The sequence below is a fragment of the Vulpes vulpes genome, chromosome 9 (genome assembly GCF_048418805.1).
Source record: "Vulpes vulpes isolate BD-2025 chromosome 9, VulVul3, whole genome shotgun sequence".
Classification (NCBI taxonomy): domain Eukaryota; kingdom Metazoa; phylum Chordata; class Mammalia; order Carnivora; family Canidae; genus Vulpes; species Vulpes vulpes.
The window spans coordinates 99,704,675-99,828,149 of NC_132788.1; the positions used below are offsets into that span (position 1 = coordinate 99,704,675).

The following is a 123,475-nucleotide window of genomic DNA, read 5'->3' on the forward strand; positions in this document are numbered from 1 at the left end:
ACCCTATGACCCAGCAATTGCACTGGGGATTTACCCAAAGATACAGATGCAGTGAAAAGCCAAGATGCCTGCACCCCAATGTTTATAGCAGCAATGTCCACAATAGCCAAACTGTGGAAGGAGCCTCGGTGTCCATCAAAAGATGAATGGATAAAGAAAATGTGGTCTATGTATACAATGGAATATTTCTCAGTCATTAGAAACGACAAATACCCACCATTTACTTCAACGTGGATGGAACTGGAGGGTATTATGCTGAGGGAAATAAGTCAATTGGAGAAGGACAATCATTATACAGTTTCATTCATATGGGAATATAAAAAATAGTGAAAGGGATTAAAGGGGAAAGGAGAGAAAATGAGTGGGAAATATCAGAGAGGGTGACAAAACATGAGAGACTCCTAACTCTGGGAAACGAACAAGGGGTAGTGGAAGAGGAGGTGGGCAGGGGATGGGGTGACTGGGTGATGGGCACTAAGGTGGGCACTTGACAGGATGAGCACAGGGTGTTATATTATATGTTGAACTCCAATAAAAAAATTATCAAAAAAAAAGAGAGAGACAGAAAATTCAAAGTAGTTAATTAGCAATATTTGGCAACATCCTTTGCTTCCCTTACAAAATGAGAAAGAGTCCCAGATGGTAAGAGCCACCCCTCTCAGAGTTGTCATGTATGAGGTACGTTTAAGTGGCCAGCACACATCTTGGGTGTAGCCAGAGCTTGCCTGGTCACAGATCCAGAGATATCTTGGACTATACTAGTTGACCTGGGAAATGGGAAGAGACTGAATGTGAAAGAGCTATGGCAAAAATGGCTTCCGGATTATTTCCAAGAAGTATCACTGTGGCTCCCTGTTGTCATCAGAAAATCAACTTATTCTTGTTTGATTGACCAATGTCAGCTCATCCTGAAATTTGAAGAAACCATGTTTTTACTCCGTTGCTTTATTTAGTATTAGTTGTTTTCAAAATTTTAAACAACCAAAGAATTTGAACTCAATGAATGCATGTTGTTTCTATAAGTGATGTATTCTAAACTCCAAGGACTGGGTCAGGACAATGTTTGAGGCAGGGTTATGAAAGCACACCCTTGCATCCCATCTATATTTAAAATGTTGATGTGGAAATGTTGCTGTTCATCATGAATTTTTTGCATTAATTTTGACTTTTAAAATATGGTATTACATATGATTTATCTTGATCACTGAATTTTTTGGTGGCCCTTTAATTTGGTGGTCAAGGTGAATACCTCACTTGCCTGACCCCAGTCCCTGCCCTACTAGACCCCCACTCCTTGACTCCCCAATAACCTTGCATTTATTTTTCCTGAAAAAGACCAAAAAATAGAAGCCATCATTAACTTATCTGGTGAAAGAAAGTAGGAATAGGAATATAGGCCAAAAAGTCATTGTAAACACAACAGTGTCTTAGGTGATGACCCTTGACATCACAGAGGTGGAGACAGCCCTCTCCCCTCTGCTCACAAGTGTTGGCCAGGACCCCACACCCACACCCAGGGGCCCTGTCCCACCTTCCCTCCATCATTCAGCTCCTACTTTATGAAGTTCCCCCACCCCCTCCATTCCTAGCTGTTTGCCATTCCTTATTAATGGTCCCCTTTGTGCCACATTCTTTGGTATCCCCAAGGCAGAGCCAGAGCCCAGAGAGGTGATTAAAAGACCTGGAGCACAGAGAAGGGCTGTTGTTGGGGAGATCTCCAGACTTTAGGGGACTTTTCCCTCTCTGCACTAATTGGAGCCACCAAGTGTTTCAGTGCTAATTGCTGGAGGCAAAGGCCAGTTTGAGAGATGCAATTTGCTGCCTTTACTTCTCTTGCTCTGTTCTCCTCCAGTGTTGACCTTGACCCCCTTGCCCTTGCCAGTTCCTTCCTCAAAGGTTTTTTCGTCCTCCCCCCTACCTTGCCCCAGGCTATCTCTGTCCAGAGGCCAAAGGGATCTTTCTAAAAGGAAAACCTGAAAAATCATCAGTCTGTTTATATACTCTTGAGATATAGTATAAACTCTAGTGTGGTTGGCTCACTGCTTCATCTCCAATTCTATCCCCCAGCTCCTTCCCATTAGCTCCTCAGTTGTTCTGTAATAAACCAGGCATGCTTGGACCTTAGGAACTTTGCACAGCCTGTTGCTTCTACCTGGAACCCTCCCTCTACTCTTACACATGTTTAGGTCATGCCACCTTAAATGCCACCTCCTCAGGAAAGCCTTTCCAGATTTCCCCACACTATGTTACCATCCCTATTATTAGCAGCTCCTATCATAGCAACTCCTTTTTTTTCCCTCATAGCATTTATCACAGTTTATAATATATATTCATTAGGCTGATTATTTTTTTAATGCCCACATCTATCTCTCTCAAGTACAAGCACTGAAATCATGGGTCATGTCTATTCAGTTTAACATTGTATCCCTAATGGCATCTAAAAAAGTGCCTGGAACACAGTTGGTGCTCAATAAATGTTTGTTGAATAAATACAACAAAGTTTGTCATCATTGGCACTATTGACATTTGGAGATGGCTCATTCTTTGTAGTAGGGTCTGTTCTGTGCATTGTAGGATGTTGAACAGCATCCCTGGCCTTCACGCACTAGATATTGTAGCATATCTCCTCTTCCTTCAGCTGTAACAACCAAAAATTCTCCAGAAACTTCCAAGTATCTTCTAGGGAGCACTTGTGAGAGTCATGCCCTTTTTGGTGGCTGTTAGTACTTGGTCCATATATTGGTGAGAGCCCTGATATTTCTCTGTGTGTCGTTCCATCAAGTACCTAGAAACCCTTCAAAGACAGGGAATAGCAATGGACCCATCTCTGTACTCCCAAAACTAACATGGGATTTGAGACACAGAAGGTTGCAAATAATTGTTGAACAGATCTTTAAAAACTGGAATTTGCATTTGCATGCCAGTCATTGTCAATCACCCTACATAGATAATGTTATTTAATTCTCAGAACTATCCTAAGGGGTGACATTATTGTTAAACCTATTTTAATGATAGGAAACTGAGGGCCAAGAGATGAGATGTGATTTAACCAATGCCACTTTGCTTCACCACTTAATCACTGCACAACCCTGTCTGCAATTCAGAGCATCTTTTTACCTCTTGAGAGAGCCAGGGTCACCTAGCTCTGGTGCCATTAGCTGTTGCCATGGTGATGAGTCGTGGGGACCATTCGTGGAGGCTAGGAGCCATAGGGAGGAGGATGTTCCAGGAGAGGAGGATTCTGGGCAAAGAGAGCTAGGTAAGGAAGCTTAGCTGGAGTCTCACTTCTCCCAGTGGTGTCCCCTAATGCACCCCAATCCTCTCCACTGAAGTCCTACTACTTCTACAGCATTGATAACCAAGATGGATACATCAAAGTTGATGGCTCCAATTGGTCATTGCCTCAACTCACACTGGTCTCTCTGATCCTGAGCTCATTAAACAAAACTCGAAATTGTAAACTCATCCTAATTGCTATGGATATCCTTGTGTCAGGCACCATGCTGAGCCCTTCACAAGCATTGTCTTACTTTAGTCTTAAAACTATCTTAGAAGGTAGGTGCTGTTATATTCCTTCAGGGTAGGCTTAGAGAGGAGAAGTGACTTGCGTAAGCACAAACAGCAATGTATGAGAGCCAATCCCCCCACACCCACAGCAACCATGTTATCAAACTTGAAAAATTTTTAATCTATCTGCTTGGATAGACAAAAACTGTGCCTCACAGTTACCTTCACTTGCCATCATTCTTTTAAATTAATTTACTCAACAAATATTTGAGAACTTACCATAAACTGTGTAGGCATATAGCGGTTTGCAAAATGGACCAAGAGTTCCTGACTACATCAAACAATATTCTGGTGAGCAAAGATGGACAATAACCAGATATATGCCGGGTGGTAATAAGCATGTGTCAGACAAGTAACTCAAATCAAGAGACATAGAACATAGCCAGGATGTTTCTATTTTGTGTAGTATGGTTAGAGAAGGACTTTATGATTTTTGAGCTGAAATATTTTCAGAGAATTGAGATTGAGTCACTGATTTCTGAGATAAGAAAGCCTGGAAGAATTGCATGTGGGGGTGTGAGAGAGAGGGGGGCAGAGCCAGAGAGAGCCAGAGAGAGAGAATGATAATGGTAATGAGAACTTCCAAAGTTAGGTTTTGGACACATTAAGTTTGAGATACCTACTAGATATCCATGTGGAGATATTGAGTAGACAGTTGGACAGGGATGAAGATAAGAATTTGGGGGGTCTCCTATGTGCAGAGTGTACATAAAGCCCTGATACTGGGTAGGATCCCCAGGGAGAAATGACACTGATGAAGTCCAAGGATCAAATGGTTTTAATGGCTGCTTTGTGTTCCAAATATGAAGGAACAAACATTTGTTTAATAATCCTTCACTAATAGATATATCTAATGTTATGTTTTCCAATCATAAATGTCACTGCTTTGAATATACTTTTATTTACACAGATGCGGGATATATCAGTAAGAGGTCAATCTATTTGGTGGGAAAATGGGAAGCAAGTTCAAACCTGGGTCAGTCTGACCTCAAACACAGCTCCCCCCCACACCATCTCCAACTGCTTTGGAGTGAAGTGAGGTTTCTTATAATAAATATTATAAGCCATCATTCTGGTTTGTTCAGTACAGTATTATAGGAAATACATTGGTTCACCCAAGAAATATTTATTAATAAATTATATCTTCCAAGTATCATGTTGGTGGTGTGTGATGATGAGCAAGATGGACAGATTTCCTCAGAAAGCTGATAGTCTAAGGGATCACAGTAACTTAGCAGAAGACAGTACGGGCCTGACTCACTGTGGGTACCCAATCACCTTCCAGATTCTCTTTCCATTTAGATACCAGTAGGATCAGAGGCTAACTTGGCCTTTAATGAATAAAATGAGAGAAGCTAGGTTGCATTCTTATCCAGATTGGCTTTGCTGCTAGGCAAAGGAGGCATCTTGGCTTAATGTGAAAGGAATTCACTGCTAGACCAAATATATTATAAAATCATGAAGTAGTCCTGGATCTGTAGAAATAGTCCATCAATGTCCCAAAGATTCATGCTCCAGTGCTTTGTGGGTTGCAATTGCCCACCTGTGGTTTAAAAAGCTCCCGAGTAAACAAACAAGGGGTGGTGGAAAGGGAGGTGGGTGGGAGGTGGAGGTGACTGGATGACGGGCACTGAGGGTGCACTTGATGGGATGAGCACTGGGTGTTATGCTATATGTTGGCAAACTGAACTCTAATAAAAAAAAAATATGAATGAATGAATGAATGAATGAATAAATAAATAAATAAATAAATAAATAAATAAATAAATAATTTTTAAAAAAAATAAATAAAATAAAAAGCTCCCAAGTGCCTGAGTGGCTCAGTCGGATGAATATCTGATCTGGTTACAGTTAAGTGGTGCTCTCAGGGTTGTGGGATCAAGCCCCACATCGGGCTCGATGCTGAGCATGGAGCCTGCCTATGATTCTCTCTCCCCCTCTGCCCCTTCCTCCCATTTCACTCTATTTCTCTCTAAAAAAAAAAATAAATAAAAATAAAAACTGATAAAAGGCTCTCAGATCCTGGAGTGTTTGGTTAGAGGATAGACTAGTCCTCTAACCCATGAAACCCACTGTAGGAAAATGGTGTGTGAAGTGTTGGGTGGCCAGGACTAGGATTCACAAAAGATCTACAGCAGAAACTTGGTCCTACTAAGTTGCATGATGTTGGATGAGTCACGCAACCATTTTGACCCTCTGTCAAATGGAGCGGATGTGAATCTATCTGCCTTGATTCTTCATTGTGAGACTATAATGAGATGATGTACATGACAGGTAACAAGAAATATGCAGCGCAGTGTGCATTCTGCAAAGGAAGATGGTCTGGACTTCCCACTTTTGACTGAAGTTGTTTCCTACAACCTCCCACTTCATGATTTCATGGGATATTTTTATTGCTCAAGTTATAGAGAATAACTCAATTCAACTTTAGGACAAATGATGAATAATTTATTATTCAACTAAAACATGAATAAACATATTTTCTTTTTTTTTAGCTTTAGCTAATTTGAGTAATTTATTGTTTGTGCATTTCAATAACATTTGTTGTTGTGTACAACAGTATCACCATAAACTGGTGTCCATTAAGTATTATGATACATTGCAATTTTAAAATAATCCATAAATTCATATTCAGAAACTAACTTTGTCAAGGAAAGCTTTTTTTAAATTTTATTTATAAATAATCTCTATACCCAACATGGGGCTGGAACTCACAACCCTGAAATCAAGAGTTACATGTTCTACCAATTGAGCCAGACAGATACCTCAAGGAAACCTTTTTTTTTTATTTTGTAAAGATTTTTTTCATTTATTCCTGAGAGACACAGAGAGAGAGGCAGAGACATAGGCAGAAGGAGAAGCAGGCTCCCTGCGGGGAGCTGACGCCCTGAGCTGAAGGCAGACACTCAAACACTGAGCCACTCAGGCATCCCAAGGAAACCCCTTTTTGTCATTTTAATATTTTTTTTTCACTGAAGTTCAATTTGCCAACATGTAGTATAACACCCAGTGCTCATCCCGTCAAGTGTCCCTCTCAGTGCCTATCACCCAGTCACCCTATCCCCCTGCCTGTCTTGTTTGGGAAACCTCTTTTTAATTGAGATATAAATGACACATAACATTGTGTTAAGTTTAAGGTGTGCTATGTGTTGACTTGATACATATATATTTTGATATGATTACTACTATAGCATTAGCCAATAATTTTATCATGTCACGTAATTATCATTTCATTTTTGTGGTGGGAACAATTAGGATCTAGTCTCTCAGCAACTTTTAAGTTACTGATACAGTATTGTCTATAATCACCATACTGTGCATGAGATCTCCAGGACTTATTTGTCTGCTCATTGCAAATTTGTACCCCTAAACAACATTTCCCCAATTCCCCCATCCCTCAGTCTGTGGTAACCAACCATTTTACTATCTTTTTTTACAAGTTCAGCTTTTTTAGGTTTTGCAAATAAGTAATATTATACAGTATGTGTCATTCTCTTAAATACACATATTTTCAACAAATTATAAATACTATGTAGCATGGTCAACCTTAACCGCCCCCTCACGCCCACAGGGAAGCAGTACGCCGGTCTGATAATGAGAAATGCCTTTATCCTGGACTCTGTACTCGCTGTGGCTCAACGAAGAGTTCCCCACTGGCTTGTGTGCCACATCGCTCTCTAACAAAGCAGACAATTTCTCACAGTGGGATTTTTCCCTTGTACTGATTGTAGAGACTTCTCTCCTTCTGTGCAGCTGCTCAAGATGCATACTTGAAATGCAGAGGTTTCCTTGACTTTTTCTGTGAGTCTGCTTTATTATAATAGTTTCCAATTATTATTGCACAAAATTTTGGGTTCTTTGCTCTCCTCCACTTTAATCTGGCTGAGTCTTGTGTAGCCTTATGAAATCCACGCTGTAGGTACCCATTGTTGCCTAGTAGAAGGTGGGGACCTGACCTCTTCCATTTCTCTTCATAATATGGATTAATGGTGGTGGGAGTAATTAGACCACTCTGGCTCAGAATCTGGCAGAACAGATCCTAGGTTTGATGCTGCCTGATAAAGTGTCCTGCAGCAGGTAAGAATCACGAAATCTGATTTTCTCTGTGTCATCATCTCATACATCTTTCCACTCTGAATACACTCTTAATGCTAATTAACCTTTGTGTATACCTTTGGATGTTGCCTTCAAGGGTCCTTGTAAACCTTAAAGCATCAGATAAATATAGGTTATTATGTGGTTACAGGGTGCCATTTCCAATGGTAGCATCTGGTAACCCAATTTAGCTGTTTCCAAGTAATTCCTCCCAGATCATCATATTTTTTCTGGATACAATTTGCTGAGGAAGGTCTTCTTCATGGCGGTCTTCAGTTCCTTGTTCCTGAGACTGAAGATGATGGGACTGAGGAAAGGTGTAAGGATTGTGTAGGTGATGCCCATCAGAGTGTCTCCTTCCAGAGACTGGGGAGCCTTGGGCTTGAGGTAGATAACAGAGGCAAAGCCATAGTGCACGACCACCACAGTGAGGTGGGATGCACAGGTGGAGAAGGCTTTGTGCCTGCCCTCAGCAGAGGGGATCCTCAAGATGGCAGCCACGATGAAGGCATAGGAGAGGAGGATGAGGAGAAAGCAGCCCAGCAGGGCGGTGATGCACACCAGCCCCACACCCAGGGCCACTATTGGTACATCAGTTCCACAGGCCAGCTTCAAGAGAGGGGGCACATGGCAAGCAAAATGGTGGATCTCATTGGGTCCACAGAAAGTGAGGTGGAAAACAGCTGTGGTCACCACCAGCCCCATGACCAAGCCACCAACCCAGGACCAGGCCACCAGGCAGGTACAACCTCGGGGGCTCATGAGCACGTTATAGCGCAGAGGGTGGCAGATGGCCACATAGCGGTCATAGCCCATGACCGTGAGCAGGAAGGAGTGGGTGAAGCCGAACGTGAAGGAGAAGAACATCTGGCTGGCACAGGCCACAGAGGTGATGGTGTGGCGGGAGGAGAGCAGGTCTACCAGCAGGCGCGGGGTGATGACCAAGGTGTAGAGGATCTCGGAGATGGACAGGGCGCACAGGAAGAGGTACATGGGCGTGTGCAGGCCGCGCTCGCTCCTGACAGTGGCCATGATGAGCAGGTTCCCCAGCAGCGTGAACAGGTACATGAGCAGGAACAGCAGGAAGAACATCAGCTGAAGGTGGGGGAAGGTCGAGAAGCCCACGAGGATGAATTCAGTCACCACTGAGAAATTGCCTCTCTGCATGGAGGCTGTGCCTAGGGCAAAGTGTCACAGAGAGACCTCGGCTACTGGATGGAGAAAGGCTTCCACCACACCTGGACCTGGACAGGAGGCTGCCCCTGATCAATGACAGCTGTCATTTATGAGAATTAGTAGAGGGAAACTTCACTAGAATGCACCAAGAGGTTTCAGCAGGGATAGCCCTCATGACCGGCCCCTCCTAGTACCATGCAAATCCAACAACCAGACAGGGAGAGGTGGACTTGACCTTGGGGGTGGATACTACTCCTCATCCCTAACAGCTGTCCCAGTGAAAGGCCACTATACTTTGAACTCTCAGTTTACTCTAATGGACTTTTTATAACACCCTTCCTGACTTCATCTTTTTTCCTTAAAAAGTCTACCTCTCCTTTGTTCCCCTCAACCTACCTTTGGTTCTGCAGAAGCTTGTTTGCACTGGGTTGTGATTCTCTTTTATTCCCAAATAAACACATCTTTTGCTGGTAAAATAATTGGTGCTTTTTATTTTTAAGGTTAACGTACTGACTGAGTTCCCACTCTTTGCCTCTTATGATTTAGCCCTCTCATTAACCTAGCAAGGGAAGTGCTGTTTTTATCACCTGCATTTTGAGCATCTTGAACATACTCATTAAGAGTATTGCTGTGCAGGGGCACCTGGGTGGCTCAGTGGTTCAATGTCTGCCTTTGGCTTAGGTCATGATCTCAGGGTCCTGGGATCTAGTCCCCCATCATGCTCCCCATAGGGAGCCTGCTTCTCCCTCTGCCTATGTCCCTGCCTGTCTCTGTGTGTCTCTCATGAATAAATAGATAAAATCTAAAAAACAAAAGCAAAAAGCAAGAGTGTTGGTGTGCATAGAGGTTGGGCAACTTGCTCAAGGTGAAGCTGTCAAAATGGCAGAGCTAAGCCTTAAACCCATGGCTGGCTATCTCCAAAGACTATGCCTTTCATTATCCTTCTGGGTTACCTCTCTAAATGAAAATATTGGGAGCTTCCAGCCATTGTCACTGTGTTCTCCTACTCCCTTCTGATAAATTCCGTTCTCCCCATAGCCTCAGACACCACATGATACCCCTACCCCATGGCTACAATTTCTCGGACCTGCATGCACCTCTAACTTAAATCAGATTCTTTCTCTGGCATTACCCATGCAGGGAGTCAGAGGCAGAAGGCTAAGTAGAAATAACCTTCTGGTTGTTTTCCAGATCCCGTGAGACATGTCTGTATGTTCCAAGGCAATATAACATGGCCATGAGATAAAGGGACATGGGAGCCAGCCAACCTGAGTTTGAATTCTTGTTCTGCCTACTGTGTAAACTTGAGCAAGTTTCCTCACCTCTCTGTACCTCCATTTCCTCCTGCCTACTTCAAAGAGTTGCTATGAGAAATATATGAGTTATTCTTGGAATGTGACCTGACACTAGCAAGTGGTACCCATGATAATTAAATCAATATACTAAGTGAGGAAACACAGTCTGGAATCAGTAAATCACTTCAGTTTAATGAGACTTTAATGTCTCTTTATGGATAACTTAACCACTTTTAAATGACTTTTTTATGAGGCAATATAAAGTTTAAAAGGGCTGTAAACCAGTAATCTGCTTTCTGTCTCTATTTCACTGTTCTGGACACTCATCTAAATGAAATCATACACTATGTGGCCTTTGGGGCCAGGCTTCTTTCATTCCACATAATGTTTTTGAGGTTTATCCACATTGTAGCAAGTAGCATTCTGAGAACTTGGTTGCTTTTTATGATTGACAGACATTCCAGTATATGGATAAACCATATTTTGTCTATTTACTCACCATTTAGCGGATATTTGGATTGTTTCTACTTTTTCACTGTTATGAATAATGCCACTAGGAATATCCATACTTGCAGGTGTTTAAAGCACAATAGTGATTGCCAGGGGCTGGGGATGGACAATGGGAAATGACTGCTAATGGACACAGGGTTTCCTGTGAGGATAATGTTCTGGAACTAGATAGAGGTGGTGGTTTTACAACATCATGAATGTAATTAATGCCACTGAATTGTATGCTATAAAAAGGCTAAAATGGTAAATTCTATGTTGTATGTATTTTACCACAATTTAAAAAATAAGGGAAAAGTAGTCAGTGCCCTCTTAGGTAGGCATAGGTCCCTAATCAAGCCCTGACAGGTGGATAGTGAGAATGAAGGAGGGAACAGCTACATTGGTGACTGGAGGCTGTATTCCCCAAATATCACCAGTTTCCAGAGTTACTTGGCTTCTCTTTCCTGGAGTCCTTTGTATCCTTCCTCCACCTTTGCACCTGCCCATAGGACCCCAGGACTGTGGCCTCAACAACCTCCCAGCCAGTCCTGCCACCCTGAGATCTTGGAGGGGTGGGTCAAAGTCAATGATTTGGAAATAAAAACCTCCAAGGAGAGGCTGAATGGTGAGACCAGGTCATGAGGGCTGTGCTCACAAGCCTCTAGTGGCTCTCCAGCATCTAGTGCAAGGCTTCTCAACTATGAGACTCTTGATTTTTAGAGCCTGATCATCCTTTGCCATGAGGTAGGGGGACATTCTATGCACTGCAAGGTGTTTAGCAGCATCCTTGACCTCTATCAGCCCCTGCTTAATTGTGACGAGAGCAATGATCTATAGACGGTAAGTTGTAATTCCTTGGCATGTTCCCTCTGCCCCAATCTTGGTTCCTTCCCCGTTCTACCCATTAAATGCCTGTTTATCTTTAAGATTCAGCTTAAATGTCATCCTGGACACTATCTTCCCAAAGCAGATTTAATCACTCATTCCTGCTTGCTTCCAAAACAATGACTTCTTTTTTTGTTTTTTTTGTATATTTTTTAATTGGAGTTCGATTTGCCAACATATAGTGTAACACCCAGTGCTCATCCCATCAAGTGCCCCCCTCAGTGCCCATCACCCAGTCACCCCATCCCTCGACCCACTTCCCTTTCTACTACACCCCGTTCGTTTCCCAGAGTTTGGTGTCTCTCATGTTCTATCATCCTCACTGATATTTCCCACTCATTTTCTCTCCTTCCCCCTATAATCCCTTTCACTATTTTTTATATTCCTCGTATGAATGAAACTATATAATGTTTGTCCTTCTCTGATTGACTTACTTCACTCAGCATAATACCCTCCAGCTTCATCCATGTTGAAGCAAATGGTGGGTGTTTGTCACTTCTAATGGCTGAGTAATATTCTATTGTATATATAGACCAAAACAATGACTTCTGAGTGAGTTTAAAACTCCTTGCTCCTAACTTTCTCATGACCCTCATCATAATGTGTCCCGCTGGAGATGCAACTGTCTCTGGCACTGGATTTTGAGTTTCTGATGAGAATAGCTACACTTTATTGGATATATCCTATAGAGCCAGCATTTAATATATACTTATGCATTTTATATTAAATCTCTCTGAATGAATATATATATATATATATATATATATATATATATATATATTTATGATAGTCACACAGAGAGCGAAGAGAGAGGCAGAGACACAGGCAGAGGGAGAAGCAGGCTCCATGCACCGGGAGCCCGACGTGGGACTCGATCCTGGGTCTCCAGGATCACGCCCTGGGCCAAAGGCAGGCGCCAAACCGCTGTGCCACCAGGGCTGCCCAGTCCCCATTTTTTAGATGTGACAGCTGAATCTCACAGAGGACACATCACTTGCCCAAGGGACCACAGTTCTGGAATGGGGAAACCAGGATCTGAACCTACATCTGAATGACCCCAAAGCTTATCTCTTCCTTTTTAAAAAAAAATTTTTTTTTATTTATTTATTCATGAGAGACACAGAGAGAGAGTCAGAGACATAGGCAGAGGGAGAAGCAGGCTCCATGTGGTGAGCCTGATGCAGGATTCAATCCTAGGATCCTGGGATCACAGCCTGAGCTAAAGGCAGATGCTCAACCACTGAGTTACCCAGGTACCCCAAAGCTTATCTTTTCCTAACCTCCCTGTCACACTTACCATTTACTGGTGGCTGTTAATGAATATCAGAGGCCACTCCCAGGACGCGGGAGATGTCAGCTTCACCATGCTGGACTATTCACACACTCCCTCCCCATATCAGTTAAGATCACAACAATCCACAGCCATGAAGAAAGAAAGGGAGAGGATGTTTGAGAAGGTAAGAAGCCACTATGTCCTGAGGAGGTGACCCAGAGCTGCATATACAGCTCCTCTGGAGTGAGGGGATCCAGAATGAAGTTTAGAGGGTACCTGTTCATTCTGGAAAAGGCAAAACTATTGAGACAGTAAAAAAACTGGTAGTTGCCAGAAGCTCAGGGCAGAGGAGGAAGGGATAAATAGGTGAACTCCGATGGGTGGATGAGGTAAGCTGGTGAACTCTTCTGTATGATACTGTAATGGATACACATTGTGCATTTGTCAAAAATCATAGCATATACAACACCAACAATGAACCCTAATGTAAACTGTAGTCTTTTTTTTTAAAGATTTTATCTATTTATTTGACACAGAGAGAGTACAAGCAGGGGGAGGCAGACAGAAGCAGAGGGAGAAGCAGGCTCCCCACTGAGCAGGGAGCCTGACATGGCCAATCGCAGGACCCTGAGATCATGACCCAAGCTGAAGGCAGAGGCTTAACCAGCGGAGCCACCCAGGTACCCCTGTAGGCTTTTGTTAATAATAATGTGTCAATATGGGCAGCCCTGGTGGCTCAGCGGTTTAGCACTACCTTCAGCCCAGGGTCTCATCCTGGAGACCCCGGACCAAGTCCCACGTCAGGCTCACTGTGTGGAGCCTGCTTCTCTCTCTGCCTGTGTCTCTGCCTCTCTCTCTCTCTCTCAGGAATAAATAAAGTACATTTAAAAAAAATAAAGTGTCAATATTAGCTCAGCAACTGTAACAGAGGTACCTCATTAATACAGGATATTAAGGGGGAAAACTGTGCAGAGAGAGATGGTCTATAAGAATTCTCTGCATTATCTGCTCATTTTTAAAATTTTCTTAAACTTATTTTATTTAAATTCAATTAGTATATAGTGTATCATTAGCTTCAGATGCATTAAGGAGGACACGTGATGTAATGAGCACTGGGTGTTATATGCAACTGATGAATTCTCAATTTTTTCAAAGATTTTTAAATTTTATTTATTTGAGAGAGAGAGAGAGAGACCATGAGAAGGGTGTGGGGAGAGGCAGAGGGAAAGGGAGGAGCAGACTCCCTACTAAGCAGGGAGCACAACATAGGCCAATCCCAGGACCCTGAGATCGTGACCAAGCTGAAGGCAGACTCTTAACCAACTGAGCTGCCCAGGCGTCCCTCTGTTCAATTTTTTTATAAACCAAAAATTGCTCTAAAATGTGAGTCTCATTAATTTTTTTAAGTAGAAAAAAAAACCCATAAACCATAATGTGTGTGGGTCTAGGACAGCAGAGAGGGAGACTAAAACCCTCCTGATGTTGATCTACCAAGAGAACACCGGGTGAATTCCTCTGTAAGTCAGCCTAACTGGCCCGGAGAGAGTGTGTAGGTGATCTGGCCAACTGGAAGTGGTGGGGACAGCTCCTGCCCACATACACCTCCAGGGCTGGGTTTCCCAACTTCAGCATTAGGGACATTTGGGTCTGGGTCATTCTTTGTGGTGGGGACTGTGTATGCATTATAGGATTGAGCTGCATCTCTGGTACCCATAGATGCCAGTAGCACCTCTCAGTTACGATAATCAAAAGTATCTTTGCATATTGTCATATGTCTCCTGGGGGCAGAAGTGCCCCTGGCTGAGAGCTACAGGCTAGGTTTGTCTTGCCTCTCAGACCCCCATCTTGCCTTACCTATCTGTCCCCATCCTGGCTGTCTCTTCTTACTGAAACTATTTGGTTTCCTTTCTTCGCATCCTCCTTCCCACTTAAGACATCTCTTACCTGCCTTGTCTCTTCCTCTTCATCCTTAACTCTTTGACATCACCCCTTCTGTCCCTCCGGCCTCCTTGATAGTTTACACTCCTGGAGGTGGCTGCAGCCTCTCAATCCTGAATTCTCTTATCTCTCTCTTGTCTTTGCTTCTCCCTAATCATTTACCATAGGTGTTTGGGCAGGACAGAGAGGAGAAAGAGATGAAAAGCCAGACAGGTATCTTGGCTAACTTTGAGTAGCATCTTTTCTGTCTCTGCCTCAGTTTCTCCCCTGTCCAATGAACCTCCCTCATAAGGTAATGTGAACTCCAAAAAGGGTAATGCCTGCAAAAGAATCATCCCACTGCCTTGAAGCTAGGAAGTGGAGCCCTGCCTGCTACCCCCACACCATAGACTCAAATTGCAAAAGGGTTATATAAACAGGGTGGCTTCACTGAGTCAAGGGCAGATGCTGGCTCCCCAGGTCTCTCCTAGTCAGGTGAACACGGGGAAGGTGACTCACCTGGGGTAGAGGCTCTGCATCTGCCAATGCCTCACTCCGGTGGGACGTTCTAGGTTGGTGTTTCTCTGCAGGTGACAGCTGTGCAAGTGAAGGCTGGGCTGCAAGGCAAGGAGTGGCTGCCCTGAGCATGCCAGCTGGGCAGGTGGCGGCGGGGAGAGGGGTTTACCTGAGCCTGACCGCCATTATTTATGCTACCTCTGCTCCCTACCTGCTGCCTTCTCTCACTGTGGTCCTACTCCCTCTGTGTCTGCTACAGGGATGCTGGGACCCCTTGGGACCCTACAAGGGAGGAGGCAACCTCAGTGACACTATGTCCTCACTTTCCTTCCCTCCCTGCCTACCAGGGATGAGTCAATTACCTGAGCTTCTCAGGGACTCAGATAGAGTCTAATGCTCTGCAAATTTGGGATTTGAGGCCCTGGCTTCTGACGTTGACAGGAGAGTGGCCCTGCCATTGACCACTGGGGCCAAGGAGTCTGCCCAACATGCCCTCTTGACCTTCATCCTTCCCTATTCAGGGCACTTGCGCAATTAAATGTCTTTTTAAAGATATAAAACATAAAAAAAAAAAAACACAACTATTTGCTTTTTCTTATTAAATAACTGAAATAAGGCTAAAAGTTATGCAATGGCCAGCCATGCAATTATGATGATGAATTTGATGGGCATCACTCCAGACCTTTGTATGCATGTGGCATGTGAACAAACACAAATCTGTAAAATAAGATTACTATTGTGAGTTTTTGTTGTGGTTTAAGGTAGGTATCTTCTGTAACTTTTTTTTATTCAACATTGCAAAGTGAAATCCATGTTAATTTGTAGAGATCAATGTTTCTGGATTTTGGCAATACTGACATTTTGGGGCTGGGTCATTCTTTGCGATGGGAGTTGTCTTGTGCATTGCAGAACGTTCTCTACCTGCTAGATGCCGGTAGCCTTCCCACACCAGTCATAACAAAAATATCTCCAGATATTGCCAAAATTGCCTCTAGGTGAGAACCACTGCTGTAGGACCACTCCATTTTTATAAAATAAGTTTAATATTCAATTTTATGTTTATGTATAGTATATACTTAACTAATAGACACCTCAGTTGCTTCTAATTTTTCCGTTATTAGGAATAATGCAACTATATATCTTTGTATGTCTTTTACTACCCACAGACACTATCAAAGACAAATTAAGTAGCAAGATAATCAGGTCATAGGAAACATGATTCTTAAATTTAAGAAGAATTGCCAAATTAAACTCCCAAGAGGCTGTGCTAATTCACACTCCCAGGACCTGTGTGTCAGAGGATTTATTTCCCCACACCCTCACTAACACTTGATCATGTAAAACTTAATTTTGCCAATATGGTTGCCAAGTGGTCTCCTGTTGTGGCTTTCATTTGCATTTCCCTAATTACTAATGGGGTTGAAAATCTCCACTGGTTATTAACCATATGAGTTTCCTCTTTTTGATATGTCTATCCAAAGCCTTTCCTCATTTTCCTATTGGATCGTCTTATTCTTATTGATATGCAAGCATTTTTGAAGAGACTCTAAATACTAATTTTGTCTATCAATCTTTTTCTTCTGCCTTCTGTTTCTTGTGCCTTAATACTGTTCCTGTCAGAAATATGCTTGGTTTTTTTTCTAGTGCTTTTATACTATAATGTAAGAGTTGAAAAACTATCTCTCATAGATTTTGTTTCTATAAATAAAGTTTTTTTGGAACACATTCATGCCCATTCATCAACTATGACTATTTTTGTGCTATGAGGGCAGAATTGAGTAGTTGTGACAGAGATAGTGTGGTCTGCAAAGTTGAAAATATTTACCATCTGTCCATTTACAGAGAAAGTTTGCCAGCCTCTCGAACTTTAATCTACCAAAAAATATTGTGCAAACATTTCAGGATGGATTTCAACTTACTTTTTAAGACTTTTTAAAAAGCAGTTTTAGGTTCTTAGCCTATTTAAGAGAGAGGTACAGAGATTTCCCATATACTCCTTGCCCTGCATATTCATAGACTCTCCCATTATCAATATCCCCTACCAGAGTGGTTCTTTTGTTACAATTGGTGAACCTACATTGACACATCATCGTCACCCAAAGTCCATAGTTTACATTATGGTTCCCTCTCATCATATATTCTAAGGATTTTCACAAATGTATAATGAGATATATTCATCATTAGGGTATCTTACAAAGTATTTCCACTCCCCTAAAATCCTCTGTGTTCCACCTAATCATCCCTCTCTCCCCTTCCCTAACCCCTGGCAACCATTGATCTTCTTACTGTCTCCATAGTTTTGCCTTTTCCTGAATGTTATGTAGTTGGATTCATACAGTCTGCCTTTTCAGATTGGCTTCTTTCTCATATTGATATGCATTTAAAGTTCCTCCATGTCTTTGTATGGCTTGATAGCTTACTTCTTTTTAGTGCTGGATAATATTCCATTGTCTGGATGGACTACAGTTTATCCATTCACCTACTGAAGGACATCTTGGTTGCTTCCAATTTTGGCAGTTATGAATAAACCTACTGTAAACATCTGTGTTCAGATTTTTTATAGACCTATATTTTTAACATCTTTGGGTCAATACCAAGGAGTATGATTGCTGAATTATACGGTCAGAATATATCTAGTCTTGTAAGACACTGCCAGCTGTCTTCCAAAGTGGTGGTACCATTTTGCATTCCCACCAGCAATGAGTGAAAGTTCCTTGTTTTCCACATCCTCGACAGCATCCGATGTTCACAGTGTTCTGGATGTCAGCGATTCTATTAGGTGTGTGGTTGTATTGCTCTAACATGAGTTAATAAATACTCCACTGATTTGGAGTGCCACCTTTTTAATATAAGTTTGCTTATATGTAGTTCTACTCCATGACTCATTCTGTTTCACTATTTTGTATGTCTATTCCCATATAATACAATGTTTTTTAATATTTTAATAATGTATTATACTATTATATTTATCTTTGTTTATTTCTTTTTTTTAAATTTTTATTTATTTATGATAGTCACAGAGAGAGAGAGAGAGAGAGAGGCAGAGACACAGGCAGAGGGAGAAGCAGGCTCCATGCACCGGGAGCCCGACGTGGGATTCGATCCCGGGTCTCCAGGATCGCGCCCTGGGCCAAAGGCAGGCGCCCAACCGCTGCGCCACCCAGGGATCCCTATTATATTTATCTTTGATACTAACAGTAGTTGTAGCAGTTAATAATGACTAAGCTTTGGTCAGTACTTTGTTCCTAATATTCTTCTAAGATTATAATTACATAAAAAGGTATATATGTGAGTCATCGTAACTCTACTCAGGCATCCTCAGGTTCCAAATTTAAGGAACAGAGGCATAAGGAGGTTAAATAACTTAGCCAGGGTCTTTAGCCATGAAGAAGTGGCTATTTGAATCCTCCATATTCTCATCTCTAATTTTATTATCCATTCCTTATTCTTTTTTTCACATTTGCATCAGATATTCTTACACAGGTACTTGTCCATGTGAATTGTGAATTAGCATTTCAAATTTCATGTTAAAATTTTTATCAGGTTTTTATCATCTTACAGATTAATTTAGGGAGAGTTCTTTTACATTATTATATCTTTGGTATCTTTCTCCATTTATCTGGAAATTCTTTTCTGTCCATTAGCAAAATGTTACTGTTTCCCTCATAAATGTCTTGCTCATTTCTTGCTAGTGTTATAGTTAGATACCACATAAATTTTGTTGCTTTTGTCAGTGGGATTTTTTTTCTATTATATTGTGTTCCTGAGATTAATTATATTGGAAACCTATATTGTTAGTTAATTCTCAAAGCTTTCCTAGATAGATAATTGTTATGAGCAAATATTGACAACACTGAGTCTTCCCGTCCAATCCTTATACCTCTTTTTTTGTTTTCTTGTTCTAGTGCAGTATCTAGGTCCTCCAGTACAATGCAGAAGAGAAGTAATGATAGTGTACATTTTTTTGTTTTAATTGAGATATAATTGACATATAACATTATATTAGTTTCAGGTGTACAACATAAGGATTCAATATAGATATATATTGAGAGTAAGCATTTTTATCATTTCTCATGTTAGTGGGAATCTTTCTGTATTCCTCCACTAGGCAAATTATTGATTCTTTCAGTTCTCTAAACCTGGGTGCAGCAGGCCTCATCTTTTAATGTCCTCAGTCCCTTCTTTTTTTTATAATAAATTTATTTTTTATTGGTGTTCGATTTACCAACATACAGAATAACACCCAGTGCTCATACCATCAAGTGCCCCCCTCAGTGCCCGTCACCCATTCACTCCCACCCCCTCCCCTTCCACCACCCCTAGTTCATTTCCCAGAGTTAGGAGTCTTTATGTTCTGTCTCCCTTTCTGATATTTCCCACACATTTCTTCTCCCTTCCCTTTTATTCCCTTTCACTATTATTTATATTCCCCAAATGAATGAGAACATACACTGTTTGTCCTTCTCCGATTGACTTACTGCACTCAGCATAATACCCTCCAGTTCCATCCACATTGAAGCAAATGGTGGGCATTTGTCATTTCTAATGGCTGAGTAATATTCCATTGTATACATAAACCACATCTTTATCCATTCATCTTTCGATGGACACCGAGGCTCCTTCCACAGTTTGGCTATTGTGGACATTGCTGCTAGAAACATCGGGGTGCAGGTGTCTCGGTGTTTCATTGCATCTGAATCTTTGGGGTAAATCCCCAACAGTGCAATTGCTGGGTCGTAAGGCAGATCTATTTTTAACTCTTTGAGGAACCTCCACACCGTTCTCCAGAGTGGCTGCACCAGTTCACATTCCCACCAACAGTGCAAGAGGGTTCCCTTTTCTCCGCATCCTCTCCAACATTTGTGGCTTCCTGCCTTGTTAATTTTCCCCGTTCTCACTGGTGTGAGGTGGTATCTCATTGTGGTTTTGATTTGTATTTCCCTGATGGCAAGTGATGCAGAGCATTTTCTCATGTGCATGTTGGCCATGTCTATGTCTTCCTCTGCGAGATTTCTGTTCATGTCTTTTGCCCATTTCATGATTGGATTGTTTGTTTCTTTGGTGTTGAGTTTCATAAGCTCTTTATAGATCTTGGAAACTAGCCCTTTATCTGATAGGTCATTTGCAAATATCTTCTCCCATTCTGTAGGTTGTCTTTTAGTTTTGTTGACTGTATCTTTTGCTGTGCAAAAGCTTCTTATCTTAATGAAGTCCCAATAGTTCATTTTTGCTTTTGTTTCTTTTGCCTTCGTGGATGTATCTTGCAAGAAGTTACTGTGGCTGAGTTCGAAAAGGGTGCTGCCTGTGTTGGCAGACTCAAACTGCTGTATTTCCTGTTATAAACTGTTAGTGGTTAAAGGTAAAAGCTTGATTGGATTCAAGTTCTTTTGGGCAACCTTACTTGATAAGGAGTGTTGTGTGTTTCCTATTGCTTCATATCGGGAAGAATATAATGCCTGACAGACATGCTTTTAGTGGTACTAGGATTAATCAGTGGGTTCTGATGTGCATCTGGCCTATTCATCTTACCTTCTTTTCATGGAATGGTTGAAGCTTTCATTGATCATAAATGCCTAGGAGACTAGGGATTTTATTACAAAAGGTACAGTCTCTGCTGAAAGTTGTGCCTAGCAGGACTGGGATGGAGAGCAATCGCCAACATTTTCTTGATGAGTTCAGAATATCTGAGCACAGCCACAGACCCTTTTGTGAATGGGGAAGGCAGGAATTCAGCAACATGTGGTTCTACTCATAGGACTGGCCATACCTAAGAAGTCTCATTTCCTTGTACCTTGGAGGAGAGTGGCTTGTTCAGATCTGTCAGCTTGGAGACTTCATCTTGGGCTTGCTCCAGTTGAAGGCTATCTTAGGAGCTGTGTCCTTCCAAAACTCATATGTTGAAGTCCTAATCCCTGGCACATCAGAATGTAACTGTTTTTGGAGATAGGATCTCTAAAGAGGTGATTAAGGTAAAATAAGGTCATGTGGGTAGATCCTAAAGCAATATAACTGGTGTCCTCACAAGAAGAGGAAATTTGAACACAGACAGATGCAAGGGAAAGATCATGTGAACACACAGGGAGAAGATGGCCATTTACAATCCATGGAGAGAGACCTCAGGAGAAACAATCCTCTGGCAACTTGCTCTTGGACTTCCAGCCTCCAGAACTGTTATAAAATAAATTTTTGTTATTTATTTTTTTTTATTTTTGTTATTTAAGATGCACAATCTGCAGTACTTTGCTGTGGAAGCACTAACAAAGTAACATAAACTGAATGTAGACTTGGAGTAATGGTCTCAGCCAGCTTCTCTGTGCCTCAGCTTCCCCATCTGTGCAATTAGGAATGTGAAACCTTACCCCCTAGTAAGGGCATTCAATGTGCTCTGTCTATAAAGCCGGAAGAATAGTATATGACCCATAGTGGGTGCTCAACAGAGTCTCTACTGTCATGAGAAGAACAAAGATGAGTGACTCAGGGAGACTTATAGGTGATACCAGGAAAAAGAAAAAGATGAGGAGGGAATCTTGGTGGCAGGAAGAAAATAAACCAGGGGAATAACCCAGACACTTGTATTTCCCATCACTCTCTTGCGTGGCTCATTTCTATGCATTTTTCAGGCCTTGGGTTAGATGTTACCACCCCTTGGAAGTCTTCCACACTCTCTGATCTGGGTCAGTTGGCCCCTTGAGCTTCCAGAATGCTCTCATAATTTGCCCTTCACTGCTCCATCTGTATTCAACTTGCCATCTCTCGTACACACAAGGCTGGGTCTGCTTTGTTCACTATGGGTCCCTGGTCTTCACCATGGTGCTTCATGTAGTGAGTGCTCACTGAATACACACCACCACCAATGGTACAGTTTGCATTTAGGCGGGGATCTTATCAAAACTGTTTAGGGAAGAGGCTGTATTCTCTTCTGTTATCTTTCTGTTGCACCTTTAAATCTACCTGGAACATCCTTGACCCACATCTCTGGCACAGAGGTAAGAAAATAAAAAAAAGGTTCTCAGCAGTTTCCTTTCCTATTTCTCCTTGGTCTTGCCTTCTCCCTTGTGGGATTTCTGATTCTTGACATGGCTCCTACTTCATGAAAGCCCAAGGCACTCAACCAGTCCTGACCCTTGTCCTATGACTGGGAGAGTTTGGGCAGATCTATGCTATCTCCATGTGATAGAATTTAATACTTTCACTTTCCAATCTTCTCTGCTTACCAGGACTTCTTTTCTGGTGTCTAGTCCCTCAAGGCAATGACTTTTCACCATATGAATTTATACCAAGTATGAATGGTTGTCTTTGGCATAATGGGCTGACATTTATATTTATCAGGGGATATTAATATGTTAACTGAAAAAAGTGAACCCTGGGGTATTTAGACACACTGGAAAGATCTATAGAAGTAAGATATGAGAGTATATGAACAAATTTAGGCCTTGAAAAATTTGGAGGGATTATAAAGATTAGAGATGATAAGGATGAAAGGAAGATCTTCGACCTGAATTATCTACATCTTACCTGTTAACAGCAGCACATAAAAGAATGAGTCTGGGGGCACCTGGGTGGCTCAGCAGTTGAGCGTCTGCCTTTGGCTCAGGTCATGATCCCGGAGTCCTGGGATCGAGTCCTGAATCAGGCTCCCCACAAGGAGCCTGCTTCCTCCTCTGCCTATGTCTCTACAAGTCTAGTTTAAGGACATACTCACTGGGACGCCTGGATGGCTCAGCTGTTGAGCCTCTGCCTTTGGCTCAGGGAGTGATCCCGGTCCGGGGATCGAGTTCCACATCGGGCTCCCTGTGAGGAACCTGCTTCTCCCTCTATCTCTGCTTCTCTGTGTGTCTCTCGGGAATAAATAAAATCTTTAAAAAAAAACAAAAACAAAAAAGACATACTCACATTAAGTCAGAAATATGCAAATATTCATTGAACACTTTACTGTGTGCCTGGCATCAAAGTACAAAGATGAATGAAGCCAGATGCCTTTCCCTGTGGAGTACACAATGTGATAGAGAAGGGAGATCATTACCCTGGAGAAATCCAGAAGGTTAAGTGGGACAGGATTTGTTCACGAATGTTCAGTTTGGCAAAATTTTTGTTTTCCAAAGTCCAGTAAGGTGATAAAAACAAAACATCTGCGGATACAGTAGAACTTGCTGAAAGGATTACTTCAAAAATAAAAATAAAGTAACAAAAAAATTAAAAATAAAAATAAAGTAGCAAAAGTTACATTCAATGAGTCTTCATTGTTTCTTTCTGTAAGCCCTCTCCTTGAAAATAAACACTTTATATCTCTGGCACAAAGGTGGGTATTCACTCTCAGAAGCACCACACAATCTTTGTTTTTATGTCGGTGTTTTCTTCCATATAAAATCCTGTTATTTCTCATAAATTCACAAAACCTCAAATCCTAGGGGCTTTTATTTTTTCAGTGCCTTGTGGTTCCATTAGAAAAGAGTTCTGTATGTTGGCAAATTGAACACCAATAAAAAATAATTTATTATTAAAAAATAAAAAATAAAAAAATGGGTGAGTATTTAAAAAAAAAAAACATTTAAAATCAGTTCAACAAATAACTTTGCAACACTTGTTTGAAAAAAAAGACCTTGAAGGACAATCAAGCATACTTCATTAAAATACATCTTTTGCTTCTTAAGTGTGTGATGTCCATCTTTTTTGAGCCACTGAAGGCTGATTTGTCCAGTGCTTATTATGCACAGAGTCCTTTAACAGGTGATTTACATTTTATTGGATAGAAATCTCACGACCACCTGGAGAGAGGGAACCGTAACGAACTTCACTTTACAGGTGAGAACACAGTAGTGTTGAGACATAAAGTAGCTTGCAGCAGCAACTAGGATAATTGAACAGCTCCCACTTTATGAAAAAGAAAACTCACACTCAAAGGGAAAGTGAGCAGATAAGAGACATTCAGCTTGGGACACCTGGGTGGCTCAATAGTTGGGTGTCTGCCTTTGACTCAGGGCATGATCCCTGGTCCAGGCATCGGGTCCCACATCGGGCTCCCTGTGAGGACACTGCTTCTCCCTCTGCCTCTCTTTGTGTGTCTCTCACAAATAAATAAATAAAATATTTAAAAAGAGAGAGAGAGAAAGAGACATTCAGCTTATTCGTGAGCGAACGGAGAATTTGAACCCAAATCTGTCCAATTTTGAAGCCGATGCCCCCACACCATCATGAAATCCCAGCACAGGCAATCCGTCTGCTCCAACCTCTCCCATTCCTCAGTTACTTGAGTCAAATTTTGCCACATCCAAGTACAGCAATGCTTTTATTTTCTCAGTAGTTTTCTTTTTTCAACTTCTTAAGCCTATGAAGTTCTTTGTTACAAGTTAATAGATTACTATGGTACATAGAAAACCCAAACTATTTGACATAACCAAGTGTACCAGCCATAGCATGCTTTCCCTTTTCCTACCTGAACCCCAACCAATAATACAGAAGAGTAAAAAGAGGAAATCTCGAAAATGAAAGAATGTTGTTTAAATTCTTTTAAACTAGCTACTGTTGCCTGTTGAATACTCTGAGCCCAAAACCCTCCTTCTCATTTTCCAAAGGGATATCCTGTGAAAAGTGTTATAGACATAGTAGCATCAAACCAGAATGTTCTCAACGTATAATCAAAAGCACGGCAATAATTTAAAAGGGGAGCTAAACCACTGAGCCACTCAGGGATGCTCATTCATTTGGGGAATATAAATAATAGTGAAAGGGAATAGAGGGGAAGGGAGAAGAAATGGGTAGGAAATATCAGAAAGGGAGACAGAACATGGAAGACTCCTAACTCTGGGAAACGAACTAGGGGTGGTGGAAGGGGAGGAAGGCAGGGGGTGGGGGTGACTGGATGGTGGGCACTGAGGGGGGCACTTGACGGGATGAGCACTGGGTGTTATTCTGGATGTTGGCAAATTGAACGCCAATAAAAAATAAATTTATTTAAAAAATTTAAAAGGGGATCCTTTTTGAATTATTTAATGTTGTGTCTGTGAACCAAGAAAAATCACCCTGAAAAGCTTTTAAGTTCAACTAATATTTAACAAGGGAATAAAGAACACCCAAATGGGGCACCTGAGTGGCTCATTCAGTTAAGCGTCTGCCTTCAGCTCAGGTCATGATCCTGGGGTCATGGGATCAAGCCCCTCATCAGGCTTCCTGCTTAGTGAAGAGCCTGCTTCTCCCTCTCTCTCTGCCCCTTCCCTCCCTGCCCATTTGTGCACGCTCTCTCTTGCTTTCATTCTACAAATAGATAAATAAAATCTTTTTTTAAAAAAAGACACTCAATGGAGAAAGGATAGTTTCTTCAACAGAGGTGTAGGAAAACTGGATAAACCATGAATCTCTATTTCACACCACTCACAAAAATTAACCTGAAATGGATCAAAGGCTTAAACATAAGACCTGATACCACAAAATTCCTAGAAGAAGGTGTAGGGAAGAAGCTCCACAACATGAGTCTTGGCAATCATTTCTTGCATATGACACTGAAAGCACAAACAACAAAAGCAAAAGTCAACAAATAGTTCTACATCAAACTCAAAGTCTCCTGTGCAGCAAAACAAACAATTGCCAAAATGAAAGGACTATCTACTGAATGAGAGAAAATTTTTGCAAACCATATACTGGATAAGTGTTAACCCAAAATGTATGAGGAATTCATACAACTTAATAACAAAAACACAAACAATCCAACTTAAAAATGAGTTAAACTAAATAGACATTTTTCCAAAGATGACATCCAAATGGCCAACAGACACATAAGAAGATACTCAACATCACTCATCATCAGGGAAATATAAATAAAAATCACAATGCAGCATCACCTCACACTTGTAAGAATGGTTATCAACAAGAAGACAAAAGAAAAGAGGTGTTAGGGAAGAATGGCTAAAATTAACAAGACAGGAGACAACAAATGTTGGAGAGGATGTGGAGAAAGGGGAACCCTCTTACACTGTTGGTGGGAATGCAAGCTGGTGCAGCCACTCTGGAAAACATGTGGAAGTTCCTCAAGAAGTTAAAAATAGAGCTACCCTATGACCCAACAATTCCACTACTGGGTATTTACCCCAAAGATATAAATGCAATGATCTGAAGGGTCACATGCTCCTCAGTGTTTATAGCAGCAATGACCACAATAGCCAAACTATGAAAAAAGCTCAGATGTCCATCGACAGATGAATAAAGAAGATCTGATATATATACATAATTTAGTCATCAAAATGGATGGATACTTAACACTTACATCAGTGTGCATGGAACTGGAGGATATTATGCTGAGTGAAATAAGTCAATCCAAGAAAGACAATTATCACATGGTTTCACTCATATGTGGAATATAAGAAATAGTGCAGAGGATCATAGGGAAAGGAAAAGAAAACTGAATGGGAAGAAATCAGAGAGGGAGAGATATACCATGAGAGACTTTTAACTATAGAAACAAACTGAGGGTTGCTGGAGACGGAGGAGGGATCAACTGAGTGATGAGCATTAAGGAAGGCACATGATGTAATGACCACTGGGTATTATGTGCAACTGATGAATTACTGAACTCTACATATGAAACTAATGATGTACTATATGTTAGCTAGTTGAATTTAAATAAAATAATAAAATAAAAAAGAGTACAAACTTGCAATGAGTAGAAAATAAGTTAGATCTAATGCACAATGTAATGAACATAGACGATATTGTACTACAATCATCGAACTTGCCAAAACACTAAAACTTAATTATTCCGACCACTTATAAAAAGGGTAATTATGTAATGTGATAGGGGTGCTAAATATTGCTATAATGGCAATTGTATTATAATATATACAGACATCAAATTAACATGCACAACTTAAATTTACATAATGTTGTATGTCAAATATATTCAACAAAAAATAAAGTACTTAAATGAAGAATAAAATTTTGTTTCTATCTTTACCAAAAAAAAAAAAGAAAAAGAGAAAAAGCATCCTGAATTCTGACATTGGGAAAAATTAGTTTGTTTCAAAAACAATTGGCTCTGAGGCTCCCGAGTGGTTCAGTCAGTTGAGTGCCTGACTCTTGATTTCAGTTCAGGTCATGATCTCAGGGCTGTGATACTGAGCCCCACATCCTGCTCTGTACTTAGCAGGGAGTCTTAGCAGGGAATTCTCTCTCTCTTCCTCCCTCCCTCCTTGCCCCCACCCCCACTTGTGGTCTCTCTCTCTTTCTGTCTCAAATAAATAAATAAAATATTTAAAAAAAAAAAAAAGAAAAGAAAAGAAAACTGGTCAAAGAAAAGTCTTCAAAGAGGTTTAGCCAAGTGGTTTCCTTTGAGAAGTTTCCAGAGGGCTTCCTTCAGATCTCGGTTCCGAAGGCTATATATGAAGGGGTTCAGCATGGGGGTGACCATGGTGTACATCACTGTGGTTGCTATGTCCTTCTGGGTGGTGTGTGTGGATGCAGGGTTGAAGTAGACCCCAATAATGGTCCCATAGAAGAGAGCAACAACACAAAGGTGAGAGCTACAGGTGGAGAATGCTTTCCACTTCCCCTGTGCTGAGGGCACCTTCCACACAGCCATAGCAATAGGTGTATAAGAGGCCATGATGCACACAAAAGGGATCAGAACAACTGAGCCCCCAAAGACCAACACCAGCATCTCATTGACTTGGGTATTGGAGCAGGAGAGCTTGATCAAGGCATTGAGGTCACAGAAAAAGTGTGGGATCCTATTGGTGCAAAAGGACAAGTGGGTCATCAGGATAGTATGGACCATGGAGATGAGGTTTGCTGAGATCCAGGGGACTGCCACCAGCAAGGCACAACGAAGGACACTCATGATTGTGATGTAGCGTAGTGGGCAACAGATGGCTAGATAGCGGTCATAAGCCATGGTGGAAAGAAGGATGCTGTCAGCTGCCCCAAAGGTAATGAAGAAATACATCTGGGTCAGGCAAGCCTTGGAGGAGATGGTGCTGTGCCCACATAGGTGGTTCACCAACATCTTGGGGATGGTGGTGGAGGCAAAGCAGATGTCAAGAAGAGGCAGGTTGCTGAGGAAGAAGTACATGGGGCTGTGGAGGTGAGGGTCCAAGAGGATGGCCAGAATGCTGAGCAGATTCCCCATGCACCCAATCAGATACAGGCTGAAAGACAGACCAAAGAACACCTGCTGCTGCAATGGCTGCTCAGAGAGGCCAAGGAGGATAAATTCAAAGATCCGGGTCTGATTGTCCATGTCCAGGCAGTATTAAAGGCAAAAACAAGGGCATCAACTGTGAGTGGACTCCTGGAGAAGAAATGGATCATTGCATTATTGTTCTTCTCACCCACCCCTCATGGTGCATCCCACTAACCTCCCTGAGCCTCAGGTTCCTTATCTGTTTCATGGGACTGATCGTTCTAACCTCTTAGGATCATTACAAGGATTAAGTGAGAAAAAAATGTATAAGGGTCTTATATCCATACCTGGCATGTAATATGGACAATTATTTTTATCAGTGGGAACTTCTAGTGATGCTATCAAAATAAAGAGCGAAGGGCACTGAGGTGGGCACTTGACAGGATGAACACTGGGTGTTATTCTGTATGTTGGCAAATTGAACGCCAATAAAAAATAAATTTATAAAAAAAATAAAGAGCGATATATGTTAGTTAGCTTGATTGTGGCCATTATTTCATAGTGAGTGCATATATCAAAGCACCAAGTTGTACACCGTAATTATTATATACATTTTTATCTGCCAGTCATACCTCAGGAGTGATGGGGGTAGGGAGAAATAAAGCCTGTAAATAGGCTTAATATTTCCAGGATCTTTTTAAAAAAAAATAAAAATAAATAATAGTGATTAAGGGCATCCACTCTGAACCCAGACAGCCTGGGGTTAAATCTCAGTTCTGCAACTTATTAGCTGTGTGACTTAGGCAATTTATTTAACCTCTCTGTGCCTTAGTATTCTCATCTGTAAAGATTACTAATAATAGTAACTGCTCCACAGAGTTGTTGAGAAGATGTAATGGGTTAATATGCAAAATGATGAACCTTATGAATTTTTCTGAGAGTTAAGTTCTCTTAATGGCTGAGAGCAAGGGCTCTGGGTTCCAACAGACGCTGTTTGAAAAACTACCCCTGACATTCATTGGCTGTGTGAGCCAGTGACAGACACTCCCAAAGCCTCAGGTTCTTGGGAGGGTTAAATGAGACAATTAATGCGATACTCTATAAAAGTTTCATTTAAAGACACCACTTTGCAATGACATGTATCTTTTATATCAGCCTCCTTGTCAAGCTGTATAAGCATGGCACAGATTCATTATATCTTGGTGTAGGTTATTTCCAAAGGGAGCTAATTTCATTCATTTTATGTTTCTTAACATCAATCTTAATTTGTCCACAAATCCTGGCCCCATGTCCCAGGTGGTGCTTGCATTACCCCGACCGTGGCTTCCACCAGACAGCCCACTGACTCTAAGTCCTTTTAGGCTAAATTATACTGCAGCAATATCCATGCCCAAATCATGGTGGTCGACAGCAATGAAGGCTTATTTCTCTCTCGGGCTACATGCCCATCACGGGTTTGCTCTGGCTGTGCTCCATGATGAATTCAGTCTAGGGCTCAGGCAGATGGATGAACCTTTGAGTCTGGGACACTGCCAGTTATCACAGCAATGGAAAAAGTGAATTGTAGGCTGGCTCCTAAGAGCCTCTACCAGGAAACAGCCTTCTCTCACCTCCACGCACATTTTAACGGCCAAGTCTGGTGTCAAGGGGGTGGAGAGGTAGAAATTTCACCCAGGGAGCAACAGTACATACTTGTGAACAACAATAGACGCTCCAAACCTTTCCATTCATCTTCTACTGAAGGCTGAGGAAGGGAGTGAATATCTGGGGGGTTTTGTGGGGTTTTTTTGGGGGGGGATTGTATCTCTGACCACCACCACCCTTACCCTGCAATCCACATACCATATGACATGGTATACTCAGGGTACATCTGTGATATGAAAATATCTGTAATACAAGTGGCAGGTGTCTTAGTGCATGGGCAAGAGTAGAGGTCTCCACTGTCTTCCATACTTACATTTTTCATTCGATGAATTAAATTCATTCTGAATTTCTGGCTCAGCACCCACCTTTTTTCAAATTCCTGCCTGATTATCCTGTTGTTTCCTGGACATCATTCTCAGACACTCCCAGGCCCTCTAGTCTCACAAGGTCTGAAATGGCATCTCTCCGCCAGAGTTGCTGAGGTTGGCCCTGGGAGTCATGCATTGCACCATTCTACAGAGCACATAACCTGCACAACTGGGCATTGAGGCCTGGGCACTGCAGTCCACTCCTGTCTTGCCTCTCACTTCCCAACAGTTCCAAATTTATGGATTTTTAAACATCGTCTTCATCTCTTGGACAGAAGCAGAAAATTCATTCCCAGAGCAAGCATTCCAACGCAGGTCACTGTGGACTCCCCATGGCCACTCTTGCCATCCCCCATGCAGTCCTGCAAAAAGTGACTCCCTGATAATGTAGGTGGGGATCCAATCCAACTTCACTTTTCCATGGCTCACCACTGTTCCTCTCATTCCCAGACCTCAATTTCCATCTTCCTGGTTTTATCTCTGCCTTAGAGCCATTGCACCTGTTGTTCCTCCTGCCTACAAGCCTCTGCCCCAACTTTGCATTACCTTTATGTCTGCAAGGATCCCTTTCTCGCTCATCTGTCTATTGGTCAAACCCAGGAATTCTCAACTTGGGCTCTACTGACATTTGGGGCCAGATAATTTTTTATGGTGGGGACCTCCATATGTTTTATTGCAGGACTTTGAGCATCACCCCTGGCCAGTAACACCCTCTCACCCCCAGCTGCAATAAGGCCCCTTGGGAAGGAATTGAAATTGCCTCCCATTGAGGATTACTGATTTAGGTTGAACCCCCTGCTCTCTCCTCCTATAGGACCTACCCAAATCGACTTTGAGTGGGACAATGATATTTATTTGATGGAAATGCACATTTGAGCTAATCACTTGACACATACCACCCCCACTGAACCCTCAGCTAGTGCATGGGGCAGGCAGCTGAGACTTTGCACCTCACTCCTGCGTGGAGATAGAATTCACCCTAGGCTCTGGCTCTGGTGCCCACTCTCTTAACCAGCTCACACCCTGTCCACCCATGAGGCTGTGACACCAAGCACTCTAAGCTCTGGCAGGGAACACTGAGCAGACATTCCCTCAATGTCTGAGAAGTTCCAGGGAGAGATCTTCCTTGAGACCACTCCCTTGCAGCTTGTCTTCCTGACACACTTACTTGACAGGTGGCTACTGTACCCCTGGCAGATTCCAGACCTCTCAGCCCCTGGGTGTTGTGTTTCCAGGGGATAGGAGCTGCTGCTACCTCAACTTTGTCTTGTGGCTGTGGCGGAGGAGCATGTTTTCTCTGGGCACAAAACAGAACCACCACCACAGTTTATACCAGACTCTCTGACCCCCTGAGGCATAATCCCCAGAGAACCTTGTTGGAGGGAACACAATTAGCTCATCTTCCCTAGTGTGCCTCTGAGTCTAGCACCCTTGCAGGAAAGAAGTTTGTCCTGAGAACATTGACTTCCTTCAGACTCATCACTCTTGGTTGACAGAGGGATAATGTGGTACTCAATATTTCCATGATGAAGCTTTTAAATATATTAGTACCAATAACGGTTATAAGGTATTAAGTATTCATTATGCAGATAGAGCTGTGCTAAGTATGCAATATTCTATGATTCTCACCATAGTGAGTGCCTGCAAGACTACCTAATCTGCACATATACACACCTAATATATGTCTTCATGCCCATTTTAATTTTTTAGTTCTTAAAGTCATTTAATGTTTATATGATATTTTCTAAATATTTCTTTGTCAGGACGCCTGTGTGGCTCAGTGGACGCCTGTGCCTTCGGTTCAGGGCAGGATCAGTGGACGCCTGTGTGGCTCAGGACGCCTGTGTGGCTCAGTGGACGCCTGTGCCTTCGGCTCAGGGCAGGATCCCAGGATCCAGGATTGAGTCCCACATCAGGCTCTTTGCAGAGAGCCTGCTTCTCCTCTGCCTGTGTCTCTGCCTCTCTCTCTCTCTCTCTCTCTCTCTGTGTGTGTGTATCTCATGAATAAATAAATATAATCTTTAAAAAATATATTAATTTGTCTATCAGTTTGCTCTTCATTTATAAAATACAATCTCTATACTGATTTGCAGTGCAGAAAACTTGGTACACACTTCTAAGTTCTAAAGGTTGTGCAGATGCTTTAGTGTCTCTGTGAAAACAATGATATCATGTATGATATCAATGACAGAGTTGTATCTTCCAAATTTTAATGTTCTTCTTTCTCAGTGTTTTATGGGATGCTTTTTTGGGGGTGTCTCACTGCCTTGTCTAGGGCCCCCAGAATAATGTTGAAAAGAAATCCATAACTATGGAAACCCATATATTGCTCTGGAGCTAAAATGGAATGTTCTCAATACTACACAGTGAAGTATAATGGTTTTAGTAGGACTTTATGTAGATACTGTTTTTAGGTTCAGACATTTCTGTTCTACAAGTTTGCTGAGTTTCTTTTTGATCATGTTTATCTTATATGAATTCTTGTGAATTGCATTGATTAAGTTTAAAATTTATGTAGAATGTTCCTCTAGACGAAAATTGAGGAAATATATGATGGACTCCATTAATAACTATAAACACTTGGTCAATTGAGTTTCTTATATACAATCTTCCTGTTCATCTGATTTATTATTTTAAAGAAAATCCCACACAGGACACAAATTTAACTATATTTATTACCCATACTCATGTTAGTATGTATTGCTGACATATAGTGATATATCTCTATCAAATCATCTATCTATACCAAGCCATTAGCACACCTCACAAATAAATAAAAATGCCTTCGCGTTTCCTGATACACAATCCATACTCAAATATTGTGATTCCTTCAGAAACCATTTCAAAGAAAACCCAAACATGGTACACACGTTAATTTAACTATGTCTTTAAGGCTCTGTTATTTTCTAACAACACTACATTTGCCTTTATTTATGTCATTTTTAAAAAACTATATTATTTGTCTTGTAGAAAGTCCTACACAATATTTTTTGCTCATTGTTCCTTCCTGGTATCATTTTTCATGTTCCTCAACAGCATTTAGAATTAGAGGCAAGAAAGGGGAAAGATGCTACCAAGAGAACTGGGGCTTTCAGGAAATCCTCTTTTACACAGAGAAGTTGGGGAATTGTTTATGAGGTCACATATCAAGACAACTTTTCCCAAGACCACAGACAGAGGAAAGGGAGCAGACTCAGCAGATCTGTGGTTTCTCACAGATCCAATGATACCAGTAGGCACTGCAGGTAGAAGAGAACCAGGAGCCAAATTTCCACAGGATGACACAGTCATAGTAAAAAGATTCGGTATTAGTCCAGTTGCTGTGAAAACATACACAATCATCAGCCAAATCTCTTAACCATGCTGGGGCAAGCTACACTCAGCCATGCCCAGCTGGGCTTTTCACCATTAAGATCCCAGAAGAGGATAAGACTACCAGGTATGAGTCTAGCCTTGGGGATATGTGAAAAATCCCTGAAAGTAAAATATCCTAGCCATATCTTATAGCAAGGGTTTCTACACAAAGGAGCTATTGACATTGGGAGCCTTATCATTATTTGTTTTGGGGGACTTCCTATGCACCCTTAGCTATTGGGCAGCATTACTAGTCTCTACCCACTAGATGCCAGCAGCGTTCCCTCTCCATTATGACAACCAAAAATATTGCAGACAGTGCCAAATAGCTCTCAGGGGAGATCATCACCTTTTGAGCACCACTGTTTTATAATAATTATCTGGCACAATTTCTTGTATTATAAATGAAATAAATGAGGCCATGTGGACAAATGACTTAACATCCCTGGATCTCTGAGATTAAGTTTGAGGACAAGATGCATTTGAATGTCTGGGATATAATAGGTGCTAAGTCTATCAAATGATCCCATACCCTCTTTCCTAAACAATGTTTACAATATTTATTCATTCATTCATTCGTTCATTCATTCATTCCAAAACAGTTTATTGAGTACCTGCTGTGTACCAAGCCCTGTACTGGGTACTGGAAACTCATCAATGAGTTGGATGCCTATTCTGTCCTAAAGCAGCAGCCTGCTGATAAGTAAGGAATGTTTAGGCAAAGAAAGCTCATAGTCAACACAGCCACAAAACTCTACATAGTGTATGACTGGGATATTAAGGGAGTTGGATTAATTCATGTTGGGCAATGGATGGATTCCTCTATGAGGCTTGACAAATATATTGCAGTTCACCAAACCAATAAAACGTTTTCTAGACAGATGACATAACAAGAGCAAAAGCAGAAAAATCAGATGCAAGATAGTGTCTAAAAATATGAGTCATTTGGCACATAGCTGGGACAAGGAGGTGGAGAGCCCTTTGGAGTGTAGAAGATGAGAATGTAAAGATGAATGGCATCCACTATGTCCACATTGAAAGGTGCCATCTAAAGATTCTGGGTTATCCATGTGACACTGAAGAATTAGCTGTTTCATAAAACTATATCAAGGGCATGTTTTAGGAAGATGGCCCCTTGAACTTGACTAGAGCATGGGCTGGTGAAGGTAAGGCTAAATGTAGGATATATAGCAATTGTCCTGACCTGGGCTGAGGCAGAAGTGGTGGAAATGAAGGAAAGAAAATGTACTCAAGATGGTCAAGGAGACTAAGTGTGAAGTTCTGGTAAAGTATGTGGACATGAAAAAAAGTTCAAGAAAAGAATGTGAGGTCATTGAATCATATGTTGAGGGGTTAGGACTGGATCCCCTAAATTCCTCAAGTGTGTTCTGTAGGACACCAGAAGCTCCAGATACATCCAAATAACATGTGCATCTCAATAAGCTTGGCACATCATACACTATCTATTCCCTCCTCAAAGTGCACAATTCTCTTCAATGTATTAAAGGCACCCAGACTTCCTACAATAAAGAACTTCCTATTTAATGTTGTTTAATTATGGTTTCACACACACACACACACACACACACACCTCTGTAGCTAACAAAATACCATGTTAAGCATGACAACAAGAAATGTAACGGGCAGTTTGGTTTTGACTTGAGGCAGTTTGAGAATCTGTGGAAAGATGTCTTCAAGATCCAATGGGAATGACAAGCTCAAGTGTTCTGAGTCCCAACAGGGATACTCACTCAAAAGTGGGGACTGAACCATCTTGCCACTTGTAAATGCCCTTTGGGTACTGTTTCCTAAGGCCAATCCAGTAGCCAACATCTTCCTTTGGACTCAGGAATTTCTGCATGAGAGGAAAGCAGATTAAGTCAAGAAAGACTATAGCCAGAGGTGAGAATGGCGGTAGAAATAATCCATGAAAGTACTAAGACCTAGAAGACCTCATGGGCAGGGATGTGGTCCAGTGTAGCTTCCTTGGCTGAAATTGGCTGAAAGTTCCCGGTAGATCTCTGTTTCCACCATTATTATGACCCATGTGGTCAGCAAATTATGGACAGTTATCATCCTCAGGCTTTTCATTTATAAAAGGGGTATAACAGGGATCCCTGGGTGGCGCAGCGGTTTAGCGCCTGCCTTTGGCCCAGGGCACGATCCTGGAGACCCAGGATCGAATCCCACGTCGGGCTCCCAGTGCATGGAGCCTGCTTCTCCCTCTGCCTATGTCTCTGCCTCTCTCTCTCTCTCTGTGACTATCATAAATAAAATAAAAAATTAAAAAAAAAGGGGGTATAACAATGACAGGTGCCTTCCAGGATTTTCTGAAGTTTCAATGAGAGGATAAGAGCCCAATATGGCTCCTAGCTGAGTAGCTAACAGATAGTTGGGATTATTCAAGAGCGTGGTTTACAAGGTGAGAAATCTGGACACTGCCCCTTTAGAAATTGTTCTAGCAATCAGTTGGATTCCACTGACAAATATTGAGTCCACTGAGCCATACTGAGTGTGTCTAATCTGGTTCCCAGCCCTACTGATTCAGAAATGAATCAGAACCACTCCTAACCTGGGAGTTCTTCATGTGAGAGGAGATGAACCAGGGACTTGTCAGTATAGTCCAGTGTTGAGGAAGAGAGGGTGGGAAGGATGGTGAAGGACAAAGTTGGATCTGATGGAGTAGAAGGAGTAGGAGTTGTCCGTGTAGATAGAGGGAAGCATTCTGGATAGAAGGGCCAGTGTGAAGAATTGCTCAGAAGCAAGACTGAATCCCAGCCAATACTGCATGCTAAGGCAGTGGAAGGGTGTTATGAAGGGCAGAAGGGTTTGCGTTAGACTCCACAGGGGTCAAGGACATAAGCCTACAATGACTTGAAGAGTCCGCCGAACATCCCTCCCCCCCTTTCCACCTGCTCTGCTTGACTGTTGATGATGACCAAGTGAGCATCCTTCTCAGCACAGTCATCCTTGGCTTTGAACCAGTCCAGTGGTTGTGTGGAAAATTGATAGCAGGAGCCCTGAAATGCCATCCAGTTTTCCAGGCAGGGCTCACAGGAGGATTCTGGAGATGGGGAAAGAGGTCAGCTTTGCTGGGGCTCAGGGCTGCATTGGCCACTGAACAAAGCCTCCAGTGAAGTAACTCAAATCTGTGCATCCTTACCACTTTGCAAAAGTGAGCACAGTAGCTTCCCATTTGTTCATTCAAGAGATGGGCATTATCAGATGGCAGAATAATGCCGTGCCTGGGGCCTCAAACTTTAGGTAAAATCAACTTTGATGGAGGGTCAATTAAAACAACCCTACACACACTTACGTGCTGCAAAAACCATGACCACCAACAGTGCTCAAGAAAACAACCTTCCTCTCCCAACTTCCACTTCCCACCACCCAACCAGCCCCATCTCCTTACCATTGCCTGCCCGCACAGCCTCCACTTGCCGGAACACCTCTCCCCACATGATGTCCCGCTTGTGCCCAGCATCTGCCAGACCCTGTACAACTAAGAGACCCACAAAGAAACACAGATCAAGACCTGGTGGGGGTGGGAGGGGAAAATCCCTCCATTACATTCAGCACTCACATTTGATGTCCAATTGCTTGAGTTCTTCTTGCATCTGGTTGAAGAACTGCAGTACTAGAAGAAATACATGCTGATATGTTCTAGACCTTTTAACACATGATTCTTTTCCCACTCCCCAAATTGCAGGCTGAGATGAGGAGGGCAGTTTATTTCTAGAATCATTAAGTCCAGCAACACAGTCCAGCCACCCTCTACTGACCCACTCTGCCCCAGCCCTGTAGGGTCCTCTTCTCAAGACTGCAGATTTGGGGGCCTGGGTTCATGTGATCACCCACTCCCACTGGCTCAACACCTTACCCTCCGCCAGGACCACACCAAGGTTGAGGGCTAGCAGAAGCAACATGAGAGTCATTACCAGGGAGAAAAACCTCCAGGGGCCATCCTGGAGCAGCTTTTTGTCCCGCCGTCCTGCAGGGAATGCAGCAAGCATGAAACAGTGTACACAGTCTCTGAAAGGGCCAAAATCATGCTGGGAATGTGGAGGGAGGAGCTTGAACCAGGCCCTGGAGTGGGAGGCAGTAAGTGCTTCCTGGTTTTGAGGAGGGTACTACTCCTGCCCTTGGCCTCTTGACTCACCTGGTTCTCCCAGCATGGGTGAAGATTTTCCCTCCATGGACATGAGGTCCTGTAGCCTGATATTCTCTGTGGCTTCTTTCACCCGTGGCTGCAGTTCATTCTGCTCTAGCTCCACACAGTCCTTCTGGTTATTATTGAAGACACGCCCTTCCTATACTAGGAAATGCTGTCCCCCATGTAAACCATCAGATGTTTCCTTCCTAGCTCAGTAAGGCCCCCAAGATCTCTAGATGGCTTATCATCAATTCATGTCACAGGGAGATGGCATCAGCATCTTGGAGTAAGTATTCTGTTCCAAGCATTCTCTACAACTTTGTTTTCTCTCAGTTCGAGGGGACAGCAGCAGCCCCAGACATCTACCTAGAAGTTTCCAGTGCATTGGCACCTTTAGGTTCCTGGTTACATTTGTTTCAAAAGATCTCAAATTTTCTCAGAGATAAAGCTGTAGTAGTTTCAACACTAGAGTTACATTTATGCTCTCTCGGAGCATGTGGCCACTCCTTCACCACACGTTGTTTTATAACTTTATATTTTAAACAGAGAATATGATACAGTAAGGAGGACATGCAATCTTTTTTTTAATAAATTTATTTTTTATTGGTGTTCAATTTTTTTAATAATAAAATTATTTTTTATTGGTGTTTTTTATTGGTGTTCAATTTGCCAACATATAGAATAACACCCAGTGCTCATCCCGTCAAGTACCCCCCTCAGTGCCCGCCACCCAGTCACCCCCACCCCCCGCCCACCTCTCCTTCCACCACCCCTAGTTCATTTCCCAGAGTTAGGAGTCTTTCATGTTCTGTCTCCGTTTCTGATATTTCCCACTCATTTTTTCTCCTTTCCCCTTTATTCCCTTTCACTATTTTTTATATTCCCCAAATGAATGTGACCATATGATGTTTGTCCTTCTCCGATTGACTTACTTCACTCAGCATAATACCCTCCAGTTCCATCCACGTTGAAGCAAATGGTGCGTATTTGTCGTTTCTAATGGCTGAGGAATATTCCATTGTATACATAGACCACATCTTTATCCATTCATCTTTCGATGGACACCGAGGCTCCTTCCACAGTTTGGCTATTGTGGACTTTGCTGCTATAAACATCGGGGTGCAAGAGGACATGCAATCTATTGCTGATGGAGAGGCTCCTATTTATCAAGCCTGTTAGGAAATGTTCATACATCATGTGATTTCATGGGTCTCTTTTCTCTCTGAATGCCATTACAATTTTTCTCTTTTTCTTTGGTTTTTCAGCAGATTGACTAGGGTGTGTGTGTGTGTGTGTGTGTGTGTGTGCGCACCACCATATGCTGTTTGGAGTTTACCCAGCTAGGAATTTTATGAGTTCCTTCAATCTGTGTTTTAACTATCTTTCATGATTTTTAAACGTTCTCAGAATTCTGAGTCCCAGATCTCTTACTCATTTACTGCAATGACCTGCCATATACCACCTAATCTATCAACCTCAGTTTCCTTGTTTGTAAAATGGAAATAAGTATCTCTGCCTATCAAGGATGTTCTCTGCTTTGAGACTATGGTATCTGGTGATTCACAAGCCTCCCGTAAACACAGCTAGGGGTCTTTTGAAAGGCATAGTAATATTCTTAGACTTGGCTAAGCAGGATATCTACCTGGGTCCTGAATATCTGGGGGCTCTCAGTTTCAAGTGCCTTCTCCAAAGGAAGTCCTCTTCTGCTATCTGGGGTCCACCAGAACTGTCAGTGGCCTCCAGGAAGAGCACTTCAGGCCCCCAGGACCATAGTGAGTTTGAGTGGGTCTCAGACATAGGAAAGAATTGTCTCAACAGAACATGAGAGACTCCTAACTCTCTCTAGAAGCGATCTAGGGGTGGTGGAAGGGGAGGTGGGCTGGGGATGGGGGTGACTGGGTGATGGGCACTGAGGGGGGCACTTGATGGGATGAGCACTGGGTGTTATTCTATATGTTGGCAAATTGAACACCAATAAAAAATAAATTTATTAAAAAAAAGAATTATCTCAAATTTTTCACTCCCTCTGGTGCCTGTCACCGACCAGGGACAATCCTGTCCCCATTTCTCTCATTTGGTGCACACTTAAACCTCAAACCTTAAACCTCAAATCCCTACCCCCCTCAAAAAAAAACCCCAATGTATATATGAATTTCATTACAGGACATTCAATGCCAGGCTTGAGAGTTGGACTCCACGCAGTATAAGTGGCTCTGCCACTGAATGCCACACCAAGCATCTCTTGAGTCTCTACCGCTTGCAACTGTTACAGGCGCTGGGGACACAGAGATACATCCTATCCAGACCCAGACCCAGACCCAGACCCAGGATGGAGGACCCATAATGTGCAAGGCTGTGAGGGAGACATCTGCTGGTCAGCATGGGAAATGTGGAGGAAGGGATGCTCTCTCTAGGACTAAAAGGATTAGTAGGGCTTCTCTGGACTGATAGCAGAGGAAAAGGAATTCCTGCCACAGAAACAGGGAGAAGGAGAGAAAATGAGTGAAAATAACAGTGAGGTTGACAGAACATGAGAGACTCCTAACTCTGGGAAATGAACAAGGGGTAGTGGAAAGGGAGGTGGGCGGGGGTTGAGGTGACTGGGTGACAGGTACTGAGGGGGGCATTTGATGGGATTAGCACTGGGTGTTATGCTATATGTTGGCAAATTGAACTCCAATTTAAAAAGAAAATAGTAAAAGTGGAGAGTGTGTGGTTGGATCATGTCCACATGCTGAGACAGCTTGGGTGAGATAAGCCAGAAGGGCTCCTACTCACAGTCAATGAGTAGATCTGGGGCTAGAATTCTGGGAACTTTCAAGCCCATGGGCCTGAAGGCTGGACAATGGGGTATGTAGTGGATCCTATGAGGGACAGAGACATGCCCATGCTCTGTCTTGAGAAGGAATCTGCAGCCCCACCTGTCCTCACCTGCTATGTTGGACTGCTGATAGTGACGAGGTGAGCACTCTCCTGTGCAAGGGAGCCTTGGCCTGATTCAAAATAAGTTGTCTGTGGATAAGTAGTAGCAGGAGTCCCCAAATACCTGCCAGGCATTGGACGGGGCTCACAGGTAGATTCTGGGGGGAAAAGGCAGGCTTCCCTTAGGGCTGAATATTGGGTAAGTCTCCAATTCTAATACCATCTCTACTTTGCATCTCTAGGCTAAAATGAGATGGGAACATTTTCAATTTTATGGCTGTACCAGACCTCTCATCCCCAGGTTCCACTGCATCCCTCATGCCCCACTCCCATCTGCTCCAACCAACCAGTCGCAGGTCATAGGCTACCTCCTTCAGGAACCTATCCTGCATCCTGCATCCTTGACTTGGCCAGGTGCCTCTCTGACTCCTAGCTTGCCCTGAAGTCCCCCATCACATGGTGCTGTCATCACCAGGTTGTGGGTTTGTGCTTCCCACTGGACTTCTACAGACCTCCTGAGGGCAGAGATGGCATCTCACTGGTCCCACGCCATGTTCCCAGCACCCGGAATGGTAAATATTAAATGGAAAAGTAAATATTCAATAACAATGCATTAAAGAAAACAGTGGAGGAAGGACATGCATTGTGCTGCGAGACCCTACAGTGCAGGCAGGAAAGGAGGGAAGTGGCATCTGAGCTGAACTCTGAAGGATGAACAGGATCTGCACACGGCATCAGGCGTCACAGAGGGACTGGCAGGCAGAGGAACCGGCATGAGCAAACGCATGGAGAAGTGCCCAGAATGGGGTCTGGGAAGGCTGGGAAGTCAGAGAGGGCCAAAATGTTAAGGGACTTGGAGGCACCGTGGAACCACCCCTCCGGGCCCTGGGGGAGGTGCCAGCATTGACGGAGGGTCCCAACAGCACTCTCCTCTAAGCTCCAGCCCACTGCCCCACCCAGGATTTGGGGGCAATCTGGGGGTTTCCTGGCACCACTCAAATCAGGAAATGACATCAGAGGAATGGACGTCCAACCAAGGAATGAATTCAGGACGAGGAGAAATATCATTTGTTGCTGCTTCTGGGTGCCCAGAGAGGTCAGGGTTTTAGGCTAAGGTCACAGAAGGGGGTCAGTACTAAGCCAGGAGATGGAGAGGAGCCCAAGGTCTCAGCTCAGCTGCATCTTGCACCCTGCCTGGAGGGGCTGCTGTAACTCTGGACGAGCGGCTTGGCCTCCCTGAGCCTCAGTTTTTCTTGAACTATGGGCACCATGCTTTCCTTTGTCTCACAAGTATTTCTTGTAGACCTACTATGTGCCAAACTGTGTGTGGCCCCCAGAGATAAAATGACCAATAACCAAGGTCCCTCGAACCACAGCCTTGTAGCTTTGCTCAGCTGTTCTGCCAAGCAGGACCCATGCATTTCTGGGTCTCTGCACTGGGTCTGACCCAGGAGTGACCGAGAGATATTGTCCAAGTCGTTTCCTTCCCAACATTCATCAGCCCCAACTGGGAGCCAGAATCTGTGCTCATAGTTGTAAGCGGAGAGATGGGTCAGACCCAGGCTGTCCCCAAGAGTAATGTTCTGCACCTGCTTCCCTCCCTGGCACTGCACCCCTGGCCCAGGGCGTGTGAGGCAGGTTCCCCCGAGTCTCCCATCTGATCCCAGACACAGGAACGTGGCAGTACTCTCTAGTGTTAGTGGCAAATTAATTGTCAGTGGATTTCCTTTTTGGATCTTTTTACCTTGATGGGTTTCAGGAAAGTCAACAGGACTGTAGTATCCCAGAAGTCTGCTGCACCTCAGGATCTGAGTGACTTCAGCACTTGCCCATCTCCCCACTCCTTGCCTGGTTGCTCTTAGCGGTGGCACTCAGGTCCAGTCACTTTCCATCTCTAGCACCAACTAGGAACACCGTGAATATTTGTAGGACAAAATTCCCGCTACGGATTGTACAGTTAAGTCAAGTTGAAAAACTCTTCAACCCTCTGGTCATCGTCTTGCTTAAGAAGTGCCCCCACATTTTGCTAGGCAGCTGTGTGATGGTGCATGGAGGGAGGAAGCCTCATGATCTGGTCTCTTTGATAACTGGGTAAAGTCGGAACAGGCCACACGAGTTGGTTAGTTTGATAAGCATGACCAGCCTCGGTACTGTGTGCCAGATAACTCTTATCTCCACATGAAAGGAAGTCCAGCCCCAGCTAGCATGTATCCAACAGCTGTATATGCAACGTCTGAGCCCTTCTCTGGGGAGCCCCCAATGACCAGGACTGACATGCCTGCTCCTGTGGACATGAAAGTAGAGGGAAGAAGGCTCCGGGTAGGCTGGAGGGTGGGTTTGTGGATAGACATTTCGGCTAAGACATTCTGTTCCAGGAGCAGAGTGAGAGGAAAGGTACACCAGGCAAAGGGAACAGCATGTTCAAAGGACCTGAGGTGGGAAAATAATTGTCCATCCAAGGATCAGACAGACAGGGCAGCAAGGAGGAGTCAGTGGCTCAAAAAGACCTAAAATGGCAAATGGGGGTCAGATTACAGAGTACATTACCCCATACTCCCAACAGGCATTAGATGACATACATTTTACATAGAGGAATACTGGCTGTAGTGTCAGTGAGTTTCAGATAAATTAGGGAATAGCCATTCACATTTCGGTGGAATTTTGCATCACACAGACTTTCCATAGGGTTGTAAGGAGAGACTCGTTTCTTTTCTCAGCCAGTTTTATTGAATATCTGCTAGATGCCCGGCTGTGGGAACACAATACTAAGCAAGTTCAGATTGGTCCTACCCTCTTAGGGCTGCCAGTCTAGTGGAGAAGGAGGGGCAAGGTTGCTGATGAGGTATCTGGAATGCAGTGCAGTTAGCATTACTGTGGAAGTAGAATTCTCAGCTGCCCTCAGAGCTCTGGAGATCTTCACGGTATACTCTGTAGCACGGAGCGCTCACAGTGGCCATGCTCGGCACCAGGTGCTTTGCAAGCTTTGGGTTCTGCTGCCCAGGATCCCAGTGTGCATGTTGTAGCATTTGGCTGGTTGGAGCTCTGGGAATCTTGTAGCATGGGGGAAGAGAATGTCGCCTCCAATTCCCGCTAAAATCTCTTGGTGGTAATCAAATGCCCAAGTTGGAGCTTGAGCCTTAGTCGAAAACTATCTGGGGACCAATCTCCAGAGTGGGGTGAATCTGTGGCTCTATCTTCACCTTAGCCCTGAGCTGTGCATCAGCTCTGCGGCTGATCCTCAGGGACTCTTTAATTTCTGCAAATGAAGTTGAGGTGGGGAATTGTGAGCCAACTTTTAATGAGCCCTTAAGTGTCACCAAGAATCCCATGGCTTGTTCACTAACAAAACTTGGAATTGGTTTCTAGGGATTACTATGCCAGCAGAGTTCGGCAGATTGTGCTGGGAGTATGTCCCACTGGGCTATTTAATGCCTGTCACATCTATAATATTTTTAATCTACCTGTGTTCTTGAGCAAGCATGCCCAGGAGCCCTGACTGATGGCAAAGGGAGTGTTAGGGTGGGTCTGGAGGTGGCAGGTTTAGACAAATTCTAATTGCCTGCTAAGGAGACTCCATGACATCACTTCAGCTGAATTCTCTGGTGATTTGCTTTTTTCTCTTTCTTTTTCTTTAATTTATTGTTTTCATTTATTAAACAGAGACCAACTGGCCACCAGTGTGAACTCTTCATTTCTCTTCAGGTTCTTAAACTCAATAGGCAAGGGGGAGACTTATGTGGTAGCGTGGATAGCTTCCTACTTTGGGGCACTGACTCACATCAGGCCAACATGGGTTCAAATCCTGACCCTGCCACTTTCTGGCTGTGTGACTTTGGTGACATAAATTGACCTCTCTGAGCCTCCATGTGCAAACAGGAAAACTTATAGTAATAGCACCTGCCTCATAGTGTGGTGCATGGAAATGCTCGGTAAATGCTAGGTAGTATCGATGCAAAAGGAACAAACCTTTTAGAATCTCTAAAAGTGAGAAAGAGAGTTTACTTCCAGTCCAGGTTAGGACAGCTGCCTAGGAAACACACTCTTTACAGGGAAGAAAGTGCTCCTGAGAATGACGTTTTTTCAAGCTTATATACTTTCTTTTTATATCTTGTAAAGGCTCAAAAGATTATAGATTAGCACTAGATATAGTGTGCAGTACATAGGCAGGAATCCTGAGTTTTAATTTAAAGGAATGTAGGGAGCAGGAGCATTGATCAATCTCTCAAGGACCAGACGGTCTTCCTTTAAGCCACTCATTCAAAAGACAGATGTACAGGGATCCCTGGGTGGCGCAGCGGTTTGGCGCCTGCCTTTGGCCCAGGGTGCAATCCTGGAGACCCGGGATCGAATCCCACATCGGGCTCCCGGTGCATGGAGCCTGCTTCTCCCTCTGCCTGTGTCTCTGCCTCTCTCTCTCTCTCTGTGACTATCATAAATAAATAAAAATTAAAAAAAAAAAACAAAAGACAGATGTACAATGCATGGCTGGCAGGTCATAAATCAGGTTTTTGGTTTCACTAAAGTTTACAGACAGTTATTCTGACTTAGAAAAAAACCTAAAATGGCTTCTTTTGCATGTCAGGCCTTTTGAGAATTTTTCTCTCATGACAAGTATTGTTTTATCACTCGGTAGAGTCCTGTAAGTGTCTGAGCCAACCAACTACCCCACATTTTGAGAACCAACATTTGCTGAGTGCTTTCTTTGTTCCAGGCTTGGGAACTCAAGCACAGAACAAGCAAGATGAGGTCCCTGCCCTCCTGGCATTTATCCGGAAGTAGGAAGAAAAAAATTCACTAGAATAGAACCAAATAATCAAAGAGTTACCCATTTATATTTGTGTCTTAAAGGGGATTAAGAGCATGCTGTGATTTTAAAGATAGATAGATTGATTGATTGATTGATTTATGAAAGGGGGAGGGGCAGAGGGAGAGAGAACCTAAGCAGACCCTGAAGAGTGTGGAGCCCCATGTGGGGTTCGATTCCAGGACCCTGAGATCATGACTTGAGCCAAAACTGAATCGGACACTCAACCATCTGACCAGCCAAGCACTGTAGCATGCTGTGATTTTAAAGCAATGTGTTCTAGGCATTGAACTAAATGTCTCCTGTGTTTATGAGATCATTGCACTACACACATAATGAATGAGTGAGGTCTGGAGATCCCATGAGAGGAAGAGTTTTCTCATGATTAAAGGCATCCAAAGAGAAAATGGCCCATCTGGGGGGGAAGGGGGAGCTTCAAACAGAAGCCTCGCACACCAACCATACACCAACCGTGTGAGTGGGGAAATGACTCCCCCATTGGATGTGGTAGGAGTGACAGACTTCTAAAACCCCTTCTGATTGAACAGAAACTGTTTCAGTTGTCAGGGACAGAAATGTAAATTTGAGGCTAAGCAAACCAAAAAACAAAAGCGGGAATCCACTGATTTCTGTACTGGAACACGCAGGGATTGAGGGAGGCAACCTCAGGACTCAGATCATGGCATCATGGATCTCTTGCTTTGAAATTTCCAATTTTCACACGTGGTTTTATTTCCTTTTCTGTGCAGAAAGCTTCATTCCATTTACTCTAGATGGTGGAGCCCACAAAGGTGAACAAGGGCTTCTCTCTCCCACCACCCACATGCTTTTGTTTTATGGCAGAAACCAGTACTTACAGTTTCTGCTTGTAGAGGAATAGCCACACCTAAATGTTTTTTTGTGGGTTTTTTTTAAGTAATAAAAAATTATTGAGAATTCCTGGGCTGGTGGTTATCACCTCCCAACCTGGAGGGAGAAATCAACACTGTAGGAAATCACTCAGAAATCACATGTTCCAACATCTCTGGCCGACACAGGGAGGAGCAAAATCATCCCCCTGAAAATTGGTAAGGCTTTGTTCATCCAAGAAGGGGTGAGATGACAGATGCAGAAGGACCGGTCGCATGATACTGGGGGTGGGATGGGGGGTGTGCTGGATCTCAAGCCTCATTAAGTAAGAAATGAGCCTGGTGACCAGAAACTCCACCCCCAGAGAAAAAGTAGATCTAATTCTCTCCTGGTTTTTGAGGAGTCAGCTTGGAGTCCAGTCATACCTAAATATTTTGAAAGATACGTAGTGGGTGTGAATGAGTAGGGTACTAGACCCACAAAGCTTATAATCTTTGACAAAAAAATCTAATTTCCCCCACCCCCAACCTCTGGCCACCACAAATATAGTCCTTTTCTATGATTTCAGCTTTTTAACATTCTATGTATCAGTGAGACTGTACAATATTTGCCTTTTTCTGACTTACTTTCCTTAGCACAATGCCTTCAAAGGTCACTTATGTTGTCATAAAAGACAGGATTTCCTTCTTTTTATGGCTGAATAATATTCTGTTATATATATATATACATATTCCACTACATATTATATTTGGGTTATTTCAGTATCTTAGCTATTGTAAACAATGCTGCAATGACTGTGCAGGTGCTGGTATCACTATACCATAGTGATTTCAATTACTTCAGATAAATACCCAGAAGTGGGCTTGCTGGATCATGTGGTAGTTCTAGTTTCAATATTTTGAGGAGCTTCCATGCTATTTTCTATAGTGGCTGTGATGTGGGAAACAAAGGCAAAAGAAAAAAAAAAGAATTTCCTTACTACTTGCAATCCATTGATGGGTCTTGGGGACAACAAGGAGAGTGACCTTCCCCTGGAAGCTTGGCTGCCACAGGGCCAAGGGGAAATTTTCGCTTAACATTATCTTGACCCCCAGGATCCTGTTAGTCTCCTTTAACATATAAAGATGCCTTTGGAAATTTCCTTTATCTCTATCCTCCTACACATATGTTGGCAATCATCCTCCAAGCATATGGCCCACTGATATACATCTGAAGGGTCTCGTGACTGAGTTTTTACTAAATAGTAATAAATGACCTTTACCTAACAATAACTAGCACCCTTAAGGTCCTGGAAACCCTTGCTTCCAAAATTTTCTTAGAGACGTGCACTATCCCTAACTCCCTCCCAACTTGAAAGTATATAATCAGTCACCCATCAAAACCCCAGTGCAGTTCCTTCTGCCCGTGGGTCCCATCCCTGTGCTTTAATAAAACCACCTTTTTGCACCAACGACACCTCAAGAACTCTTTCTTAACTATTCACTCCTGAACCCCATCTACTTCCTACATCAGCTGCCCCAATTTACTATCCCAACAGTGCATGAGGTTTCCCTTTCCTCCATATCTCATGAGCAATTGTTATCTCTTATCTTTCTGATGACTCATTCTAACATGTGTGAGGTGATATCTTGATGTTTTTTTAAAATTGTTTTTTAAATTGACGTGTAGTTGACATACAATGTTATATTAGGTTCAGGTGTCCAACATAGTAATTTGACAATTCTATACATCAATGTGGTTTTGATTTGCATTTTCCTGATGATTAGTAATGAGAATCTTTCCGTGTACCTACTAACCAGCATCTTCGAGTCTGGGAAGTGTTGGGGAGAGGGCAAATGCATGATCCTCAGCCCTCAGCCCCCAGCCTGCCTTCGAGATTCTCTGAACCCTGAAACCTTGCCAGATCCACAGTCTACCTCTTCCTTCCAGCCCAGATATCTGACATCCAAGGATCAGGGGACTTTGCCCAACCCTTACACTCACTGTCCCCACACGAGTTCTCTCCAAGCCTGTCGTCAGGCCCATGTTCCCCATTCAGGAAGCCAGAAACTCCCCCAGTCAGCTCAGCTGGGCTGCCAGTAGCTGACACTGGGAAGCTCAGGGTGGTAAGGCCAGCCTCAGAGGAAGGAGGAAGGCACTGCTGTGGGCACCTGGGACCAGATCCAGGTCTGTGGGCCTGTGGGCTGCTCTTGTAACAATCCTTGCTTCCTCTGTTTCTAGAAGTTCTCCTCTGCTCCCTGCATCCTCTCATCATTCCTTCTAGCCACTTCCCCAAGCTCATCCCCTATTCTCCACACCTTGATGTCCTTCTTCCTACAAGTGACCATGCTATATAAATAAGGATGCCAGTGTCATTCACTAGTTTTCCATGTGCCAATCCTTGAACTAAATGCTGCCTTTGGGTTATCTTATTAACTGCTTACAACAGTCTCTGAGGTGAGTTCGTTTCGAGCCTCTATTGCACAAATGATGAAAATGAGGCTCAATGTTTATCCCTCATGCATGGCCATACATCTTTTAAGGGGCAGAGCTGAGATTTGAACCAGCTTTGCCTGACCCCAGGGCCTGAGTTCTCACTGCCATGCTGCCTGCCTCTAGTACCCTCTTTATTAGGGAGGCTCTCAATCCTGTGGATTCCAGCTCCAAGTTCAGCTGATCACATGAGGTGCCTCCCAAGCTGAGGGTAAAGAGCAGGGCACAGCTCCCCTCCAAAACCCTCCTCATCCCCACAGCAGTCAGGCCACCCCAAACATATGGCCATCACTTCTCCAATCTCTTCCCCGGCATGGTGGGCTCCTTCATTTGTGAGATGGGCACTGGGGGACCTGGGTTACTCCAATCACCCTGGATTCTAGCAGACCAGTCTCTTCCCCTTTGTCAGAATAATGCTGAGGAAAGTGACCCCGAAACAGGATCACAGTCTCTATTGGGCAAAGAATGTCTAGGGTTTAAATTTTTGTTCCCATAATCCTGGGGCGAAATTCATTCCCAGAAGGACAGGGGGCAGCAAAGAGCTCCCCATCCCCCATGGACACACTCACTGGTGGATTTCTAAATTCACCCTCTAACTTACTGGTAGTAAATTTTCCGATGCTAATTTCCTTCCTGATAAGAAAGAAGAGATTAGACATTCACCTCTCCTCCTTCTGTCTAGATCTGGATCCTAAGCTAAATCATGATTTATGGTAATGATTTAAAATTCTTCAAATATTCAAAAAAATAAAAAATAAATAAAATAAATAAAATTCTTCACATACTTTCTATACAGAGGATGTTGGGAGTGGAAGCTAATGGGTCAAAGGAGAAGAGCTACAAACCCATAATCCAGCCTGTTGGGGTAGAGTAAAGGTGTACATTGCCCAGGTCTAATCTCACATGTTTCCTGCATTCTGGTTCAGATCCCAGGGCCCTGAGCTTCAATGCAGCCTGCAGACAACATACATGTCCTCAGACCAGGCTGCAGCCCACTCTGCCCTGAGCTGCCCCCACTGTGCTCAGTTATTCTCCTCCTATCCTTGAAAGGAAAGTGCTACCCTTCAGACCTCCCACATTTCCCTTCCTTCCTAGATCAGCACAGAGACTGAGGTCTGCAGATAAGATCAAATAAGATGGTGGGAGAGAGAATCCAGGCATCTAGGTGCAGGAGGGAGTGAGCAACAAGCTGCCTCTCCAAAGGTGATTTTCTCTCCAAGGTCCCAGATACTCCCTGAGTTGCCTCGTGTCTTCTGGTCAACTTAGCTGCCAAAGTCCCATAGCTTCCTCCCAAACACAGTCATTTCAATGTAGGCAGTCATTCTTGAGATTCCTTTCCTTGAGTGTTAGGAGAGGAGCAACACTTATTTACTTTCATTTTCCCAACACTTTCATTTACTTTAATTTAAATTTTGAAGTTAGGAATTGGATTCAACTGGAAGGGAGGAAAAAATCAGAATTATTATTATTAGGTGGTTTTTGTTTCCAAACACTGGTACTACATTCCCTCTTGTAACTGCTACAATCCTGGAGCTATCAGAGCTTTTTAACCCCTTTTTCGAGGCTCCTTAGCTGGTAAGTGGTTCTACTGGCCCTTAAATCACAGTGTCACTGAGTTTAAATTTAATTTTCTTTCTAAATGCCGTTTTGCCTGGCCAGACTTAAAAATGGCATCTTTAGAGAGAGAGACAGAGAGAGAGAGGGAGAGAGAGAGAGAGAGAGACAAACCAAAAAACAGACTCTGGGGAACCTGGGTGGCTCAGTGGCTGAGCATCTGCCTTCAGTTCAGGGCATGATCCCAGAGTCCTGGGATCAAGTCCTGCATCAGGCTCCCTGCAGGGAGCCTGCTTCTCCCTCTGCCTGTGTCTCTCATGAATAAATAAAATCTTCCAAAAAAAATAATAATTACTCCTAATATATGAGTAAATGTAACTGGGTTAAAATCACCAGTGAAAAGACAGTTTTTAGATTTGATTAAATAAGAAATAAATGTCTCAGGGTGCCTGGCTGGCTCAGGCACAACACTTGATCTCAGGGTCGTGTGTTCGAGCCCCACATTGGGTGTAGAGATTACTTAAAAATAAAATCTTAGAAAAAACAAAAGAAACAAATGTCTCACAGTAAGGTATATTCGAGAAACACAAAACATAAGAATATGGAAACGTTTAGAAAAAAAGGATGAGGGAGTGGAGAGTGACTACTCACTGGGTACAAACTTAGCTTTTAGGGTGATGAAAACATTCTGGAACTAGATAAAAGTAATAGTTGTTCAACATTGTGAACTTACTAAATGCCACAGAACTGTTAAAGTTCTTAATTTTATAGGAGTATCACTTCATTTTTTAAAAAATATGGAAAAGATATAGCTAACAAATACTAAACAAAACACTTCTGGGGTGGCAATCTCAATACTAATATCTGATAAAGTTAAAGGGAAAAGCATCTTATGTTACGAATAAAGATACTATGCATTTTTTAAGATTTATTTATTTACTTACTTTAGAGAGAGGGGGTGTGCACATGCACATGATGGGGAGGAAGGGCAGAGGGAGAGGAAGAAAAAGAGAAATAGACACCCCCTGAGCATGGAGCCCAGTCTCCTGGCTGATCCCTTGAACCAAAATTTATGACCTGGGCTGAAATCAAGAATCTATCAACAAACTGAGCCACCCAGGTGCCCCAAGATGCTATGTATTTTTAAAGAGTCAAAAAAGATTGTAAATAGACATAAACTCAAAAACATAAAGCAGTAAATGGTAATCCACAGCTGCATCATTTCTAACACTTGGAGCTTTGACCCCGACCCTCTTCTAAGTTGATAAATAAAGCAGAAAGACTCAGACTAAGGAATATATTCTCTAAATACTGCATCTTAAAAATTTGAGCTATTAAATATAGAAAGAAATGTACACCCAGGGAGGACAACTCATTTTTTTCAAGCACATAGGGAATATTTATAGAATTAATCGTGTCTTTGGAAAAAAAAAAAAAAACACTCAATGAATTCCTTTTTTTTTTTTTTTAATTTTTATTTATTTATGATAGTCACAGAGAGAGAGAGAGGCAGAGACACAGGCAGAGGGAGAAGCAGGCTCCATGCACCGGGAGCCTGACGTGGGATTCGATCCTGGGTCTCCAGGATCAAGCCCTGAGCCAAAGGCAGGCGCTAAGCCGCTGCGCCACCCAGGGATCCCCACTCAATGAATTCCAAAGCAAATCTATTTATGTGTTTGACTGCATTGTAGTAAAATTACATGACAAAAACAGCTTTAAAAATGCACATGTCTGGGGATCAGCAAAGGGACAGGTCCTTGGTGAAAATCAAGAATTTGCTTTAGATGCAGGGAGTCTGAGATGGCTGTTAATTTCCAAATGGGGATGATCACTGGATTGTTATCTATTTTCCAGGTTTTCATTGGATTAATCATGTCTCTCTGCTCCCTGTCCCAAAGCACACTAGAAATGTAAAATATCCTGTTATTATGCTCTGTTAGTTTCACTTAAATTTTTGTTTCATTAGGAAATGATCTAGATTTACCAGCTTTCTTGGTGTTCTGAGGTTTTTGTTTTTGTGATTTTATTTATTTATTCATGAGAGACACAGAGAGAGAGAGAGGCAGAGACACAGGGAAGAGGGAAAAGCAGGCTCCATGCAGGGAAGCCTGACATGGGACTCGATCCCGGGTCTCCAGGATCATGCCCTGGGCTGAAAGAGGCGCTCAACTGCTGAGCCACCGGGGCTGCCCATGAGGCTTTTGTTTTGATTTGGTTTCTTTTCTCCTTTCCATACTTTTGTATTTGACACTTTTATGTTTAGATATTTATTTTAGTTTAGCAATATATGAACCTCATTGAAAGAAATCAGAGTGGATGAATGTGATGTGGGAAAGACATTAGGGTTTGAAGCCAATGGCCAAGAAATAATTCTTGAGACATCTTTGGTGCAAAAAGGTGGTTTTATTAAAGTATAGGGACAGGACCCATGAGCAGAAAGAGCTGCACTGGGGTCATGAGGAGTGGCCCATTATATACTTTCAAGTTGGGAGGAGGCTAGGGATAGAATAAGTCTCTAAGGAACTTTGGAGGCAAGGTTTCCTTGAGGTCCTTGCCCACCAGATTGAGGGGGCTAGCTTTTGTTGGAAAAATATCATTTATTACTGTCTAATAAAACCCGAGTCAGGGATCCCTGGGTGGCGCAGCGGTTTGGCGCCTGCCTTTGGCCCAGGGCGCGATCCTGGAGACCCAGGATCGAATCCCACGTTGGGCTCCCGGTGCATGGAGCCTGCTTCTCCCTCTGCCTGTGTCTCTGCCTCTCTCTCTATCTCTCTGTGACTATCATAAATAAATAAATAAATAAATTTAAAAAAATAAATAAATAAAACCCGAGTCATGAGACCCTTCAGATGTATATCAGTGGGTCATATGCTTGGGGGATGATTGCCAACATGTATCCTAGGGGGTAGAGAAAAGGAGGTTTCCAAAGGGATTTTTACATGTTAAAGTAGACTTACTGGATCTTGTGTTTTGGGCTAAGATTGCTTTTTGCCCTTTAGCAAAGTATCAGCATCGAAGCAGTTGAGTCCCTAGAGGAATGTCACTCTGCCTGTTTCAAGGACTTGTCAATGGGCTGTAGCTAGTAAGGAAATTTAATAATTTTTCTGCTGCTTTTGTTTCCCACATCAAATACTTCCTCTTCTCTTCCTTTATTTTCATTCTAGGGGCTTTTTTTTCCCCTAGGGGCTTTTTAAGAAGTACAATCTTATTAGAACACTTTCACATCGATTGCTCAGGCTGCAATCCTCTAGCCCCTGGCTCCTCTACGGGGAGGATAAAGCCTGCCTTTCAGCTGGAAGTTAGTATCCTACCCAGAATGATAATAAGACCCAGAAACTTGATGCCCTTTCTTTGTTTCTGTCCTTATACAGAGTTGTCTGTTGGTCTTGTGCATGGGGCAGCCACAGCCACCTAAGTCACCAGGATGACTTGTCTTGACTAGTCTTGACTCCTGTGTGAGATTTCTTTTTCATTGGTCAAATGTTATCCCTTTCACATCTCTAGTCTAGCCACTCTGGCTAGGAGACCTCTACTCGGAGCCAGCCAAAACCAGTACCGGATTGAATTAAAACCCAACTGGGAAACATTTCTCAGAGAAGTTGGCTGTAAAGACTACATGTGTTGGAATGTTGCTTAGACCGTGGTAGATTTCTATATCTACAGTTTTCTCTCAATGTCCCGTACTAATTACTTAAGTTACAAAATAGGGTAATTTCTTCTTCTAAAATTTTCTAGTGTCTTCTACAGGTTAAAAATGGCAGGTTCAAAAAAAAAATTGCGGGTTCTTTGCAGCCTTCAAAGCCAGGCAAACTCAGCCAGCACCCATTGTAGTCTAGAATGCAATGAGGAAGCAGGAGGACAGCAGGCCTCCCTCCCACAGGGCAGTGATCATAGCAATTTCATTCGAGGGACACCTCAGGTTGCTTTGACGCCAGGAACCTCTGACATACCCTGTGCAATGGGTATGTCAGAGATGTCACGTGGGAGTCGGGGTAGGGGAATTTTCTTGGTAATGGACTTTCTCTACTTTTCTAGGAGTGTGGCACCTTCTCTCTTAAGTCCTCAAGGGCTCTTCCATGGGATACCTTTGAACCCAGTGGAAACAATTCAGATTGCAAGATTTAAGAGGGGGAGGGAATGATCTTTTGTAACACTGCATGGCATCCATACTCCTTAAGAGATGAGGAAAAATGGCCTATTAGTGAGACATTAAGCTTCAATACTATCTATCCATTAGATCTCTTTTGCAAGGAACAGGGCAAACAGACAGAAGTACCTTGTGTTCAGGTTTGCATGGTCCTAGATTAGGACCCCGGCCTAAGGGTCTCTTGTAGAATGTGTTTGCCTGGTTGTGTTTGGCTAGTAAACTCCCTCCTGACATATTGGTTAATAATTCTGTAAACAGGGATCCCTGGGTGGCGCAGCGGTTTGGCGCCTGCCTTTGGCCCAGGGCGCGATCCTGGAGACCCGGGATCAAATCCCACATCGGGCTCCCGGTGCATGGAGCCTGCTTCTCCCTCTGCCTGTGTCTCTGCCTCTCTCTCTCTCTCTCTCTCTCTCTGTGTGACTATCATAAATAAATAAATAATTTAAAAAAAAATAATTATGTAAACAGGCCTCCTCTGGATAAATCCAGGTTGCTGAAGGAAACACAGGCCATTCCTGATGAAGCTGATGCTGACTCTCTCACTATTGCTCCTTAACAGACCCCTCCTCCTGTCTCTACACCACCTTGGGTGTGGCCAGCATACACTGCCCACTTCAGATTTTCTCACTGGTACCCCAGGTAAGACTCACAATGGAGAACAAATTGATTGACTTTTAAGTGGACCCCGGTAGAACATAGTTTGGCATTTAAACTAATTGAAACTTCCATTCTACCAAGGATTATTGAAGATCAAATAAGCTCGTGTTATCTCTGTTGCAATTTGTCCACAAAAGATGACTTAAAATGAGGGTTAATTTTGTTTTTCTCAAAGGTTTCATGGGTAATCATTAAGATAGTTTTCAGAGTCTTTGATAATCTGAAACTTTAAAGATTTGCTTGGGTAATAAATGGGATTGAATTGATTGTACATCTAGACCTTTTCCAAATGAGCTAAAATGCTGAAGCATTGATTACTACTGAACATAAATTTGTGGTTTTGGCTTATGGCAGAAAACTAAGGAAACTTAAATCTATTGGAAAACATGTTTTGTACTTAATAGTTTCATAAGTCTGCCATCTAAAGAATTCCAGTATGACCGACCGTTCACTATTGGTTACTACTTAGTTTTCACTGGAAACCAAAGTTTCTAAGAGTTAAAATTCTGCTAAATGTAATTAAGACTGATGGAAATGAGGGAAGCAACTCTGAATGAAAAAGTTGTAAAAGGTTTATGAAGGGAAATCTTTGGAAAGGAATTTTATATGTAGTCAGAACTAAGATTAAAATGAATGGATTTTATTATATTTTGTTAAGTAGCCTCCACCCTACATGGAGTTTGAACTCACAACCCTGATATCAAGACCTGAGCGGGGACACCTGGGTGGCTCAGCTGTGGAGTGTCTGCCTCTGGCTCAAGGTGTGATCCTGGGATGAGTTTCTCCCTCTGCCTGTGTCTCTGCCTCTCTCTGTGTCTCTCAGGAGACACATTTACTTTTATTTAACTTTTATTTAATTTATTTAATTTAATTTACTTTTATTTAATTTACTCATGAGTAAATAAATAAAATCTTTAAAAAAAAAAAAAAAAAGACCTGAGCTGAGCCCAAGAGTCAGATGCTCAACAGACAGGGCCACCCAGGTGCCCCAAAATGAATAGATTTTAAAAGTATAAAATTGAAATTCTGAGTTTCTCTCTTCAAGAGACAAGTTTTCTTGAATTGTTGGTCTGCTCTTGAAAAGAAAGTGTAAACAATTTTTTTTTTCTCTTTTGTCTGCCCAGGAAACCAGTTTCTATGTTTTGTCTTTATCAGGTCTTTGGTCACTTAGTTAAAACTTCTCAATGTTAAGGGAGCTGAGTTTGGCGAAAACTATATTTGCCTTTGGAATCTCTTATCACCACTTTGGTTAAATAAATAATTAAGTTTTAAGTTTTGTAATGATCTCTAATCTTATTTGAGTACCTGCTTTATTATAACTGTCTGAGGTACTCTTTAACAAAGTTCCCTGGGATTTCAATTTTCTTTGACTCCTTGACTTTTTTATTTGGTATGTTAAGTTACTTGAAAAGCTCTATCAGGGATCCCTGGGTGGCGCAGCGGTTTTGCGCCTGCCTTTGGCCCAGGGCGCGATCCTGGAGACCCGGGATAGAGTCCTGCATCGGGCTCCCGGTGCATAGAGCCTGCTTCTCCCTCTGCCTGTGTCTCTGCCTCTCTCTCTCTCTCTGTGACTATCATAAATAAATAAAAATTTAAAAAAAAAAAGATCTATCAGTGATAAGCCTCACATTGTATGGCTTGGGTAAATGCTATAACTATTCTAGAGATAGAAGTTCCTGAACTTTTAATATATTCTAGTGTAGGGTCATCACTTGATGTTCTAATTATTGAAGTGTTAGTGTCACAGAAATAACTGGATTTCCTTGTCACTATGTTGTAACTGCTCATCAGATCTTTAATCATGCTCATTTTTGAGTCTTTTGTCATACATAGTTATTGTTCATATTCTCCTCTGAAACGTGTTTCATCTTCAAGGAAATTCATTAAAAAAGGCTTTTGGCAAGTACAGGTTTTGATCTTTAAAACTGGTAAAAAAAAAAAAAAAAAAAAAAACTTCCAGAACTAACTAAAAACCTGCATTCAAATTGAACAAGAACTAGTAACATGGGACTAAATAAATTGAGGATGATGGGAGTTTTTGTGACCTTTGAAACATTGCCGGTTCTCTAATGTTTGCTCTTTCAGACGAAGGGAACATTCTCTTAAAGTATCTAAAATAGGATAAAAATATTCCTCTGAAAACAAATTTTAGCCATTAACTTTTCTCTCTACCTGAACCTTCTGAAATTCAGAAGAGCTCAGCGAGTGGTCTTTCTTTCATGGCAATTATAGTTATTTGCATAAGTTCGCTAAGAATCTGTTCCCCTTGTAACAGGACACCAACCAGTGTTTCACTGGTTACGCTACCAAGGCTTTGACTGGAAGTCATATTTGAGAGACGTGCATAGGCTCAGATATGACCAGACAGCTTTAAGGAACAGAGGTTGACTTTATAAACATGGAGCCATAAAGCCCCTTGGAATTGCCGGTCTGATACCTGCTTACAGAGTTCTCAGAGGCCTCACCATGTAAGTAAAGAATGTCACTTCCTGCCAGGTGCAGGAATGTTAGGATACTTTGGGGACCTCTTGAAGAGGTATTTGCTCAAATCTACAGGCATTGCAGGCATATCTAATGACAAGTACTTGGCTTGGCTTCTGGTCTAGAGAGGCTACTAAAAGTTCAATCAAGATTCCTTATGAGATGTGGAAGGAGCCACGATGTCCTTCCACAGATGAATGGATAAAGAAGATGTAGTATAATATACAGTGGAATATTATTCAGCCATCAGAGAGGATGAATACCCACCATTTGCTTCTACTTGGATGCTGAGTGAAATAAGCCAATCGGAGGAGGACAATCATCATATGGTTTCACTCACACATGGAATTTAAGAAATAGTGAAAGGGATTACAAGGGAAAGGAGGGGAACAGAGTGGGAAAAATTAGAGAGGGAGACAAACCATGAGAGACTCCTAACTCTGGAAAACAAATAAAGGGTTGCAGAAGGGGAGGTGAGGGGATAGGGTCGCTGGGTGATGGGCACTGAAGAGGGCACTTGATGGGATGAGCACTGGGTGTTATACTATATGTTGGCATTTATTTTTTTATTTTATTTATTTATTCATGAGAGACACACAGAGAGAGAGGCAGAGACACAGGCAGAGGGAGAAGCAGGCTCCCTGCACGGAGCCCAACATGGGACTTGATCCCAGGTCTCCAGGATCATGTCCTGGGCCGAAGGCAGGTGCTAAACCACTGGGCCACCCCGGCTGCCCCGGCAAATTGAATTTAAATGGAAGAGAAAATATTCCTTATGAGATTTCCAGTAAAGCCAATTTTGAAAGATCTATATGGCCAATTGCTGTTCTTGCTGAGCTTATATAAACAAGCCAAGTTTGTTAAAATTGGACTTGTTTTTCAAATGAATCGGTCCTGATTTGGCTGTCTTGGATTTAAAATGAGGGTTATTATCGAGAGAAAATGTTTCAACAACACATCTTTGTAAATATTAGATTTTAAGCACTCAAGACTTGTCTGTGGGTTTATAATTTGCTCTGACCATTAAACTATATTTTTTCTTTTGTTAACAGAAAGGTGCCTCTTATTAATTACCTGATTGCTTGCTAAACAAAACAGAGCAGATGATGGCTAACACCACTTGCTATGCCACTGAGGCCTTAAATGACTCTCAAAATGGCATTGGATATTTTAACTGCACAAGACAGGACATGCATAAAAACAAAATGTTGGGTATATATTCTAGATATCACCAAAAGATTCCAGATATCACCAAAAAGATATCACCAAAAGATATGCCTAAAAGATACAGATATTCAGACAGTGCTCTAAGTCATCTCTCTTCCTCTCTCTTTCCTTCCCTCCCTCCCTCTTTTCTTTAGTTAAACTCCTGGACTGGAGAAAGATCTTGGTTAATTATTAAAGGTCTTTTTATTCAGGATCCTCTTTCTCATCATAATATTAACCTTATTTTGTTGACTTTTCTGGTGTCCCTCTGCCTGGTGCCAAGACTCCTTCACTGCCATAACTTCCAGCCAACAGATAATCCTTTCTACTCAATAGAGTTCTTATGTGTTGTCTACCTCAGATTGGCAGCCTCTACCTTTTGTATCTTCTATATATAAATTTCCCAACTGACCAATGTTGACCCAAAAATAAGAACACCTCTATGCCTCTATTCAGCAGGAAGAAGGTACAGAAGAGAAGACCTTCCATCCTCAGCACCCTTAAAGATTTAAGGGCCATAACCGTTCAGGGGGAATGATGTGGAGAACAAAGGCAAAAGGTGAATGTAGATAAAATTAAATTTCTTTCTGACCTATAGCCCATTGACCAATACTTCAGGCAAATAGAGTTTCATACTCCTCCAGGAAACTCTCAACTGTCTTAATATTAGCTATTTTTATAGAGAAACAAACAACCTTCACTTGACAATACCTAGGCCTCTAGTGTCCTGTGAGTCTTTACCATATGAAACTCATTTTGGAAACTTCCCTTTGTCATTACCACCCCAAATCAGAAAGTATATTATCAGTTTTCCGCTCACAATCCCAGGGCAGCAGCTCTTGTTCCCGTGCTTTAATAAAAACCCCCTTTCTGCACCAAAAACCTCAAGAACTATTTCTTGGCCATGGGCTCTGAACCGCAAACTTAAAACCACATCATATGGATCGACAGTGTTTGGAGTTTTATTATATTCGGGGATCTTGTTTGTCTTGTAACCAAGGTGCTTTTTAAGATATTCAAACATCTAACATTGATTAAACTTTTGAAAACATCATTTGCAATGCCTACATCTAATGTCAAAAAAGTAAATGTACTTATTTTTGCTCCATTCTTATGTACTATTTTTTTTTCCTTCTACAGACTTTTTCATGCTCCAGATCTTGCTTTCCCCGTCATCCCTCCCCCAGTTTCTTTTATTTAAGTTTTTGAGAATTTCTGGAGCTGTGTAAGACAACAATTACAGTGTTGGGGAAAAAAAGCATAATATGCTTTACAACTTGTACAAACCGATGGCAGCCAAATGTCATTTGCTTTCAGTCAGAGGCTCCAATATCTTCACAGCGAAAAATGCTTTGTACTTCTTTGCTCTCAATTTGATTGTAGCACACTAATACTAATATGCCTTGTTTAAATATACTTTGTGCATAGTTTAATTTTTTAAAAGTTGTATCTAATAAAATGTCCTTTAACCATTATTATTTGACTATACAGTTGTATTAAATTTTATTTACTAAAAAAAGGGGGGGGGGATAACATGATCTTAGGAGGAGCCAGGGAAGAACCATAAGCCATGAATTAGCAGAAAGCACATATACCCAGTTTTTTCTCTCCAAGGGAGATTTCTAGGGAAAGGTCAATGAGAAGTCATGTGCAAGGAGGAAGAGGTCAATCAACTTCTCAAAGAGTTTGCGCCAGAAAACTGGTTTTTACAACTGAGCGCTGTAACTGACGGCGTTTGCGTTACTTCCTGGGGGGGGGGGGGGGGGGGGGGGGATATCAAGCCCTTGATTATTAATCAGCCACATTACCCAGGAGCGAGAGTGAAATGCTCCCCGCAGGGGTGCTGACAGGCAATCTAAGGCCCCCTTCCCAGTTGCTGAATTGAGAGAAACTCCATGGAGAGGCTAGAATTTTTTTTTAAATAAGAGGCTAGAATTTTAGCATGCTTTGCATTGTTGTATTTTGTACCTGTGCATTTGAAATCTGGAGCAACCACGGGTTTGATTCTAGGAGAACCTGCCATCAGGACGGGGATCTGGGATGAGCTGGAAGGGCTGTCAGGGCCCGGCCCAGACCCAGCCTCCCCTCCCCCCCGCACCCCCACCCCCACCCCGGCGTTCCCGCGGGGCCCACGCGCCCCCTGCTGGCTCCCCGTGAGGCTCGCGCGGGGGAGACCACGCGCTTCTACTCCCGGGAACCTGCAAGGCGAGGCGCGCGGGTCGGGCTGGGCCCAGCGGGAGCTGGCGGGTCACTGGGGGCGCGCGCTCAGCGGCTCCACGCGCAGCCAAAGTCCGCCCTCGGCGCGCAGGATGAGCTCCGGCTTCCTGCGCGGCTGCTCCTCGTGGGGCAGGACCCTGAAGCGCAGCAGCGTGAGCGCCAGCACCACCTTCATCTCGCTCATGGCGAACGCCTGCCCGATGCAGTTCCTGAGGGCGGAGGGGGGCTCGCACTCGCCAGGGACCCCGGCAGGGCCCATCGCGCCCAGAACCCAGCCCGGGCGGGACCCGCATCGCCGCCCGCAGGGATGCACAAGGGGCTGACGTGCCTGGGACCCCCCTGGGGGCTTGCCCGTCCACCCCGGGAGCTGGGCCCAGACCCCAGCCTTGAACTCAGGCCCGCAGGCGCGCGCGCGCGGCAGAGATGCTGAGCACCCCGCGGACCCCTCGTTGGACCCAGCCGCCCCCACTCCCCAGACCCTGACTCCTAACCTCCGGAGGAGGGGAGACAAGGAGAGCCATCCTCAACGTCCCCCCTTTCCCTCTCCCACAGACGTTCCTGGGATCTCAGTCCCAGACCCCTGCCCCCACCACCCCATTCCCACCTCACATACCCTCTTGGCTCACCTGGGCCCAGCAGAGAAGGGAATAAAAGCTAAGGGTGACCTCTCCTTGATATTTTCTGGGTCAAAGCGCAAGGGATTGTATACCTGGGGGCACAGAGAGGTAGGGCTGCTGGATGGTTTCCCAGGACAGCCAGCTTTGGAGAGGCAGACTTGTGTATGATGGGGGTAGGTGGTGTCTGATTTTCCAGGTCAGAACCCTGCTCCCTCCCCTAGGTCCTCCTGGGGAATAAGACAAGGACGAGGGTGGGCCATGGGGACATGGGGACGGGGAGAGAAGCAGTACCTCAGGGTCTGGCCACACGGATGGGTTGTGATGGGTCCCAAAAATACTAATGAGGCAGGTAACACCTGTGGGAGACGGAGAGCCAGTCAGGAAGGGTTTCCCCTGCCTGATTGGCCCCCTTCCTTCCCAGGAGGCTCCTCCCCCTGAGGTTGTGAGCACCTTTGGGGATGACCCGGCCATCTGGGAGCACAATGTCCTGGGTGCAGCAGCGGGAGATGACTGTGACAGGTGGGTGCAACCGCAGACTCTCCTTGATGCACATGGTCAGGAAGGGCAACTTGGCCAGGTCGTCCCTAAGGAAGCCCCCCAACAATTATCCAGGCAGCAAAAACACAGACCCTTCCTCCCAGTCCTCTACTGCCCCCTGAGATCCTCTCTCCCTGCAACAAAATAAATTCCAGGTGGATCAGGTATCTCCAAACTTACTGAGCCCTGCACATTAAATATGTACAGCTTTTTTTTTAATGTCAATCATACCTCATAAAGTGGTTTTAAAAAAGAAAAGCAGGACCAAAGAAGTAGGTGAGAAAATTTAGCTGGGTGGTTTTGGAAGGTTTTCTTTTCTTTTTTTTTTCTTCTGTATTTTTTTATAAATTTGTTTTTTATTGGTGCTCAATTTGCCAACATATAGAATAACACCCAGTGCTCATCCCATCAAGTGTCCCCCCTCAGTGCCCGTCACCCAGTCACCCCCACCCCCACCCCCGCCCACCTCCCCTTCCACCACCCCTACTTCGTTTCCCAGAGGTAGGAGTCTCTCATGTTCTGTCTCCCTTTCTGATATTTCCCACTCATTTTTTCTCCTTTCTGTTTTTGGAAGGTTTTCTGAGCAAAACATAACACCCAAAGGAAATCCTAAAAAGGTTTACAAATTTGCATAAAAATTAAATACTGTTTATTTCAAGACAGCAAAATCAAAAGCCAAATGAGTAAGAAACAGCAGAAACAGATCCAATGTTTTGTCTATCATGGTCCTAGAGATACTAGCTAATGCAATTGACAAGAGAAAAAAGGAGCGTAATGCAGTCAGAAATGTGGGGGTAAAGGTGTCATTTTTGCCAGCTATGATTCTATGATTAGAAAACACAAGAGAATACACCAGAAAACTTTTATAGACATTGAACATGCAATAAGGGAGTTGGATCTTTTTCTTTGATCCTCTTCAAATTATGTGGTGATTATAACTGTTAATAGCTGATATAGTTAAGTGGTTCAAACTGGAAAACTATAAAACCCCACTTCTATGACTCAACACCACCATTTCCCATTCTTACAGTTTGCCTAGGTTCTTATTTGTCATTTATCCTTTCAGAGCTACCTTTTTGCATTTAAAATAATTTTAGTGTATCATCCTATATATTGTGCACACAGCTCTGTATCTCTTTCATGCAACAGTATAGCATTGTCTTACAGATTTCCTGGGATTTGTGTCAAGAATAAGGGCATCCCTATTCTGGAGCTATAAGATAATTTCCCATGGTTTCCTCTAGAGCTTTTTAAGACACTTTTATTTTTTTAGTTCAAATATTTTATTCCATTGGACCACCTGGTTGGCTCAGTGGTTGAGCGTCTGCCTTTGGTTCAGGTTGTGATCCCGGGGTCCTGTTATTGAGTCCCACATAAGGCTCCCCACCGGGAGCCTTGTTCTCCCTCTGCCTGTGTCTCTTCCTCTCTCTGTGTCTCTCATGAATAAATAAATAAAATCTTTACTAAATAAATACATAAATAAATAAATATTTTATTCCATCTTGATGTTATCTTGTTACAAGACATGAGAAGTAGTTTGAGGTAACTTTTTTCTGGGTAGCTCCCCAATTATTCCAAGAGCTTAAATATTTTTAATATGAAACTCCATACTTCACTTTTACTATGTTCACTGAACACAAAATGTATATGTATATTTTAAAATTATTTTTCTATGTTGAAATAATCCATTAGAAAAGATAATAGAATAGATGATGATGATGATGATGATGATAGAAGTTTAGCCAAAGAAAGATGTGAGATCTCTATATTCCAAATGAAATTTTAAATTTCTCTCAATACAAATAGATGAGTCAGCATAGCAACAGAAGTATCTTAGGGTTAATTTAACAAAATATGCTTAAGATTACTAAGAAAAAATTTTAGACTTTATTAAAAGGACTAAAGAGTATTCAAATATCCACAAATGGGGATGTTCCTTCCACACCCTAGGATGGTATGTGTTCATATCATGAAATAATCCATTTCCCACCACTCAATCATATATTCAAGTCAACTGACAGAATATATTTGATTGAAATGAAAATCTACCAGATATTTTTAGGAACTTGATAACCTTACTTGAAAACATTTCTGGAAAGATAAAAGATTATGAGAATTAGAACAATTTAAAAATGAAAGATCAAGGGGTCCCTGGGTGGCGCATTCAGTTGAGCATCCAGCTCTTGGTTTCTGCTCAGGTCATGAAATCAGGATTGTGGGAATAAAGCCCAGTGTCAGGCTCCATGCTCAGCACAGAGTATGCTTAAGATTCTCTCTCCCTCTGCCCCTCCCCACCTATCAGATAAATAAATAACTATTTAAAAATAATAAAAACAAAAAAGAAAGATTAAAAAAGAGAAACTCACTCTACCATGAAGATGTTAAGACCTACCACGAAGATGCAATGATCAAACAAACACCCAGTGTGTCCCTGCTGGAAGATCAGGAAAAGAAACCCATGCAACAAAAGAGATGTGAATAAGTGAAGCCTTAACATCTGGTAAGGAAAGCCTACAAAACCCTAGCATGAGGAAAGACAGTGTAGCTGTAAAAGAATATTTGGATAAATTTGTCTCCATAAAAATTAATCAAAAGCACCCCTCAAAAGTCAAAAGTCAATTTTCTGCAACACAAGACAGAAAAGGATTACTTTTTTTACCTGATTTATTCTAAGCAAATTTGAAAAAAACAGAAGAATTAAAAAAGAAACAATAAAAAAGATGAGTATTTCGTACATAAAGAGAAATAAAAATGGCTTACCAACATATGCAGAAGGACCTGAATAGACATTTTTAAAAGAAGACATACAAATGGACAATAGGGATATGAAAAGGTGCTCAAAATCACTAATTACCAGAGAAATGCAAATCAAAACCATGATGAGATCTCACCTCACACCTCACAGCTGTTAGAATAGCTATTATCAAAAACACAAGAAATAACAAATACTGATGAGGATGTGCAGAGAAAGGAACTATGTGCACCTTTGGGGGATCATAAATTGATGCAGATATTGTGGAAAACAGGATGAAGTTTCCTCAAAAATAATTAAAAAATAGAACTACCACACTATTCAGCAATCTCACCTCTAGGTAGTTATCCAAAGAAGATGGAAACACTAACTCAAAAAGTGTATATGTAGGGACGCCTGGGTGGCTCAGTGGTTGGGTGTCTGCCTTTGGCTCAGGTGGTGATCCCAGGATCCAGGATCAAGTCCCCGGGATTGGGTTCCCCGTGGGGAGCCTGCTTCGGCTCTCTGCCTATGTCTCTGCCTCTTTGTCTCTTTCATGAATAAATGAATAAAATCTTTTTTTAAAAGTGTATATGTAGCCTCATGTTCATTGCAGCATTATTTATAATAGCTAAGGTTATGAAACCACTGGTGCCCATCAGTGGATGAATGGATGAAGAAAATGTGAAATAAACGCAGTGGGATATTACTCGGCCATAAAAAAGAAATCTTGCCATTTGCAATGACATCAATGGACCTTAAGGGCATTATGCTAAGGAAATAAGCAGAGAGAAAAAGACAAATACCATATAATTTCACTGATAGATAGAATCTGAAGGAACAAACAACAAAAAGAAGCTCATAAATACAGAGACCAGATTGAATGTTGCCAAAAGTGGGGGATGGGAGTGAGCAAAATGGGTGAAGAAGTCAAAGGGTAATAACTTCCAGTTATAAAATAATTAGGTCATGTTATGTATAGCATTACATAGTTACTGTATTTTCATTAATAATACTGTAGGTAATCATACTGTATTGCATATTTGGAAGTTGCTGAGAGAATAAATCTTAAAAGTCCTCATCACAAAGAAAAAAAAGTTCTGTGATTATGTATGGTGACAAATGCTAGCTAGACTAATTGTGGTAGACATTTTGTAATATATACAAATATCATCTCGTTTGTTGTACACCTGAAAGCAATAGAATGTATGTCAATTATACCTAAATATTAAAAAGTGTTGGGAATAACCCCTCAAAATGTGCAAAAAGATGTTAAACTTCTTATTTAAAGAAATGTTCATTTAGAAAAGGAAATATGACAAATTGGCAAAGATTTAAAATTCAATACAATAATATCATAGGTAAAAGTATGGGAAAGCTGACAACATCAGATTCGGCTGATGGGAACAAGTTTGCAATTGCTATTAAAATGACAAAAACTCAGATTGTCTTTGACAATCTGAAGTTGGCACTGGAGAGACATTCACATGTATAAGCATGTGTCGGTGTTCACAGATGTTGACTACCCCCATGTTTATTTTAGCAAAAGGCCAGAAACAATCTAAATATCCACCTATGAGGGAGGTTTAGATAAATTACAGTACAGCCATATTGTAGAATATTGCACAGCAATCAAAAAGGGGGGACTAGAGCTCCCTCAAGTTCTATCACACACTGCAGGCTGAAAGGTAAATCAGCACAGAAACTCTGGAAAGCAATTCAGCAATGTCTAGTATAATTGAGAATACTAACAGGAATATCCTCAACAAAGGGGAGAACCAAGTAAACTGTGGGCAGTTATGCAGCACACAGAAAGAAGGAGCTGTAAGACACTGTCGAGTGAATAGAACGAGTCACAAACTGTATGTATATAGAAATGCAAGATGTGCTAATGGACAAAAAGATAATAGAGAAAGAAAAAGAAAGAAAGAAAAGAAAGGAAAGAAAGAAAGAAAGAAAGAAAGAAAGAAAGAAAGAAAGAAATCATTAGAAACGACAAATACCCACCATTTGCTTCAATGTGGAAGGACCTGGAGGGTATTATGCTAAGTGAAATAAGTCAGTCGGAAAAGGAAACATTATATGGTCTCATTCATTTGGGGAATATAGAAGATAGTGAAAGGGAATAAAGGGGAAAGGAGAGAAAATGAGTGAAATTATCAGCGAGGATGGCAAAACATGAGAGACTCCTAACTCTGTGAAACGAACAAGGGGTAGTGGAAGGGGAGGTGGGCGGAGGTTTGGGGTGAATGGGTGATGGGCAATGAGGGGGGCACTTGGTGGAATGAGCACTGGGTGTTATGCTATATGTTGGCAAATTTAACTCCAATAAAAAAATTTTTTTAAATGAAGTATAAAAAAATGCAGTATACTCAGACTGTGCAAAAGATCCAAAAATAATGTGAAAGGTAAAATCTTTGAATAAATTTAACTACTTTTATACAAAAATATTAATTTTAGCATATATTATATTTTTAATATAAAGCATTTGCCTTGGAGCGTCTGGGTAGCTCAGTCAGTTAAGTGTTTGACTCGATTTCAGCTCAGGTCATGATCTCAGGGTCCTAAGATCAAGCTCTGAGATTAAACCTCACATCAGGTCCACTTTGGGCATGGAGCCTGCTTAGGATTTGCTCTTTCCCTTCCCCGGAGCCCTCTTCCCTTCAAATAAAGAAATAATTAAAAAAAAAAGAAAGCTGATAGAGATAGGTGGTGGAAAGAAGAAAGAAAGAAAGAAAGAAAGAAAGAAAGAAAGAAAGAGAGAGAGAGAGAGAGAGAAAGAGAGGAGAGAGAGAGAGAGAAAGAAAGAAGAAAGAAAGAAAGAAAGAAAGAAAGAAAGAAAGAAAGAAAGAAAAAAGGAAGGAAGGAAGGAAGGAAGGAAGGAAGGAAGAAAGAAAGAAAGAAAGAAAGAAAGAAAGAAAGAAAGAAAGAAAGAAAGAAAGAAAGAAAAAAGGAAGGAAGGAAGGAAGGAAGGAAGGAAGGAAGGAAGGAAGGAAGAAAGAAAGAAAGAAAGAAAGAAAGAAAGAAAGAGAGAGGAGAGAGAGAGAGAAAGAAAGAAAGAAAGAAAAAAGGAAGGAAGGAAGGAAGGAAGGAAGGAAGGAAGGAAGGAAGGAAGGAAGAAAGAAAGAAAGAAAGAAAGAAAGAAAGAAAGAGAGAGGAGAGAGAGAGAGAAAGAAAGAAAGAAAGAAAGAAAGAAAGAAAGAAAGAAAGAAAGAAGAAAGGAAGGAAGGAAGGAAGGAAGAAAGAAAGAAAGAAAGAAAGAAAGAAAGAAAGAAAGAAAGAAAGAAAGAAAGAAGAAGGAAGGAAGGAAGGAAGAAGGAAGGAAGGAAGGAAGGAAGGAAGGAAGGAAGGAAGAAGGAAGATAATTATGGAAAGACACATGACAAATCAATGAGTCTAGAAACCCCTAGGGAGACAGGAGGGGATTCAGCTGGGGGGGGAGGACATCAATGATAACTGTAGTCTCCTTTGTGGTACTTCAAGGCAAGAAGAATTTGTTCTCATCATTGTTTCTGTGATTCCAAACTTTTCGAACATTCATGTTTTGAAGAAAAGAAAAGATCTCAAAAAACACGTTGCTAACATGTAGACCTTAATTCCCACTGGAGGGGGTAGTGAGATAGTTTTCATATAAATGTCGATATAGGATAGATATTTTCTGGAATGGTCCACAAGAAATCACTGACAGGAGTTACTCCTAGGGCAAGGATTAAGAAAAAAGTTCATTTCTATTATAAACTCTCTCTCTCTCTCTCTCTCTCTCTCTCTCTCTCTCTCTTAAGGATTTATTGACTTATTTGAGGGAGAGGGAAAGACAGAAAATCTACAGCATACTTCATGCTCAGCATGGAGCCAGATGGTCACAGGGCTCAATCTCACAACCCTGAGACCGTGACCTGAGCGAAAAGCTAGAGTTGAGCATTTAACAAACTGAGCCACCCAGGTGCCCTGATTATAAATATTCTTTTATATACCTTTTTTTAAAAAACCACGTGTACAGTTTTGTCTGTTTGAAATTTTGGTTGAAACAGCATAAAGGTGTTTCTCTACTCTGCCTCACGGGACTGCTGTGCTGAGTGAAGGCCTGGAGTGGAAAATATTACCTACGAGATGCCTGTCCAGTCCAATGCCTGCTCAATATCCCCAAGCTCCTGGCCCAGACCTCAGAATCCCCTCCCTGGTCCCGATGCTGCAACTTGTCCTCTCCAGTATGTTCCCCACACTAGCCCTAGAAATATCGGACCTGTCCTCCTCCTGCTCAAACAGTTCCCTCCGTTCCCTATTGCCCTTCGTTACAATTGGACCCAGTGACATTGCTTCTAAAGTCTCCCACAACCAACCCCTGCTGCCATCCCTCAGCCACATCATCTCACCATGAATCAGTGTCTCTTTCTCTTTTCTCTCCCCGTCTGTCTACCTGTCTGCGTCTCTTCTCTCTCTCCTTCCCTCCCTCCATTTATTCCTCCCCCTTTCACTCTCTCTCTCTCATCCCACTTCCTCCCTCCCCCCCTTTTCTCCCTGTATCTCCTTTTCTCCATCCTTTCCCTTCTTTTCTTCCTTTCCCTCCTCCCTTCTTCCCTTCCTTTTCACTTTTGCCCCCACTCTGTCTTCTTGAACTAACTGCACCCCAACTATCCCCAAATATCTAGTGATCATCACTCAGGGTCTCAACAGAGGCACTTTCTCTACCCTTAGCCTTGCCTCTCATACTCTCCACCCTAGCTCAGCCCATGTGGAACAGGAGTGTCCTGACGTGAGACAATTCCCACACCAGACTAGAGCTCTTGGAAGACAAGGGCCAGGGCTGGGTCCTTCCTGGGTCTCCATGACACAGAATGGGCTAGTAAGAATTGGAGAAAATATAGGACTAGGGAGAGAAAGGCAGACTGGCAGTGTTCTCTGAATGGGGACTGGATGGATAAAGATGCAATTCTCCTGGACAGGAATAGAATGATTTTAAAACCACATATCCCCCATGAAACCTGGACTGAACAATATGGAAGGAATTTGAAGGCAAGAGAGAAGCAAACATTTAGGGAGTGAGGATGTTTAGAAAAAAATGTGATTTAAGAGAGAAAAGTAAGAGAGTGGAATGGAAGTTCACTTACTGAATGTGTACTTAGTGGCATCATCTGCCTTCATACATTGTCACTAATTCTCTCAGCAGCCCCGATCTTTGTCACTCTCCCCTGTTCTACAGGCTGGGTACAGACCAGGCCTCTGGGCTCTGCTCTTATTCTCACTAAATAATAATGACAGAATTAACCAAAAGATCTTTCCCCTTCCCTAGCTGGGGAGCAAAGCCAATAAGAGGGGTTCGAGAATAGACCATAAGGACCTGCACTCACCATTCAATCTCTTGAGGCTCACGGTTCCTCAGGAGCTCTTGCACCTCCTGCCGGCAGCGCTCCTGGTATTCTGGGTGCTTTGCCAGGTTGAACAGGACCCAGGAGAGGCCACTGGCTGTGGTGTCATGGCCTGAGAGGCAGCCAGACAGGCTTGGGTCTCTGGGCTTGTTCAGCACCAGAGGGTGGGCAGCGCCTTTAATTAAGGCCCTCAGGGAGGATGGGAGGATGGGATGGAATGGGGTGGTCCTGCGAAGGACCCAATGACGAATCCTGGTCCAATCCAGGACCCACCTGCCAAGTGTCCCGGATTGGCAGTCCCCTGCCCCCCTATAGTTCCACACTGGGATGCTCACCCTCAAACATAAAGGTGTCAGCTTCAGCTCGGATATCCTTGTCTGACAATTGTTTTCCATCTTCATCCTGGAGAGAAAGTAAGACACACACACACACACACACACACACACACACACACCCCAAATCATATCAGTTTTGAGAGCTCCTGAGCATAATCTGAGACAGTCTCTGAAGCTCTCTCATCCATCCAGAATCCCAAGCCGACCCTTCACCCTTAAACCTCCTTTGCTCACTATCACCAGAGGCCCCACCCCACAGTTCTTCTCCTGCTTGGCCTCTTTCCCTCCTGCTTTGTCCTTGGTGAGAAGAATCAGTTATCCATGAATATTTCCCTGTTTCTACATGATGAGAACTTTCTGGAAAAAAGTTACTGGCAACCTGGATTACATTCTAGGATAGTAAATCCAGAGATTCCTCATCTCCCCTGGCAAAAAAAAAACCCAACAGAACCTATAGACTGCCTTCTCCGTGAAGTGGACTTTAGATTCTAACTCTCTCTCTCTGTCATCACTTGCATGGATGCACATACATACACACACACACACACACACACATACACATACACACACACACAGAAGAAGGTGCAGATGTGTCAGCAGTCTTATATAAGTTCCAAGCTTCATAATGTATAGTTACCTCTTCTGGGATGGAGCATGGCTGCGTGTACAGATAAAAGCATCAGATAGCTCCCAGAAGAATCTTAGAATGAGGAATCACAGCTACAGTTCTACTCTGGCTACTCTTACTTCTGTGAGTAATAAATGGGCTTCTCTGATCCAGGTTCTGGTACATAAATACACACACACACACACACACACACACACACACACACACAACTACCTTATTAAGCAAAGTCTCGAGTAAAAGAGTAAAATCTCAGGTCACAGATTCAGAATTAGAAGACCCCTACAGGCTAGATTCCACATACAAATCCCTAAAACATATCCATAATCCATCCCTCCCTTTCTCAAGCACCTCCCTTGGCTCTCAAGCACACAGTACCCTCTGGGCCAAGTGTAAGTTCTTCAGTGTGAAATTTGAAATCAAGGTCCATTCTACCTCTTGAATTCAGATCCCAGAGAAACTCACCTTGGACAGCAGGAGCACATCAATGAAGTCCAAAGTCTTAGTCTTAGCCTTGGTCATGAGGAAGTCATCAACACCCTGAACCGGGAGAGTGCGGCGCCGTTCCTGAATGACAGCATCTGTGAAGTTGTGCACCAGGCGGCAGGCTCTGCGGAATCGCTGTCCGTCTGGAGTGAGGTAGTACAGGAAGTCCGTGTGCAAGAAGATCTGCTGATGCCGTTTTGCCACAAGGGCACTGAGTTCTAATATGGCAGCAATATATTCACTAGGCTTCCTGTAGGATGAGGACATGAAAGGAGGCCACAACTTAGCTCATCTGAAGACTGAGAAAAATGCCTCCCACCAGATGCTGGGAGCTACCTCCCATCAGAAAAATTGGTATCCAGGAACAGATGGTCCCACAGGTACATGGTAGGGATGACCCAAGAGACATGACTCCCCACACTCTCTTCCTTCCCTGATTCCCATTGCTGTGAGCCGCCTCAATGCCCCTGACCCATTAAATCCCAGCTGAGATATTGTACTTTTCTCCTCCATCTCCATACACCTCAGACTTTATCTTCTCTCATTAGGTCAATGGACCCAGCTCCCTCCCTACTCTAGCATCTCTTTGGAACAAAATCCACTATCTACACAATGGCTGGTCTTCTCTAGAATCAGAAATCCAAGAACAGCTTTCCCCATGACTCTCAATGCTCAACCACTTCCCATGCCTCTGAGAAAACTCGAAAAAATTCTAGTGCCTTTGCCTAGTCTTTGAATATCCTTAAGATACAGCCTCTGCCAATGCCTCCAAACTCATTCCCAAAGAGACTCCTCACTGTGGCACATGCTTTGCTCATCATAGCCCCCTGGACTTTATCACACATTTCTACCTACCCTAAAGGATCACTGTTTCTCTTTCCCTTCCTTGTCCCTCAATGTCTAGTTCTGATCCATCTCCTTCAGGAAGTCCCTTCTGCTTGTGTTGATCATCCCTCCCTTCCCATCTACTCCCTTGGGTCTATGGCTAATATTTCAGACCCTGAGCAGAGACTTACTCCTGGCAATTGCTGTCAAAACTGAAGACACATTTCTGCAGACTGTCCAGGGTCATGAGGCTGATGTGCTCAAACATGTCCAGATGGGTGCTGCCCTCTGACACCAGGCGCTTCCACTTGGCCTGGGCAGAGAGGGAAGCAGAACTGGGGCTGGAACCTGCCTCCTCTGAAAGCCCTCCCCAACACCAACCACCAAGATGGAATCCCCAAACCTAGCCTCCTGGCCCCAGACAACCATCCCCAGGGAGGACCGAGACTACTTCTACTTGGGTAGAAGTAGAAATTGTTACAGTTAAGGCCCCATGGCTGAGAGTCAGGAGATCTGAGTTCAAATTCTGGTTCTGCCTTCTAAACTCAGTGTGCCCTTGCTCAGCTCACTGCCCTCTGGGATCCACCTATCAAAACTTAGTAACAGTTAAGACGACTTGCTCTGGTGTCAAAGAAACCAAGTTGGAATCCAAGCTCCACTTACTAGCTTACTTGCTAGCTGTGTGAATGTGGGCAAGCTCCCTAACTTCTCTGAACCTCATTGTCACCACCTGTAATAGACAAGATCCTCTCTACCTCATAGAGTTGTAAAAATCAAATCAGAGAGTATATGTCATGAAATATGCACGTGGTTTCTAGCATACAGTAAGTACTTAATAAAAGTTAGCTTTCACCATCTTCATTGTTACAAGTTAAGAAAAAATATCCTTTGGGGGCACCTGGGTGGCTCAATTGATTAAGCATCTGCCTTTGGCTCAGGTGATGATCCTAGGGTCCTAGACTGGAGTCCCACATCAGGGCTCCCTGCTCAGTGGGGAGCCTGCTCCTCCCTCCCACTTGTGCTCTCTCTGCTCTCACTTGCTCTCTAATAAATAAATAAAATCTTAAAAAAAAAAAAAGGAAAGAAAAAGTCTCCTTTTTGAGAAAGGTAGTCCATGGACCCCAAACACCACCGCATATTCTTGCTGATATGCCAAAAAATGCAAGACCCAGAGCTGTGTTTGCAGCAAACACCCTTGAGGGATAAGGTACTGTTTCCCCCTGGACTCCCTAAACCTCCTCTTAATGCAACATACTATATAAGCATTGAAGCCCACTTGTGTTATTCTCATGAAGTCTGATGACCTCATGAGGTCATCAGAATGCAAACCAAGAAGCATATGTGCAAACCAAGAAGAAAGAATGCAAACCAAGAATGCAAACCAAGAAGCATATGTGCTTGCTGTGCCATGAGTAATAAACTGAAAACCAAGAAGCCTATGTGCTTGCTGTGCCATGAGTAATAAACTGTTCTTTGTCTCTAACACAGAAGTCTCATGTCTTCTGACAGAATCCACAAAACAATAATAATCTCACTCTTCAGCTTGCAAGTATGAAAAAAAAATCCCAGGCACTTTACAAAATCCCCACTTCCATTTTTTCACTTCTCTGTATCCATACCCTTTGCAGTGTGATTTTTCTGCAACATCCATTAGGGGATGGAGCCCCTTTCACTACCTTTGGATTCTATGCTGACCTTTTGCTTTGCTTTGGCCAATAGACCATGGTGAAAATGATGAGGTGATCTTCCTAAACCTAGATCTCAAGAGGCATTGAAGTTTTCTCTCAGTCTCTTTGACCCCTGCCTCAGCCATGTGAACAAGCCTGTGATGCCTCCTGGAGGCAGAGAATCACACTAAAGAAAGTTCCGTTGTCTAAGCTGAGACCAACCTAGATCAGCCTGCAGCCACCAAGCCCCAGACATGTGAGAGCTCAGATCAGCAAAGTAATACCTGACCCACAGCTGATCACAGGTAAATGTGACCCTACCCAGATCCAGAAGACCCAGCGAACCGACTCAGAGACTTGTTAGCAATAATAAACATTCATTGTTTTAGACCAATGAGTTTGGAAGTGGTTCATTAATTCAGTAATAACTACTATGTGATGTTCATGGATATTCAACTGTGTCTCTGGTTCCAAAGCTTCTTTGTAAGGGAAACATAGAAACTAACATCTTCTGAGCACCTACTATGTGCCACGAACGTGACTATCTTACATTATCTTGACCACCCAGCAAAGTGTGGGCTGCTATTCTCATTGTACAGCTGAGAAAACTGAGGCTTAGAGAGCAAGATCAATGGCCCCAAAGCTAACCCAGAAGAACCAAAATTCCAGACAAGATGTCACAGAGCCCCCATCACCCCCAAGGCTTCAGCTGGGACCCTGGTTTCAAGAGACTCACATGCATGACATTTGTGCTGTAATTGAAAATCTTCACATAGGGCTTCAGGATGTTGAAGTGAAAGGCAGGTGTCAGCATGCGGCGGTGGCTGCTCCATTTGTCACCAGCACTCAGCAGAAGCCCATCCCCTAGTAGAGGTAGCCACAAGGAGTGGCAAGGGCAGTGCCTTCCACTGAGTCCCCAAGGTTATCCTCAGTCCCCTTTACCCAATTTACTCACCCAGCCAGGGCTTCAGGAAGCTATAGAAGACCATGTCCTTGGGCGCAATGGCAGCTGACATAAATGAGGACAATCAGGGGTCATAAAAAGAGGGAGAGGAAGTGCTTTGGGTTTGGGGGGGTGAGGGCTCCCAGCCAGGGGTCTGCATACCCCCTCCAAGCCCAGTGCAGCAGGAATGGAAACAAGAGCAGAGGAAACAAGAGGAGTAGGGAGATGAGGGGAGACCAGACCAGGCTACAGCACATAGCAACAAAGACAAGGCCTGCAGACACACCCCCATTTAATTAGATGCACCCTAACATGCAAGAACATTCCTCAACATACCTTGACATGGCTTCTACCATGTCCAACATTTTCAAAACACCAAAACATAAATTAGCCCCCCACAATATGCCTTTACAAGGAATTGGGACACCACATCTGTTCTGGAACCCCCTGACATCTCCCGAGACTTCTCACATAGCCCCAACCAGTGTTAACATGTCCTGACAAGGAACAACATGCATAGCACACATTGACATCATGTACCATGTTCTGACATGGACCCTAAGACAATCTGACACAACCTCAGGGTGACCCACAGATGATCCCAGGGAGGACTTAATTATGGCCCCACTAATGTCACAGATGTGGACCAGATATGACCCAGATATATCTAAGACCTACCCTGGACAAGATTCACATAGTCTTCGACATTTCTCAGAAGAACTCTGGGTTGTGGAGTGCAGACAAAACCCAAACTTGGTTCAGACATGACCAACAGGAGGAGCAGACATCTCAAATGGCATCAGATATTCTTGGCCACAGCGGAACCAAACACAAGTAAGCCCATCTTCATATGGCTCGGGAGTAACCATATACCAGGTATAACCAAGCATAATGTATTCTAGGTGGAACCAGAGGCAGGTAGAAACATAAAAGAGACCAGACACGGTCATACAACAGACATTGCAAAATCACACCCTAGGTGTGAGCAGATATGACCAGAAAGAAGTCTGGCAGGTGAGGATCCAGGTGAGACAGAGACAGTGGCATCTCTGAACATTCCCTCCTGGCTGCTTCTAGGTCACAAGCCAAGCTGGAAGCAGCACAGAGACCTCAGCTGTGAGCAAGCCATGACCATGGGGTGTCTACCTGAAGAAAAGAGCACAGGCTTGATGTAGGTGGGGTGGAAGATGCGGATGACTGCATGCCAAGGGCCCACCCACCAGCAGCACACATCCCCATAGGTGCTTGCCAGGTCCTGTGTGTACAGGAGACCTTCCTCTGAGCTCTGAATCTGGAAAGGAACAAAGAGGACCCAATTCACACTCTTTCTAGGTGGCCAAATAGAAGGACCTGCTGGGCTAAGACCCAGCCCTGAGCCCCATGAAATCCCTCCAGCAGCCCAGCCTCCTCCTAGGATCCTTCCCCGGTCCATCGATATGACAATTAGGGTCCCTTGGTTACAAGAACAAAAAGGGTCATTCCGCATTTTGGATTCCAAACACTATGTTCACCTGGCTTCTCTCTATCCCCATGTTCCAGGTAAGAGAACTGAGGCTCTGATGGATGAAGTAACTTGCCTACTCTCCCAGATAATTCTCCCAGTGCATTCCTGACATCTAAACCCAGCCCTGCCTGAATCCAGGATCTCCGTTCCTGGCCACTGAATTGCTTTGAGCCCCAAAACCACAACTCTGAGAATCTACTCTTGCCAAGATCAGGTGGTCAGATCACAGTGATTAAATGAAAAGTTGACCCTGTAGACCAGACAAATTGAAGGGAATTCTGCAACTTTTCCTGGAACTGTGGCAGTAAGCTGACGATTCCACAGGAGTTAAACTTCTTGGACTCATATCTACAAGAATAAGAGTGGAAACACCTCAGTGGAAAACAGAACCAAAAAAAATTAATACAGGTTTTGATGATGTTCTTTGACCTGGATCCAGCCATGTTGAAGACAACATCCCTGAAGTTCACTGTAAATTGCCTGTCTTTGATTAGACTATACAGGGTTGACTTTCCACCACTCACAACTGAAAGAGACCTTGGCAGCCAGAAAAAGCTGGGGGCCTTCCAAGCCACCCAGAACCTGAGTTTCAAAGCCAAGGTCTCTGTTGGGTGCTGCTCATCAACCTGCTCAGCCTGGTCTGTCTGGAGGTGAAAGAAGCAGAAGATAAGGGACGGAAGCCAGGCTGGGGTAGGGTCTCCCTAAGGGGGAGATTCCTGGGGCCTGGAGTGGGAGGGCAATGAACTTGGAGTAGACAAGCTGTAGGATAAGGTGGAAGGAATCAACCCACCAGAAGTGGATGTCACAGAAACAGCAGCCCAGGTACTCCACCAGCTGCCAAACCTCAAAGCTCTGGCCCTGCAGATGGGTGACAATGAGGCCAGACCTGGCAGGGGACCTCAGATGCTATCAGTACCCACTGCATCACTCTGCTCTCTGCTCTAAAAAATTTCTACTTGTCATCCCAGATCTAGGTCCAGTAACTCCTCCAGGAAGTCTTCCAGCCTGCCCCAGCAGAGGCCTTGATTCACCTGTGGCCTGCTGCACCATTCCATCTGGCCAATCCTTACTTCACCAGGTGACAGATCTCTTGTCTAGACCCATATCATCATGACTGAGGGTTATTCCAGGACAGAGCCTTGGAATGAGGTCTCTTGGGGACTCATGGTGCAGGCAGGGGAGGAAGTGGAGGATGGGGAGCAGTGGAGGGAGTAGAGGATGAAAGGGGAATTGCTGAATACATGAAGAGAAGAGGAATATAGCTAAGAGAGAAGAGGGGAGGAGGGCCCAGGGACCTGCAGGGGGTGCAAGGAAGGTGGAGGTGGAGGCGTTGGAAGCCCTGGGTTGTATCAAGGCACCCACCACCACAAGCTCTGCAAGAGTACCTGAGGCACTGGTGATATTCCGGATCAAGTCGGGGTGGCACAAAACAACAAGGGGCTTGATGGGGCCCATCCACATCTTAAACCCCTGGGTATAGGTGGCCACCAGCTGAATTATGACCCTCAAGCCCTGCTCCGAGGGGGGGGCCTACAAGCAAGACAGGGGATGTCACCTCCACAGAAGAAGACACAGCAGGGCCCCCTGCAGCCTCTACAGTGGCCAGAGTGTCCAGATTCTACGTGGATGGAGGGAATCTCTGCTTCCTCCCCCTCTTTCTCTCTGAGGACAGATGGGTCTGGAGGCTCTCCACATCCCAAGGGTGAATCCAAGGACACAGGGAGAAGACATGCTCTCTCCCCACAGAGAGGCTGACCTTGGCTTGAGAAGTGGGATTTTTCTGGTCCTGGGAGTGGTTCCAAACTCAGAGAGGTCCCCATACAAGAGTTTTGTGGGCAGCAGAGCGGCCTCAGGACTTGTACTAGGGCTCATTCCCGCATCCTGTTAGGTCCTGGCCAGTCCACACAGCCCCCAGTTCCTCACATGACATGGTGACAGGTCTGCAGCCCTTCCAGTCCTGGTAAACCCCAGGGGACAGATGTGAACTCTGCTCATCAGACAGGAGGGCAGCTCCCACCTATGAGTCCCTACTGCCTACCAGGCTGTACATAGTGAATCCTGTCTATCTGTATATCATCTATCTATTATCTATCTATTATCTATCTATCTATCTATCATCTATCTCTTCATACCTGTGTCCCCTGATCCTATGGACTCTGATCAGTTGTGTCCCTTACAAATGAAGACACCAAAGCCACATCCACCAAATGGAGAAGGAGGGCAGGGTTAGCTCTTGGGGAGACATCCTCTCCAGTCCCCCTCCATCCCTCCAGGATGCCCCATCCTGGCCTGACAAAAGCTCTCAGGTGCTCCAGACAGGTGAACAGAAGGCATTTCACCATTGTGACTGCCCCCTGCTCCCCAAGAACCCTGGGGAACTTAATGAGATTAGTCCAGAGAGGGAGAGTGACTCAGCTGAGGTCACACAGCAAGAGGAACTAGAGAGAAGAGTGACCCAGACCAGCATCCATGACCAAGCCCTGGAGGGGGAGGGGGAGCAGTAACTTTATAACATTCCTGCTACCCCCAAGGTTTGTTAGGAACATTCCAAGACCCAGAATCTCAGGCAGCCTTCACAATGAGCCTCAGAATGCCCCCGTTCCAAATTAGCTATAATCAGCAATAAAAATCACAGGAAGTCCTCCCCCTACCTATGGTCCTCAACCTGGGCAGTTAAGGTGAGCTGTGCCCTCAGCCTGCCTGGAGATGGGAGGAGCTAGCTGCTCATCCCTTTGGCCTTGACCATGGCCGGTGATGGCAAGTTCACCATCTATGTCATCAAACACTTACTTTCAGTGCCTGCTGGATGCTAGCCCCTGGACTGTGCACTCTAGTGTCTGCTCCCCAGGGCAGCTATCCAACTATCTAGTTGGATAGGTGGAAGATAAGTAATGAGACAATTAACTCCTGAATGGGGCATGAGCAGACCCAGGTCAAGGTCAACCTCTGAATCGCTGGTGAGGACTCAAAGAAAGCTTCTGGAAAGAGAAGTGAGCAGTTATCTTTATTCAGGTTGGGCAATGGGCCCATTGGAACATCTTAGCAGGGAAGAGGAAGCTGAGAGGAAGTTGGCCTGGGGAGAGGTGTGAGTGGGAAGTTAGAACCCTGTAAGGTGGGGAGGTCATAACTAATTCCTGTAAGGTAGGGAGCAGACACAAGGGAATGGGCCAGGCAGGGAGCAGACCTTGGACAGGGTCCCTGACAAGGTCTCCAGGGTAACCATGGATCCTGGGAATGCCAGAGGACTGTGCCCTGTGCAGCCCACCATGGGAGCCCTCAGAGGGACAATAATGTGGGTTCAGAGAGGCAGGAAGTAAATCCAAAACAGGCAGAGGGTGGGAGGACAAAGATGTGCAAATGGCCTGGATGGCAGAGCAGAAGAATGAGTGGGTGAAAAAGGAAGACTCCACTAGCCTCCCTGCTTCTCCACTGACTCAGACCCCAGCCAACCCCTGAGCATCATTCCCAAACCTTCAGGAAGTCCATTTCCTGACACCCCAGACCCATCCTCCACCCATACTCACCAGGCCCAAGTGACCCCAAAACCAGTTGCGCTTTGGAGGCTGTGGGAAACACTGGAGGCGGCGACGGATATCATAGAAGCTGTAGCTCCAGGCCAGGATCCGGGTCAGAAGCCAAGTGGCCCCCGCCAGCAGCAGGAGCACCCATGGGGAGGCTGCAAGCTGCCCCAGTCCTAGCCAGGACAGGCTCAGTTGCAACATCCTGGAGCAGAGGGATTAGAGGGTGAGCCCCTCAGGACCTGGTCTGGGACAGAAATGTGAGCTCACTGACTGCTCACTTCAGAGGGAAAGAGCCCAGGATGGGAGGGACAAGGCAAATGGGGAGTGCTGGGAACTGTCCACATGGTGTGGGGGGAGGGAGGGTGATCAAAGTGGGGGAGGTTCAGGAGACTTCCAGAGGAACAGGCAGAGTGAGAGAGAGAAAGAGACAGGGTGAGAGAGAGTTAATCACCCACGAGTAGCCCCTCTCACTCCAGGACAGCTGCTCCCTGGAGCCACCCCACTTTGGGAAGAATCCTTCCCCACCTGGGGCCAGGACACCCAGCCTCGTACCTTCAGTCAGGAGCAGCTTATCCACACAGCCTCCTCTCCTCTCCTCTCCTCTCCTCTCCTCTCCTCTCCTCTCCTCTCCTCTCCTCTCCTCTCCTCTCCGAAAGTCTTTGCTTCTGGCCGCTGACCTAGGGGACACTGCCAGTGGCCAGGCTAAACCAGCCAATCCCTGCCTGCCTGCTTACCTCCTCCCTACTTGGCAGTGGTCCAAATGGTGGGCTGGGGAGGGAGGCTTCAGTATTATCAAGAGCACTTGAGCTCTAGAACCTCAAACTCAGTACCTCCCACTTGGGGTGCGTGGTGGTTTGGGGGATGGGTAAAGGTGACTCTGCATCCCCACGTTAACAGCCACACTTGCCCTCTCCAGGCCTGTGTGGCTGGTAAAAACTTGAACTTCAGAGTTCAGGTGCCATGGGAACAGGATCATGCCAGCCTTGTCCCAAAAATATATTTGGGGCCTCCCTCTACATGTAAGTCAGGAGGGTGGCTTGCACGATTTTCCAGCACAGAATCAGGAAGCCTCTGGCCTCTGGACTGCACACCTTGGCGGGAGTTCAAGCCCTGCCTCCAAGAAGCCCAGGGACCTGGTTGAGATAGGACTGCAGAAACAAAAAACCGGCCAGGCTGGGGATTACCGGCATCAGATGGAGGGGTAAGGGGCCCAGTCTGAGGAGGGCACCTGGGAGGGGTGAGGATGTGGGGGCCGAAGGATCCAGGAGAGGGTGGGGCTCAGATAGAGGAAGCAGAGCTGGGAGACCCTGGGTGGAGTTCTGCTCCTCCTGCCTGGGTCTGTGAGCTGTGCCAGCCCCCTGTGGGCTCAGTACTGCCATCTGGGAGATGGGTGTCAGATGAGGGCCTGAGATTAGGAAGACAGGAACATAGAAAGGATCAGGAGCCTCTGAAAAACCACAGTGAAGAGAAAGGGATGGCAACTAGTATTTGTGCTGCTGGGTGCCAGCACTCCACATAAAGTAAACCTTCTCTTTGCAGAAAACTGTACGTAAACTGGGCCTACTGTGTGCAGGGTACCATAAAAAGTGTGCCTACAGTGCATTTTGGGGCTCTACATGAAGTGTGCTGTGTGCCAGGTACACCATATGAAGTGCACTCACTGTGTGCCAGATACTCCCCACAATGTGCACCTTCTGTGTCCCAAGTGCTCTGCACAATTCCTGTGTATGCCAGGTGTTCTACCTAGAGCGTGCATATTGTACGCTGGGTACCTTCCCTAAGGCATACCTACTAAGTGCTAGGTGCTCTACCTAAAGCACACTTACTTGTGCCAGGTACACTATGTAAAGCACACCTACTGTGTGCTGGGTGTTCTATGTAAAATATACATACTATGTGTCAGCTGCTTTACAGAAAATAAGCCTACTCTGTGCAAAGTACCTTACATAAAACATGCCTACTGTGTGCCAGATCCTCTACATAAAGTGTACCTGCGATTTGCTGTGTACTCAACATAAATCCTGACTACAGTATGATGGGTGGTCTACATCAGGCATACCTACTGAGTGCCCAACATACTACGTAAAGAGCACCTACTATGTGCTGGGGCTCCACATAAAGCAAGTCCACTGAGTGCCAGAAGCTGTGCATAAAATGCTCCTTCTGTGCGCCAGGTGCTCTACATAAAGTAAACTATTGGATGCCAAATGTTCTGCCAATGAGGTAATGCATCACCCTCCCCTCAGCTCTCTGGGCCACTGGCCTGGGATCAGACAGGGAGACCTGGGTGACGGCATCCACAGGAGGAAAGATACCCTATTTAATAGGAGAGCAAACTGAGGCTCAGAGAGGGCAAGCCTCTAGCCCAAGTTGCAGAGCTCAAAGGAACCCAGGTCTCACATACTCCCAAGCCCAATCCTTTCCCCTCTGCCATGCTTTCCACAACTGTTCATAAAGGACAATGCCCAGTGAATCCAGGGACATTTATATGGTGGAATTTCAAGCAATGTGTGACCCAGAAGGAGATCTCTTTGAGCACTTCGGTTGCCAGGTGGGTTATCCTCTCACATCTAGTAGGCACCACTCAGCAGATCTAGTGCTCTGCTCTGGGCCTTTCAATGGTCTGTCTAGATCTGCCTATGGGGTGGTCTGATGTGAGAGATGACATGAGGGATGGGCTCTTTGCAAAGCTACTGAGCTGGAGATGGGGAAAGAGTCCTCCTGACACTGGTAGGGTGTTGGGGAGACCCCACACTTCCCTCTCCCCCATTCTCACTGGCCAGAGTGTTCAGGTGGCTGGTCCTAAAGCCCTCAGTTGAGTGGGGGGTTGCAATCCCTCCTCCTTTATTTCCTCCCCATCTATGGAGGCAGACATCACTTGCTGGCGAGTCCACCCACATCAGGGTCAGGGGCAAGGCCAGAAGCCAGGCAGAACTTTAGACACACAAGAAAGAGCCCCTGGTGCCCAGAGAAGCTCAACTCACTGCAGACCTTCCATGTGCCAGCAGTGGGCAGGCAGCTACAGCAGGAGTCGCATTTGCCAACATGAGCCACGATCTTGTTTTAAGCTCTGATATATTCACCACTTCCCTCACTCACTCGTTTTACAGATGACAAAGCTGAGCCTGAAAGCTCTTTGAGTGACTTGCCTAAAGTCCCATAGCTGGTAGATCCAGGCTCTGCACCACGCAGCCCTACTTCATATGGGGTGCCCTGAACCACTGGGCTGTGCTCCCTCCCTTCTGAGGATGAGCATTTCATTAGCAGCACCTCCTAAGGTAGCAGGAATAATTTTAAAAGACAATGAATGTAGAATACATAGGACAGAGGAAGGCCTTAATAAATGCCAGTCACTGCTATTGCTACTGCTGTTGCTGTGTAATTATCCAACAGCCTGCAAGACCACATTCATGAGCTCATTTTTACCGAAGAGGAACCAGAGATTCAGACAGGAAAAGCAACCAGCTACAGCCCCACCGCTGATTAGGTAAATATGACAGCACAAGTGACAGCAAAGCCTAGCACCTAGTTGGTGCTCACTGAAATCTGGGCATGAAAGAAAGGTTTGCAGCCATCAGCTCTAAGCATGGTCCTCAGACCTCCACTACAGGCATCACCTGAGAGCTTGCAGGAAGTTCAGGATCTTATACCTCTACCCAGAAATATTGACTCTAAACTGCATCTAAGTAGTTCCTCAGGAAAAACGTGTACATGCCTTCCAGTGTTAAGAAACGTTTTTTTAAGATCTTGGATTCCAGGTGCTGCATGGATGATGGAGGGGATAGCCTTCACTTCTCTGATTCCCAAGGTGGTTTTTTTTTTTCAGTTATAAAATAAGGAGAAAAACCTAAATCTCCAGGGACTGTCCATACAACCAAAAGTTTTGGAACCTCTCTACTGTGTTGGGCATATTTTAGGCAACGGGAATCAGTGCTGAGCACAGCAGACCCAGTCTCTGACATCAAGGGGCTCACATCTTGTGATTAGATGGACAGTGATCAAATGAATGATCAAGAACATATCAGTGATAAATGATGTGCTGGGGGTAAGGGTCCTACCTTAGGCCAGGCATCAGGGTGAGACCTGAAACAAGAGTGTGAGTCACCACGGGCAAGCATGGAGTAGGATACCCATGCTGCACAAAAAGGCAAGTGGGTTCTTGTTCTTTTGACGTTGAGGCCAAGAGAACCAACAGGCAGGATCACATCATTGACCAAGGCCAATGTAGACTGCAAAATCTGGCCCCATATTGAAGCCCTAAGTAGGTGTTGAACTTGCACGAGCCATACCAAGGCCTAAAACCCCAGCGGGTCTCTCCAGCCATCACGAAGGCAGAGTCTATCCACCGGGGCTCCGCCTGATTCCTGAGGCAGGAAGCCTCAGGTGGCCACTTTCTAGTCTGAGCCAGAGAAGGCTGGAACATCCCCAGTGTTTCTCATCCAATAAGGAAAGTCTCAGCTGCCAAATCCCACAAGCCTGGCTTGTGGAATGTCCCCCACCCAGTGGTGGAGGGAAGGCAACCACACACTGAGAGGCAGAGGCTGATCCTTCTATCCTACCCAGAGCTGGGAACTGGACAAGCGTGTGTCAGACCAGAGGTGGTAGCCACTTTGTGAGTCACCAACTTTAGGCAAAGCCTGCCATCCCTTTGAGCCTCAGTCTTCATATCTGTAAAGTGGGCTTGGTAAAACATCAGAGTACTGCAAGCATTCTATCAGATGCAGAGAGAGGAGGGGGAGTATCTTTCAAAGTGGCATGTGAAGGAAATCTTTCCATTTGTGACAACATGGATGGACAGATATACCTTGAAGTCATTATGCTAAGTGAAATAAGCCAGAGGGAAAGACAAATACCATATGATCTCACTTATATGGAATCTTTAAAAAAAAATAAATGCACTCATAGAAACAGAGGACGCATTGATGATTGCCAGAGGTAGGGTGTTAGGGAGTGGGTGAAATGGGTGAAGGGCGTCAAAAGGTACAAACTCCAGTTACGAAATAAGTCAGCCCTAGCAATGCAATGTATAGCTCCGTGACCATAGTTAATAACAATGCATTGTGTGTTTGAAAATTGCTAAGAGGGAATCCCTGGGTGGCTCAGCAGTTAAGTGCCTGCCTTCAGCCCAGGGCATGATCCTGGAGACCCTGGATCAAATCCCACGTCTGACTCCCTGCATGGAGGAGCCTGCTTCTCCCTCTGCCTGTGTCTCTGCCTCTCTCTCTCTCTCTCTCTCTCTCTCCGTGTGTCTCTCGTGGATAAATAAATAAAATCTTTAAAAAAAAAAAAGAAAAGAAAATTGCTAAGAGAGTAGATCTTAAAAGTCTTCATCACTAGTGGTGCCTGGGTGGCCCAGGCAGTTAAGTGACTGACTCTTGATTTTGGCTCAGGTCATGATCTCAGGGTAGTGAGATCCAGCCTGTGTCTGACTCTTTGCTCCGCATAGGGTCTACTTGTCCCTCTCCCTCTGCTCCTCCTGGCACTCTCTCTCTCCCTCTCTCTCAGATAAATAAACAAATGAAAATCTCTAAAATAAATAAATCTTTTTTTTAATTCCCACCTCTTGAAGAAAAATCCTGTAACTATATGTGATGATGGATATTAATAAATTTATTGTGCTGATCATTTTGTAATATATACAAATATTAAATCATGTGTACATCTGAAACTAATATAATGTTACATGTCTGTTATACCTCAATTAAAAAATTGACATTTGAGTGCTGGTCACATCTACATATAAAACTTATTAATGTGCGTATGGGTCTGTGGGTGCACATGTTGGCATACGCATTGAAGAAAATTCCGGAAGAATCCACACATCACAATGGAACTAGAGGAAGTAGAATTGAAGTCTTCATTCTTTTGCCTTGCTACTTGTCTCTAATGCTTTCTCTAACGCTTTCTCCCACACTGAGTCGCTATAATTTTTATCATTAAAACACCAACTTTAAAAGAAATAAAGTACGGAGGCATGTAATTGGTGCACACAACAGATGAACAGTTTTTCTTTTGTGTCACCACAGAAACATACCTCCCAGGAGTCAGCCTGGGGTCTCTAGAGCAAGCATGCAGGCTGCCTGGTGCCTGAGTCCCTCTTTTCCTTTCCTTGGCCGTTAGGAAGGAACAAGTTCTGGATTCAGCACAACAGAGTTCAGATCCCAGCCCTGCTCAAAGCTGGGATCTGCTCAAGTCGCTTGCCCTCTCTGAGCTTCATGCTCTCCTTGGTAAAATGGATAGGGGGACTTGTACCTCCCAAGTAGTTCATTCTTCAGCAACAAACTGTACTGTGTACCTAATCCATACCAGGCATGGTACTAGGACCCAGGACCCAAGATGAATAAGATAGATGAAGTCTCTAGACAGTGGTGCTCATGCCTGATGGCAGAAGCCAGTGGGGAATAGGACCAAGTCAGATGGTGGTGGTAATGAAGGATATTAACAGAGTGAGAAGAGCTAGCAAGTGACCAAGGGGCAACCAGGGAGGGCTACCCTATGGAAGTGATCTTTGAGCAGAAACCTGAATGACATAGAGGAGTGAACAGCAAATAAAGATCACTCCCCATCACTAAAACCACACGAGGACCGTAAAGACCAGCACAGAGTGGGGTAATCAACTGACCTAAAAATGTGTAATTCTTACTTCCTTTCTCAGACCTGCTGAGATAAACAAAGACAGTGAGGCAATTTCACTCAGCATTCATCTATGAAGGAAGCAAGAACTAGTCCAGGAGACCCATGACAGTAAAATCTGGCCCAATACTCAAGCTGGAAATAGTTGCAACATTTCAGTTAACATAATAACGATCAGGAAACTCAACCAGCCCCTGAAGCATGACAAGGGTCAGATCCATAAGCTGGAGCTGCCAGCTTCTTGGCAGAAGTACCAGGGGAGCAAAATGGCTGGCTTTGGAAAAATAAGGCTGAAGGGGAAGTTCTGGAAAGTCCTGAGGCCCCACAATAGTTGACATCAACTTCCCCTGGACAAGAGTTTTGGATGGGACAAGCTCTGAAAAGTAGTCAGACCACCTCTACCACTTGGACAGGGTGGGTTGCTGTCAACAGAGATCATCCCTGTGAAGTGTAAAAGGGTATTTCTCATACAACAGCCAAAGGAGGGGGACCCCAACAGCATCACGATAAAAGCATTAGAGCTTGCAAGGGATGAGGCAGGATTTCTCCCCCCATTCTGATGTCTGCTTAGCCAGCAGGCAAGGAAGCCACCTTGGTACAGAGGAGCTGAGTGAACCCCCATCTGCGAAGGCATGTGGAGCGGATGCCCACCCAAGTTAAAACCATGGGCTACAACAGGAGTCTTTGGCCACCTACCTGCAGCCTCTCTGGGTCAAATAAGGAAATGGTGTCTGGTCAGTGTCAGACACCTGCAGGCAATCAGAGGATATTATAAAATAACATCCATTCTCTGCCAAAGGAGAGACTTTGCATGACAGTGTTTTCCATGACAGCGAAGCCCTCTAGATTCCAGGAATAGCAACTCCCTGGCCCTATGGACCTGGGATTGATGGCATCTCTCAGCTGTTCCTACCTCCAGGACACTGAACTAGCCTTGATGGTTTCCTTGGTCCTGCCCATACCTTTGTAAAGGGCTCCTTCCTAAACTCATGCTTAGGAACGCCTGGGTGTCACAGTCCATTGGAGCTTCCGACTCTTGGTTTCATCTCAGGTCATGATCTCATGATCTCGATCTCATGGGATCGAGTTAGCGTTGGGCTCCACGCTCCATGAGAGTCTGCTTGGATTCTCTCTCTGCCTCCTGCTGCACCCCACCCCTGCTCTCTCCCTCTCTCTCTCAAATAAATAAATCTTAAAAAAAAAAAAAAAAAACTCACGCTCATTTAGTCATCTAAGATCCCTGCCAGTTACAGGACTTAGTGACTTCATGACACACACAGTCACACCCTTACACACACACACGCACACATAGTCACATACAAACACCTATGCACCCACACTTGCGCACTATTACACACACGTACACTGACACATGCACACACACATTTGTACACTTATTCATACACATGTACCCAATTATATGCATACACTCACATACACACATACTCACACCTGTGTACAAACAATAACGTGAACGCACACACAGTCACACAGACACTTATACCACACACACACACACATACACACACACACAGTCACACAGACATGCATACTGAACTAATGGGGACCAGATGCCTTAGAGTCTATTGTCCCCAAACTGTCCAGCAGAGGGCAAGAGTGGAGCACTCAGAAGAGGAAGGAGAGCCACAGCAGTCAATGATAGCAGGCTAGTGTCCTTTAGAATTACACACACGGGTACATCTCTCATTTATTTACCATCATGATCCTTAACCAGGATCATGCCTGTTTGCAGTGGGACAGGAGACACTTAACACTACAAATATAGATCACACGTTGAAGGAGTGAGCTACATGTTGGAGGAAAGAAACGGTTCATCAGTTGGTGGGAAAGTGGATCAGGAAAGGGACTTTTTAAGATTGAGGAAATAGTATTATTTGCACCCCAATGAGAATTATCCAAAAGAGTTCAGGATACATGATCGATATACAAAAATCTAATAGAATATATTCTACGGTAGAATATAACACATAGAAATTCTACTTCTGTATTCCAGGGGTCAGCAATCCATGGTCCACGGACCTAATCTGGCCTGTGGCTGGTTTTTGTATCATCTGTGAGCTAAGGAATGTTTTTATATTTTAAAAGGATTGTAAAAGGAGAAGGAGCGAGAGAAGGAGGGGATCCTGAATGGGATGTGTAAAGCCTAAAATATTTACTATATGGTCCTTTACAGAAGAAGTATCCCAAACCTTCTTATGGTAGTAGTAAAATTGGAAAACAATTGGAGAAATATTTTCATATACCATTTTTAAAGTATTATACACCAGAAAAAGTGTAATACTCAAGATATAAATCTAATAAAATAGATTTAGTCTATGTATACATTTATACATCTAATAAAATGTTCTAGATCTCTGTGATGCAAACTCTAAAACACTGATGAAAGAAAGCCAAGAAGATCCAAATTGATGGAGAGATAAAACAATATTCATGGATTGGAAGACTCAATATTGTTAAGATATTAAGTCTCTTCAAATTGACTTATAGATTTGAAGAAGTCACAGCCCCAATCCCAGCAGGACATTTTTGTAAGAATAGATAAGCTGATTATAAAATTTACATGAAAATGTAAAAAGACTTATAATAGCCAGATTTTTTGAAAAGGAAAGTGTAATGGGAGGATTCACATGACCCCTTTCAAGACATACTATAAGACAATAATAACCATAATAGTGTGGCATGGGCCAAAGATTAGACATAAATTAATGGAACAGAATAGAGTCCAGAAGTAGACCCACCCAAATTCAGTTGACTTTCTTTAAAATGTGCAAAACAAGTCAATGCACAAAGGATGGTCTTCAATAAATGATACTGGTACAACTGGACATCCACATGCAAAAAAAGAAAAGGAAAAGAAAAAAGTCAATTTATATCTCACACTTTACAGAAAATTTAACTTAAAATGGATCATAGAACTAAACTATGTAAAATCTAACATTTTTAAAGATATTTTTAAATTTATTTATTTGAGGGAGAGTGAGAAAGTGAGAACACTGAGGGAGAGGGAGAGGGAGAAGCAGACTCCCCATTCAGCAGGGAGCCCAACTTGGAGCTTGATCCCAGGATCCTGAGATCATGGCCTGAGCTGAAGCAGATGCTTAACTGACTGAGCCACCTAGGCGCCCCCAATATAAAACTTCTAGAAGGAAAAATATGAGCAGCCTATGTGGCTCAGCAGTTTAGCGTTGCCTTCAGCCCAGGGTGTGATCCTGGAGACCCGGGATGAAGTCCCATGTCAGGATCCCTGCATGGAGCCTGCTTCTCCCTCTGCCTGTGTCTCTGCCTCTCTCTCTCTCTCTCTCTCTCTCTCTCTCTCTGTGTGTGTGTGTGTGTCTCATAAACAAATAAATAAAATCTTTAAAAAAAAAAAAAGAAGAGAAAATAGAAGAGAATCTTTGTGATCTTGGGTTAGACAAATAGTTCTTATATACAACACCATAAGCATAATCCATAAAATGAAAATATTGCTACATTGTACCTTATAAAAAAATGTTCGCTCTGTAAAAGAAACTTAGATAAATGAGAAGGCCAGCCACAGACTAGAAAAAAGACTTGCAGGGCAGCCCGGGTGACTCCATGGTTCAGCGCCGCCTTCAGCCCAGGGCATGATCCTGGAGCCCCGGGATCGAGTCCCACGTCAGGCTCCCTGCATGGAAGCCTGCTTCTCCCTCTGCCTCATGAATGAATGAATAAAATCTTAAAAAAAAAAAAACTTGCAAATCACACGTCAAAGGACTTTTGTGCAAAATACATAAAGAATCTCAAAATCCAAAAATAAGAAGGCAGACAACTCAAGGAAAACTAACAGGCAAAAGATTTGAGCAGACACTTCACCAAAGAAGATAAATGGATGGCAAATAGGCACATGAAAAAAAAAAGGTCCATTATTAATCACTTTAAAATGCAAACTAAAACCACAGTGAAATATCACATACTCATGAGGACGGCTGGGGGAAGAACTGACAACATCAAATGCCAGTGAATATGTGGTACAATTAGAACCCTCATATATTACTAATTGTAATTTTAAATGATAGACACTCTGGAAACAGCTTGATCATTTCTTTTAATGTTAAACATACATGTATAAGATGGCCCAACCATCTCGCTCCAAGAGCAACGAACACTTGAACACAAATATTCATAATAGTTTTTTCATAATAGCCCCAAACTAGAAACAATCCACACATTTTTCAACTGGTGAAGAAAGAGTGGCTTATCCCTATGATAGAATATTGCTTAGCAATAAAAAGAAGTGAAGTACTGGGGCACCTAAGTGGTTAGGTAGACAAAATATTTTTTTAAGATTGTATTTATTTATTTATAGAGAGTTTGCTAATGGGGGGGCGGAGGGAGAGGGAGAGAGAGAATGTCAAGCAGATTCTGCACTGAGCGATGAGCCAATCTGGGGCTGGATCTCACGACCCCAAGATCATGACCTGAGCTGAAATCAAGAGTCAAGCAATCAACCAACTGAACCACACAGGTGCCCCACAAGACATACTTTTAAATTATTTTCTAATATAGTGCCATTTAAAAAAAATTAAAAGTGGCTTGAAACTTAACACATAGAGATTTTAAAGACCTCAAAATGATGATTTTATGTCATAGAAAGATGGTCACAGTATATTGTCATATGAAAAAACCAAGATTAACAAAAAATATATATGATAAAATAAAATTACTTGTTGTTGAGGTAAAATGCACATAATATAAAATTCACCATGTTAACCATTAAAAAGTGTAAAATTTCATGCATTTAGTACATTCATAGTGTTGTGCAGCCACCACCTCTATCTAGTTCCAGAATATTTCATCACCCAAAAAGGAGACCTCCTACCCAGGGCAGTAACCCTCCAGTTACTACTGGCCAGCCTTGGAAACCACCAATCTGCTTTCCATATCTATAGATCTTCCTATCCTGGACATTTCATATAATGGAATCATACTATATGTGACATTTCACTCGGTATAATGTTTTCTTTTTTTTAAGATTTTATTTATTTATTCATGAGAGACACAGAGAGAGAGAGAGAGAGAGAGAGAGGCAGAGACACAGGCAGAGGGAGAAGCAGGCTCTATGCAGGGAGCCTGATGTGGGACTCGCTCCCAGGTCTCCAGGATCACACCCTGGGCCTCAGGTGGCACCAAACCACTGTGCCCCCAGGACTGCCCCCAGTATAATGTTCTCAAAGTTCATCCGTGCTGTAGTGTGTATCAATGCCTCATTCCTTTTTATAATCCAGTAATATTCTTGTTCTGGGTATACCACATTTTGTTTATCCACTCCATTTACCTGACCGTGGATATTTGGATTGTTTCCCAATTATCCAACTTTTAACAATTGTGAATAGTGCCACTACAGAACTCGTGCTTTTGTTTGAACAACTGTTTTCAATTCTTTGGGGAATATACTAAGCGTGGAATTGGTGCCTCATATAGTAGTTCTATGTTTAATTTATTGATGAAACACCAAATGTTCTGCACCATTTTGCATTCCCACTGGCACTGTATCAGGGTTACAACTACTCCACATCTTCACTAGACTCGTTATCTTCCCTTTTTCAGATTCTTGTCATCCTCGTAGTTATGAAGGGGTATCACATGTGGCATTGCTTTGCATTTCCCTAATGACTAATGATGTTGCATCTTTTCACGTGCTTATTAGCCAGTAAAATAGCATTTTTAAACAGGGGATTACATGTAAATGTAATACATTTAGATGTAAATAACATTTTTTTTACTTCTATGAAGATTATATATAAATAAAAGCTGGATGTATATGAAAGAAAATATGAACAGTGATTGTTTTGACGTTTGAATTATGGGTATAAAAATGATTTTTATTTCTCACTTTTTCTTCTTGTGTTTCTCTTATGAAGATATATCATTTTGGGGATATGAAAAATAATTTAAGAACTTGGCAAAGAAAAACACATGTGATTTTTAGCTTAGAATATATTAAATATTTATTCATTTCATCTTGCAATGCTCCTTTCATATTTTGCCCCAGTCGTGTGGGCCCTAGAAAGGTTTTGAGGCCCTGGACTCCGTACCCCCAAAAGGGGAGGGGGCGTTGCTCCTACAGCTTGAGAGGAGCGAAGTCCGGGGTCGGCCGCTGTCCCAGGTGCTGAAGGAGGTGGTTCCACTCCCCCACCCTCCACTTTCTCCTGACTATTGGGACCCCCAAGACCTCCACCTCCTGAAACCTGTAGGCGAAAAACGAAGTCCAGATCATGCTTCTTTAACAGGAAAAATTGTTTTTTCATTTCCTAGCTTCAAGACCAGCTTGGCATCAAAGGCCCTTGGAGTTTCTCAGAGGTAACTATGGATATTTAGAACTAACTGGGTCTTCTAATGATAGTTTTCTTCAACAGAAGGTTGCCACATTTCTCAATACTTAAATTTAACTTTTGTGACTAAAGCTTTTTAAATTTTAGAACGTTATGGAAAAAGAAGAGAGAAGGGAACATTTTAACCCTCACTGAGTACTGATGCTTACCAGATAGACTCAATGATGTTGCACATGCTGGCTTATGCAATCTCCCCATCAGTGTAATAAGGTGGCTATTACTATATGGAAATGGAACTGAGGTTCAGGGAGATCAACAGTTTTCCTCCAACCCAAACAGCTAGGAAACAGCATACTGGGATTGTGACCTTGGTAATATAACTCCAAGGTGTGCTGGATCCAGAGTCATCTGACCCTAACTGCATTTAATTATCTGCAAAGAATAGTCTTATCCTCTTGATCCAACATGGAGCTCCAGCTACCCACATCACCCCAAAAAGCAGAAAAGAAGAAGGGAGAAACTGGACAGAGAGAATGCCCAGCTCTCTTTTCAGGAGGGTCTCCAGAATTACCAGGTACTCTTTGACTTCTCCAAAAAGGAAGCCGTATAGTAATTTAGCCAGTTGAGTTTCAAAAAAAGCTTTCAAATATTATTTGTATTTCAGCCTGCCATGCAGCTAACTAAAAACTAAGGACTACAAGAAGGCAAAAATGAACAGCGGATACACAGTTAGTAGTCTCTGACACCATCCATCTTATTGACTACCAAAGCATCTTTTGTGTACTCCTCTTCCTACACAAGGAACATCCCCAGGAAAGTCCACCTCAAAGTCAATGTGCTTTCTCCATTTAGCCCAGGTTCCAAGATCTCTGGGTGATGTGCTGTCCTCTCCCTTAAGCCCTAATGTGAGCTTTTTCCTGGTATGGGAATATATACTTAAAGGCAATTATCACCCTCAATACATTCAAAAGTTGAGTAATAACTGGGTTGTGACCATTTAAAATTCCAACTGAGACTTTCTGTTCCCACTAATGGTAAGCTAGGTTATTTGGGTTAAACTTTTTTTTAAAAGATTTTATATATCTATTCATGAGAAACAGAGAGAGAGAGAGAGAGAGAGAGAGAGAGAGAGAGAGAGGCAGAGAAATAGGCTCCATGCAGGGAGCCCAACGTGAGACTCAATCCCGGGTCTCCAGGATCACGCCCTGAGCCAAAGGCAGCGCTGAACCGCTGAGCCACCAGGCTGCCCTTAGGTTAAACTTTTAATTTTTAAAAAACAACTCTCATAATTGGATACTTTTCCAGTTTCTTAAACAAATACATGACAATGAAAGACAGTAAAGAATTACAGACTCCACTCAAATGAAAATAGAACCCAAGAGCTAAATGAACATGAATTATACTTTTGCTCTGGAGGCATTTCTCAAGTCAGGAGATAGTGAAGCTGTTTTGATGGCCTCTTGATTGATGTAGGAAAGACACTAGAGTTCAAAGCCAATGGCCAAAAAAGAATTATTGAGACATCTTTGGTCCAAAAAAGGTGGTTTCATAAAACCACGGGGACAGGAGTCATGGGCAAAAAGAGCTGTACTGGGGTCATGAGGATGGCTCATTATATACTTCAAGTTGGGAGGGGGTTAGGGATAGCATGTCTCTAAGGAATTTTGGAAGCAAGGTTTCCAGGACCCTGAAGGGCCTAGCTATCATTGGAAAAAGGTCACTTACTACTGTCTAATAAAACCTTAGTCATGAGACCCTGCAGATATATATTGGTAGGTCATATGCTTGGGGAATGGTTGCCAACATGTATCTTGGGGATAGAGATAAAGGAAGTTTCCAAAGGAATTTTCATATGTTAAAGTAGACTTACAGGATCCTGGAGGTTGGACTAAGATTACCTTTTAATGGGGCACCTTGGTGGCTCAGTGGTTGAGTGTCTGCCTCTGACTCAGATCATGATCCTGGGGTCCTGGGATAGAGTCCTGCATCAGGTTCCCCACAGAGAGCCTGCTTCTCCCTCTGCCTATGTCTCTGCCTGTGTGTGGGTGTGTGTGTGTGTGTGTGAGTGTGTGTGTGACGAATAAATAAAACCTTTAAAAAAAAGATTGCCTTTTGTCCTTAGCAAACTATTAACATCAAGGCGATTGAATGTCTAGAGGAATGTCACCCTGCTTTTTTCAAGGACTTGTCAATGGGCTGTAAAGTAGTAGGAAATTTAATAATTTTTTTTTCGCCTTGTTTCCTACATCAATGATCAGGGGAGAAAAATCAAAGCCTACAGTGATAGGGAAAAAGAGGAATTGCAAGAAGACCCTCCATACATAAGTAGAAAAACCTCAAAAAGCTCCACCCCTCAAGGCAAGAGCACACGAGTGGAGGAGCCTACAAGTGTGATCTCAGCTAGAATTTAAACTGCCTTCATGATCTTGGGCACCACAAGCCTTGAACTTCACTCAACATTATCTTCAACCAGCAAGTCTCCAAGACTTCCTCCTTCTTCAAATTCTACAAATGTTATTTCAAATATGATAAACTCCCAGGCGAAGATAACCAGGCACAAGTACACCGACCCTACCAGTGAAAACCAGCAAAAACAGCAGGCTATATAACAAATAAAGTGATTTCAATGATCAGACACACAGGATAAAGTATCTATATTTTGCTATGTTTAAGTATACAAGGTAACCATAGAAACACAGTGAAGGATTAGGAGGTTAGAAAAGTTGGGGCATATTAGATAGGAACAGAGGTCAGGGCGATCACTATGGGTCCTCCTCTGACCCAGAATCTCAAACATGCCCCTTAACTCAGTCCTTAACGCTGGTCCCTCTCCTGTTAAAAAACACCTCCCATGGCTCCCTATTGCCCACGGGACAGACTCCCTTAATGGGCTCTGAGAGAACCTGCCATCAGGACGGGGATCTGGGATGAGCTGGAAGGGCTGTCAGGGCCCGGCCCAGACCCAGCCTCCCCTCCACCCCGCCTCGCCCCCCCGCCCCACCCCGGCGTTCCCGCGGGGCCCACGCGCCCCCTGCTGGCTCCCCGTGAGGCTCGCGCGGGGGAGACCACGCGCTTCTATTCCCGGGAACCTGCAAGGCGAGGCGCGCGGGTCGGGCTGGGCCCAGCGGGAGCTGGCGGGTCACTGGGGGCGCGCGCTCAGCGGCTCCACGCGCAGCCAAAGTCCGCCCTCGGCGCGCAGGATGAGCTCCGGCTTCCTGCGCGGCTGCTCCTCGTGGGGCAGGACCCTGAAGCGCAGCAGCGTGAGCGCCAGCACCACCTTCATCTCGCTCATGGCGAACGCCTGCCCGATGCAGTTCCTGAGGGCGGAGGGGGGCTCGCACTCGCCAGGGACCCCGGCAGGGCCCATCGCGCCCAGAACCCAGCCCGGGCGGGACCCGCACCGCCGCCCGCAGGGATGCACAAGGGGCTGACGTGCCTGGGACCCCGCGGGGGGCTTGCCCGTCCATCCCGGGAGCTGGGCCCAGACCCCAGCCTTGAACTCAGGCCCGCAGATGCGCGCGCGGCAGAGATGCTGAGCACCCCGCGGACCCCTCGTTGGACCCAGCCGCCCCCACTCCCCAGACCCTGACTCCTAACCTCCGGAGGAGGGGAGACAAGGAGAGCCATCCTCAACGTCCCCCCTTTCCCTCTCCCACAGACGTTCCTGGGATCTCAGTCCCAGACCCCTGCCCCCACCACCCCATTCCCACCTCACATACCCTCTTGGCTCACCTGGGCCCAGCAGAGAAGGGAATAAAAGCTAAGGGTGACCTCTTCTGGGGGATTTCTGGGTCAAAGCGCAAGGGATTGTATACCTGGGGGCACAGAGAGGTAAGGCTGCTGGTCAGGGTTTCTCAAGATACCTAGACCCAGATACAAAAGACAAGTGGATACAGTGGAGGGGGATTGTAGGACACCCCGGGTCAGGACTCCGCCCCCTCATCAGGTGGTGGGATGGAGAAGAGGGATGCGCAGCACCTCAGGATCCGGCCAGACTGATGGGTTGTGATGAATCCCAAAGATGCTGAGGACACAGTTGTTCCCTATGGGAGAGAAGGGGAACAGTCAGGATGAGGTCTCGGCTGATGGGACCACCACCCTTCTATCCCTGATGCTGTGGGCACCTTTGGGGATAACCCGGCCATCGGGGAGCACGACGTCCTGGGTACATCGCCGGGCAATGACTGTGACAGGTGGGTGCAGCCGCAGACTCTCCTTGATGCACATGGTCAGGAAGGGCAACTGGGCCAGGTCGTCCCTAAGGAAGTCCCCCAACAATTATCCACGAATCGTATCAAAGACACGCCCCAAGCCCTCCTGCTGCTCCTAGAGACTCTCTCCCTTCCTTGCTCTGACCCTCACTTCTATAACAAAATAAACTCCAGATGAGCCAAAGATTTAACCACTAGAAAATGAAAATCGAGACGCCTGGGTGGCTCAGCGGTTAAGCGTCTGCCTTCGGCTCAGGGCGTGATCCCGGAGACCCAGCATGTAGTCCCACATCGGGCTCCCTGCGTGGAGCCTGCTTCTCCCTTTGCCTGTGTCTCTGCCTCTCTATGTGTGTGTCTCTCATGAATAAATAAATAAAATCTTTAAAAAAAAAAAAAAGAACAGCTTAACAATAACCCACAACCCTCAGACCAACTGAATGATGGGCACTGAGGGGGGCACTTGGCGGGATGAGCACTGGGTGTTATGCTATATGTTGGCAAACTGAACTCCAATAAAAAATTAATAATAAAAGAAAAGAAAATGAAAACCACAAAAGTCACTCCTGGAAGGAAATTTAGCCTAGCATTCTTAGAAGTATTTCTGAGAAAAATACATTCACAGGGTATCCTTTTCTTTGTTGTTATTGTTGTTGTATATTTTTTATTGGAGTTCGATTTGCCAACATATAGCAAAAAACCCAGTGCTCATCCCATCAAGTGCCCCCTCAGTGCCCGTCACCCAGTCACCCCATCCTCCCCACCCACCTCCCCTTCCACTAACACTTGCTCATTTCCCAGAGTTAGGAGTCTCTCATGTTCTCACAGGGCATCCTTAAAAGCGTAGTATATTTGCATAAGAAAGTTTTTTTAAGTTATTCAATTAGCTGAAAATGAAATCTTGGTACTGGACTTAACAGGTTATTTGAACAAATAAGATCCACACTAAGGTGGGATGACCTAATAATAAAAAGGTGTGGATTCTTTCTAAGTTAATCCATACATTCAGTGCAATCAAATAAAAATCTAGTTGATTTTTTTGGAACTCGGTAATTTTATTCAATTTGAAAAAATTAAAGTTCAAGAGCTCTATCAACTTAAAAATAAAAGATCAAAGAAAGACAATTCATCCACTGGATATTAAGACCTATTATAAAAGTGTGGTAATAATAAATAAAGTCACAGCATGGCACTGTTGCAAGAACAAGAAAACAGACCCATAGGATAGGATAGAGAGCTCACAGACAGGCATGTAAATAGGTGAAAACATAGCATCTGGTAAAGGAGGCTCCACAACCCCGGATAATGGATGGTTCAGACAACTGATTATATGGAAACAAAAAGAACTCATCACCATGCGCTCCATATACAAGATGGAGTCTTCTCTTATACATGAACAGTAAAACCATAAAGTTAAAAGAAGATATAACATAGAAGACATCTTTGTGATCTATAAGTTGGAAGGAATTCTTAAAAATCCCTAAACATAGGGATCCCTGGGTGGCGCAGAGGTTTGGCGCCTGACTTTGGCCCAGGGCATGATCCTGGAGACCTGGGATCGAATCCCACGTCGGGCTCCCAGTGCATGGAGCTTGCTTCTGTCTCTGCCTCTCTCTCTCTCTCTCTCTCTCTCTCTATCATAAATAAATATTTTTTAAAAATCCCTAAACATGGGATCCTTGGGTGGCGCAGCGGTTTAGCGCCTGCCTTTGGCCCAGGGCGTGATCCTGGAGACCCGCGATCAAATCCCACATCGGGCTCCGGGTGCATGGAGCCTGCTTCTCCCTCTGCCTGTGTCTCTGCCTCTGTGTGTGTGTGTCTGTGACTATCATGAATAAATAAATAAAATCTTTAAAAAAAATCCCTAAACATAAACTGGAAAACCAAAACAAAGGAAAATGAAAAATATGCACAGAATTAAGGATTTCTGTTTAACAAAAGACACCATGGACCAAATTAACATTCAGATGAGAAATTCACAGATTATCTACAATAAATATACGGATCTAGAACAATATCATGAATATACAAGGAATTCCTGCAAATCAACAAGAGAAATGACAGGCAACTCAAGAGATAAGTAGACAAAGGACATGATCTAGGAATTCATGGGAGCTCAAACTCAGAGATTTAAAACATGAAGAGAAGTTCAAAGTTATGCAAGAAATGGAAATTGTATAGCAATGAGCTATTACTTCACATCTATTCAAGGGTAGAGTTAACAAGGTGGGTGATGGTAAGGATTAAGTAGCTGGTGTGTAGGAGTAGAGAGATCCCATGTGCTGATAGTGAAGGTACAGACAGGAGCCACCACTCTGGAGGCATCATTGTGGTCAAAGAAAGGCAAGGCGTGTTTTGCGACCTAGCACGCTGGCTCTGGGGCATAGAACACAGAGAAATTCTCAGGCAGATAAAGCCATGCACACGAAGATGTTCATTGCAGTAATGAGACTGAGCTCTCCTGGATGTTCAGCTCTAAAGGACTGGAGAGGGAAGTTCTATATGACAATCAAAGCAATAACCTAAAGGTACTTAGAACCAGGAATGTCTAATAACATCATAGTACTATGTTTCTGAAAATGCTAAGAACCAGCAGAGGTCTGTGATATAACACGTATCTGTGAATTTTAAAATGCATTCGCCCAAAACAACAAATTATGCAAATAAAAGGATTAGACACTCTAGAATTATATTGGTGGGGAGCTGGAAGTGGAGAATTTGAATGAATGGAAATAAGTAAGTATTGCATAAAAAAATGATGATAAGTAGTCATGAATTGAGGGCCGCAGCTAACTTCATCCTTGGCACCTGACGTCCAAATAACTAACTAAAATTTTGAAGGCTATTTTTCAAACTACCCAGTCCAATCACAGAGTTCAAATGAAAAAAATAAAAATTCAAGAAAAAAATGTAAAGGCAAAGTAATGAAATAGGAACAACTTTATCGAGTATGAAAATGTTTTTTGATATGATCATAAAGACTGCTTAGTGCTTATATATGAATATATAAATAGAACAGAATGGGGCCCAGAAATAAACCCCAATAAATGGACAAATTTTGTTTATTGGAAAGCTGCTATTATTTAAAATCCTAAGACAAATACAAAATATGTAACAAAATCTGTTGAAATAGTTAGCCATTTGAAGGAAAAAAAAAAGATTCCTCCTTCAGTACTTACATCAGTATAGATTTCACATGGAAAAGGGATCAAATATAATAAATAATAATAAAAATATTAAGTAAAATTTAAATTAAATAAAATGGTTTTAATAACTAAATCCGTTAGAAGAAAACAAACAAGTTTTACAGTTTAGCATTAGAGTGTGAAGAGCTTTTTCTTTTATTTATTTATTTTTTTAATTAGAGTTCAATTTGCCAACATATAGCATAACACCCAATGCTGAAGAGCTTTTTCAAGCATTAAAAAAAAAAAAAGAAGCTATTAAAAAAGTTAGTAAATGTGACTACAAATAAATCAGTGAAAACTAAAATAAAGTCAAAAGACATCCTGGGAAAGAATTTTTTCATAACAGAAAAGGAACTAGTTCTCTTTATATTTAAAGAGTCCTAATAAATCAATTTTTTAAAAACCTCAAAGTAAAAAGGACTAATTATGCAACCTGACGCTTCACAGAAAAAGAAATATGCATGGTTCATAAACGTGAGAATAGCGCTGTTTTACCAACACTTAAAGTGATGTTCATTAGAAAAACAAAGTATTATATTCACCTAACAGATTGGGGAAAGTTTTAAAGTTTCATAACACACATTGTCAGAAAGTATGCAAGGAAATTGGCACTCTGAAAATCTGTTTGTAGGAGTGGACTTGCCAAGAGCTATTAAATTGTGAAAACTCAAATGGTCTTTGATTCAGCAACACTACTTCTTGAAATTTGTTCTGGAGAGACATCCACACACATGAGCAAAAATCAGGGTACACGGATGTTTGCTACGTCATGTTTATTACAGCAAAACGTCCCAAACTACACAAATGTCCATCGACAGAGGAATGTTTAGATAAATTGTGGTACATTCGTGTGATGGCATACTGTGCAGCTATCAAAAAGGTGGAAATAGGGATCACTAGTCCTAACATACACTATAGGGTATATCAGTACGGAGATGCTGAAAGGAAGTTCAGCAATATCTGTCATACTATAAATCTTCACATAAATGTCCTCAACAGAGTGGGGAGCTGAAAAACTTATGCAATGCTATACAGTGCTCAGAAAGGAGCTCTAAGCTGTAATATTGAGCGAAAAGAACAAGTGACCAAATGTATGGGCGTATATCTCTATTAAACTATAATAATCATATAAATATAAATATAAATATAAATATAAATATAAGAATTTCAGAAAAGCCTGAAAGAACATATGACAAACTGATGTCCCTAGAGACCCCTCAGGAGACAGGGGATTGATTAGGCTTGGGGTTCACCTAATTTTCAAAAGTGAACATAATTTTCTCCATAGCGTTTCATTTTGTGCAAGAAACAATAAAAAGTCTTCTTCCCATTATTGATTTTGTAATTCAATTTAATTTCCCAAACTTATATCTTGGGGGAAAAAAAGAAAAGACCTTGAAGTTATATTCTCAACACGCATGCCTGAATGTTCTGTGTATACTTTCAGTTGTAGGAAAAAAACTGAATGAGCAAAGTAACAGAGATGGAGGACAAATACATGTGGGTATAGGCTGAACATTGGAAAGTGGGGATGGGATTGGGGTGCTGGCATAAGACGGAGGCTTATGTGAGATAATAGAAGAATTTAACCTTTTACTCATCTTGCAATATATACGTATATCAAATCCTTGTGTTGTACACCTTAAACTTACACAGTATTATGTGTCAACTATACCTCAACAGAGCTAAGAAAGAAAAAAGACGAAGACTTATATCCATGGCAAACCATTTCATACTGTTTGAATTTTTACCAAGCACATAATTGAAGTTGGAAGACGCACACAAAGACTTCTCCACTTCACAGAACTGCTGTGCTGAGCAAAGCCTTGAAGTTGAGGCCACTACCTCCAAAGTGTCCAGTTCAATATCTCCTCTGCATCTTTCAGCCCTTGGCCACAAATCTGCCCCCCAGACCCTCAGGCTCTAGCTCATCCTCTCCCAGTTTGCCCCTGTAGCTACAGATATTTTTAATAAGAATATCTGGGGGATCCCTGGGTGGCTTGGCGATTTGACGCCTGCCTTTGGCCCAGGGCGCGATCCTGGAGTCCCGGGATCGAGTCCGACGTCGGGCTCCTGGCGTGGAGCCTGCTTCTCCCTCCTCCTGTGTCTCTGCCTCTCTCTCTCTCTCTCTCTCTCTCTCTCTCTCTCTCATAAATAAATAAATAAATCTTTAAAAAAAAAAAAAAAAAGAATATCTGACTTTTCTTTCCAGCCCAAGCTTTCTTGCGTGGCTCCCAGCCAATGACAGGGCACGGTGGGCCCTTGCTTCCTGAGCATTTCTGCCCAACGTGAGACTCTCCTAACGGCAGCATCCCTGCCCACTTTTATCTTTTATCCAATATTGGCTTCCCAGAAAATTGAACTGACACATTTGGAAAGTCTTCACATGGTTCCCAAAGCATTCCAGGAAGGACTAGCCTCACTGAGAGCCCCTCTGATTCTTTACACTGTAAATTTCATGAGGCTCTAGCCACTTTGACCTCCTCCCTAACAAGCCAGGCTCACTCCTGCATGCCTCCATCCTGGCCTTTGCACAAGGCCTGGATGTCCACTACCCACAACCAGAGTGGTGAATTCTTATTTGCTGCTTCACTATCCAGCCTCGCCCACCTTCTTTCCTCTATGTGTCAGCCTTGTCCAGGTAAGACTCGAATGGGACTGGACACGGAGTTGGGAGAGGACAGATAGTGTGGACACGTTTACCAAACAAAGAAATGGGTAATAATTTTTACACCCAAAGACCTCTTGTGAATGCCTGGAATAGATTGTTCAGAATCCATAATTAGGTATAAGAGCACAAATTAAGGGGAGTAAGGGTCTTTGGGGGGAAATGTGTAACCTCAGGCAGAAAAGCAAAGGAGGGGAGAAGTTCGTTTACTGAACACATGCTGGATGGCATCTGTTCTAAACACATTGTCACAGTTCTCCAAGCAGCCCTGTGGAGGAGAGATTCCCTGCCCCACCCCATTTACAAAGGAGAAAAGTGGTATTCAAAAAGGGGAACTGATTTTATTAAAACAGAGCAATAAATATGGACACACATCTTTCTGTTTCCCCTGTTCTCCAGGCTGGGTACCAGCCTGCCTCCAGGCTCCACCCCTATTCCCAGGAAACAATAATGACAAAATTAACAAAAAAGTTCTTTCCCCTTCCCCAGCTGGGGAACAAAGCCTATGAGAAGGGTTCAAGAATAGACCATAAGGACCTGCACTCACCATTCAATCTCTTGAGGCTCACGGTCCCTCAGGAGCTCTTGCACCTCCTGCCGGCAGCACTCCTGGTATTCTGGGTGCTTTGCCAGGTTGAACAGGACCCAGGAGAGGCCACTGGCTGTGGTGTCATGGCCTGAGAGGCAGCCAGACAGGCTTGGGTCTCTGGGCTTGTTCAGCACCAGAGGGTAGGCAGCTCCTTTAATTAAGGCCCTCAGGGAAGATGGGGAGGATAGGGTGGGATGAGGTGGTCCAGGGTCCACCTCCCAAGTTCCTGGGATTGGACAGACCCTTGTCCCCCTGTGGTCCCACACTGGGATACTCACCCTCAAACATGAAAGTGTCAGCTTCAGCTCGAATGTCCTCATCTGACAATTGTTTTCCCTCTTCATCCTGGAGAAAGGGCAAGATTTCTTGAATCAGACCAGCTCTGAGAGTGTTTGAGTCTAATCTGAAACAACTCCTCAGGCTCCATCATCAAAGCAGGATCCATCCCTCATCATCTCTAGAGCCCACCCCACAGGTCTTCTCCCTGGTCTCCAGCCTCCTATTTATCCCCTCCAGGCAGCCTTCCACAGAGTCATGTCTAAAATGTATTCCTGACCCATGTCTCCCTTCCTCAAGTACCTTCCATGGCTCCCCAGTACCCTCTGGATCAAGTCTAAGTTCTCCCATATGACATTTGAAGTCAAGCTCCATTCTATCTCTTGAATTCTGATCCCAGGGAAGCCCACCTTGGCCAGCAGGAGGACATCAATGAAGTCCATAGTTTTGGACTTAAGGAAGTCACAGGAGCCTCTGCTAATGAGGGTATGGCGCCGCTCCTGGATGATAGCATCTGTGAAGTTGTGCACCAGTTCGCAGGCCCTGCGGAAGCGCCGCCCATCAGGGCTGAGATTGTACAGGAAGTCCAAGTACAGGAGGACCTGCTCATTCCGTTTCACCACAAGGGCACTGAGCTCCAAGATGGCAGCAATATATTCACTGGGACTCCTGCAGGGCAAGAAAACCTTAAGAAACAGCTTCTTAACCCACATGAAAACCTAGAAGCACCTTCCAACCAGAAACCCACAAGCATGAAACCCTAGAAGCATCTACCAACCAGAAGCCCAGAAGCACTGTAGCACATACCTTGCTCATCATAGCCCCCTGGCCTTTATCCAAAACGGAGACATGCTTCTCCAGGCATGCTTCTCCCTCTATCCCACCTCTATGAATGGTCTCATGTCCCAGACTCCAGGACAGAGCTTGGGTATCATGCTTGTCTTCCTCTCTTTCTTACACAATATATGACCCTGACCATTCTTCCTTAGTTTCTCCCAAATCTGCCCCATTGTCTTCACCAAATTCAAGCCTCCTATTCTCCATGGTCTCTTTGAATTCTATATCTATACAACAATTGGTCTTCTCTAAAGCCAGATGTATGAAAACAGCTTTGACCATGACCCTCAACTGTTCAAACACCTTCCATGCCTGCTTGGAAACCTCAAGATAAACTTCAGATGCCTTTTCCTGGCTTTTGAAAGTCCTTAAGTCACAGACCCTGACAACCCATCCAACCTCATTCCCAAGGTAGCTCTTCACTGTGGCACATGCTTTGCTCATCATAGCCCCCTGGACTTTATCACATATTTCTACCTACCTGAAAAGATCACTCTTTCTCTTTCTCTTCCTTGTCCTTCAATGTCTAGTTCTGATCCATCTTCTCCAGGAAGTCCCTTCTGATTGTGCTGATCAGCCCTCCCTTCCCTATCTACTCCCGTGGGTCTATGGTTAATGTTTCAGACCTTGAGCAGAGACTTACTCCTGGCAATTGCTGTCAAAACTGAAGACACATTTCTGCAGACTGTCCAGGGTCATGAGGCTGATGTGCTCAAACATGTCTAGATGGGTGCTGCCTTCTGACACCAGGCGCTTCCACTTGGCCTGGGCAGAGAAAGAGGCAAATCTTGGGCTGGCCCCTGCCTCCCCTGAGCTTCTTCTCAGTCCCAACCACCAGGATGGACTCCCCCAGACCCAGCCTCCTTATCCTCCACTTCAGGCACCCATCTCCAGGAAGAACCAGGCTTGGGTGGGAATGTAAACTGTTACTATTAAGAACCCCTAAGGGAAAAAAAAAAAAACATGGCTGGGAGTCAGAAGACCTGAATTCAAATCCTGGCTCTACCTCCTACACTCTGTGTGCCCTTGGTCAATTCATTGCTTTCCTCCTGTCAAAGCTCATTGGGTTCTACCTGTCAAAGATATAGTAACAGTTAAGATTACTTGCGTTGGTGTGACAAACCAGGTTGGAATCCCAGCTCCACTTATTAGCTCATCTGCTAGCTGTGTGAACATGGCAAGTTCTCTAAACTCTCTGAGCCTCAATTTCATCACATGAAACCATCAGGGGCAATAATAGTCACCTCTACCTCATATGGTTATGAAAATTAAATTAGACAACATATGCAATAGAACTGGTGCATCATTTCTGGTATACAGCAAGTGCTGAATAACTGTTAGCTCTCATCCTCATCTTCATCATTATCATAGTGGTAGGTGACTGTTGAAAAATGTCCCCACTTCATCTCTCTCTATACCTTCACCCTTTGCAATGAGGTTTTGCAGGTCTTCTATTAGGAGGTAGAATCTCTTTGTCCAGCTCTTGAATCTAGCTGGATGTGGGACTTGTTTTGGTCAACAGAAGAAGGTGGAAGTCATAGTTGCCTAGTTTGAAATTAGGCTTCGAGAGGTATTGCATGTTTCTCTTCGTTCTCTTGGAGCCCACCCTTCATCGTGTGATCAAGCCCAGGCTAGCCTACTAGAGGATCAGGGACAAATGCAGGAGTCCAGTAATTCCTCCAAGGCCATCCTCAACTAGCACCCCAAACGTGCAGCAGAGCTGAGCCTGGACAAACAGAATTGTCTTCCAAGCCCACCCATGACCACGGACATGTGAGTGATTCCAGCCAACATAAGAACTATTCTATTGACTCATCATCTTGTGAGCAATAACAAACACTAATTCTTTCAACCCAGTGAGTTTTAAGGTGGAGAGCTTATGCAGAAAGAGCTACTATATAATCTTCATCTTAAATTTTACAGAGTTTTAGTGAGGCAGACTACAAACTAAAACCTTATGAGCACTTACTATATGCCGTAATCATGATTCCATTACAACATCTTGACTACTCTTTAAGAAGGGCTTATTGCCCCCATTTTACAGATGGGGAAACTGAAGCTTGGGGAGGAAAAGGAATGGCTCTAAAGCCATTCAGCAAAGCCAGGACTCCAGATCATATGTGTCTGAGGCTGCTCCCCTTTTCCCAAGGCTCCAGCTGGGACCCTGGGTTTAAGGAACTCACATGCATGATGTCTGCACTTCTGTTGAAAATCTTCACATAAGATTTCAGGATTTCAAAGTGGAAGGCAGGTGTCAGCAAGCGGCGGTGGTGGCTCCACTTGTCACCAGCACTCAGCAGGAGCCCATCCCCTAGTAGAGACAGCCACAAGGAGTGGGCAAGAGCAGTGTCTTCTACTGAGACCCCATAGTTGTCCCCAACCCCCTTCATCCACGTTACTTACCCAGCCAGGGCTTCAGGAAGTTGTAGAAAAACATGTCCTTGGGTACGATGGTGGCTGACACAAGAGATAGACCATCAGGTGCCATGGAGCAGAGGTGGGAAGGGGCTTTTGGTTGGGAGGTGGAGGATCCCAACAGGGGTCTGCATACCCCCTCCAAGCCCAGAACAACAGGAACGGGAACAAGGGTAGAGAAAACAGAGAGGAGTGGGGAGGTGAGGGGACACCAGACCAGGCTGCAGCACAGAGTGGAACAAAGGCAGAGCCCGCAGACACACCCCCATGTACTTACATACACACTAACATGGCACAACACACCCCAACATGGCTTGACATGGCCTACCTGGTCCAACATATGTGAAACTCCCAAGCACAAATTGGCACTCCACAAAATGCCTTTACAGGGACTTAGGACACTATATCTGTCCCAGAACCCCCTGACATCTCTTTGGACTTCTGACATGGCCCCAGCATGTATGAACATGTCCTGGCATGAAACATCATGCATAATATATATTGACATGACAAAACATGCTCTGATGTGGGCCCAAAGACAACCTGACATGACCTCAGTGTGTCCCACAAATGGTCTTGGACAGGACTTAAAGGTCTCATTAATGTCCCAGACGTGGCCCAGGTGTGACCTAGCCTTCCTCAGTATCCCCTTCCATGTCATACTCATCATTAAGTGCTTAGGTAAGGGGTTCCTGTGTCCTTAAGGAGATCAAAGTCTACTGACATCCTTAAATGCTATGCTCCTCCCACCACAAAGAGAGCCGCCACTGCTCCCTTGGCCTCTAGACCAGTCCCAACCAGACACAGTTAACCAGCCTGAGGTTTGGTAGATCTTCCCCCACAATACTCTGGTCATCTTCACCCCCAAAATCCCCTCCAGCTTAGAGTCCCTCCCAGCAGAGGCAGCTAGAGCAGCCAAGAACACAGAGAAGCAAGAGAGAAGCTTCAGGATACTATGTAGCCTTCAGAAGTTAGTAGCCTCCTTGAGTCTTGGTTCCTCATCCAGGAAATGCCCACTAGCAGGGATGCTGATGGATGGACACCTGTGCTATCTGCCTGTCCAGGATCCATCTCCTTCTGGAACTAGCATTTCATCCCTCTTCTACTCTCAAATCCAAGTAGTTAGGAGGATGACCATGTCACCCGATCCTCTGTTCCAGAGCTAAACATATGACCGTAAGCATCAGCAGTCACTTCTCAGCAACTAGATAAATAATTGGTCCCTGTGATCCAGGCCAGGCCAATTTAAAGGAATCCTGCAACTTTTTCTGGGTCCTCAGAGAAAGAGCTCACATTTCCATGGGGGCTGAACTTAAGCATGACAGTGAAGCTGTCACAGAGGAACACAGAACTACAAGATGAAGACCGAGTTCCAATAGCACTGTTTCAAGACCTGGATCCAACCATGCCTGAAGACAATATCCCTCAGCTTTTCAGTCAATAGATTCACTTCTTTACTTAGACCAACAGTGTTGAATTTCCACCACTCAAAACCGAAAGGGACTGGCAACCAGAGAAAGCCAGGGACCTGCCCAGAGTCACCTAGCAGGTTAATGGTAAGGCAAGGAGTGTTGTCCAGAAATGGAAAGGACTGGAAGGAGGAACAGGGGAGTGGCTAGGTTGGGGGCTTCTGGGAGAGATACCTGGGGCCTGGAGCAAGGGGGCAACAAACTTAGGATGGACGAGCCGCAGTACAGGGTAGAAAGGCCCTATCCACCAGAGATGAACATCACGGAAGTAGTGGCCCAGATCCTCTATCATCCTCAAGCCTTCCTCATTGCTCTTCACCTGGGGATGGCAGGGGCAGGGGAGGGGAATGAGGCCAGGTCAGGCAGGAGACCCCAGAAGGTTACAACTGCCCACTGCAACCCCTCACCCCCTTCCGCTTGCATTATTAGTCTATACCTCTACATCTCACTAAGTCAGCTTCCTTCTGTTGGTCTATTTGTCTTTTTGTGTGCCTATCTATCTATGAGTCTCTCCATGTCCCCTCACTCTCTTCATCTGTCTCTTTAGGTAGTTGATAGATAGCTAATTGATAGATATATTGATAGATAGGTGATTGAGATAGATAGATAGATAGATAGATAGATAGATAGATAGATAGATAGATAGATAATGGATGAATGGAAGATGGATGAATGGACAGATGATGGATGGGTGGATGGATGAATGGCAGATGGATGGATGGATGGATGGATGGATGGATGGATGGATGGACGGATGGGGAGAGATGAAAGATGGATGGACAGATGATAGATGATATGTGTTTGCATCTGTATATGTGTATGTTTCTTTTACACTCTGTATGTCCTCTGTCTCTCTCCCTTTTTCTCTGCATCTCTCTCTTTATTCACCCCTATTTTTCTTTCCATCTCTTCCATTCCCTGAGTCTGTGCTTCCTCACCTCCATGCCCTCTATGGCTCTCCAGAGACCTCAGAATAAACTCCTTGCCTTTACACAGTCCTGCAGGCCCTCTGGCTCTGCTGTCCTCACCACCTTTTCCCTGCCTCTCACTGGCATTACTCTCACTGCACTGAATTCCTTCCTGCTCAAAAACCAGGTGCTCACTATGTCCCCTTCAGGGCTTTAAGTGGCTATTCCTCTCCACAGCATATATTTTATCTTTTTTTCTTTAAAAAAAAAAATCCTACCCATCATTCCAGACCCACTTCCAACAACTCTTCCTCCAAGAACTCTTCTAGCCTGCCCAAAGAGCAAAGGCCTTGCTTTCCCTTGGGTTCCCCGTCTCTCCCTGAGACCCACTCTGACCACCCAGAATCGGGGGTGTCTCTAGCTCTACATGCCCAAGATTGGAGTTCCTCCAGGACAGAGCCTGGGGCTGAGTCTCTCCAAGCATCCCAAAGCAGTGTCCAGAAAGGAAGAAATGGCCAATGGCACCTGGCAGCAGCAAGGGCCTTGGGATCCACAGGGACTTCCCAGAAGCTTGGTAAGGAGGGGCTTCCAGCCCTCAGATGCTGGCTGCTCCGGGGCTCGCCATCATGTTTTCCAGGTGAGGACATGTGGCATGGTGACAGACCAGGCAATGTCAGGATGGCAAAAAACGGTAAGACCCGAGGCAGAACATAAGTCCCTGGGTGTCGGTAGCCACCCTCAAGTCCTGCTCTGTGGTGGGGGGCAGGGAGGGCTACAAGTAAGACAGGGGGTGTCACCTCCGCAAAAGGAGCCACGGCAAGGCTCCCAGCAGCCTCTACAGTGAACAGAGTGTCCAGATTCTCCCTGGATGGAGGGAATCTCTGCTTCCTACTGTTCCTTCCCTCTGGGGACAGGAGGGTCCTGGAGGCTCTCCACGTCCCAAGGATGCATCCCAGGACACAGGGAGAAGACATGCTCTCTCCCCACAGAGAGGCTCACCTTGGCTTGAGAAGTGGGGTTTTTCTCCTTCCAACCTCAGAGAGGTCCCCATGAGGGAGGTTTGTGGGCAGCCAAGTGGCCTCAGGACTTGTACTGGGCTCATCCCCGCATCCTGTCAGGTCCTGGCCAGTCCACAGAGTCCCCAGTTTCTCACATGGTGATGCATCTGCAGCCCTTCCAGCCCTGGTAAACCCCAGGGGACAGATGTGAACTCTGGTCATCAGACAGGAGGGCAGCTCCCACCTATGAGCCCCTACTGCCTACCAGGCTGTACATAGTGAATCCTGTCTATCTATCTCTCTCTCTTTTTTTAAGATTATTTATTTGATTATTCATGAGAGACACACAGAGAGAGAGAGAGAGGCAGAGACACAGGCAGAAGGAGAAGCAGGCTCCATGCAGGGAGCCCAACATGGGACTCGATCCCGGGTCATGAGGATCACATCCTGGGCTGAAGGCAGGCGCTAAACTGCTGAGCCACCCAGGGACCCCTCTATCTCTGTCTCTATCTCTATCTCTATCTCTATCTCTGTCTCTATCTGTATCTATCTCTATCTCTATCTCTATCTCTATCTCCATCTCCATCTCCATCTCCATCTCCAACTCTATCTCCCCTGCACTTATGGACTCTTCCATCAGACATGCCCTTTACATGGGGATCCCTGGGTGGCTCAGCGGTTTGGCACCTGCCTTCTGCCCAGGGCGTGATTCTGGAGTCCTGGGATAGAGTCCTATGTCGGGCTCCCTGCGTGGAGCCTAGTTCTCCCTCTGCCTGTGTCTCTGCCTCTCTCTCTCTCTCTTTCTCTCATGAATAAATTAATAAAGTCTTTTAAAAGAAAAAAAGACATGCCCTTTACAAATGAAGATTACCAAGGTCACATCGCCTAAAAGGAGACGGGGGGGGGCGGTTTAGCCTGGTGAGGCATCCTCTCCAGTCCCTTGGGGTGCCCCATCCTGGCCTGACAAATACTCTCAGGTGCGCCAGAAAGGTGAACAGAAGTCACTTTCACCTTTGTGACTGCCTTCCCCACCCCCTCCCCCAATCCCCAAGGACCCTGAGGCACTTGATGAGATTGGACCAGAGAGGGAGAGTGACTCAGCTGAGGTCACACAGCGAGAAGAACTAGAGGAGAAAAGAGTGACCCAGATCGGTTTCCATGGCCAAGCTCTTAGGGCATAGGAACTGCTGTAACTTTATAACATTCCTGCTACCCCCAGGGCTTGGTGAGAAATTTCCAAGACCTAGAATTTTAGGTAACCTTCAGGACGAGCTTGGGACATTCTGTCCTGTAATGAGCTGGTCTGCCGGAGGGGAGAGGAGGAGTTGGACACCCATCAAGTTGGCATTGGATGACCAAGGGAGGTGATGGTAAGTTCACTCGAGCCTAGGACATGGCCTCCACCATGACATCATCAAACATTATTTATTAAGTGTCAACTGTATATCAGCTCCTGATCTAGGCATTATAGATATCAGGTCTATCCCCCAGTGCTGTTATCTAGTGGGAGAGAGGGATAACACACAAATAATTGGGCAATTTACTGTTTAAGCTTGAACAGGACAGAGTCAGAGGTCAAGGTCTGATGGGGGGGAAGTGAAGGGAGGCTTGGAGAAATTACACTTGCACTGAAAATAGAATGAAAAAGAGGGATCAACCCAGTGGCTGCAGGAAGGGAAGCCCTTCTTGGCAAAGGAGCAGAACAAGTAAAGGTCCTGAGATAGGAATGGTTTGGTTCATAGGGGAGAGAAAGGAGCAGCTTGGAGTGTCTAGGATATGCACAGGGCCTGGCAACATTAAGTCTCTATATTCAGAATGATGGGCAATCCGATAGAATGATTTTCAGCCAAATAGTGGTGTTAAAAGCTAAACTTCAGAAAAATCTCTTCAAGACTAAAGAGGGGACAAGAGTGGCCAGGAAGAGCCCAGGGAGTTGGAGAGAGAGCTTCCCAAAGAAAGATGCTAGTGGATATGGCAGGAGAAGTGGCAGGAGGATGCAGAGAAGGGATAGATTGAGGAGAGGCTATAGAGGCAGCATGTCTGGCTGTGCTGAAGGACCAGACTGCAGGAGAGAAAGGAGGGAAGCCAGGGGCCCCAAAGCATGAGAAGTGGGCAAAGAAAGGATGGACAAGATGGAGGGTGGGACAGGATTGAAGAGGGAGCCTGAGTTCAAATTCTGACTTGATAGAATGAGGTGCTTAGGAGACCTCACTCAACCAGGGGAGGCTGGGGTTGGAGAGACCTGAATTTTTAATTCACTTGTGGAAGGAGCCCATGACCCACTTGGTAGTTAGACCCAGGGTAAGGTGATGGCCTTTGGAGCCAGAGAAGATGGAGGGTGGGTTGGGACCCTCAGGTCTTCCCACATGGAAAGGTTGGGTGAAGGAGGAGCCCAGTGGAGCCCAGTGGAGGGCGGTGTGTGCTGGAACACTAAAACCCAGAGAACAAGGAGGTTCAGGCCTGATGCAGTGGTTCACAAGGTCAGATTGCTTCTGGGAGGTCATGAGGTCATGGTCATCTCATGGAAGCCCAACAGGGGGTGGGAACCAGGCTGGAGCAGGTGAAGATTGGCCAGATGGGGGCAATAAGTAAAATAAGTTTGGCCGTTAAGGTTGAGACCAGAGTGATTCCTTCTCAAAGGGGAAGTGGTCAACTTTGATCCAAGCTGGGCGGTGGGGCCCAATGATATACACCGTGGGGGTGGGAGGCAAGATTACAAAAGGAGGAAGAAGAAGAAAAGGATAGACAGTCTACACCTCTCCTCTGGCCCAGTTGCAGGGAGGGAAGGGGAGAAGTCATAGTTGATTCCTGCAGGGAAACCAAAGCCCAGACAGGAGCACCTGCTGGCCTGAGGCCAACAAAGATGGGCCAGGCAGGGAGCAGATCCTGGACGATGGCCCTGAGGAGACTGTGGGGGCACCAGGGGACCCGGCTCTGTGCAGCCCTTCACCACTGTCCCAGACCCCAGCCCCACCCCTGAGCCCCATTCCTGAACCCGCAGGAAGTCCATCCCCTGACACCCCAAACCTGTCCTCCCACCCACACTCACCAGGCCCAGGTGACCCCAAAACCAGTTGCGCTTCGGAGGCTGCGGGAAACACCGCAGGCGGCAGCAGTTGTCATAGAAGCTGTAGCTCCAGGTCAGGACCCGGGCCAGGAGCCAGGTGGCCCCAGCCAGTAGCAGGAGCACCCATGGGGAGACTGCAAGCTGCCCCAGTCCCAGCCAGGACAGGCTCACCTGCAACATCCTGGGGCAGAGGGACTGGAGGGTGAACCCCTGAGGACCAGGACTGGGGCAGAAAGGTGAGCTCGGTGAACTGCTCACTTCAGAGGGAGAGGGCCCCGGATGGGAGGGACAGGGAGGGGCAGGGATGGTGAGCACTGGGAAGTGGGCAAACAGAGGCTCAGAGAGGAGCGGGGAACCCAGGGACTTCCAGAGGCAGAAGCAGTGGGAGAGATTGGGGTGGAGGAGGGAGAAGGAGAGAGAAAGACTTATGAAAAAACACTCAAACTCAATCAGTGGGAGGTTGCCTCGAGATCCAGTTACAAGGAAATCATCCTCCCCCAGCCAGCTGGATTCCCGGAAACTTTTGCCTGCAGCAGTGTCTCCTCCCCACCCCCCAGACCAGAACACTCTCAACCCTGCCAGCCCCAGCCTGTCACCTTCTGTCCGGAGGGATTTAGGCCACACAAGCTCCACTCCCCTCCTCCTGGTGGGTCTTTGTCCCTGGCCCCTGACCTCTGAACTGGGGGAGGCTGGGCTTGGCTGGGTCAGCCAATGGTGGCATGCCCGTCCGCCACCTCCCCACCTGGCAACCACCCAAGACCTGAGGACAGAGCCAGCAGGCTACACAGAGAAACCAGTCCAGGGTCACATGGCCTGGGCGCTGGTTCCTCAGGCTCTGTGCCTCCCACGTGGGGTGGGGGGTGAGTTGGGGGATGGGCAAAAATGGCTGCGGGGTGGGGGGGGGCATGTTAACAGCCACCCCTGCCCTTTCAAGGCCAGTGTGGCCGGTAAAAGCTTGAACTTGAGAGTTCAGGGGCCATGGGCACAGGGTTGGGCCAAGCCTTGTCCCAGTACATCTCTGAGGCTCCTTCCCACGTGTGAGTCAGGAGGGTGGCTTCACCATTTTCCAGCACAGAATCAGGAAGCCTCTGGCCTCTGGACTGCACACCCTGGCAGGAGTTCAAGCCCTGCCTCCAAGCAGCCCAGGGACCTGGTTGAGATAGGACTGCAGAAACAAAGAAACCGGCCAGGCCTGGGGATTACCAGCATCAGATCCAGGGATAAGGGGCCCATTCTGAGGAGGGCACCAGGGGGGTGGTGAGGATGTGGGGGCCGCAGGATCCAGGAGAGGGTGGGGCTCAGATAGAGGAAGCAGAGCTGGGAGACCCTGGTGGAGTTCTGTTCCTCCTGCCTGGGACTGTGAGCTGTGCCAGCCCCCTGTGGGCTCAGTACTGCCATCTGGGAGATGGGTGTCAGATGAGGGCTTGAGACGGGACACATCTTGTCCAGATCCTGTCCCAAATCTCCCTGTGAGGTGGTCTCAGCCCCTAACAAGGTCTCCCCATGTCAGGCTCCAAGGTGAAGGAGAGTTTCAGGGCCTACTGAGCAAGAGAACTGGAACAAGCATTTCTCCTGGGATGACAAGATACTAAGGAAAGGCATTTCCTCTCCCCCAACCCACACATTCCTTCTGGCCCTGCCCGATCCTGCCGCAGGTGGCTGCTTGAAGCCCTCAGCAAGTTGAGGTACATTGTCCTAGATGTTCCTCCTCGGCTGGGGTGGATCCAGTCGCTGATGGTCCATCCAGAGAAGGGCCAGCGCCAGATAGGTCTGAGGAGGAGCAGGAAGAAAGAGGAGGAAAGAAAGGCCCAGGAGGTACCCTAACTCCCTTGAGCCACACAGAGAAGTAATTCAACATGATGGCACAGGTGAAGGTGAATCCTGGCACATAGTGGGTGCTCATTAACTATTCAGGGAAGAAAGGGACTTTTGCAGCCAGGGGCTCTAAGAACTGACCACTCAGAAATATCAGAAAGAGAAACAGAACATGAGAGACTCCTAACTCTGAGAAACGAACTAGAGGTGGGGGAAGGTGAGGTGGTCAGGGGGTGGGGGTGACTGGGTGACGGGCACTGAGGGGGACACTTGATGGGATGAGCACTGGGTGTTATTCTATATGTTGGCAAATTGAACACCAATAAAAAATAAATTTACAAAAAAAAAAAAGAAGAACTGACCACTTAATTTGTGGTCCTCAGACCATCGGCGTTGGCATTACCAGCAGCATCTTAGAAATGCAGAATCTGAGGCTCTAAGCCAGACCCACAAAGGCAGTGGCTATAATTTTTTTTTTTTTTGCCATTGTCCCCAATAAGGGGAGGAATTTATTTCCCTTCCTCTTGAATCTGGACTGGCCTGGGACTACGTAACCAATAGTGTGTGGTAGAGGTTGTGCCGTGCCAGTTATGGGCAACAGAGGGACGGCAGCCCACACTGACATTTGCTCTCAGGATGCATCTCCAGCTGCCATGCTGTGAGGAAGCCCGGGCCCCATGAAAGGGCCTCACTCTTGGGCATCTCTGATCACCAGCCCCAGCTGACTTCCCAGCAAACCATGAGTATCAACCACCCGCCACATGAAGGAGCCATTTGGACATTCAAGCCCAGTTGAGCCTCCAGATGAGCACAGCCCCGGACTGATGTCTCATGGAGCAGAACCATCTGTCTGAGCCCAGTCCACATGCAGTCACTGCGTGGTCATTGCTTTAAGCCACTAAGTTTTGGGGGCTGTCTGTTGTAGTGATAGCTCATTGATACACCAACTGAATCAGAAATCAGGTTTTCACCAGATCTCCAGAGATTTGTGTGCACATCAAAGCTGCTCTAAGAGACCTGGGTCAGGTGACTGGGTGGCTCACTCTGTTAAGCTTCTACATTTGGCTCAAGTCATGACCTTGGAGTCCTGGGATCGAGTCCTGCATCAGCCTCCATGCTCAGTGGGGAGTCTGCTTCTCCCTCTCCCTCTGCCCTGCTCTCCCTCTCAAATGAATAAATAAAATCTTTAAAAAAAAGAGAGAGAGAGAGAGAGAGAGAGAGAGACCTGAGTCTGGCTCTGCGATGTACCTTAGGGAACTTTGTCTGTCCCTCAGTTTTTTTACTTGTCAAATGAGGAGAAAAATCTGTCCTTGCCAGGGCTGTGTGTTTATTGAATGCCTTACCCTGTGCTGGGCATTATTCTAGATGCTTCGATGCAGCAATGAGCATGGCAGGCACTGTCCTTGCTGTCAAGGAGTTCATATCTAGTGGGGACAGTCAATGATCAATTGAATAAATTATCAAGAATGTATTGGACAGTGATTATGATGTGACCTTTGAGCGGATCCTGAATGAAGGAGTGGATCGTGTTGTTGAAAGGGCCCCACAGTCATGGGATAATAGGCCCAGCCATGGGCATAAGCAAGTGTGTCCTTATTCCACTGACACCCACACTCTGATTACAGCCTAATGGTCCTTCAAGGAACCAGCCAAGGTGGCAAAATTTAGTCCAATATTCAGTCTAGAAGCAGGTCCTGAAGATTGCTTCACCATATCCAAGAACTCAAACCCCAACAGGCGTCTGTGGCCATGCAGGGACAGAATCCATCCATCGTCCTCATTTCCTGGATTAGGTGACAGGAGGAGGAAAGGAAATAAGAGGCCCATTGAGGGAGGCAGGAAGCCTCAAGTGGGGACTTTCTGCTCTGAGTCAGAGGAGGCTGGAATGTCCATTTCTCATCCAACAAGGAATGTCTCAGCTGCCAAATCACACAAACCTGGCTTATGCAATGTCACCCAGCCAGTGTTGGAGGGAGGGCAGCCACACACAGAGAAGCAGAGCCTTATCCTTCTCCAGGGATCCTTCTACCCCCACCCAGAGCCGGGCAGTGGACAAGCATGTGTCAGACCAGAGGTGACAGACACTCTGTGGGTCATCGGCCCCAAGTATGGCCCGTCTGAGCATCAGTCTTCACAGCTGTAAAATGGGCTTGATAAAACCTCTCAGAGGACTGCAAGCGTTCTATCAGACTCAGAGAGGACAGGAGAAAGTACAACTCTAAGTGATATGTGAAAATGGTCCCATTTGCATATAAAACATTGTGCATATGGGGGGGGGGTGCACATGTTTGCATATGCACTGAAAAAGAATCCAGAATAATCCACACCTCACAGTAAAATTAGAGAAAGTAGAATTGGAGTCTTTACCCTTCTAACTTGCTACTTGTCTCAAATTCTTTCTCTCTCCCTCACTGAGGTGCTATAACTTTTATCACTAAAAAACTAATAGGATTTGGCACGGGGGCGGGGGTTTACATAGTTGGTACACAAAACAGATGAGCAGTTTTTCTTTTGTGTCACCATGGAGACACACCTCCCAGGAGTCAGCCTGGGGTCTCTCTAGAGCAAGCATCCAGGCCACCTGGTGGCTTTCCTTGGCCTTTAGGAAGGAACAAGTTCCGGATTCAGCACAACAGAGTTCATATCCCAGCCCTGCTCAAAGCTGGCTGTGTGACCTTGGTCAAGTCGCTTGCCCTCTCTGACCTTCATGCTCTTCTTGATAAAATGGAGGGAGACACTTGTACCTCCCAAGTAGTTCATTCTTCAATAACAAACTGCACTGGAGCACCTACTCTGTACCAGGCATGGTGCTAGGACCCAGGACCCGGGACAAACAAGACAGATGAGGTCTCTGAATAGTGGTGCTCATGTCTGATGGAAGAAGCCAGTGGAAAATAAGACCAAGTCCAATGGTGGTAGCAATGAAGGAAATTAACTGAGTGAGACATGCCAGCGAGTGACCAAGGGGGAATATTCAAACAGGGCAATATTCAGGGAGGGCTGCCCTGTAGAGGTGACCTTTGAGCAGAAACCTGCATGATAGGAAGGAGTGGGTCACCAATAAGGGCCGCCCCCTGCAGTGTGCCAGGACTCTAAATACCTAGCACTGGGTGGGGCACGCATGTTTGTCTTACACATGTTCATTCTTGCTTCTGTCCTCAAACGTGCTGAGACAATCAGGGCTGGCGGGGCCCCTGCAGTCAGGGCAGTGGGAGTAGCAGGAAGCAGCCCTGCTGGAGACCTGCGATGGTTGGGAAAATATGACCAGACATTCAGCCAAGAAGGTAGCGCTGAGGTTTCACTCCACATAATCAAGAAGTCGAAACAGACAGGCTCCTGAAGCTGTGTTGCGGCAGGACCAGCTGGCAGAAGACCAAAGGAACCGGTTGAGGAAGTAGAAAGCCTAGAGGAAAACTCAAGAAAAGTTCAGAGGGGGGATCCCTGGGTGGCGCAGTGGTTTAGCGCCTGCCTTTGGCCCGGGGCGCGATCCTGGAGACCCGGGATCGAATCCCACGTCGGGCTTCCGCTGCATGGAGCCTGCTTCTCCCTCTGCCTGTGTCTCTGCCTCTCTCTCTGTGACTATCATAAATAAAAAATAAATAAATAAATAAATAAATAAAAGAAAGAAAAGTTCAGAGGGCACGCAGCAGCTAGGAACAACCACAGGGGATTGTCTGTAGGCACTGTACTCATCGATAGCCTCCCTCCTCCCCCTCCTCCTCCTCCCCCTTCTGCCCCTCCCCTTCCTTCTCCTCTCCTTCCCCTCCTTCCCTCCCCCCTCCTCACCACCTCCTGCCCCCTCCTTCCCTCCCTCCTGCTCCCTCTTTCCCTCCCCTTCCTCCTCCCCTTCTGCCCCTCCCCTTCCTTCTCCTCCCTTAACCCTCCTCCCCCTCCTGCCCCCCTCCTTCCCCTCTGCCTCCTATTCCTCCTTCCCTTGTCCTTCTCCTGCTCCTCTTCCTTCTCTCTCTCCCTCTCTGATTATTGGATAATGATTGCTCACTGGAACCAGCCTGACCACCACCACCACCCCAAGCCACAGGAGGGAGACCTGGAGACAGGACCTTCGGGAAGTGTCGTGTCATAAAAAGAAGCCATTTGGCCCCTCTCCTCCCCAAGTGGTAGATTACAGATGGCGCCAAACTCTTTGCTAGCCCTCCCCTAGGAGAGGGTGTGATGATTAGTTGGTTTGAGGCAGCTGGACTAGGCTACAGAACCCACTGTTTACTTAAACACTCATTAGGTGTTGCTGTGAAGGTGTTTTGGACGTGGAGTTAACACCTACAATCAGCTGACTGTAAGTAAAGGAGTAAATCACAGGATGTCAGTGTAAATGGGCCTCATGCAGCCCGCTGAAAGGTCTTCAGAGCAGAAATTGAGGTTTCGCAGAGAAGAAATTCTGCCCTGAAACCACAACATCAACTCCTGCTTGAGTTTTCAACCTGGTGGCCTGCTGGCCTACAGATTTCAGACTTGCCAGCAGCCCCAGTCACATGAGCCAAGGCCTCAAGATAAATCTTCATATATACATAAACAAGTGTATTTTTTAGTCTTAAATATATACATAAATCTTAAGATAGAAATGTATATATAACGTTTATTTATAATAGAATGTATCAATCTTAAGATATAAATTTATATATAATCTATATATAAATATTTACATATATAGTCTCAGATATAAATTTATATATAAATAAATTCAATAATGTAACACATAAATTTTTATATAAGTATACAAATCTTAAGATATAACCTTTTATAATATAAAATGTATATATAATATTTATATATTAAATATATAATTTATATATAAATGTATATAGATTTATATATATCACATATAAATCTTAAGATAAATACACAGTATATAGATAGATGATAGTTGTAGATGGATAGATGGATGGATGAGTGGATTGATAGATGATAGATAATGAGTAGGTGATAGAGAGAGCTTGATGCTTATTAGTTCTGTTTCTCTGGAGAACCCTGACTGATACAGAGGCAAAGTATAATTCCCTTCTTCTTGAACCACAAGCTGTCCTCAGTGACTCTGGGGACTCGAAAGTCTAGATTGTAGGAAGACTTGCGACTTGCTTCTAGTCCCCTTGGAACACACCCTTTTGGATTCAGCTGCTATGTTAAGAGGAAGCCCAGGCAACCCCATGGAGAGACCCCACCTTGAGAGGAACTAAGGACCCCAGCTAATAGCCAGCACCAAATTGCCAGCTGCGAGAATGAGCCATGTCGAGTAAAGTATTTATCACAACCCTCCCTAGGGATCCCTGGGTCGTGCAGCGGTTTGGTGCCTGCCTTTGGCCCAGGGTGCGGTCCTGGAGACCCAGAATCAAATCCCACATTGGGCTCCCAGTGCATGGAGCCTGCTTCTCCCTCTGCCTGTGTCTCTGCCCCTCTCTCTCTCTCTGTGACTATCATAAGTAAATAAAAATTTTAAAAAAATAAATAAAATAAAAATCACAGTCAGTACCATGTATGTGTTTGCCATTATTTCTCTTATTTTATAACAGAACAAGGACACGAGCATCAGCCAGGAGCCTTGGGTGTCTCTGGTGCACATAGGAGGGACTTGGTCGTGAATACACACTCTTTATTCCCTTGGTCCTTAGCAAGGAAGTTCTCACTTGGGGCACCTGGGGCTCAGTCTCTCTGGGGAGACCGCAGGAGAATAGGCACCTGCCAGTCATTACTCAGGGCCACTGCCGAGGGCATCGTTTCTCCAGAATGTCCTGCCTGCTGCAAAGGGGTGGAGTTTGGACCGTGACCTGATGTGAACACTCACAGTTGTTCAGTGAGTGGGGTTCTCTCTCCTCTCTTCCCAATACACCCACACGCAGTCTCACACACACTCTCACCCACTGATACATGTACCCTCACTAAAGCACACAGGCATGCACACTGTCTCATGCACACATATACTCACCCACACTCCACGCTTGCACGCGTACACTCACTCACATGCACACATAGTCACTCACGTGCGCACATCCACACACGTGCACATGCCCATACAGTCACACGCGCGCGCGCGCGCGCGCACACACACACACACACACACACAGGTCTAGTGGAGACCAGGCGCCCGGACCTTGTTGTCTCCGAACCGTCCAGCAGAGGGAGCCCCCGACACACTCAGGTGAGGAAGGAGACCCACAGCCACCCGGGACCGGCCCAGGCCTGAGCTTTGGGAGAATCGGACACGCGGAAGGAGCAGGTGCCGGGGATCCACGAGCCTCATGCCTCCCCTCCTCCTTCCCTCACTCGCTCCCCATCACCCACCGTAGCGGAAGGTCAATGCATGAGAAGCATGATGAAAAGTCCACCTGGCGAAGGAGCACCGAGGTGCAGAAAGGGCTACTCACGTGCGCAAGGCCACCGCTAGAAAGGGGCAGAGCTGGGGTTTGAACCCACATCTGTCGCCTCCCAAGACCAAGGTTTATTATTTGCTGGAGGAAGAGTAACCTCGGATGGGGAATTCCGGCCCATGATCCCCCACAGGCCACTCGGGGACGTCGCGGGACCCACACTGCCGCGGCCTCCAGCATCGTGCCTCCGTCCAGGCCTTGACTTCTCTCCACTCCCCCACCCACGCACCCCCCCACCCACGCACCCCGCTCCACCCACACCTGCCGACGCCCCCGATAGGCAAAGCGAGGCACTAGAAGCCTGAGAGGTGAGCCACCCCGCTGATGCCACGCTAGGAGGACATGGGGTGAATCCTCTATAGGGAACTTCGCTTCCACCTCCGTCCAACGAGAGGATGGCAGTGCCCATCTCATGGTAACAGTACCTGCGAGAATTCCGGGCGAATATTTGGGAAGGGCCCCAGGGAAGCACTCGGCCAACTCTCAATCTCATTATGGTTATATCAACTTTGGAGACCTCCGGGATTGGTCCTTAAACCCCTCCATCTGGAAGGCACACAGGGTGGCACACAGGTGCACGCACACACGCACACACACATACACACGCGGGGCGGGTGGGGGAGAGGGGGTCGCACCAGCCTTGGGGCTTTTTAAACAATCATCTAAGTGCTGAGTGTCCCAAACGTGTATCACGACTGAGGCCAGAACTCTCTCCGGAAGTCAAGAGCTGCCTATCCAACTGGCCACCTGACATCGCCAACTCCCTCTGGCCCACACTGACAGTGCTGATCTCATCGCCTCCCCCCCCCCAAAAAAAAATCCCTCACTCTCTTAAGCATCCTCCATCTTAAGGTGTCACTTCTCTATCTTTGCAGGTGCTCAACACCCAAACTTGGGGTCCCCCTTTTCTCCGAAATCCTCATTCAAAGTATCAGCAAACCTGCCAGCGCTGCCCTCATAAAGCGATCAGTCATCAGAGTCCAAACACTTGTCTTTACAGCCCCCAGTTTCCTTGGAGCCACTGTCATCTCTCCCCTGGACAAATCTGGTCACCCCATCTGATCTCCCTAGTCTCATCCTAGGGAGAGCCTCTATTCAACATAGCAAACAAAGACTGTATGACAAATCTTGTCCCTCCTCTATCCAGAATCCTCCATGGCTCCCTATGTCTGTCACAATAAAAATCAGTGGACTCCAAGGTTCTGTGGGACCTGCTCCCATCCCCTCCCCGCCCTTATCTCCTTCCATGCTCCTCCTCCAGCCACACTGGTCTCTTCAATGCCCCCTCAACACCCCAAGCTTGTTCCCTACTTTAGGGCCTTTGCACTGTATCTCTCTACCTCAAATACTCTTCCCCTAAATATCCACTGGCTCTTGCCCTCTCCTACGTGAAGTCTTTGTTGA

General features: G+C 44.7%; 5 protein-coding genes across 16 annotated transcripts; all 5 read right to left on the reverse strand.

Annotated features, from left to right (window-relative positions):
* Positions 1–7,881: 7,881 nt before the first annotated feature.
* LOC112913280 (olfactory receptor 10H1) lies at positions 7,882–8,829 on the reverse strand. The gene has a single exon (XM_025989864.1). It carries the CDS (start codon positions 8,827–8,829, stop codon positions 7,882–7,884), a length of 948 nt encoding a protein of 315 aa, XP_025845649.1.
* An 18,673-nt stretch (positions 8,830–27,502) lies between these two features.
* Positions 27,503–28,438, reverse strand: LOC112912853 (olfactory receptor 1M1-like). Its single transcript, XM_072718850.1, has one exon. It carries the CDS (start codon positions 28,436–28,438, stop codon positions 27,503–27,505), a length of 936 nt encoding a protein of 311 aa, XP_072574951.1.
* Positions 28,439–32,990: 4,552 nt separating this feature from the next.
* Positions 32,991–48,440, reverse strand: LOC112913281 (C-type lectin domain family 4 member G-like). The gene is made up of 8 exons (XM_025989865.2): positions 48,399–48,440; positions 37,847–37,970; positions 37,568–37,678; positions 37,271–37,324; positions 37,100–37,189; positions 36,600–36,751; positions 35,439–35,542; positions 32,991–33,653 (listed from the first exon to the last, which is right to left on the reverse strand). The coding sequence occupies exons 1-8, from the start codon at positions 48,438–48,440 to the stop codon at positions 33,527–33,529; spliced, it is 804 nt and encodes a 267-aa protein (XP_025845650.2). The 3' UTR covers positions 32,991–33,526.
* An 11,436-nt stretch (positions 48,441–59,876) lies between these two features.
* On the reverse strand, positions 59,877–80,993 carry LOC112913138 (cytochrome P450 4F3). 5 transcript variants are annotated; one of them, XM_072721340.1, is made up of 13 exons: positions 80,859–80,993; positions 80,310–80,508; positions 76,428–76,572; positions 75,294–75,347; positions 75,075–75,202; positions 72,863–72,984; positions 71,826–72,096; positions 70,736–70,802; positions 70,383–70,512; positions 62,217–62,350; positions 62,058–62,122; positions 61,776–61,858; positions 59,877–61,358 (listed from the first exon to the last, which is right to left on the reverse strand). In XM_072721340.1, the coding sequence occupies exons 2-13, from the start codon at positions 80,505–80,507 to the stop codon at positions 61,181–61,183; spliced, it is 1,575 nt and encodes a 524-aa protein (XP_072577441.1). In that variant the 5' UTR covers position 80,508; positions 80,859–80,993; the 3' UTR covers positions 59,877–61,180. The 5 variants fall into 5 exon arrangements, with proteins under 5 accessions (XP_072577441.1, XP_072577438.1, XP_072577439.1 ...); XM_072721337.1 differs by lacking the exon at positions 76,428–76,572 and adding an exon at positions 78,171–78,315; XM_072721338.1 differs by lacking the exon at positions 76,428–76,572 and adding an exon at positions 78,171–78,315 and having other exon boundaries at positions 80,310–80,550; positions 80,859–80,988.
* A 7,622-nt stretch (positions 80,994–88,615) lies between these two features.
* LOC112913139 (cytochrome P450 4F6-like) lies at positions 88,616–114,585 on the reverse strand. Of its 8 annotated transcripts, none has more exons than XM_072721344.1 (13): positions 114,473–114,585; positions 113,859–114,057; positions 109,078–109,222; positions 107,423–107,476; positions 107,203–107,330; positions 105,663–105,784; positions 104,593–104,851; positions 104,185–104,251; positions 103,865–103,994; positions 97,378–97,511; positions 97,232–97,296; positions 96,986–97,068; positions 88,616–89,780 (listed from the first exon to the last, which is right to left on the reverse strand). In XM_072721344.1, exons 2-13 carry the CDS (start codon positions 114,054–114,056, stop codon positions 89,759–89,761), a joined length of 1,407 nt encoding a protein of 468 aa, XP_072577445.1. In that variant the 5' UTR covers position 114,057; positions 114,473–114,585; the 3' UTR covers positions 88,616–89,758. The 8 variants fall into 8 exon arrangements, with proteins under 8 accessions (XP_072577445.1, XP_072577443.1, XP_072577446.1 ...); XM_025989735.2 differs by lacking the exon at positions 88,616–89,780 and adding an exon at positions 95,891–96,570 and having other exon boundaries at positions 114,473–114,581; XM_072721342.1 differs by lacking the exon at positions 114,473–114,585 and having other exon boundaries at positions 113,859–114,465.
* Between the last annotated feature and the right edge of the window lie 8,890 nt (positions 114,586–123,475).

Excerpts from the sequence above, each read along its gene's own strand:
- LOC112913280 (XM_025989864.1), bottom strand. The coding sequence starts at position 8,829 with ATGCAGAGAGGCAATTTCTCAGTGGTGACTGAATTCATCCTCGTGGGC.
- LOC112912853 (XM_072718850.1), bottom strand. The coding sequence starts at position 28,438 with ATGGACAATCAGACCCGGATCTTTGAATTTATCCTCCTTGGCCTCTCT.
- LOC112913281 (XM_025989865.2), bottom strand. The coding sequence starts at position 48,440 with ATGGGCCTGACGACAGGCTTGGAGAGAACTCGTGTGGGGACA. Across the intron at positions 37,190-37,270 it reads CAAGCAATTGGACATCAAAT|TTGTACAGGGTCTGGCAGAT; the intron begins GTGAGTGCTGAA and ends TGGGTCTCTTAG. Across the intron at positions 36,752-37,099 it reads GGCTGTGCGGGCAGGCAATG|AATCCTCCTGTGAGCCCTGC; the intron begins GTAAGGAGATGG and ends CCCCATCTCCAG.
- LOC112913138 (XM_072721340.1), bottom strand. The coding sequence starts at position 80,507 with ATGTTGCAACTGAGCCTGTCCTGGCTAGGACTGGGGCAGCTTGCAGCC. Across the intron at positions 72,985-75,074 it reads ACAGCACAAATGTCATGCAT|GCCAAGTGGAAGCGCCTGGT; the intron begins GTGAGTCTCTTG and ends CTCTCTGCCCAG. Across the intron at positions 62,351-70,382 it reads GAGCCTCAAGAGATTGAATG|GGACGACCTGGCCAAGTTGC; the intron begins GTGAGTGCAGGT and ends GGGCTTCCTTAG.
- LOC112913139 (XM_025989735.2), bottom strand. The coding sequence starts at position 114,056 with ATGTTGCAGGTGAGCCTGTCCTGGCTGGGACTGGGGCAGCTTGCAGTC. Across the intron at positions 107,331-107,422 it reads CTTCCTGAAGCCCTGGCTGG|GGGATGGGCTCCTGCTGAGT; the intron begins GTAAGTAACGTG and ends TGTCTCTACTAG. Across the intron at positions 97,512-103,864 it reads GAGCCTCAAGAGATTGAATG|GGACGACCTGGCCCAGTTGC; the intron begins GTGAGTGCAGGT and ends GGACTTCCTTAG.